The 144,179-nt window shown below is 46.1% G+C and overlaps 4 protein-coding genes across 7 annotated transcripts; 3 read left to right on the top strand and 1 right to left on the bottom strand.

The window, feature by feature from the left end:
• Nucleotides 1-26,800: 26,800 nt before the first annotated feature.
• NT5M (5',3'-nucleotidase, mitochondrial) lies at nucleotides 26,801-41,608 on the bottom strand. 3 transcript variants are annotated; one of them, XR_013217987.1, is made up of 7 exons: nucleotides 33,691-33,818; nucleotides 32,838-33,328; nucleotides 32,616-32,716; nucleotides 31,773-31,833; nucleotides 30,345-30,459; nucleotides 28,738-29,970; nucleotides 26,801-28,646 (listed from the first exon to the last, which is right to left on the bottom strand). XR_013217987.1 is itself a non-coding variant. In XM_077274308.1 (6 exons), exons 2-6 carry the CDS (start codon nucleotides 33,153-33,155, stop codon nucleotides 29,825-29,827), a joined length of 741 nt encoding a protein of 246 aa, XP_077130423.1. In that variant the 5' UTR covers nucleotides 33,156-33,328; nucleotides 33,691-33,833; the 3' UTR covers nucleotides 26,801-29,824. The 3 variants fall into 3 exon arrangements, 2 of the variants coding, with proteins under 2 accessions (XP_077130423.1, XP_077130424.1); XM_077274308.1 differs by having other exon boundaries at nucleotides 26,801-29,970; nucleotides 33,691-33,833; XM_077274309.1 differs by lacking the exons at nucleotides 26,801-28,646; nucleotides 33,691-33,818 and adding an exon at nucleotides 41,471-41,608 and having other exon boundaries at nucleotides 29,270-29,970.
• Nucleotides 41,574-51,060, top strand: COPS3 (COP9 signalosome subunit 3). The gene is made up of 12 exons (XM_077274307.1): nucleotides 41,574-41,738; nucleotides 45,100-45,229; nucleotides 45,723-45,835; nucleotides 45,920-45,969; nucleotides 46,425-46,517; nucleotides 46,703-46,882; nucleotides 47,007-47,147; nucleotides 47,239-47,412; nucleotides 47,834-47,920; nucleotides 48,200-48,313; nucleotides 48,663-48,743; nucleotides 50,725-51,060. Exons 1-12 carry the CDS (start codon nucleotides 41,684-41,686, stop codon nucleotides 50,776-50,778), a joined length of 1,272 nt encoding a protein of 423 aa, XP_077130422.1. The 5' UTR covers nucleotides 41,574-41,683; the 3' UTR covers nucleotides 50,779-51,060.
• A 1,712-nt stretch (nucleotides 51,061-52,772) lies between these two features.
• Nucleotides 52,773-67,044, top strand: FLCN (folliculin). Its single transcript, XM_077274305.1, has 12 exons — nucleotides 52,773-52,923; nucleotides 54,555-54,859; nucleotides 56,169-56,315; nucleotides 56,681-56,902; nucleotides 57,017-57,177; nucleotides 57,270-57,361; nucleotides 59,411-59,595; nucleotides 59,792-59,905; nucleotides 59,984-60,107; nucleotides 60,278-60,409; nucleotides 60,621-60,726; nucleotides 65,945-67,044. The coding sequence occupies exons 2-12, from the start codon at nucleotides 54,611-54,613 to the stop codon at nucleotides 66,144-66,146; spliced, it is 1,734 nt and encodes a 577-aa protein (XP_077130420.1). The 5' UTR covers nucleotides 52,773-52,923; nucleotides 54,555-54,610; the 3' UTR covers nucleotides 66,147-67,044.
• Nucleotides 67,045-68,017: 973 nt separating this feature from the next.
• PLD6 (phospholipase D family member 6) lies at nucleotides 68,018-127,748 on the top strand. 2 transcript variants are annotated; one of them, XR_013217986.1, is made up of 5 exons: nucleotides 68,018-68,522; nucleotides 70,173-70,636; nucleotides 123,483-123,671; nucleotides 126,519-126,667; nucleotides 126,884-127,748. XR_013217986.1 is itself a non-coding variant. In XM_077274306.1 (2 exons), exons 1-2 carry the CDS (start codon nucleotides 68,132-68,134, stop codon nucleotides 70,421-70,423), a joined length of 642 nt encoding a protein of 213 aa, XP_077130421.1. In that variant the 5' UTR covers nucleotides 68,018-68,131; the 3' UTR covers nucleotides 70,424-71,508. The 2 variants fall into 2 exon arrangements, 1 of the variants encoding a protein (XP_077130421.1); XM_077274306.1 differs by lacking the exons at nucleotides 123,483-123,671; nucleotides 126,519-126,667; nucleotides 126,884-127,748 and having other exon boundaries at nucleotides 70,173-71,508.
• Nucleotides 127,749-144,179: the final 16,431 nt, after the last annotated feature.

The following is a 144,179-nucleotide window of genomic DNA, read 5'->3' as shown; positions in this document are numbered from 1 at the left end:
ATACTGGGAACACCCCACAAGACCCTTCTTATACTGGGAACACCCCACAAGACCCTTCTTATACTGGGAACACCACACAAGACCCTTCTTATACTGGGAACACCCCACAAGACCCTTCTTATACTGGGAACACCCCACAAGACCCTTCTTATACTGGGAACACCCCACAAGACCCTTCTTATACTGGGAACACCCCACAAGACCCTTCTTATACAGGGAACACCCCACAAGACCCTTCTTATACTGGGAACACCCCACAAGACCCTTCTTATACAGGGAATACCCCACAAGACACTTCTTATACTGGGAACACCACACAAGACCCTTCTTATACTGGGAACACCCCGCAAGACTCTGCGTATACTGGGAACACCCTACGAAACTCGCCGTATACCGAGAACACCCCACAAGACCTGCCGTATACCGGGAACACCCCACAAGACCTGCCGTATACCGGGAACACCCCACAAGATCTGCCGTATACCGGGGACACCCCACAAGACCTGCAAGACCTGCCGTATACCGGGAACACCCCACAAGATCTGCCGTATACCGGGAACACCCCACAAGACCTGCCGTATACCGGGAACACCCCACAAGACCCTTCTTATACTGGGAACACCCCACAAGACCCGTCGTATACCAGGGACACTCCACAAGACCCTTCTTATATATTGAGACACCCCACAAGACCCTTTTTATACTGGGAACAACCCACAAGACCCTTCTTATACTGGGAACATCCCACAAGACCCTTCTTATACTGGGAACACCCCACAATACCCGTCGTATACCGGGGACACTCCACAAGACCCTTCTTATATTGGGACACCCCACAAGACCCTTCTTATACTGGGAACACCCCACAAGACCCTTCTTATACTGGGAACATCCCACAAGACCCTTCTTATACTGGGAACATCCCACAAGACCCTTCTTATACTGGGAACACCCCACAAGACCCTTCTTATACTGGGAACACCCCACAAGACCCTTCTTATATTGGGACAAACCACAAGACCCTTCTTATACTGGGAACACCCCACAAGACCCTTTTTATATTGGGACACCCCACAAGACCCTTCTTATACTGGGAACACCCCACAAGACCCTTCTTACACTGGGAACACCCCACAAGACCCTTCTTATACTGGGAACACCCCACAAGACCCTTCTTATATTGGGACAAACCACAAGACCCTTCTTATACTGGGAACACCCCACAAGACCCTTCTTATACTGGGAACACCCCACAAGACCCTTCTTATACTGGGAACACCCCACAAGACCCTTCTTAGACTGGGAACACCCCACAAGACCCTTCTTATATTGGGACAAACCACAAGACCCTTCTTATACTGGGAACACCACACAAGACCCTTCTTATACTGGGAACACCACACAAGACCCTTCTTATACTGGGAACACCCCACAAGACCCTTCTTATATTAGGACAAACCACAAGACCCTTCTTATACTGGGAACACCCCACAAGACCCTTCTTATACTGGGAACACCCCACAAGACCCTTCTTATACTGGGAACACCCCACAAGACCCTTCTTATACTGGGAACACCACACAAGACCCTTCTTATACTGGGAACACCCCACAAGACCCTTCTTATACTGGGAACACCCCACAAGACCCTTCTTATACTGGGAACACCCCACAAGACCCTTCTTATACAGGGAACACCCCACAAGACCCTTCTTATACTGGGAACACCCCACAAGACCCTTCTTATACAGGGAATACCCCACAAGACCCTTCTTATACTGGGAACACCACACAAGACCCTTCTTATACAGGGAACACCCCACAAGACCCTTCTTATACAGGGAACACCCCACAAGACCCTTCTTATACTGGGAACACCACACAAGACCCTTCTTATACTGGGAACACCCCACAAGACCCTTCTTATACTGGGAACATCCCACAAGACCCTTCTTATACTGGGAACACCCCACAAGACCCTTCTTATACTGGGAACACCCCACAAGACCCTTCTTATATTGGGACAAACCACAAGACCCTTCTTATACTGGGAACACCCCACAAGACCCTTTTTATATTGGGACACCCCACAAGACCCTTCTTATACTGGGAACACCCCACAAGACCCTTCTTACACTGGGAACACCCCACAAGACCCTTCTTATACTGGGAACACCCCACAAGACCCTTCTTATATTGGGACAAACCACAAGACCCTTCTTATACTGGGAACACCCCACAAGACCCTTCTTATACTGGGAACACCCCACAAGACCCTTCTTATACTGGGAACACCCCACAAGACCCTTCTTATACTGGGAACACCCCACAAGACCCTTCTTATACAGGGAATACCCCACAAGACCCTTCTTATACTGGGAACACCCCACAAGACCCTTCTTATACTGGGAACATCCCACAAGACCCTTCTTATACTGGGAACACCCCACAAGACCCTTCTTATACTGGGAACACCCCACAAGACCCTTCTTATATTGGGACAAACCACAAGACCCTTCTTATACTGGGAACACCCCACAAGACCCTTTTTATATTGGGACACCCCACAAGACCCTTCTTATACTGGGAACACCCCACAAGACCCTTCTTACACTGGGAACACCCCACAAGACCCTTCTTATACTGGGAACACCCCACAAGACCCTTCTTATATTGGGACAAACCACAAGACCCTTCTTATACTGGGAACACCCCACAAGACCCTTCTTATACTGGGAACACCCCACAAGACCCTTCTTATACTGGGAACACCCCACAAGACCCTTCTTAGACTGGGAACACCCCACAAGACCCTTCTTATATTGGGACAAACCACAAGACCCTTCTTATACTGGGAACACCACACAAGACCCTTCTTATACTGGGAACACCACACAAGACCCTTCTTATACTGGGAACACCCCACAAGACCCTTCTTATATTAGGACAAACCACAAGACCCTTCTTATACTGGGAACACCCCACAAGACCCTTCTTATACTGGGAACACCCCACAAGACCCTTCTTATACTGGGAACACCCCACAAGACCCTTCTTATACTGGGAACACCACACAAGACCCTTCTTATACTGGGAACACCCCACAAGACCCTTCTTATACTGGGAACACCCCACAAGACCCTTCTTATACTGGGAACACCCCACAAGACCCTTCTTATACTGGGAACACCCCACAAGACCCTTCTTATACAGGGAACACCCCACAAGACCCTTCTTATACTGGGAACACCCCGCAAGACTCTGCGTATACTGGGAACACCCTACGAAACTCGCCGTATACCGAGAACACCCCACAAGACCTGCCGTATACCGGGAACACCCCACAAGACCTGCCGTATACCGGGAACACCCCACAAGATCTGCCGTATACCGGGGACACCCCACAAGACCTGCAAGACCTGCCGTATACCGGGAACACCCCACAAGATCTGCCGTATACCGGGAACACCCCACAAGACCTGCCGTATACCGGGAACACCCCACAAGACCCTTCTTATACTGGGAACACCCCACAAGACCCGTCGTATACCAGGGACACTCCACAAGACCCTTCTTATATATTGAGACACCCCACAAGACCCTTTTTATACTGGGAACAACCCACAAGACCCTTCTTATACTGGGAACATCCCACAAGACCCTTCTTATACTGGGAACACCCCACAATACCCGTCGTATACCGGGGACACTCCACAAGACCCTTCTTATATTGGGACACCCCACAAGACCCTTCTTATACTGGGAACACCCCACAAGACCCTTCTTATACTGGGAACATCCCACAAGACCCTTCTTATACTGGGAACATCCCACAAGACCCTTCTTATACTGGGAACACCCCACAAGACCCTTCTTATACTGGGAACACCCCACAAGACCCTTCTTATATTGGGACAAACCACAAGACCCTTCTTATACTGGGAACACCCCACAAGACCCTTTTTATATTGGGACACCCCACAAGACCCTTCTTATACTGGGAACACCCCACAAGACCCTTCTTACACTGGGAACACCCCACAAGACCCTTCTTATACTGGGAACACCCCACAAGACCCTTCTTATATTGGGACAAACCACAAGACCCTTCTTATACTGGGAACACCCCACAAGACCCTTCTTATACTGGGAACACCCCACAAGACCCTTCTTATACTGGGAACACCCCACAAGACCCTTCTTAGACTGGGAACACCCCACAAGACCCTTCTTATATTGGGACAAACCACAAGACCCTTCTTATACTGGGAACACCACACAAGACCCTTCTTATACTGGGAACACCACACAAGACCCTTCTTATACTGGGAACACCCCACAAGACCCTTCTTATATTAGGACAAACCACAAGACCCTTCTTATACTGGGAACACCCCACAAGACCCTTCTTATACTGGGAACACCCCACAAGACCCTTCTTATACTGGGAACACCCCACAAGACCCTTCTTATACTGGGAACACCACACAAGACCCTTCTTATACTGGGAACACCCCACAAGACCCTTCTTATACTGGGAACACCCCACAAGGCCCTTCTTATACTGGGAACACCCCACAAGACCCTTCTTATACAGGGAACACCCCACAAGACCCTTCTTATACTGGGAACACCCCACAAGACCCTTCTTATACAGGGAATACCCCACAAGACCCTTCTTATACTGGGAACATCCCACAAGACCCTTCTTATACAGGGAACACCACACAAGACCCTTCTTATACTGGGAACACCCCACAAGACCCTTCTTATACTGGGAACATCCCACAAGACCCTTCTTATACTGGGAACTACCCACAAGACCCTTCTTATACTGGGAACACCCCACAAGACCCTTCTTATATTGGGACAAACCACAAGACCCTTCTTATACTGGGAACACCCCACAAGACCCTTTTTATATTGGGACACCCCACAAGACCCTTCTTATACTGGGAACACCCCACAAGACCCTTCTTACACTGGGAACACCCCACAAGACCCTTCTTATACTGGGAACACCCCACAAGACCCTTCTTATATTGGGACAAACCACAAGACCCTTCTTATACTGGGAACACCCCACAAGACCCTTCTTATACTGGGAACACCCCACAAGACCCTTCTTATACTGGGAACACCCCACAAGACCCTTCTTAGACTGGGAACACCCCACAAGACCCTTCTTATATTGGGACAAACCACAAGACCCTTCTTATACTGGGAACACCACACAAGACCCTTCTTATACTGGGAACACCACACAAGACCCTTCTTATACTGGGAACACCCCACAAGACCCTTCTTATATTAGGACAAACCACAAGACCCTTCTTATACTGGGAACACCCCACAAGACCCTTCTTATACTGGGAACACCCCACAAGACCCTTCTTATACTGGGAACACCCCACAAGACCCTTCTTATACTGGGAACACCACACAAGACCCTTCTTATACTGGGAACACCCCACAAGACCCTTCTTATACTGGGAACACCCCACAAGACCCTTCTTATACAGGGAACACCCCACAAGACCCTTCTTATACTGGGAACACCCCACAAGACCCTTCTTATACAGGGAATACCCCACAAGACCCTTCTTATACTGGGAACACCCCACAAGACCCTTCTTATACTGGGAACATCCCACAAGACCCTTCTTATACTGGGAACACCCCACAAGACCCTTCTTATACTGGGAACACCCCACAAGACCCTTCTTATATTGGGACAAACCACAAGACCCTTCTTATACTGGGAACACCCCACAAGACCCTTTTTATATTGGGACACCCCACAAGACCCTTCTTATACTGGGAACACCCCACAAGACCCTTCTTACACTGGGAACACCCCACAAGACCCTTCTTATACTGGGAACACCCCACAAGACCCTTCTTATATTGGGACAAACCACAAGACCCTTCTTATACTGGGAACACCCCACAAGACCCTTCTTATACTGGGAACACCCCACAAGACCCTTCTTATACTGGGAACACCCCACAAGACCCTTCTTAGACTGGGAACACCCCACAAGACCCTTCTTATATTGGGACAAACCACAAGACCCTTCTTATACTGGGAACACCACACAAGACCCTTCTTATACTGGGAACACCACACAAGACCCTTCTTATACTGGGAACACCCCACAAGACCCTTCTTATATTAGGACAAACCACAAGACCCTTCTTATACTGGGAACACCACACAAGACCCTTCTTATACTGGGAACACCCCACAAGACCCTTCTTATACTGGGAACAGCCCACAAGACCCTTCTTATACTGGGAACACCTCACAAGACCCTTCTCATACTGGGAACACCTCACAAGACCCTTCTTATACTGGGAACACCCCACAAGACCCTTCTTATACTGGGAACACCACACAAGTCCCTTCTTATACTGGGAACACCACACAAGACCCTTCTTATACTGGGAACACCCCACAAGACCCTTCTTATATTAGGACAAACCACAAGACCCTTCTTATACTGGGAACACCACACAAGACCCTTCTTATACTGGGAACACCCCACAAGACCCTTCTTATACTGGGAACACCCCACAAGACCCTTCTTATACTGGGAACACCTCACAAGACCCTTCTCATACTGGGAACACCTCACAAGACCCTTCTTATACTGGGAACACCCCACAAGACCCTTCTTATACTGGGAACACCACACAAGTCCCTTCTTATACTGGGAATACCCCACAAGACCCTTCTTATACTGGGAACACCCCACAAGACCCTTCTTATACTGGGAACACCACACAAGACCCTTCTTATACTGGGAACACCACACAAGACCCTTCTTATACTGGGAACACCCCACAAGACCCTTCTTATACTGGGAACACCCCACAAGACCCTTCTTATACTGGGAACACCCCACAAGACCCTTCTTATACTGGGAACACCTCACAAGACCCTTCTTATACTGGGAACACCCCACAAGTCCCTTCTTATACTGGGAACACCCCACAAGACCCTTCTTATACTGGGAACACCACACAAGACCCTTCTTATACTGGGAACACCCCACAAGACCCTTCTTATACTGGGAACACCACACAAGACCCTTCTTATACAGGGAACACCCTACAAGACCCTTATTATACAGGGAACACCCCACAAGACCCTTCTTATACTGGGAACACCACACAAGACCCTTCTTATACTGGGAACACCCCACAAGACCCTTCTTATACTGGGAACACCCCACAAGACCCTTCTTATAGTGGGAACACCACACAAGACCCTTCTTATACTGGGAACATCCCACAAGACCCTTCTTATACTGGGAACACCCCACAAGACCCTTCTTATACTGGGAACACCCCACAAGACCCTTCTTATACTGGGAACACCCCACAAGACCCTTCTTATACAGGGAACACCACACAAGTCCCTTCTTATACTGGGAACACCCCACAAGACCCTTCTTATACTGGGAACACCACACAAGACCCTTCTTATACTGGGAACATCCCACAAGACCCTTCTTATACTGGGAACACCACACAAGACCCTTCTTATACTGGGAACACCCCACAAGACCCTTCTTATACTGGGAACACCCCACAAGACCCTTCTTATACTGGGAACACCCCACAAGACCCTTCTTATACTGGGAACACCACACAAGTCCCTTCTTATACTGGGAACATCCCACAAGACCCTTCTTATACAGGGAACACCACACAAGACCCTTCTTATACTGGGAACACCACACAAGACCCTTCTTATACTGGGAACACCCCACAAGACCCTTCTTATATTGGGAACACCACACAAGACCCTTCTTATACTGGGAACACCCCACAAGACCCTTCTTATACTGGGAACACCCCACAAGACCCTTCTTATACTGGGAACACCTCACAAGACCCTTCTTATACTGGGAACACCCCACAAGACCCTTCTTATACTGGGAACACCCCACAAGACCCTTCTTATACTGGGAACACCACACAAGTCCCTTCTTATACTGGGAATACCCCACAAGACCCTGCTTATACTGGGAACACCCCACAAGACCCTTCTTATACTGGGAACACCACACAAGACCCTTCTTATACTGGGAACACCACACAAGACCCTTCTTATACTGGGAACACCCCACAAGACCCTTCTTATACTGGGAACACCCCACAAGACCCTTCTTATACTGGGAACACCCCACAAGACCCTTCTTATACTGGGAACACCTCACAAGACCCTTCTTATACTGGGAACACCCCACAAGTCCCTTCTTATACTGGGAACACCCCACAAGACCCTTCTTATACTGGGAACACCCCACAAGACCCTTCTTATACTGGGAACACCCCACAAGACCCTTCTTATACAGGGAACACCCCACAATACCCTTCTTATACTGGGAACACCCCACAAGACCCTTCTTATACAGGGAATACCCCACAAGACCCTTCTTATACTGGGAACACCCCACAAGACCCTTCTTATACTGGGAACATCCCACAAGACCCTTCTTATACTGGGAACACCCCACAAGACCCTTCTTATACTGGGAACACCCCACAAGACCCTTCTTATATTGGGACAAACCACAAGACCCTTATTATACTGGGAACACCCCACAAGACCCTTTTTATATTGGGACACCCCACAAGACCCTTCTTATACTGGGAACACCCCACAAGACCCTTCTTACACTGGGAACACCCCACAAGACCCTTCTTATACTGGGAACACCCCACAAGACCCTTCTTATATTGGGACAAACCACAAGACCCTTCTTATACTGGGAACACCCCACAAGACCCTTCTTATACTGGGAACACCCCACAAGACCCTTCTTATACTGGGAACACCCCACAAGACCCTTCTTAGACTGGGAACACCCCACAAGACCCTTCTTATATTGGGACAAACCACAAGACCCTTCTTATACTGGGAACACCACACAAGACCCTTCTTATACTGGGAACACCACACAAGACCCTTCTTATACTGGGAACACCCCACAAGACCCTTCTTATATTAGGACAAACCACAAGACCCTTCTTATACTGGGAACACCCCACAAGACCCTTCTTATACTGGGAACACCCCACAAGACCCTTCTTATACTGGGAACACCCCACAAGACCCTTCTTATACTGGGAACACCACACAAGACCCTTCTTATACTGGGAACACCCCACAAGACCCTTCTTATACTGGGAACACCCCACAAGACCCTTCTTATACAGGGAACACCCCACAAGACCCTTCTTATACTGGGAACACCCCACAAGACCCTTCTTATACAGGGAATACCCCACAAGACCCTTCTTATACTGGGAACACCACACAAGACCCTTCTTATACTGGGAACACCCCACAAGACCCTTCTTATACTGGGAACACCACACAAGACCCTTCTTATACTGGGAACACCCCACAAGACCCTTCTTATACTGGGAACACCACACAAGACCCTTCTTACACAGGGAACACCCCACAAGACCCTTCTTATACAGGGAACACCCCACAAGACCCTTCTTATACTGGGAACACCACACAAGACCCTTCTTATACTGGGAACACCCCACAAGACCCTTCTTATACTGGGAACACCCCACAAGACCCTTCTTATAGTGGGAACACCACACAAGACCCATCTTATACTGGGAACACCCCACAAGACCCTTCTTATACTGGGAACACCACACAAGTCCCTTCTTATACTGGGAACATCCCACAAGACCCTTCTTATACTGGGAACACCCCACAAGACCCTTCTTATACTGGGAACACCCCACAAGACCCTTCTTATACTGGGAACACCCCACAAGACCCTTCTTATACTGGGAACACCCCACAAGACCCTTCTTATACTGGGAACACCACACAAGTCCCTTCTTATACTGGGAACATCCCACAAGACCCTTCTTATACAGGGAACACCCCACAAGACCCTTCTTATACTGGGAACACCCCACAAGACCCTTCTTATACTGGGAACACCCCACAAGACCCTTCTTATACTGGGAACACCCCACAAGACCCTTCTTATACTGGGAACACCACACAAGACCCTTCTTATACTGGGAACACCCCACAAGACCCTTCTTATACTGGGAACACCCCACAAGACCCTTCTTATACTGGGAACACCACACAAGACCCTTCTTATACTGGGAACACCCCACAAGACCCTTTTTATACTGGGAACACCCCACAAGACCCTTCTTATACTGGGAACACCTCACAAGACCCTTCTCATACTGGGAACACCCCACAAGACCCTTCTTATACTGGGAACACCCCACAAGACCCTTCTTATACTGGGAACACCACACAAGTCCCTTCTTATACTGGGAATACCCCACAAGACCCTTCTTATACTGGGAACACCCCACAAGACCCTTCTTATACTGGGAACACCACACAAGACCCTTCTTATACTGGGAACACCACACAAGACCCTTCTTATACTGGGAACACCCCACAAGACCCTTCTTATACTGGGAACACCCCACAAGACCCTTCTTATACTGGGAACACCCCACAAGACCCTTCTTATACTGGGAACACCTCACAAGACCCTTCTTATACTGGGAACACCCCACAAGTCCCTTCTTATACTGGGAACACCCCACAAGACCCTTCTTATACTGGGAACACCACACAAGACCCTTCTTATACTGGGAACACCCCACAAGACCCTTCTTATACTGGGAACACCACACAAGACCCTTCTTATACAGGGAACACCCCACAAGACCCTTCTTATACTGGGAACACCACACAAGACCCTTCTTATACTGGGAACACCCCACAAGACCCTTCTTATACTGGGAACACCCCACAAGACCCTTCTTATAGTGGGAACACCACACAAGACCCTTCTTATACTGGGAACACCCCACAAGACCCTTCTTATACTGGGAACACCACACAAGTCCCTTCTTATACTGGGAACATCCCACAAGACCCTTCTTATACTGGGAACACCCCACAAGACCCTTCTTATACTGGGAACACCCCACAAGACCCTTCTTATACTGGGAACACCCCACAAGACCCTTCTTATACAGGGAACACCACACAAGTCCCTTCTTATACTGGGAACACCCCACAAGACCCTTCTTATACTGGGAACACCACACAAGACCCTTCTTATACTGGGAACATCCCACAAGACCCTTCTTATACTGGGAACACCACACAAGACCCTTCTTATACTGGGAACACCCCACAAGACCCTTCTTATACTGGGAACACCCCACAAGACCCTTCTTATACTGGGAACACCCCACAAGACCCTTCTTATACTGGGAACACCACACAAGTCCCTTCTTATACTGGGAACATCCCACAAGACCCTTCTTATACAGGGAACACCCCACAAGACCCTTCTTATACTGGGAACACCACACAAGACCCTTCTTATACTGGGAACACCACACAAGACCCTTCTTATACTGGGAACACCCCACAAGACCCTTCTTATACTGGGAACACCACACAAGACCCTTCTTATACTGGGAACACCCCACAAGACCCTTCTTATACTGGGAACACCCCACAAGACCCTTCTTATACTGGGAACACCTCACAAGACCCTTCTTATACTGGGAACACCCCACAAGACCCTTCTTATACTGGGAACACCCCACAAGACCCTTCTTATACTGGGAACACCACACAAGTCCCTTCTTATACTGGGAATACCCCACAAGACCCTTCTTATACTGGGAACACCCCACAAGACCCTTCTTATACTGGGAACACCACACAAGACCCTTCTTATACTGGGAACACCACACAAGACCCTTCTTATACTGGGAACACCCCACAAGACCCTTCTTATACTGGGAACACCCCACAAGACCCTTCTTATACTGGGAACACCCCACAAGACCCTTCTTATACTGGGAACACCCCACAAGACCCTTCTTATACTGGGAACACCTCACAAGACCCTTCTTATACTGGGAACACCCCACAAGTCCCTTCTTATACTGGGAACACCCCACAAGACCCTTCTTATACTGGGAACACCACACAAGACCCTTCTTATACTGGGAACACCCCACAAGACCCTTCTTATACTGGGAACACCACACAAGACCCTTCTTAAACAGGGAACACCCCACAAGACCCTTCTTATACAGGGAACACCCCACAAGACCCTTCTTATACTGGGAACACCACACAAGACCCTTCTTATACTGGGAACACCCCACAAGACCCTTCTTATACTGGGAACACCCCACAAGACCCTTCTTATAGTGGGAACACCACACAAGACCCTTCTTATACTGGGAACACCCCACAAGACCCTTCTTATACTGGGAACACCACACAAGTCCCTTCTTATACTGGGAACATCCCACAAGACCCTTCTTATACTGGGAACACCCCACAAGACCCTTCTTATACTGGGAACACCCCACAAGACCCTTCTTATACTGGGAACACCCCACAAGACCCTTCTTATACAGGGAACACCACACAAGTCCCTTCTTATACTGGGAACACCCCACAAGACCCTTCTTATACTGGGAACACCACACAAGACCCTTCTTATACTGGGAACATCCCACAAGACCCTTCTTATACTGGGAACACCACACAAGACCCTTCTTATACTGGGAACACCCCACAAGACCCTTCTTATACTGGGAACACCCCACAAGACCCTTCTTATACTGGGAACACCCCACAAGACCCTTCTTATACTGGGAACACCACACAAGTCCCTTCTTATACTGGGAACATCCCACAAGACCCTTCTTATACAGGGAACACCCCACAAGACCCTTCTTATACTGGGAACACCACACAAGACCCTTCTTATACTGGGAACACCACACAAGACCCTTCTTATACTGGGAACACCCCACAAGACCCTTCTTATACTGGGAACACCACACAAGACCCTTCTTATACTGGGAACACCCCACAAGACCCTTCTTATACTGGGAACACCCCACAAGACCCTTCTTATACTGGGAACACCTCACAAGACCCTTCTTATACTGGGAACACCCCACAAGACCCTTCTTATACTGGGAACACCCCACAAGACCCTTCTTATACTGGGAACACCACACAAGTCCCTTCTTATACTGGGAATACCCCACAAGACCCTTCTTATACTGGGAACACCCCACAAGACCCTTCTTATACTGGGAACACCACACAAGACCCTTCTTATACTGGGAACACCACACAAGACCCTTCTTATACTGGGAACACCCCACAAGACCCTTCTTATACTGGGAACACCCCACAAGACCCTTCTTATACTGGGAACACCCCACAAGACCCTTCTTATACTGGGAACACCTCACAAGACCCTTCTTATACTGGGAATACCCCACAAGTCCCTTCTTATACTGGGAACACCCCACAAGACCCTTCTTATACTGGGAACACCCCACAAGACCCTTCTTATACTGGGAACACCACACCAGACCCTTCTTATACTGGGAACACCCCACAAGACCCTTCTTATACTGGGAACACCCCACAAGACCCTTCTTATACTGGGAACACCCCACAAGACCCTTCTTATACTGGGAACACCACACAAGACCCTTCTTATACTGGGAACACCACACAAGACCCTTCTTATACTGGGAACACCCCACAAGACCCTTCTTATACTGGGAACACCCCACAAGACCCTTCTTATACTGGGAACACCCCACAAGACCCTTCTTATACTGGGAACACCTCACAAGACCCTTCTTATACTGGGAATACCCCACAAGTCCCTTCTTATACTGGGAACACCCCACAAGACCCTTCTTATACTGGGAACACCCCACAAGACCCTTCTTATACTGGGAACACCACACCAGACCCTTCTTATACTGGGAACACCCCACAAGACCCTTCTTATACTGGGAACACCCCACAAGACCCTTCTTATACTGGGAACACCCCACAAGACCCTTCTTATACTGGGAACACCACACAAGACCCTTCTTATACTGGGAACACCACACAAGACCCTTCTTATACTGGGAACACCCCACAAGACCCTTCTTATACTGGGAACACCCCACAAGACCCTTCTTATACTGGGAACACCCCACAAGACCCTTCTTATACTGGGAACACCTCACAAGACCCTTCTTATACTGGGAATACCCCACAAGTCCCTTCTTATACTGGGAACACCCCACAAGACCCTTCTTATACTGGGAACACCCCACAAGACCCTTCTTATACTGGGAACACCACACCAGACCCTTCTTATACTGGGAACACCCCACAAGACCCTTCTTATACTGGGAACACCCCACAAGACCCTTCTTATACTGGGAACACCCCACAAGACCCTTCTTATACTGGGAACACCTCACAAGACCCTTCTTATACTGGGAATACCCCACAAGTCCCTTCTTATACTGGGAACACCCCACAAGACCCTTCTTATACTGGGAACACCCCACAAGACCCTTCTTATACTGGGAACACCACACCAGACCCTTCTTATACTGGGAACACCCCACAAGACCCTTCTTATACTGGGAACACCCCACAAGACCCTTCTTATACTGGGAACACCCCACAAGACCCTTCTTATACTGGGAACACCCCACAAGTCCCTTCTTATACTGGGAATACCCCACAAGACCCTTCTTATACTGGGAATACCCCACAAGACCCTTCTTATACTGGGAACACCACACAAGACCCTTCTTATACTGGGAACACCACACAAGACCCTTCTTATACTGGGAACACCCCACAAGACCCTTCTTATACTGGGAACACCCCACAAGACCCTTCTTATACTGGGAACACCCCACAAGACCCTTCTTATACTGGGAACACCTCACAAGACCCTTCTTATACTGGGAATACCCCACAAGTCCCTTCTTATACTGGGAACACCCCACAAGACCCTTCTTATACTGGGAACACCCCACAAGACCCTTCTTATACTGGGAACACCACACCAGACCCTTCTTATACTGGGAACACCCCACAAGACCCTTCTTATACTGGGAACACCCCACAAGACCCTTCTTATACTGGGAACACCCCACAAGACCCTTCTTATACTGGGAACACCACACAAGACCCTTCTTATACTGGGAACACCCCACAAGACCCTTCTTATACTGGGAACACCCCACAAGACCCTTCTTATACTGGGAACACCTCACAAGACCCTTCTTATACTGGGAACACCCCACAAGACCCTTCTTATACTGGGAACACCCCACAAGACCCTTCTTATACTGGGAACACCACACAAGTCCCTTCTTATACTGGGAATACCCCACAAGACCCTTCTTATACTGGGAACACCCCACAAGACCCTTCTTATACTGGGAACACCACACAAGACCCTTCTTATACTGGGAACACCACACAAGACCCTTCTTATACTGGGAACACCCCACAAGACCCTTCTTATACTGGGAACACCCCACAAGACCCTTCTTATACTGGGAACACCCCACAAGACCCTTCTTATACTGGGAACACCTCACAAGACCCTTCTTATACTGGGAATACCCCACAAGTCCCTTCTTATACTGGGAACACCCCACAAGACCCTTCTTATACTGGGAACACCCCACAAGACCCTTCTTATACTGGGAACACCACACCAGACCCTTCTTATACTGGGAACACCCCACAAGACCCTTCTTATACTGGGAACACCCCACAAGACCCTTCTTATACTGGGAACACCCCACAAGACCCTTCTTATACTGGGAACACCACACAAGTCCCTTCTTATACTGGGAACACCACACAAGTCCGGCTTTACAAAAGCTTTCACTCAGTTTTTCTAGTCTCCTCCGTTGAAAGGATGGGAGGTGTCAATGGGTAATTTTGAAAACAATGATGTTGGAAAAGTTGGGTGATATCTGTGAGAGCTACAGAGGAATCCATAGACCCCGCTCCAATAGTAGACCCCAAGCATTGTCTGCAACACCTCACTATATAGTGGGACACAGTATAAAAGTATACTGCACAGTGTTATATACCGTATATATATATGGGGTGCAGGTCTATACAGCGGGGTACGTCAGAGACCTCCATGGACGGTAAATGCCGGTAGCTAATCTGCATAGATATCACTGAGAGGAACAAGACACATAATAACGTCTGCCACAATATCGGTGACGGCAAAGCGCGGGGATACAGGCGGGGTTACACTGCCCCCATGTGGACAGATTATAAAGTTCTTCAAAGATACAAATTGAAAATACACTGCTCAAAAAAATAAAGGGAACACTAAAATCCCACATCCTAGATATCTCTGAATGAAATATTCCAGTTGCAAATTTTTATTCATTGCATAGTGGAATGTGTTCAGAACAATAAAACATAACAATTATCAACATAAATCAAAATTAATATCCCATGGAGGTCTGGATTTGGAATGATACTAAAAATCAAAGACAAGGAAATGATGCTCAGTATTGTGTGTGGCCTTCACGTGCCTGTATGACCTCCCTACAACGCTTGGGCATGATCCTGATGAGGGGGCAGATGGTCTCCTGAGGGATCTCCTCCCAGACCTGGAGTAAAGCATCCGCCAAGTCCTGGACAGTCTGTGGTGCAACGTGACGTTGGTGGATGGAGCGAGACATGATGTCCCAGATGTGTTCAATCGGATTCAGGTCTGGGGAACGGGCGGCCAGTCCATAGCTTCAATGCCTTCATCTTGCAGGAACTGCTGACACACTCCAGCCACATGAGGTCTGGCATTGTCCTGCATTAGGAGGAACCCAGGGCCAACCGCACCAGCATATGGTCTCACAAGGGGTCTGAGGATCTCATCTCAGTACATAATAGCAGTCAGGCTACCTCTGGCGAGCACATGGAGGGCTGTGCGGCCCTCCAAAGAAATGCCACCCCACACCATTACTGACCCACTGCCAAACCGGTCATGCTGGAGGATGTTGCAGGCAGCAGATCGCTCTCCACGGCGTCTCCAGACTCTGTCACGTCTGTCACACGTGCTCAGTGTGAACCTGCATTCATCTGTGAAGAGCACAGGGCGCCAGTGGTGAATTTGCCAATCCTGGTGTTCTGTGGCAAATGCCAAGCGTCCTGCACGGTGCTGGGCTGTGAGCACAACCCCCATCTGTCGGACGTCGGGCATCCAGACCGTCCTCATGGAGTCTGTTTCTAACCGTTTGTGCAGACACATGCACATTAGTGGCCTGCTGGAGGTCATTTAGCAGGGCTCTGGCAGTGCTACTCCTGTTCCTCCTTGCACAAAGGCTGAGGTAGCGGTCCTGCTGCTGGGTTGTTGCCCTCCTACGGCCCCCTCCACGTCTCCTGGTGTACTGGCCTGTCTCCTGGTGGCGCCACCAGCCTCTGGACAGTACGCTGACAGACACAGCAAACCTTCTTGCCACAGCTCGCATTGATGTGCCATCCTGGATGAGCTGCACTACCTGAGCCACTTGTGTGGGTTGTAGAGTTCATCTCATGCTACCACGAGTGTGAAAGTACAACCAACATTCACAAGTGGCAGAAACATCAGCCAGAAAGCATTGGTACCGAGATGTGGTCTGTGGTCCCCACCTGCAGAACCACTCCTTTATTGAGGGTGTCTTGATAATTGCCAATAATTTCCATCTGTTGTCTATTCCATTTGCACAACAGCATGTGAAATTGATTGTCAGTCAGTGTTTCTTCCTAAGTGGACAGTTTGATGTCACAGAAGTTTGATTTACTTGGAGATATATTCTGTTGTTTAAGTGTTCCCTTTATTTTTTGAGCAGTGTATGTACAGCTGGTATAACCTGGGTATCTGCTGTATATAATTATATATATGATAATGTGTGCAAAACTGTAAAGTGCTGCGGAATATGTTAGCGCTTTATAAAAATAAAGATTATTATTATTACATACAGGTCCTTCTCAAAAAATTAGCATATAGTGTTAAATTTCATTATTTACCATAATGTAATGATTACAATTAAACTTTCATATATTATAGATTTATTATCCACCAACTGAAATTTGTCAGGTCTTTTATTGTTTTAATACTGATGATTTTGGCATACAACTCCTGAAAACCCAAAAAACCTGTCTCAATAAATTAGCATATTTCACCTGTCCAATCAAATAAAAGTGTTTTTTAATAACAAACAAAAAAACCATCAAATAATAATGTTCAGTTATGTACTCAATACTTGGTCGGGAATCCTTTGGCAGAAATGACTGCTTCAATGCGGCGTGGCATGGAGGCAATCAGCCTGTGACACTGCTGAGATGTTATGGAGGCCCAGGATGCTTCAATAGCGGCCTTAAGCTCATCCAGAGTGTTGGGTCTTGCGTCTCTCAACTTTCTCTTCACAATATCCCACAGATTCTCTATGGGGTTCAGGTCAGGAGAGTTGGCAGGCCAATTGAGCACAGTAATACCATGGTCAGTAAACCATTTACCAGTGGTTTTGGCACTGTGAGCAGGTGCCAGGTCGTGCTGAAAAATGAAATCTTCATCTCCATAAAGCATTTCAGCCGATGGAAGCATGAAGTGCTCCAAAATCTCCTGATAGCTAGCTGCATTGACCCTGCCCTTGATGAAACACAGTGGACCAACACCAGCAGCTGACATGGCACCCCACACCATCACTGACTGGGTACTTGACACTGGACTTCAGGCATTTTGGCATTTCCTTCTCCCCAGTCTTCCTCCAGACTCTGGCACCTTGATTTCCGAATGACATGCAAAATTTGCTTTCATCAGAAAAAAGTACTTGGGACCACTTAGCAACAGTCCAGTGCTGCTTCTCTGTAGCCCAGGTCAGGCGCTTCTGCCGCTGTTTATGGTTCAAAAGTGGCTTTACCTGGGGAATGCGGCACCTGTAGCCAGTGGCGTACACACCATGTATGCGACGGGTGCCGCCGCATCCGGGCCCCACGGCCGGGGGGGCCCGGTGCTGCCCGGCCCCATGGTGTGTACGCCACCTATTTTTTTTTTTGTGTTAATTTTTTTTTGCTCGGGTCGGGGACCAGTCGTCCCGGGGGGGGGGGGGGGGGCGCGCGCGCGAGAGAGCCGACAGGGCTTTGCTGTCGGGCCCTGTCGGAGATGAGCGTGTGGGGAAGCAGGAAGCTTCCCCACGGTGCTGCGCTGCAGTTGGAGGGGGAAGGTCACATAGGGGGCGCGGTGATCTCATTTCCGAGCGACCGGAAGTGACGTCACCGTGCACCCTTTGCGACCGACGGCTGCTCGCTCCTGGCGCCGCCGCGCAATGAATTGCGACAGGGCAGAGCCTGACACAGGAATCCCGGCGATATGGGTAACAGTGCTTCCCAGCCAGCGAGTGGTGCAGGGCAGTATAAAAAAAAGATGTTCAGGCGCTAGGGGTCCTCCTGAATCTACCATCAGACCTACCTAGACCATTCAGTGTATTTATGTTATGCCAGGGAGGAAACGTGAGCAATGCTTTTGCAGTTCAGTAGTGGTTATACTAAGTTGTTCTGCAGCTAGAAGGTCACACTGAGTTACACGGAACTAGAGGTAGTCTGCAAGAACCCCTTGATGGGAGATGTGATGTATTTCCAGGAGACATAGCAATTGATGCCCTACAGTCAGACAGACCAGATCAGGTGTTTAATCTAAAGTTAAGGTTTTACTGAATTTAGCTCTTCAGTTCAAGTGGTTTCCAGGTTATGAAGCTCTGCTGTGGAGGCGGGGATATAAGGTTGAATGTGCTTTGTTTCTACAGAAAAAAGCTTTACCATTATGTCAAGCTACAAGCATCTGAGCGGTGCTCAGAAGCGTAAAAAAAAGAGAGAGGAAAGCCAGAAACATGCCAAAATGCCCAAAATCAGTAGTTTCTTCAATGCCCCTTCTTCTGCAGAGAGCTCTGTTACTATTTCACATACAGAAGATTTAGAAGCAAGGGCTGAAAGTCTTTGCTCCTCAGAGAATTCAATACAGGAACTGGCGCAATCCAGAGATCATCCTGCAGCAAGTACAGTTGAGCAAATGGCACGTGTTACTGAAGCTAGCACGGAAGATATTTGTGAAAAACAGGCAGACCAGCCAGGCACTTCTGGATTGGCTAGCGAAGAATTCGTTATGCCATTTGATAGCAGTACGAGTCCTATCAACCTTGCTTGTGAAAAATACATAACAGACAGAGCAAATTTCCCAGTTACTATAACAGACTCGTCTGTTAAGATGTTTATAATTACGCATGGCCCTTGCAGACCACCAGGACCATTTCCTAGAGATAATGACGACAATAAAAGATGCTTTTCTGCGAAGTATTATGAGAAAATAACGAAAACAGGTCAAAAATTTCCAGTTTCTTGGCTTTGTTACTCGCCAAAATTAAATGCAGCATACTGTGAGCCATGCTGGCTGTTTGGTGATCGAAGAAAATTAGGATTTTCCCCAGCTTGGGCCAGAGGACTTAAAAACTGGAGAGGCTTATCGCACAAAATACAACGCCATGAATGTTCACAATCTCATCTAGAAGCTTGTGTAGTTTATGATCAGTGGCGAAGAAAGGGATCAATTGACCTGCAAACTGAAAATCAGTTAAGAAATCAACATAATTTCTGGAGGCAAATTTTAAAAAGAATAGTGAATGTTACCCTAACAATGGCCATGGCTAACATGCCATTTCGGGGTCACAGAGAAAAAATTGGCAAAATCAATAGTGGTAATTTCCTGGCAATTATAGAGTTACTAGCACTCTATGATCCCCTGCTTAAGGAACTGCTGGAACTGCCAGAGGGCACAGCAAAATACCTTAGTCCCAGAATTCAAAACGAATTAATAGAAATTTTGTCAACCAAAGTAAAATCTGAGATTTTATCTCAAGTGAATGAAGCTCACTTCTATTCGCTGATCATGGATACAACGCAAGATGTATCAAAAACTGATCAGATGAGCCAAGTAATTAGATACGTGTCTGTTGAAAGGAATGCAAATATGAGAGCCACGAAAGTTCGCATCCATGAAGCCTTTCTTGGATTTCAAGCCATTCATGACCAGCGTGCTGCTGGTATAGAGAAAGAGATCCTGGAATGCATTGACAGCAATGGCCTTTCCATTCATAAGTGCCGTGGTCAGGGCTATGATGGAGCTGCCACAATGAGTGGCATCTATTCTGGTGTGCAGGCCCGAATTTTAGAAAAAGAACACAATGCTATGTATGGCTACGTTCACATTTGCGGTGTGCGCCGCAGCGTCGCCGCCGCAACGCACAGCGCAAATGTGAACACATGCACAACGCAGCTTTTTGCGCCGCATGCGTCCTTTTTTTCATTGATTTTGGACGCAGCAAAAATGCAACTTGCTGCGTCCTCCGCGACCCGACGCGGGCGCCGCAGGGACGCATGCGGCGCAAAAAGCAAGTGCACCGCATGTCCATGCGCCCCCATGTTAAATATAGGGGCGCATGATGCATGCGGCGCCGCTGCGGCGCCCGCCGCTGCGGCGGGCGCCGCTAATGTGAACGTAGCCTATGTTCACTGTGCAGCACATAATTTGAATCTTGTTCTTCAAGATGCTGTTTCAGAAATTACAGAAATTTCAAACTTTTCTGATATATTGCAACATGTCTATACATTTTTTGGGGAAAGCATACGACGTTGGGAGCTTTTGTCATCATTTACAAGCAGTTCATCGGTCACACTAAAAAAATTATGTCCCACACGCTGGTCTTCCCGTCATGAGTCGCTGCTTGCCCTAAGATTTCGTTTTTCTGATGTAATGATGGCATTGTCAAAAATCATCCTTATTTCATCCAAAAAAACTGAAATAAATGAGGCAATGGCTCTTAAAAAGAAAATGGATTCATTTCAGTTTGTTTTTTTGGTTGTCCTTCAGACAAAAGTATTACAGACTGTTAATGCACTGTCAACCATGCTGCAGGCAGAAAGCATGGATTTATCTAAGGCAACTAATTTAATAAAGAATGCAGCTGAAGAACTTTCACAATTCAGAAATCATTTTGATGAAGCGAAAGAGAGCGCTATCTTGTTGGCACGCAGCTGGGGCATCTCCCCAGCTTTTGAAAGTAAGCGATTATCAAAAGTTAAAAAGCATTTTGATGAACTGAGTACGGATGAGAGATTGCACATTCCGGAGGACCGATTTAAAGTCACCGTGTTCTATGAGTATTTAGACATCATTGTAGGTCAGCTGTCAAACCGATTTAATGGAATGAATCGGGTTGTGCAGTATTTTAGGATACTTCAGCCTGCAGATCTGGCATCTTCCTCAGATGAGGAATTATATGAGGCTGCATTACAGCTGCAGAAAAAGTACAACCAAGATCTTTCACCAGCATTTCCAGCCCAGCTTCTGAGTTTTAGATGTGCTCTAAAGAATGACATTCAAAAATTGACATCTGTCAAGGACCTTGCACATTTACTGTTAGTCGAAAATAGCCTGCTATCGTCAAATCTACCGGATGTGTGCATAGTCTTACTTTTATTCCTAACCTTGCCAGTAACGGTAGCATCAGCAGAAAGATCCTTCTCAAAATTAAAACAAATTAAAAACTATCTAAGAAGTACAATGTCTGAACACAGACTCTCTGGTCTTGCCATTCTAAGCATTGAAAATGCAAGAGCCAACCAACTTGACATAGATGGCATTGTTGACCAATTTGCTGAAGCAAAAGCACGTAGGCGCCAGTTCTAACCTTCCTAACGTTTGTTATACTCCGTGAGTATGCAAGTTGAAGTTGAAGTTTTATTTTTTTTTTATAGAGATGGGTGGATTTTCCATACTTATTTCCAGATTCCCCTGGAATGTAATTTTTTTCGTAAATGCCAGTTTTGTTAATGTTTTAATCTAGGATTTTAATTGGCTATCAAAACACCTCTTTTTACAATGAGACTTAATCTTCTCTTAAAAAAAAAATTCACCCATCTCTATTTCAGAGTTCTGGTTTCAAAGTTCCATTTGTTGCATCTGCATGAATGCATCAGTTCTTTATGTTGTTTAAAAACGTTTTCTAAGCCTTTTGCAGACCTGTATACAGCTGTATCATACACCATTCACATGTCTTTGCAGGTGTTGTAAGGGGTTAGAAGCTACTTTGCCCTGTCCATATTTTGCAGAGGGCAAGTGGCAACTATTTCCTTTACAGTAGTTAACTGACAATTTTATTGGCCATTTTAATACTGAAAATATATCTACGTCAGTCACTAAAATGTATTTTGCTATATCTGTTTAAATATATACCATTATGGTATATTCTAGTTTAAAAAACAAGCACGTTATGGTGAATGGCAGCTGTATGCACACATGGTAAAAGGCATTCAAAGTCTCACTCAACTAATTTGTGTTATTTACATTATAGGTTGCCACATCTCAATATTTGCGGAATGTTTGGCCACAGTTTTGGTTTTGAGTTCAAGTTTCAGAAGTTTAGAATGTTTCCAAGTTTTTCTGTTATTTTCAAGTTTGGGAGTTTTTGCTGGGAACACCACCATTCTCTGTTGTTCAAAGTTCCAGGTAATGTTTATCATACTAAAGTGAATAAATGTTTAGGATCACACTGTATTGGGGATGGCAAATAATAATAGTTTCACTTTTTTAGGTTGAATTCATTTTATCTATTACTGCAATGCAATGCTGCTTTCTCCTGCAATGCTGCTTTCTGGTAAGTCTATTTTTTATTGCCTTCGCCATATAAATTAGTAATTGGGGTGTGTGGCTGTGGAGAGGGTGTGGCTGTGGAGGGGGTGTGGCTGTGGAGGGGGCGTGGGTTAACATGCAAATTTTCGGCGCGCTACGCGCGCCACCTATTCCCCTCCCTTCTTCGGGGGGGGGGGGGGGGGCCCTTTGCTCAATTTTGCTATGGGGCCCTGTGAAATCTATGTACGCCCCTGCCTGTTGCCCATTTCCTGCACACGCCTGTGCACGGTGGCTCTGGTTGTTTCCACACCAGACTCAGTCCACTGCTTCCTCAGGTTCCCCAAGGTCTGGAATCGGTCCTTCTCCACAATCTTCCTCAGGGTCCGGTCACCTCTTCTCATTGTACAGCGTTTTCTGCCACATTGTTTCCTTCCAACAGACTTACCATTGAGGTGCCTTGATACAGCACTCTGGGAACAGCCTATTTGTTGAGAAATTTCTTTCTGGGTCTTACCCTCTTGCTTGAGGGTGTCAATGATGGCCTTCTTGACATCTGTCAGGTCGCTAGTCTTACCCATGATGGGGGTTTTGAGTAATGAACCAGGCAGGGAGTTTTTAAAAGCCTCAGGTATCTTTTGCATGTGTTTAGAGTTAATTAGTTGATTCAGAAGATTAGGGTAATAGGTCGTTTAGAGCAGTGTTCCCCAACTCCAGTCCTCAAGGCCCACCAACAGATCATGTTTTCAGGATTTCCTTTGTATTGCACAGGTGATGCAATTATCACCTGGGCAAGACTAAGGAAATCCTGAAAACATGACCTGTTGGTGGGCCTTGAGGACTGGAGTTGGGGACCCCTGGTTTAGAGAACCTTTTCTTGATATGCTAATTTATTGAGACAGGTTTTTTGGGTTTTCAGGAGTTGTATGCCAAAATCATCAGTATTAAAACAATAAAAGACCTGACAAATTTCAGTTGGTGGATAATGAATCTATAATATATGAAAGTTTAATTGTAATCATTACATTATGGTAAATAATGAAATTTAACACTATATGCTAATTTTTTGAGAAGGACCTGTATGTACAGCTGGTATAACCTGGGCATCTCTTGTACATAATGATATACAGGGGTTGGACAAAATAATGGAAACACCTAACGTTTTGGCATCATAATCTTCGAACATGTTATAAACATGCAAACCGTGACATATGGTAATGTTTTGTAGTTGATTTGTGTTATGTGATATGTGTATGTAAATTAACTGTTTGTTTTGCATAATTGTAAGAACATTGATGAGAACGTGATACCAATGGCAGACCTCTCAGATTTTCAAAGAGGCCAAATTGTTGGTGCTCGTATGGCAGGCGCTAGTGTAACAGAAAGTGCCCGAATGCTTGGCGTGTCAAGAGGTACTGTCTCCAAAGTAATGACGGCGTTTGAAAGAGAAGGAAAAACGTCCGCAGCAAAGCACAGGTCCGGCCGAAAGTCAAAGTTGACTGAGAGAGACCATCGGACTCTAAAGCGAATTGTGAGAGAGGATCACAAGACCACGGCTCCGAAAATCACTGCTGAGCTCAATGAACACCTACAGAACCCAGTTTCCATGAAAACTGTTCGTCGGCAGCTGCACAAATCTGGATTCCACGGAAGAGCTGCAATTAGAAAACCGCTGCTCTCAATGACAAATGTTTCCAAGTGTTTAGAGTGATGTAGAAACCTCCAGAATTGGTCCCTCGAGCAGTGGAAACATGTGATATTCTCAGACGAATCATCGTTTACCCTATTTCCGACCTCCGGCTGAGTGTACGTTTAGAGACAGCCGAAAGAAGCATTCCATCCAGACTGCCTTCTCCCAACCGTAAAACATGGCGGAGGTTCTGTGATGATCTGGGGTGCTATTTCGTGGAGATCCGCCGGGCCAATGATATCCCTTCATGGAAGAATTAACAGCCGAGATTATTTAGGCATTTTGGGCGACCAAGTGCATCCAATGGTTCAAGCACTGTTCCCGGAGGGGAACGCCATCTTTCAGGATGATAATGCACCAATTCATACAGCTAGAATCGTTAAAGCATGGCACGAGGAACATTCTAATGAAGTTGACCATCTCATCTGGCCCCCACAATCCCCAGACCTCAACATTATTGAGCATTTATGGTCGATTTTAGAGATTCAAGTTAGACGTCGATTTCTGCCGCCATCGTCGCTCAAAGAATTGGAGGGTGTTTTACCTGCAGAATGGGCTAAAATTCCTTTGGGAACAATTCACACCTTGTATGAATCTATAAGGGTATGTGTCCACGTTCAGGATTGCATCAGGATTTGGTCAGGATTTTTCATCAGTATTTGTAGCCAAAACCAGGAGTGGGTGATAAATACAGAAGTGGTGCATATGTTTCTATTATACTTTTCCTCTAATTGTTCCACTCCTGGTTTTGGCTTACAAATACTGATGGAAAATCCTGACCAAATCCTGATGCTCGGAGAATTGAGGCTGTAATCACCGCAAAAGGTGGACCTACACCATATTAAACTAACTTTTGTTGATGTTTCCAGGTGTTTCCATTATTTTGTCCAACCCCTGTATGTACAGCTGGTATAACCTGGGCATCTCCTGTATATAATTATATATGTACAGCTGGTATAACCTGGGCATCTCCTGTATATAATTATATATGTACAGCTGATATAACCTGGGCATCTCCTGTATATAATTATATATGTACAGCCGGTATAACCTGGGCATCTCCTGTATATAATGATATATGTACAGCTGGTATAACCTGGGTATCTCCTGTATATAATTATATATGTACAGCCGGTATAACCTGGGCATCCCCTGTATATAATGATATATGTACAGCTGGTATAACCTGGGCATCTCCTGTATATAATTATATATGTACAGCTGATATAACCTGGGCATCTCCTGTATATAATTATATATGTACAGCTGGTATAACCTGGGCATCTCCTGTATATAATTATATATGTACAGCTGGTATAACCTGGGCATCTCCTGTATATAATTATATATGTACAGCTGGTATAACCTGGGCGTCTCCTGTATATAATTATATATGTACAGCTGGTATAACCTGGGCATCTCCTGTATATAATTATATATGTACAGCTGGTATAACCTGGGCGTCTCCTGTATATAATTATATATGTACAGCTGGTATAACCTGGGCATCTTGTGGTACATACAATATAATATAACACCATCAGTGAGCACCAAATAATATATATTTTACAGTACAGCGGTTTGTCACAGATATTCTCTTTACAGTGCAGATATGATATATTATTTCTTATAATGACATTTTTATATTACTCCAACACAGAGAACGATCCTATGAGGCTACAGAGAATGGAGGGGGCTCCGGTCGCAGTGAGCCAGGACCCTTCACAACACAGTGTAAATGTGATGCTACCATACATACAGAATGCTACAGATAATACCGCGTCCCGTTCACCCGTCGTTACGTCACAGTTCTTCATTTTGTAGATAAAGTAAAAAATAACAAACATCTTGCGCCTAACCCGATTCACCCCAATGTGCCGCCCCTGGTGTCCCATAAGAAAGCTGAGATACGAGGAGCTGTTTGTACACAGTAATGCCTGCAAATAACTCCTGACATCTCAGCTTCCAGGACTTAAAGGGAAAGTGTCATCAGAAAATTATCAATTGTTTAAAGAAGATCTGTCACTTGCCATCAATATGTCATTTATTTTTGCCTGGTGCAAATGCCGCTGTTCTCCTGAATCCGGTGATGTTTTTCTTTTTTTCCTGTGCCTCTCCGTTCCTGAGATATGGCCTCTTCTTCCCTGCAAATAACTCTACTCTTGTTAGCCAAGTGGGCATGGTCATCAAGTCTTCTGTGGGTGTGTTTTTGAAGACCACACCCCATTGCCTAACAAGACTAGATTTATATCCGGAGAAAAGGAGACGATATCTCAGGAACGGAGAGGCTCAGGAAGAAAATAAAAACATCGCTGGATTCAGGAGAACAGCGGCATTTACACCAGGTAAGAAAATAATATATTCATGGCAAGTGGCAGGACTTTTGTAAATCAGGTTTTTACATTAAATATAAATATATATTTTTCTACAATTTTCATATTACTGATATTTAAAAAAAATACAATTTTTATATAAATAGTAATATGGGAAAATTGGGAAAAAAAGTAACTGGATTTAGACAATCAGTAATTTTCCTACTGACACATTCCCTTTAAAGAAAGTTTAATCATGACACTGTTTCCAACATACAATGTGGGACATAAACAGCACTCTATACCGCTATTATATAAATATATAATTTTTGTATTTTCTTTATGTTAATTTTTTTAATGAAGGTAAAGTGATAATGACCCTGTAAAGACTCTAAAGAAAAAAATACAATTCACGCTAAAAACTAAATCAAGTAAAAAGTTTCTTGAGAATTAGTGTTATTGACCCCCATAAACAATAAATAAGCCCATATATTAGCATATTTACCCTGTGTCAGGCTCCGCCCCCTCGGACCCTGTACTGGCATAGCACACCGCACTGGCATGGCACACCGTACTGGCACGGCACGCCGTACTGGCATGGCACACCGTACTGGCATACCACACTGCACTGGCATAGCACACTGCACTGGCATAGCACACTGTACTGGCATAGCACACCGCACTGGCATAGCACACCGTACTGGCATAGCACACCGCACTGGCATAGCACACTGCACTGGCATAGCACACTGTACTGGCATACCACACTGCACTGGCATAGCACACCGCACTGGCATAGCACACTGCACTGGCATAGCACACTGTACTGGCATACCACACTGCACTGGCATAGCACACTGCACTGGCATAGCACACTGTACTGGCATACCACACTGCAATGGCATAGCACACTGTACTGGCATACCACACTGCACTGGCATAGCACACTGCACTGGCATAGCACACTGTACTGGCATACCACACTGCAATGGCACAGCACACCGTACTGGCATGGCACACCGTACTGGCATAGCACACCGTACTGGCATAGCACACTGTACTGGCATACCACACTGTACTGGCATAGCACACCGCACTGGCATAGCACACCGTACTGGAATAGCACACTGTACTGGCATAGCACACCATACTCGAATAACACACCGTACTGGCATAGCACACTGTACTGGCATAGCACACTGTACTGGCATAGCACACTGTACTAGCATAGCACACTGTACTAGCATAGCACACCGTACTGGAATAACACACCGTACTGTCATAGCACACCGTACTGGCATGGCACACCGTACTGGAATAACACACTGTACTGGCATAGCACACTGTACTGGCATAGCACACTGCACTGGCATAGCACACCGTACTGGCATAGCACACCATACTCGAATAACACACCGTACTGGCATAGCACACTGTACTGGCATAGCACACCGTACTGGAATAGCACACCATACTGGAATAACACACCGTACTGGCATTGCACACTGTACTGGCATAGCACACTGCACTGGCATAGCACACCGTACTGGCATAGCACACCATACTCGAATAACACACCGTACTGGCATAGCACACTGTACTGGCATAGCACAGTGTGATCAGTTGTACCCAGAAAATTCCTTGACGATGTCTGGCTCTACCCTAAAACTGGCAACAGTAATAAAAAAAGCATAAATAAATGTTTCAGTGGTTTAAAATTAAATATAATAAAATGCCATCCTGCCCCTTTAACGGTATGGCAAGACTAGAAGTGGTGAAAGGGGCTTTCCAGTGGACAGCAAAGCCGCGTGTTTCCTATACTAGTTATTCAGAGGGACATATCTGAAGGAGCGTTGCGCTAACATGTCTCGTCTCTAAAAGTAGAATGCCCCTTTAAGGCGGAGTGCTGCTTATGTCCCACCCTTTTTTCTGGGTCACCTGGAGGCAGCCATTTTTACTTCTATTACCTGAAGTGTCCCAGCGACGTGAGCAGCATCTAAAGACTTGTTAAGGTGCCTGTGGCTGGTGCGCAGCACGGCGGCCTGCATTGCGTGCAGCACCTGACATGACGGTAGCGATCGCTTGCTGCGCCGCCGTGTGTTTCAGTTCTTGCGAATGTATGGTGTAACCGCGTGCGCTAGTAAAGTCTGAACCAATCAGAGACCTCCAGCACTTTTCAAAAGGGGGAGGAGCATTGGAGGATTGCTCAGATTTGATTACTTAGGTCTGATCGGCAGGTTTCCTCGCATTTATTGATTAGCTGGACTGTCGCTTGCTGTCCAGTAACCCTTTCCAATCATTTCTCCAGGACTGAAGCCTCCGGTTCGGTGATGTCACTAATAAATGGCGGTTGTGGCAGGCGGTGAACAGGATGTGTTCCCAGCTGGGGTTTGGTTCCGCCCCTGCAGAGCAAAAAAAAGGAAAATTGTTCTATCACTGTGTGCTGTTTTCTTCTGATGTCAGCCAGGGCTGCTCTTAGTTTGCAGCCATTTTTATTAACTCTGGAGCTTTCCTTTAGTCATGCGGTCACCCAGGCTTCAATGAAAAACACAGACCCTGGCCTCTCTGAAATGTTACGTTTGGTGGGCTAATGAACGGCCGACCATGAAATGTAATGGCTGCGTCCTGAAGATCCGAATCGAGTACGGGACCCCTCTACGATGTCCATATTCCCAGAAAAGGGGCTGTGTTCACAAGAAAATCCCTTTAACACAATTCTATTGTCTCATGTTCTCTACCCGTAAGACCCCCAATAATAATCAGTGGTGAATGTTACCCATAATATCAGGCCTGTCATCGATCAGCAGATCAGCAGAAACCACAGTCTTGTCCCTGGTCAGAATAATCTGCTCCAAAAACTCATGTCCAAAATGTTTCTCCACCCAAGCGTACTGTGCGAGAGAGAAAGTACAACAGCATGTCTCCATATGGCAGTATTATAGCAGTTATCTTCATGTACATAGGGGCAGTATTATAGTAGTTATATTCTTGTACATAGGGGCAGTATTATAGCAGTTATATTCTTGTACATAGGAGCAGTATTATAGTAGTTATATTCTTGTACATAGGGGCAGTATTATAGTAGTTATATTCTTGTACATAGGGAGCAGTATTATAGTAGTTATATTCTTGTACATAGGAGCAGTATTATAGTAGTTATATTCTTGTACATAGGAGCAGTATTATAGTAGTTATATTCTTGTACATAGGAGCAGTATTATAGTAGTTATATTCTTGTACATAGGAGCAGTATTATAGTAGTTATATTCTTGTACATAGGGGGCAGTATTATAGTAGTTATATTCTTGTACATAGGAGCAGTATTATAGTAGTTATATTCTTGTACATAGGAGCAGTATTATAGTAGTTATATTCTTGTACATAGGGGCAGTATTATAGTAGTTATATTCTTGTACATAGAGGACAGTATTATAGTAGTTATATTCTTGTACATAGGAGCAGTATTATAGTAGTTATATTCTTGTACATAGGGGGCAGTATTATAGTAGTTATATTCTTGTACATAGGGGCAGTATTATAGTAGTTATATTCTTGTACATAGGAGCAGTATTATAGTAGTTATATTCTTGTATATAGGAGCAGTATTATAGTAGTTATATTCTTGTACATAGGAGCAGTATTATAGTAGTTATATTCTTGTACATAGGGGTCAGTATTATAGTAGTTATATTCTTGTACATAGGGGTCAGTATTATAGTAGTTATATTCTTGTACATAGGGGCAGTATTATAGTAGTTATATTCTTGTACATAGGGGGCAGTATTATAGTAGTTATATTCTTGTACATAGGAGCAGTATTATAGTAGTTATATTCTTGTACATATGGGCAGTATTATAGTAGTTATATTCTTGTACATAGGAGCAGTATTATAGTAGTTATATTCTTGTACATAGGAGCAGTATTATAGTAGTTATATTCTTGCACATAGGGAGCAGTATTATAGTAGTTATATTCTTGTACATAGGAGCGGTATCATAGTAGTTATAGTTTAGTGCATAGGGGCAGTGTTATAGTAGTTATATTCTTGTACATTTCATCACTTGTATATTTCATTAATTTGATATTGTGACCAATATTGTGGATTATGGTGGTATATAAGACCCTGTGACTGATCATGAGATGGATACAACGTTCCCCTCTAATACACCATATAACAAGTGTAAAGCTTGTATTCTCTGATACCTTCTCATACGGACAGAACTTGAATCGCTTTATGGGGCTGGTGCAGATGAAGACATCAGTGCTGGAGGGAAATAAAACCCACAGTTACTACATCATGTCTGTACGGTGTTAGGTATGTACATGCATTGTCCGTTCTTCAGATATTAACATTTCTGTTTTGTTTACAGCTCGTTGCCTTGGAGACCGACCAGGCGACCATTCTCTCTGGGCACAGCCGGTGCGGAGCGACAAGTCCCTGCACGCCCTATGAATTAGCTGACGGGTGACATTACACACAGATCGGCATTTTGCGGCTTATTCTTACACACTCGGTCGGATTCCGTGTTTCTGGGTGTGAACTGGTGAAACATTAGATTTCATCTACGCCAAACTCTCCTTCACTCAATGCTCGTTTTCATACTTTTTTTCCTTGCAGGTGGGTCCATCATCCACATCAGTAATCTGTGGCCGCAGGATCGGAGCCCCGAGGACCCCCTTTTACCGGACGGCATCTGCAGTTCTTCTGATTAGCTGGTCTGGTGCCAGGAGTGACATCACGCCAAGCCGGCTAATTAGAAGAAGAGTCACGGACGCCGTCAGGTCTCCCGCTCATCTGCCACTGATTACTGACGTGGTCAATGGACCGGGTGGTGCAAATAGTTTGCCATAACTCTAGCGACAACCAATTCCTGCTCTTAAAGGGTCTTCAGACTCTTGAAGGTCTGATGGGCCCGATTAGGTAAAACTTTATTTTGGCAGCCATATTGCTCGCTGGTAGCTGGAGCAGTGGTGTCACCCAGCTTTCCTGCATCCTGATGGTTTCCCACAGATGCATTGGTGAAGACTCAGCAATTAAACACTCACTTGGGTAAGTTGGACATTTCTTTGAAGGCCTCCACGGCGCCATCAATCGGATCCAGATCCAAGAAGAAATTCTTTGCTTCCCAGATACTTATAGCTTTCTCCTGGAGAAAAAGAAATACACTGGGGAATAAAAAAATATGCAAAAAATATCCAAACAAGGCCCTCTTTCTGAAAAACAGGTGGAAAATATCCAAAAACTGGGAGCTCCCCCCCGTAACTTACACTGAGTCCAGGCTTCAGATTCTCGTACTGCTCCGATACCCAGAATCCTCTGCGGTTATTCAGATCAATGTAAGGCTCCTTGGGGTACTGAGCTCTGTACTTCTTCAAGAAGCCGCCCTCGAAGTCCGCCAGCACTCCATCCATGTCCACCAGCACCCTAAGACGCCTGGCAGAACTTACAGAGGAAGAACAGGACCTGCAGTTGTGGAGCCCTGCGGTGAGAGCTCCGCCCCCGAGGAGCAGCCTGGGTAGGGACATGGCGCAGGGAGAACTAGTTGTGCATTGTACGGGGTCCACCGACACGGCGCTTGTATTCATGGAGTATCAGATCCGCGCCTGTGTAGGAGGGTGAGATGTGAGGAGGCTCTCCGTGGATGCCTAACGATACGCATGTGTGTATCGCCCCAGCCGGGGTCACCACTCCGGTCCCTTGTGGAGATCCTCCTCTTCTTCTTCTTGCTGCCAAGTCTGGTTGATTCAGCTGCAGCAGTCTGTAGGGAAATCACAGATCGTATATGTCACTTGTAGTGCGAGTCATCGTGAATGCAACAGCAATGTCACTGCAGGGTGTGAGCGACGGAGCGGAGCCGGCATCACTGCGACCGCAGCAATGTCCTGAGCATGCAGAAATGTCTGCTGCATCATGTTATGTAATGCTCACAGTCACCGCCTGCACCGGCCCCCCAGCCTCTACATGCACCGGGCCCCCCGACCTCTACATGCATAACACGGACCCCCCCACACACCAGCCCCCCCTACACACACGAGGGGGGGGCTCTGGATCACTACCTGCACCCCCCACCCCTCCGACCTCTGGATCTCTGCATGCACTGCCCCCCTCCGACCTACATACCCAGGGTGGGCTCTGCACTGCACAGGCTTCTGCAGACTCTCATCCTTCCTGCCAGAGTGCCAGTGCCTGTCCGGCTGCCCTGTAAGAGCTGGCGGCCTCTTCTATTTAAAGAGACAGGAGCCTTCTGCTTGTGTTTCTGCTCTGCATAGCAACTCTCCAGGGGAGGGAATGTGGCAACATATTAACTCCTGCAAGTCTGTATTGTATCCAGACAGCAAGAGGATAGATAGATAGATAGATAGATAGATAGATAGATAGATAGATAGATAGATAGATGATAGATAGATGATAGATAATAGATAGATAGATGATAGATAATAGATAGATAGATAGATGACAGATAATAGATAGATAATAGATGATAGATGGATAATAGATGATAGATAGATAAATAGATAGATGACAGATAATAGATAGATGATAGATAATAAAGATAGATGATAGTTTCATTTATAATAAGTGCCGCTCTTGAAAAATTGTACTAAAAATGATACAATGGTGGTGAACATTACTGACCCCTCAATGTCAGGAATAAGAGGATATGGATCAACTGTGTATATTTCCTCTATAGGATCTGTGTCCTGTAGGTAGGGGGCACTTTCCTCTATAGGATCCTCCACCATGTGTCCTGTAGGTAGGGGGCAGTTCCCTCTACAGGGTCCTCCACCATGTGTCCTGTAGGTAGGGGGCACTATTCTCTATAGGATCCTCCACCATGTGTCCTGTAGGTAGGGGGCACTATTCTCTATAGGATCCTCCACCATGTGTCCTGTAGGTAGGAGGCACTATTCTCTATAGGATCCTCCACCATGTGTCCTGTAGGTAGGGGGCACTATTCTCTATAGGATCCTCTAATACGTGTCCTGTAGGTAGGAGGCACTTTCCTCTATAGGATCCTCCACCATGTGTCCTGTAGGTAGGGGGCAGTTCCCTCTATAGGGTCCTCCACCATGTGTCCTGTAGGTAGGGGGCACTATTCTCTATAGGATCCTCCACCATGTGTCCTGTAGGTAGGGGGCACTTCCCTCTATAGGATCCTCCACCATGTGTCCTGTAGGTAGGGGGCACTATTCTCTAAAGTATCCTCCACCATGTGTCCTGTAGGTAGGGGGCACTATTCTCTATAGGATCCTCCACCATGTGTCCTGTAGGTAGGGGGCACTATTCTCTATAGGATCCTCCACCATGTGTCCTGTAGGTAGGAGGCACTTTTCTCTATAGGATCCTCCACCATGTGTCCTGTAGGTAGGGGGCACTTTCCTCTATAGGATCCTCCACCATGTGTCCTGTAGGTAGGGGGCAGTTCCCTCTACAGGGTCCTCCACCATGTGTCCTGTAGGTAGGGGGCACTATTCTCTATAGGATCCTCCACCATGTGTCCTGTAGGTAGGGGGCACTATTCTCTATAGGATCCTCCACCATGTGTCCTGTAGGTAGGAGGCACTATTCTCTATAGGATCCTCCACCATGTGTCCTGTAGGTAGGGGGCACTATTCTCTATAGGATCCTCTAATACGTGTCCTGTAGGTAGGAGGCACTTTCCTCTATAGGATCCTCCACCATGTGTCCTGTAGGTAGGGGGCAGTTCCCTCTATAGGGTCCTCCACCATGTGTCCTGTAGGTAGGGGGCACTATTCTCTATAGGATCCTCCACCATGTGTCCTGTAGGTAGGGGGCACTTCCCTCTATAGGATCCTCCACCATGTGTCCTGTAGGTAGGGGGCACTATTCTCTAAAGTATCCTCCACCATGTGTCCTGTAGGTAGGGGGCACTATTCTCTATAGGATCCTCCACCATGTGTCCTGTAGGTAGGGGGCACTATTCTCTATAGGATCCTCCACCATGTGTCCTGTAGGTAGGAGGCACTTTCCTCTATAGGATCCTCCACCATGTGTCCTATAGGTAGGGGGCACTTCCCTCTATAGGATCCTCCACCATGTGTCCTGTAGGTAGGAGGCACTATTCTCTACAGGATCCTCCACTATGTGTCCTGTAGGTAGGAGGCACTATTCTCTATAGGATCCTCCTCCATGTGCCCTGTAGGTAGGGGGCACTATTCTCTACAGGATCCTCCACTATGTGTCCTGTAGGTAGGAGGCACTATTCTCTATAGGATCCTCCACCATGTGTCCTGTAGGTAGGGGGCACTATTCTCTAAAGTATCCTCCTCCAAGTGTCCTGTAGGTACGAGGCACTTTTCTCTATAGGATCCTCCACCATGTGTCCTGTAGGTAGGAGGCACTATTCTCTATAGGATCCTCCACCATGCGTCCTGTAGGTAGGGGGCACTATTCTCTATAGGATCCTCTAATACGTGTCCTGTAGGTAGGAGGCACTTTCCTCTATAGGATCCTCCACCATGTGTCTTGTAGGTAGGGGGCACTTTCCTCTATAGGATCCTCCACCATGTGTCCTGTAGGTAGGGGGCAGTTCCCTCTATAGGGTCCTCCACCATGTGTCCTGTAGGTAGGGGGCACTATTCTCTATAGGATCCTCCACCATGTGTCCTGTAGGTAGGGGGCACTTCCCTCTATAGGATCCTCCACCATGTGTCCTGTAGGTAGGAGGCACTATTCTCTATAGGATCCTCCACCATGTGTCCTGTAGGTAGGGGGCACTATTCTCTAAAGTATCCTCCTCCAAGTGTCCTGTAGGTACGAGGCACTTTTCTCTATAGGATCCTCCACCATGTGTCCTGTAGGTAGGAGGCACTATTCTCTATAGGATCCTCCACCATGTGTCCTGTAGGTAGGAGGCACTATTTTCTATAGGATCCTCTAATACGTGTCCTGTAGGTAGGAGGCACTTTCCTCTATAGGATCCTCCACCATGTGTCTTGTAGGTAGGGGGCAGTTCCCTCTATAGGGTCCTCCACCATGTGTCCTGTAGGTAGGGGGCACTATTCTCTATAGGATCCTCCACCATGTGTCCTGTAGGTAGGGGGCACTTCCCTCTATAGGATCCTCCACCATGTGTCCTGTAGGTAGGGGGCACTATTCTCTACAGGATCCTCCACTATGTGTCCTGTAGGTAGGAGGCACTATTCTCTATAGGATCCTCCACCATGTGTCCTGTAGGTAGGGGGCACTATTCTCTAAAGTATCCTCCTCCAAGTGTCCTGTATGTACGAGGCACTTTTCTCTATAGGATCCTCCACCATGTGTCCTGTAGGTAGGAGGCACTTTTCTCTATAGGATCCTCCACCATGCGTCCTGTAGGTAGGAGGCACTTTCCTCTATAGGATCCTCCACCATGTGTCCTATAGGTAGGAGGCACTTTCCTCTATAGGATCCTCCACCATGTGTCCTGTAGGTAGGGGGCACTATTCTCTATAGGATCCTCCACTATGTGTCCTGTAGGTAGGAGGCACTATTCTCTATAGGATCCTCCACCATGTGTCCTGTAGGTAGGGGGCACTTCCCTCTATAGGATCCTCCACCATGTGTCCTGTAGGTAGGGGGCACTATTCTCTATAGGATCCTCCACTATGTGTCCTGTAGGTAGGAGGCACTATTCTCTATAGGATCCTCCACCATGTGTCCTGTAGGTAGGGGGCACTTCCCTCTATAGGATCCTCCACCATGTGTCCTGTAGGTAGGGGGCACTATTCTCTATAGGATCCTCCACTATGTGTCCTGTAGGTAGGGGGCACTTCCCTCTATAGGATCCTCCACCATGCGTCCTGTAGGTAGGGGGCACTATTCTCTAAAGTATCCTCCTCCAAGTGTCCTGTAGGTATGAGGCACTTTTCTCTATAGGATCCTCCACCATGTGTCCTGTAGGTAGGAGGCACTTTCCTCTATAGGATCCTCCACCATGTGTCCTGTAGGTAGGGGGCACTTCCCTCTATAGGATCCTCCACCATGCGTCCTGTAGGTAGGGGGCACTATTCTCTAAAGTATCCTCCTCCAAGTGTCCTGTAGGTAGGAGGCACTTTTCTCTATAGGATCCTCCACCATGTGTCCTGTAGGTAGGAGGCACTTTCCTCTATAGGATCCTCCACCATGTGTCCTGTAGGTAGGGGGCACTTCCCTCTATAGGATCCTCCACCATGCGTCCTGTAGGTAGGGGGCACTATTCTCTAAAGTACCCTCCTCCAAGTGTCCTGTAGGTACGAGGCACTTTTCTCTATAGGATCCTCCTCCATGTGTCCTGTAGGTAGGGGGCACTTTTCTCTATAGGATCCTCCACGTGTCCTGTAGGTAGGAGGCACTTTTCTCTATAGGATCCTCCACCATGTGTCCTATAGGTAGGAGGCACTTTCCTCTATAGGATCCTCCATATGTCCTGTAGGTAGGAGGCACTTTCCTCTATAGGATCCTCCACCATGTGAACTGTAGGTAGGGGGCACTTTCTTCTATAGGATCCTCCATGTGTCCTGTAGGTAGGGGGCACTTTTCTCTATAGGATCCTCCACCATGTGTCCTGTAGGTAGGAGGCACTTTTCTCTATAGGATCCTCCACCATGTGTCCTGTAGGTAGGAGGCACTTTCCTCTATAGGATCCTCCACTATGTGTCCTGTAGGTAGGGGGAACTTTCCTCTATAGGATCCTCCACCACGTGTCCTGTAGGTAGGGGGCACTTTCTTCTATAGGATCCTCCACCATGTGTCCTGTAGGTAGGGGGCACTTTCTTCTATAGGATCCTCCACCATGTGTCCTGTAGGTAGGGGGCACTTTCCTCTACAGGATCCTCCACCATCTGACCTGTAGGTAGGGGGCACTTTCCATAGGTGCATCTGCCATTTTCCTGATGGTGGGGGAACAGTTTTCTCTATAGCATGCTCCACCACGTGTCCTATCGGTAGGGGGCAGTTTCTCACTAGGCTTTAGTACATTTTATGCATTGCCACCGAGGGCTAGTTTGATTGCATCTCTCCACAGAACATATTTCTGGGCATGCGCACTGTGCTTGTCAGACGCTCCCCCAGGTTCCCCGCCTTCCAGTGTCGGTCTGTGCAGGAATCTGCCCAGGAATCCCAGCCCGCACTGTGCATAATGCATAACACAGTGCGGGGCAGGGATTCAGTAACAGGGTGGCCGCACTGCCCGCGCAGGTGCAGTTAGGCACCCGGCATCTGAGCTATGACGGCCAATGAACACTGCGCAGGCCCCAGGCAGGCACGCACAGCGCAGGCGCCGGATTTAAGAAGAACAGCACGCAGGGGCGCGGCGACCATCGCCCCAGAAGAGATGAGTGACGGCAGTTGGGCGCTTCACAGAGGAGGCTTCAGACCTGCCTCCAGGTACAAAGACAGGTATTTAGGGAAAATTATAAAACGCTTTATTGAGGGAATAACAGAAGCAAAAACTAAAAGAGCCACCTTGTTAGACTGCAGCATTACTGCTGCACAAGGTGGCTCTTTTAGTTTATAACGGCTGGAGGGGGTGACAGTGGCCCTTTAACCAGTGATTTCTTCTTTGACCCTCACCTATAAAGCCGTTTTCTTTAGTGCTGGATGACACAGATATTTCCAGCTCAACCTGAGTTTTTTTGGATGCTGTACTTGGTATCTTTTCCACTGATAGACTCACCTGGTGAGGTGGATTCCCGATGCCGCAAGTCAGGGTGGACACACGTACCCAGGGTGTCCAACTGCGCATTAAGAGGCCTAGGCCCAGATGAGACAATTGTATAACACCCACATTTCAAACCAACTTTTGTAGAGTTCTCTCACAGTTTTCCCATCAGCTCCTGTCAGGCTCTTAACTGTTCTATGTAGAGCAACATGTAGAGCTGCAATGTCAAGGTCTTTGGATTCTTGTACTCTTTAGACTGCTTGTGCTTGGTGATAATAGAATTTAGACTGCTTGTGCTTGGTGATAATAGAATTTAGACTGCTTGTGCTTGGTGATAATAGAATTTAGACTGCTTGTGCTTGGTGATAATAGAATTTAGACTGCTTGTGCTTGGTGATAATTGAATTTAGACTGCTTGTGCTTGGTGATAATAGAATTTAGACTGCTTGTGCTTGGTGATAATAGAATTTAGACTGCTTGTGCTTGGTGATAATTGAATTTAGACTGCTTGTGCTTGGTGATAATTGAATTTAGACTGCTTGTGCTTGGTGATAATAGAATTTAGACTGCTTGTGCTTGGTGATAATTGAATTTAGACTGCTTGTGCTTGGTGATAATAGCATTTAGACTGCTTGTGCTTGGTGATAATAGCATTTGGGCTGCTTGTGCTTATAATTAATAGAATTTCTGGTCTGAGCAGAAAGCTCTTTCGTTTTTGCCATTATGAACAAGAAACCAAAATAAAACTGGCTTCTCCAAGGGTTTCACTTAACATTTTACATCAAAAGTTATCTTACATGGTGTTATATATTCAGGGGTGCCAGAAATGTTGACCACTAACTTCTTAGTGACTGGCAATACATGTTTGATTATGACCACCTAAGTATTTTTCTACTGTAGATGCCTTTTTATGGTGCAGCAGCATAAGCCCCAACCTACTGTCTCCTTCCCCATAATCCTGTAGAATGTAAGCCCGCAAGGGCAGGGTCCTCGCCCCTCTGTATCAGTCTGTCATTTTTAGTTTGTTTACTGTAAGTGATATCTGTAACTTTTATGTAACCCCTTCTCATGTACAGCACCATGGAATCAATGGTGCTATATAAGTAATAATAATAAGCTCCAACCAGGTGGATTTAATGACACTGGAGCTCCTACTCTGAGGCTGCCGTCACACTAGCAGTATTTGGTATCAGTATTCGACTACTGCAACCTCCTACTCTCTGGACTCCCCTCTAGCACTCTGGCACCACTCCAATCCATCCTACACTCTGCTGCCCGACTAATCCACCTGTCCCCCCGCTATTCCCCGGCCTCTCCCCTCTGTCAATCCCTTCACTGGCTCCCCATTGCCCAGAGACTCCAGTACAAAAGCCTAACCATGACATACAAAGCCATCCACAACCTGTCTCCTCCATACATCTGTGACATGATCTCCCGGTACTTACCTACACGCAACCTCCGATCCTCACAAGATCTCCTTGTCTACTCTCCTCTTATCTCCTCTTCCCACAATCGCATACAAGACTTCTCCCGTGCTTCCCCCCTACTCTGGAACCCTCTACCCCAACACATCAGACTCTCGCCTACCATAGAAACTTTCAAAAAGAACCTGAAGACCCACCTCTTCCGACAAGCCTACAGCCTGCAGTGATCCTCAACCTACTGAACCGCTGCATGACCAGCTCTACCCTCTCCTAGTGTATCATCACCCATCCCCTGCAGACTGTGAGCCTCCTTATGTACCCGTGTGCCTTGTTTTTGCTCATGTTTAATGTGTTTGTCTATATTTGCCCCGTACTTCACATGTAAAGCGCCATGGAATAAATGGAGCTATAAAAATGAATAATAATAATAATAATATTTGGTCAGTATTTTCCATCAGTATTTGTAGCCAAAACCAGGAGTGAAACAAATAGAGGAAAAGTATAATACAAACATATGCACCACTGCTGCATTTATCACACACTCCTGGTTTTGACTACAAATACTGACAGCTGCAGCTGGCGACACACAGAAGGGGCAACATCATTACTGCCACTAACAAACATGGCTTCTAGCATCAATTCCATGCATTTCTCCACATATGACGTCCCTGCAGGTGGACCACCCCTTTAAGGTGACATAAAGAGTGAAGAATGCCATAAATGTGACGGTTTGTGAAGCCTTGCGCCCCCTGCGGTGATATCACCCCTCCCAGTGTCATGGCATGCTGGGAATTGTAGTCCCCAGCAGTCAGCGCAGCTCAGGCCCGTCACTAACCTGCCGCTGTCTGTTATCGCGAGAGTTCCGCCAGTGACGTCACCCTCCAGTCACGCCGTCCTCGCGAGACGCAGCGCTACTAGGCGCGTGTTTCGGGGAGTACTCTCGCGAGATTTCGGCGCGGTGAGAGTGAGCTCGGCCTGCGCTCCTGCCCTCTCGTCTCCCCGGCACCGGCTCTCCTCCGCGGAGGGAGGCGGGAGACTTCCCCGTACTATGGCGTCCGCTCTGGAGCAGTTCGTTAACAGCGTCAGGCAGCTGTCCTCTCAAGGTGAGGAGGCCGGGGAGGTGTGTGCGGGTGAGGGGCAGGGCGCAGGCCGGAGGGAGAGTGGGAGAGAAACCAAAAGCTAGGGCAGAGGAAAGTGTAGTCACTCGTGTCAACCAATCAGAATAGCGCTCTCATTGTCAGACGTGAAAGAGCGTGCACCCGTAGCATCCAATCAGATCAGTGCTTTCATTCTCAGGAGATTGAAAACTAAAAGCTGATTGGTTGCTTTACGCACCTCGACCTGTAGTAACCAATCAGATCAGTGTTTTCATAATCCTAAGAATAACAGCTGGTTGCTATGAATGAATACAGTTCTTCATGCCCATAGCAACCAATCAGCTTCTAGCTGGTATTCCTAGAATAAAAGCACTGAACTGATTGGTTGCTGTGAGTGAATACGCCTCTAGCTTCCCACAGCAGCTAATCAGATCAGCGTTTAAATAGAAGAATAAGAGCTTAAAGCTGATTGGCCCTTTCACCGTAGATTTGCTGCCAGTGAATAAGAACACAGATGATTCCATCTAGAGGCTCAATGCCTGTCGAGAACTAAGGGCAATGCCGTGACTGCTGAGGCTTTGTTACAATTGCATCCAGGCTGTGCAATCTTCTGTTACCTTCAAGGGGATGTTCAGTGCTTTAATATTGATGTACTATCCATAGGATAAGTCATTAGTACCGGATCAGTGGGCTGGATGCACAGTTCCCCCCCCCTTCCTCTCCCTCATACACAGGCGGCTGTCAGGTGATGCACAGTTCCCCCTCTCCCTCATACACAGGCGGCTGTCAGGTGATGGACAGTTCCCCCTCTCTCCCTCATACACAGGCGGCTGTCAGGTGATGCACAGTTCCCCCTCTCCCTCATACACAGGCGGCTGTCAGGTGATGCACAGTTCCCCCTCTCCCTCATACACAGGCGGCTGTCAGGTGATGCACAGTTCCCCCCTCTCCCTCATACACAGGCAGCTGTCAGGTGATGCACAGTTCCCCCCCCTTCCTCTCCCTCATACACAGGCGGCTGTCAGGTGATGCACAGTTCCCCCTCTCCCTCATACACAGGCGGCTGTCAGGTGATGCACAGTTCCCCCTCTCCCTCATACACAGGCGGCTGTCAGGTGATGCACAGTTCCCCCTCTCCCTCATACACAGGCGGCTGTCAGGTGATGCACAGTTCCCCCTCTCCCTCATACACAGGCGGCTGTCAGGTGATGCACAGTTCCCCCTCTCCCTCATACACAGGCGGCTGTCGGGTGATGCACAGTTCCCCCTCTCCCTCATACACAGGCGTCTGTCAGGTGATGCACAGTTCCCCCCTCTCCCTCATACACAGGCGGCTGTCAGGTGATGGACAGTTCCTCCTCTCCCTCATACACAGGCGGCTGTCAGGTGATGCACAGTTCCCCCTCTCCCTCATACACAGGCGGCTGTCAGGTGATGCACAGTTCCCTCTCCCTCATACACAGGCGGCTGTCAGGTGATGCACAGTTCCCCCCTCTCCCTCATACACAGGCAGCTGTCAGGTGATGGACTGTTCCTCCTCTCCCTCATACACAGGCGTCTGTCAGGTGATGCACAGTTCCCCCTCTCCCTCATACACAGGCGTCTGTCAGGTGATGCACAGTTCCCCCTCTCCCTCATACACAGGCGGCTGTCAGGTGATGCACAGTTCCCCCTCTCCCTCATACACAGGCGGCTGTCAGGTGATGCACAGTTCCTCCTCTCCCTCATACACAGGCGGCTGTCAGGTGATGCACAGTTCCTCCTCTCCCTCATACACAGGCGGCTGTCAGGTGATGCACAGTTCCCCTCTCGCTCATACACAGGTGGCTGTCGGGTGATGCACAGTTCCCCCTCTCTCCCTCATACACAGGCGGCTGTCGGATGATGCACAGTTCTCCCCTTCTCCCTCATACACAGGCGGCTGTCAGGTGATGCACAGTTCCCCCTCTCCCTCATACACAGGCGGCTGTCGGATGATGCACAGTTCCCCCTCTCTCCCTCATACACAGGCGGCTGTCAGGTGATGCACAGTTCCCCCTCTCTCCCTCATACACAGGCGGCTGTAGGGTGATGCACAGTTCCCCTCTCGCTCATACACAGGCGGCTGTCAGGTGATGCACAGTTCCCCCTCTCTCCCTCATACACAGGCGGCTGTCGGGTGATGCACAGTTCTCCCCTTCACCCTCATACACAGGCGGCTGTCAGGTGATGCACAGTTCCCCCTCTCCCTCATACACAGGCGGCTGTCGGGTGATGCACAGTTCCTCCCCTCTCCCTCATACACAGGCGGCTGTCGGGTGATGCACAGTTCCCCCTCTCCCTCATACACAGGCGGCTGTCGGGTGATGCACAGTTCCCCCTCTCCCTCATACACAGGCGGCTGTCGGGTGATGCACAGTTCCCCCTCTCCCTCATACACAGGCGGCTGTCAGGTGATGCACAGTTCCTCCTCTCCCTCATACACAGGCGGCTGTCGGGTGATGCACAGTTCCCCCTCTTGCTCATACACAGGCGGGTGTCGGATGATGCACAGTTCCCCTTCTCTCCCTCATACACAGGCGGCTGTCAGGTGATGCACAGTTCCTCCTCTCCCTCATACACAGGCGGCTGTCGGGTGATGCACAGTTCCCCCTCTTGCTCATACACAGGCGGGTGTCGGATAATGCACAGTTCCTCCTCTCCCTCATACACAGGCGGCTGTCGGGTGATGCACAGTTCCCCCTCTCCCTCATACACAGGCGGCTGTCGGGTGATGCACAGTTCCCCCTCTCCCTCATACACAGGCGGCTGTCGGGTGATGCATAGTTCCCCCTCTCCCTCATACACAGGCGGCTGTCGGATGATGCACAGTTCCTCCCCTCTCCCTCATACACAGGCGGCTGTCGGATGATGCACAGTTCCCCCTCTCCCTCATACACAGGCGGCTGTCGGATGATGCACAGTTCCTCCCCTCTCCCTCATACACAGGCGGCTGTCGGGTGATGCACAGTTCTCCCTCTTGCTCATACACAGGCGGGTGTCGGGTGATGCACAGTTCCCCCTCTTGCTCATACACAGGCGGGTGTCGGATGATGCACAGTTCCCCCTCTCTCCCTCATACACAGGCGGCTGTCGGGTGATGCATAGTTCCCCTGATATACACAGGCATCTGTCAGATGATGCACAGTTCCCCCTCTCTCCCTCATACACAGGCGGCTGTCGGGTGATGCACAGTTCCCCCTCTCCCTCATACACAGGCGGCTGTCGGGTGATGCACAGTTCCCCCTCTCTCCCTCATACACAGGCGGCTGTCGGGTGATGCTCAGTTCCCCCTCTCTAGCACGGTTTATTGTACATGTTAGATGTTCTCCTCTGTTCTGTATTTCAGGACAAATGACTCAGCTGTGTGAGCTCATCAATAAGAGCGGCGAGCTGCTGGCGAAGAATCTCTCCCACCTAGACACAGTGCTGGGGGCCCTCGATGTCCAGGAGCATTCTTTGGGGGTCCTTGCTGTTCTGTAAGTATAGGTTTTCATTTTTTGGAAATGATGAGCTGCGATTGCCTTGTATTTCTATCGGCAGCTGCTTCTCCTTGTGGTGCTGTCGTAGAGAGACCTGCAGGTCAGGCAAAGCTCCTCGGGTAGCAGGTATGCAAATTATCTCTATGCCACGAGGGATAGGACTGGCTCTCTAGTGCCCCCTGCAGATGGCTGGATTTCTGTTTCGACGTTAAAGAGGTTGCTCTTAAAGAACATTTAAAGCATCCACTGAGTAGGAAGATGATGATGATGATAGATTTGATTGTCGGAGATTTGGATGCCTCGACCCCCCACTAAGTATGTGGCTCCCAAAGTCTCCTATGTGAATGGAGCGGTACTGAGCATGTGCGACCGTGATCATACGTGTGCAATACCGCTTTATTCACCCTCACTGTGAACATTTTTCAGGCTCTTGACAATGTCCGTGGCTTTTCTTGCTGCTCTGACGGCGCCGTTGATCTCTCTTCCGCAGGTTCGTGAAGTTTTCCATGCCCAGTATTCCTGATTTTGAGACCTTGTTTTCCCAAGTCCAGCTCTTCATCAGCACCTGTAATGGGGAGCACATTAGATACGCCACAGACACATGTAAGTATCATTCTGTACAGGCGAGGGCCGGACCCCCGGATGCGGCAGACCCTGATTCTCCATTTTTTTTATTCTTCTTTACAGTCGCTGGTCTTTGCCATCAGTTAACAAATGCACTTGTGGAGAGAAAGCAGGTGAGTGTCTGGATACATTGCAGCAAACCCTCCGCTGTAAGAATCTTGGGGACTAGGCTTAGTAGTCACTGACTGCAAGCCGAGGTCATGACAAAATGTCGATTGATTTGGGGGTCTGATCCTGAGAATGAAGAGACCACGGAAAGGCAGCAGAGCGACCATTTATTTTCAGGATCGGTGGTGATCCCCGAGGTCAGACCCCTACTGATCCTATCAGTTCTAGCACAAACTGGTAAGACTGGACAAGCCCTTTAAGGGGTCCCCATAACTCTGGTGCCCCCTTTTAGATCTGCCACCCCCCCATGTATTATATTATTACTTTTATATGATGCCTTTACGTACGTGGATTCAGCTCCAGAAATAAAGAAAGATCTCCTTTCAAGGAGAGATTACTACTAGATTGCTATTCATGCCGGGTTGCATTGACTCATTTTTGTCCTTCTCGCACCTTCCAGCCTTTACGAGGGATCTGCGTTCTCAGACAAGCCATAGACAAGATGCAAATGAATACAAATCAGCTGACCTCAATTCACGCAGATCTCTGCCAGGTAATTACACCGCTGTCCAGACGCATCGGGCTCAAACACAGAAGCAAGCAGAGCTGCAGTGTAAAGCATGTGGGAGGTAGATTCAGACTACCTCCGACTCCAGGAGATGGTGCAGCCGAAATATAAGTGGCCTTGTTTTTTCGGGCATGTTCTGTGCACTGACTGCCTTTCTCTTCTTCTCACAGCTCTGCTTATTAGCGAAATGTTTTAAGCCGGCGCTGGCTTACTTAGACGTAGACATGATGGACATATGTAAAGAGAACGGCGCGTACGACGCCAGACCCTTCCTGTGCTACTATTACTACGGGGGGATGATCTACACTGGCCTGAAGAACTTAGAGAGGGCACTTTACTTCTATGAGCAGGTAGGGAAGCCACGTGGGCGGTGATGGTGTAACAATGGGGGGATTCACCTTCTGTGCCCGTCTCCTCCACAGGATGTACCTCTGCACGTGGATAACTTGTGGCTTCGCTCTTCTCACTTCGCAGGCGATCACGACGCCGGCCATGGCCGTCAGTCACATCATGTTGGAATCCTATAAGAAGTATATCCTAGTTTCCTTGATTCTCCTAGGAAAAGTCCAACAGCTGCCTAAATATACCTCACAGATCGTCGGGAGATTTATCAAGGTGGGCGGCTGCATTACACACTGCACTGTTTGCCTTATGACGTCCGGATCATTTGCAGCTTTCGCCATCTTTGATTTTTTATTTTTTGCAGCCTCTTAGCAATGCGTACCACGAGCTGGCCCAGGTCTACGCAACCAACAACCCGTCCGAGCTGAGGAACCTGGTGAACAAACATGGCGAGACCTTTACCAGGGACAATAACATGGGGCTGGTGAAACAATGTCTGTCCTCTCTGTACAAAAAGAATATACAGAGGCTTACCAAAGTAAGTGGGGGGGATACGGAGGGGCCGCCGCTGGTGACCGCACATCTGGTACGTCCTTTGTCTTTATAGATAAACACGGAGGCCGTTGTAAGTTGTGGTAAGGGTGTGTTCACACTTGGCGATTTTCCTGGCACCACTGCACCAAAACCAATGTGTGAACATGCCCTAATGCTACACTTTTTTTTTCTGTGCACCTAACTACTGCTTTCCTCCAGTCCAGCACTATGTTGCAGCATTACAATCCAGCGACACTCACTTGCTGAATTGCAATACCACAAATGACCAAAGTTCAATAGTGGCGCCATTTCTAGATGAAAGCATCCAAGTTCTCTTATACGGCGTACGATTGTATTACATGTACCAGACCTTTGCTGTAATCTATGGCTCGTTTGTAAAGCTGCTGTTCCCATCTTTCTTCCAGACCTTCCTTACACTTTCATTACAAGACATGGCCAGCCGAGTTCAATTATCCGGTGCTCAAGAGGCTGAAAAATATGTTCTGTACATGGTAAGAAATTCTCAGAACGTGACGTCCGCTGTCAGATCACCGACTAATGCAGAGGTCTCCCAGGCCACTGATAAATCCCTCTTACAGCTGATCGAAGTGACCGTCTAAGATCACGACAGAGTAAGCGGACTGACCCTCCTATAGGGCGAGATGGGCAGCGGCGACTTCCACCATGTGCAGGGATTTAAATATGGCCGGCAGATGAAGAATCCCATTAATGCATCTTTCTGATTATTCAGTCTCTTTTTAATCTTTTCTCTTTTATCCCCCCACTTCCAGATAGAAGATGGGGAAATTTTTGCAAGTATTAATCAGAAGGACGGCATGGTGTGTTTTCACGATAATCCCGAGAAATACAACAATCCTGCTATGCTTCACAATATTGATCAGGAGGTAAGTAGCGGGGTGTCTCCTACTTTATTGGGGAGGAGTGGGAGAGTTTGGCTGAATATATACAGGTGAACATTTCTACAGACCCCCATACAGCAGAAAGGCGTCCTCTTGGCGAGTCCTCATTTATTACACTATATAGGAAAGTGCTGCAGACCACAGCGGGTACCTATGGGCGACGGATGCTACTGTATAGCATCCATCCCTGGCCTCTGATGGAAGAATTTGACTTTGTATTACATAGCTACGACTTGTCACTAGTGTGTTTCCACTTTTCTCTAATATATTAGCATTTGGTTGTGTGTTGTGACCCCCAGCGGAGCAATATATCCTCTTTGTTTCTCATCTCCAGATGCTGCGCTGTATAGACCTTGACGATCGATTAAAAGCAATGGATCAAGAAATCACAGTGAACCCACAGTTTGTTCAGAAGGTAATAATCGGTGGAGAAACTACAACTCCTAGCATGGCCTGACACATTGTGTAGTAGTAGTATCAGTAACCTTTTACAGATTGACAGTATAGGAGGAGGCTTAAAGGGGAAGTCTAGGACTTGTGTATTGATGACATAGCCTTAGGAACGGTCATCAATATCAGATGGGGGTGATCAGTTTGCAGCTCTTGCGGCGGCCAGAAGTAAGCAGAGTACAGAGCCGGGACCCCGCAACGCAGGACGAAGTGTAGTGTCCATTCTCGGATATTGTTGCGCTGATCCTGGTCGTAGATGTGTTCTGCAGAGCGGACATTACACAGCGGACTGAGCTCCGTACACTGCGTACATCTTCTCAAAGGAAAGACTAATGGGCACCAAAAACAGAGCTCTGTGTTTTGTAGGTAGAAATAAGGGGGCTACAATACAAAAGAAGGTTAGTCAGGTAAGCAAAGAATCTGCACACCCAAGCATGAAAAATAATAAAAAAATGGCTTTATTGGAGGAAAAAAAGAGCTAAACAAATAAAATAAAAACACAAAGTGACAACAGGCAGGGAAAAGAGAACTATATCCAGATATATTGTTATATGTATGAATAAATACCTCGCCTATCAAGAATACAATGGATGTTCAATATGAAAGTAGTCCAGGGTAATAAATCCTATAGAAACAGGAAAGAAAAAATAATAATAAATAATGAGTCACTGCTACAGATAGAGACTGAATAATAACTCGAAATGTTGAATGCAGTGATTTCTAAAATAATGAGGGTAAATCACACAAAATACTGAATCCAAAGGGTAACAATATAATGGTATTATCACCAATCCGGTATGAAAGGTAATGTACAAGGAGAATAGCGAATGACGACAAATATCGCCATATAAAGGGCAAAGGAGCAGATAATGGCTGCATGAATAAAATGCCACTAAAAACAGGACCACGTGAATACAGCAGAGACGGATGTCAGGAGGACAATGTATAAGTAGATCTTAATGGAGAATAGGACTCGTCCTAGAGAGACACCAACCTAATGGGTAATGATCAAGACTGACCAAGAGGCATCAATTCACATAATGGCGCCTTAACCCAGCGTGTGTCGCTACCAGACGTAGTGAAATGTCAGGCAGGTCGGGTCATATAGTAAGTGCACGTACAAAGCATTCACTAAACGCCAACATGTGCGCGGCATCAGCCGCACGTCATACAGCGGTCGCCGGGGAAAATATTGCGTGTGTGCGAGACATAAAAACCGGAAGAGAATGTAAGCGCCAAGGGGAAAATATGCGTTCCAACTGTCGGAAGCATGGATGTAAGGCCACGGTCACACAGTCAGCATTTGTATCCAAACCCTGGAGTGGGCAAAAAATACAGACAAGGTGACCTGTCTCTATTCTACTTTTCCTCTGATTGTTCCTCTCCTGGTTTTGGCTACAAATACTGATGTAAAATACTGACCGAATACTGAACGTGTGAACGTGGCCTTCATGTACCAATACAGCGATGAAGGGAATGAATAAATAGACAGTATATGTGGGTAAAAAAAGGGGGTGCAAAGTGAAAGGATAAAAAATAAACACATACCTGATGTTAGAAAAGGAATTTATGTACATATATATATATATGTATAGAACACATTCTATCCCATTTTGTAATATATATATTTATAGGTCATGCGAGCATAAAAATGAAAATGGAAAAGGGCTTTGAAAAAAATAAATAAATAAATGATTAACAATCATGGATATATATATATATATATAAAAAAAAAACCCCATAACATTGTTTTTATTTTATTTAGCAATCATGTTCTTCCATAAAGCCATATTTTTCATACTTGGGTACACACACACACAGTTTTTTCAGGACTTAGGTCATCAGTACCAGATTTTCGGGGGTCTGAGGGTTTGTTCCAATGTGCTGCCAGCTGCCATATACAGAATTTCCCTCCTGTGCCTGACCCGACCTCTTGTTGTTTGCAGAGCATGGGCTCTCAGGACGACGACTCAGGGAACAAGCCATCGAGCTATTCTTGAAGGGACGAGGGGACAATCCTGCACCCCCCAACTCCAGAATGTGGAGCGTCAGCAATGCAAAACCTTTTTTTTTTTTTTTCCAAGTTGGACTGCAAAACAAAGTCTTCGATAAACTGGGAGAGCGGCCACCACCTTTTATGCCTGGACATTTAACTGAAAAAAAAAATAAAAATGGAAAACCAATATTTATGATAAAAAAAAATCCTTCTTCTCTCAGTCCTGTATGCGTTGTTATATTCTGAGGAGCGGAGACCACCTATAATAAAGTCTGTTGTGAATTTGTCTCTGGAGCGTCATTTACTCCTGAGAGCGTCAGGAAACCGTGCAACATCCCGCACCGAGGTGACGTCCTGCCCACTGGGGGCACCTGGACCTGGGCCGTCGCTGCCTCACGGAGCCTGAGGTTCATTATTTTACAGGAGTCTGCGCTCTCGAGGACTCTTTACAAAATTAATTTGCAACCGCCCAATACATCTGATCAAGTAGGGTTTTTTTGCTACATGATCTATGGACAGAGACCCTGATTCCTGTGATATGTCACTTATTGGACTACTTGCTGCAGTTCTGATAAAATCACTTTGCTGCAGATCTAGCAGTTGTCTGAGCTTTTTAGAGCCATGCCCACACCACTGGCAGATTTCTGTGTACACTGCATAGGCAGAAAGCGGTCAGCCAGTGGTGGGGGTGAGGTTGGACTACATGGTTTACTAGTCCTCTCAATAAAAACGGTGATTTTATCAAGACTACAGCAAGCAGCCAAGTAAGTGACACATTGCTGGAATCAGGGTCTCTGCCCCTACATCATGCTGCTCTCGGTGCTAGATTCCCTTTATGATCTTCTATCCGGTGCTGCGGGACAAGGAGGTTGTAATAAAAGTTTTGATTGCACAGTTTCCTGTGGACCCTCTTTAGTTTTCAGAGGAAGGGGGCACATGTACGCCGTGCACATGACATTACTATTAAAGGGGCTGTCCATGATTTTTAAAGTAGCAAAAAAGATTCAACAAAACACATAGTATTCCACCAATGCTCCTCTGTCCTGCTGTTGGTGTTCCACATTGATCTTTTGGGTTTGTAGGTTGTCGGCTGATTGGCTGCAGCGGTCACATTCCATCAAGTTTAGAAAAAACTTTTTTTTTTTCTGACATGGATGTAATGTGACTGATACGATAGATGCCAAATGCTGGAAGAGAAGGGCAGCGGTGGCAGTGTGGGGTAGGTGTGGACAAAAGCGCGACAGAAAAGGAGACGAGTGACGTATAATCCTTACAGTGCTGGAACTGGGGGGGGGGGGGCGGGGGGCGCTGCCGGTGTCTGAGCAGCGGCGATAGGGACGGTACGGCACGGCGGCTCTTATCCATTGCCTCCCTCCCCCCGATCCCATAGTCTGTTGTCATTGGATGAACAGAGGAGAGCGAGAGACTACAGAGACATGGACAGAAGCCTGAGCTGTTTCTTAAAGAGACAGTGCACCGGGTTGTCTGCCTTCATTTCCAGCTGTCACATTGAGGCAGGATCGCGCAGGCTATGCTCAGAGCAGTCACACTCAGGTGCCATCTATTCACAGAGCGGCCGACTCGGGCCAGGATTTATCAGCACAGATTGTCGCCATCAAGGTGAGATAGCCGAGTGTACTGGCCCTTTAAGAGCAGACTGTAAGGGACTAACTTGGATGGTGACTGCATTGTGCTTCCTAATAATCTCTATGGCTCTGATGCAAAGCAAAAAAAAACTACTCCCAGCTGCTGTGTGGCCATGCTGGGCGTTGTAGTTCTGCAGCGGCTGGGGAACGGATCCGTGGTGAGACGACCTAGCACGTGCAGGGGGAGGAGTCATGTGACCGATCAGCTGACACCGTGCCCCGCAGTAACTCAAGATTCGGGTTAAACCATTCTTACGACGACACGGAGGGGGGAGAATACATTTTAGTCTTAAATCTATACCTTCTTAATCCATGTCATAAAATATCCGGCAACATTTACACAAAGTATAAAGTACAAATCTTGCTAACAGAGCTAATTCCAAGCAATATTTCGGCCTCTGGATTTTAAACCCCTCCCCCCTTTCTATCGCGTCACTTAAGCTCGCCCAAAGAAGCGGAAGTCAGGGGCTGTCACGTGATGTAAACATGGCGGAGTGTGTCAGGTGAGTGCAGCTGACTGGGGCTGCCGCTGGGACTTGTAGTGCCACCAGGGCTATAGAGAGACCCCAGTATCTGGTCAGTTCTCACTATATGACTGCTGGGGGTCTGTCTGCAGGGACCCCACAATCATTGCCTCCAGGAGGGGGTTGGACGGGCCATTAACCCCTTCTTGCTGCAGTCTGTTTTCTTTCCTCTTTGTCTCTGTTCACATTGAATGTAGTTCAGCGGTTTATAGGAAAATTACTGATCTGAAGCTCACATGAGTACCAAGATGGCGGCCATGTGTGCGTATAGTAGCCCCCGGTGCCAGCTCAACCCATGGACCCCTGGAGACGGTGTCGCTCGAGGGTCATCGGTCGCCGGGGTGAATGCACCACACAGCGGCCCCTGACAGGGATTGCCAGGCATATAAATGGTTAAAAGCAGCAATCGGCGCTCTGCTCCGGTCACTGCTGATAGCGGCAGGGGGCGACTGTACATCACAGCTGGCGACTGCTCCGAGATCCTGCCGCCAGTGTGACGGACACGTCAGGAAAGGGTTAAAGGGGATCTGTCCCTGCGTTTATCTGGGGCCCCACTAGTATATTGGGGGGGGGTCACTTAGTTTTTCTTCTTGGCGTATGTGAGGAGCTGATCTTGTTCTATTGGACCAATGCACATAGAGCGGAGTCCACGGCTCTACCGGTTGCAGACTTTTTCCAGCACGGAGCGCCGGTTAAACCGATCTTATTGTTGTGTTTTATTAGTGATTTTCTCGCTCGTCAGTTCATCCTCAGGAACCAATGTTTCCATTCAATGACAGTAAGCAGAGGAAGGCGAGCAGGCTGGATCCTCTGTATACACAACGCCAGACCCACGCTGGGCAATCATTCCATTACTGTCCTTGGTGTCTCAGGGGCCTCCATCAATTGTTCTCCCAGTCACTGGTCCCATTGTGTGGATGGGAATAGCAGAAAATAATGATTATTTTCTGGTTAGCCAATAAAGGTAACACTCCTGAGGAATACTTTTGTCATCATTGGGCAGAAAAGTATTCACATCGATTTTTCTGGCTAACACGGTACCACAATATAATTTATTGTACATCCCTTTAAATGATAACATTTTGCTTCCTGCAGCCACCACTAGGGAGATATAGTATAGCGATTTATACAGTTGCCACTAGAGGGAGCTCACTACATACAGATTTATACAGTCGCCACTAGAGGGAGCTCACTACATACAGATTTATACAGTCACCACTAGAGGGAGCTCACTACATACAGATTTATACAGCCACCACTAGGGGGAGCTCACTACATACAGATTTATACAGCCACCACTAGAGGGAGCTCACTACATACAGATTTATACAGCCACCACTAGGGGGAGCTCTCTACATACAGATTTATACAGTCGCCACTAGGGGTCGCTCACTACATACAGATATATACAGTCACCACTAGGGGGCGCTCACTACATACAGATTTATACAACCAATGCTAAGAAGAGCTCATTGTATACAGTTAAAATATAGTCACCCCTATGGAGACTAGAAACTTAAGGTTTTGTTCCTTTTCTGCTTCTGTATAAAGTTCTCATAAATAATAATCTGTGGGTGAGGAGATGATGAACATCACTGATTATTCTACAGGATGGAATGTTGCTGTAAATTGACTCTATGCTACTGAAGATTGCCAAGTAACAATCATGAATGCCATTGTAGCACTGTGCCACTTCTGTGAGCTCCATGGACCCCGCACTCTGTTTTGCACTGAAGCTCTGCATTCACCCCTCCCTCAGGGGGCGACATGCGGGGACAGTCTGGGACAGGGAGAACAGGTGGAGGAGGAAGAAGGAGGAATACAGATGAGTAGCAGGATCCGCTCTCACAGTCCTGCAGATGGCGCCAGTGCCGAGTCCAACAGCCCCAGACTGAAGAAATCTGATATGTGTGAGGTAACAGAATGTATGGACCTAAGAACAGAACTGTGTGGAACTCTACTGTACTTATATTCCTGTACATAGGGGGCAGTATTATAGTAGTTATATTCTTGTACATAGGAGCAGTATTATAGTAGTTATATTCTTGTATATAGGAGCAGTATTATAGTAGTTATATTCTTGTACATAGGAGCAGTATTATAGTAGTTATATTCTTGTACATAGGAGCAGTATTATAGTAGTTATATTCTTGTATATAGGAGCAGTATTATAGTAGTTATATTCTTGTACATAAGGGCAGTATTATAGTAGTTATATTCTTGTATATAGGAGCAGTATTATAGTAGTTATATTCTTGTATATAGGAGCAGTATTATAGTAGTTATATTCTTGTACATAGGAGGCAGTATTATAGTAGTTATATTCTTGTACATAGGGACAGTATTATAGTAGTTATATTCTTGTATATAGGGACAGTATTATAGTAGCTATATTCTTGTATATAGGAGCAGTATTATAGTAGTTATATTCTTGTACATAGGAGCAGTATTATAATAGTTATATTCTTGTACATAGGGGGCAGTATTATAGTAGTTATATTCTTGTACATAGGGGGCAGTATTATAGTAGTTATATTCTTGTACATAGGGGAAGTATTATAGTAGTTATATTCTTGTACATAGGGGCAGTATTATAGTAGTTATATTCTTGTACATAGGGGCAGTATTATAGTAGTTATATTCTTGTACATAGGGGCAGTATTATAGTAGTTATATTCTTGTATATAGGAGCAGTATTATAGTAGTTATATTCTTGTACATAGGAGCAGTATTATAGTAGTTATATTCTTGTACATAGGAGCAGTATTATAGTAGTTATATTCTTGTATATAGGAGCAGTATTATAGTAGTTATATTCTTGTACATAAGGGCAGTATTATAGTAGTTATATTCTTGTACATAGGAGCAGTATTATAGTAGTTATATTCTTGTACATAGGAGCAGTATTATAGTAGTTATATTCTTGTACATAGGAGCAGTATTATAGTAGTTATATTCTTGTACATAGGGGCAGTATTATAGTAGTTATATTCTTGTACATAGGAGCAGTATTATAGTAGTTGTATTCTTGTACATAGGGGCAGTATTATAGTAGTTGTATTCTTGTACATAGGGGCAGTATTATAGTAGTTATATTCTTGTACATAGGAGCAGTATTATAGTAGTTTTATTCTTGTACATAGGGGGCAGTATTATAGTAGTTGTAATTTTGTGCTTGATCTAATCTTGACATTGTTAATATTTTATGAATTTTTGTCATTTAGGGCTGCCGTTCTTTAGATGCCTGCCATCCTGGGTACATCAGCCATGATAAGGAGACTTCCATTAAATATGTCAGCCACCAGCACCCCAATCATCCACAGCTCTTCAGTATTGTGCGTCAGGCCTGTGTGCGCAGCTTAAGCTGTGAGGTAATTGAAAAAGAAATCAGAGTCTTGTGAGAGAAAATATTCTTGACTCCATGGTTACAGACTACAAACTGACCCTGTGTAGTCGGATGTTACATTTGTGTTTTTCCCCTTCCCATAGTTTATACAGATAGTAGAGAATAGATGGATGAGACTTATCACTGGTTTGGTTTGTTAGTCTGAATCCTTAGTCTGCATAGGAGCTGCATACACAGAACGGGAGAGCATTTTGTATGAAAACCATTTGAGAAGTTGCTTTATCCTGTATTTTGGATGCAGTAGAGCCCTGGGCTCCTGAGAGCGTGTCGTGGCTGGTAGCGTTCCCCGATATTCATGTGAATGTTGCTGGATGTGCTCTTGTTGTCTAGGTTTGCCCGGGCAGGGAAGGTCCCATCTTCTTTGGGGATGAGCAGCACGGCTTTGTCTTCAGCCACACGTTCTTCATCAAGGATAATCTCGCCCGCGGGTTCCAGCGCTGGTACAGTATCATTGTCATCATGATGGACCGGATCTACCTGATCAACTCCTGGCCCTTCCTGTTATCCAAGATCAGAGGGGTGATAGATGAGCTCCAAGGGAAGGCATTAAAGGTACGTTAAGTCACCCCTAAGTGCGGCTTTAAAAAGCATCTTGGCTTTAAAGGGGTTAATGATTTGATAACTACCATGCAGCGGTTGACAATACCGCCCTGTTGTACTTTGCAGGTGTTTGAAGCAGAGCAGTTCGGGTGTCCACAGCGTCCCCTCCGGATTAACACAGCGTTCACACCGTATTTGCACCAGAGAAACGGCAACGCAGCCCGATCTCTGACATCGCTCACCAATGATGACAACCTGTGGGCCTGCCTGCACACGTCCTTCGCATGGTAACCGCTCACAGTTCCTTTTAGTGTTTTCTATGTTGAAAAGATGGATATCTTCTATGCTCACACATGAATGTGAACGGACTTGCACGCAGGTTACTGAAGGCATGTGGTTGCCGTCTGACTGAGAAGCTGCTCGAGGGCGCCCCCACAGAGGACACTTTGGTGCAGATGGAAAAACAGGCGGGTATGTGTAATGGCTCACTTTAGTTTGTATTTGTAAAACCATGGTGGGATCCTGTGGCATGAATAATCATGGGGTAATGTGACTGGGAGCATGAGCCATGCCTGGGTCGCCGGGGCCTGGGAGTATGAGCCATGGCTAGCTTGCCTGGGACTGGGAATATAAGCCATGGCTGGTTCGCCGGAGAATGGGAGCATGAGTCATGGCTAGCTTGCCTGGGACTGGGAGTATGAGCCATGGCTAGCTTGCCAGGGACTGGGAGTATGAGCCATGGCTAGCTTGCCTGGGACTGGGAGCATGAGCTATGACTAGCTCGCTGGGGCCAGGGAGCATGAGCCGGGGCCTGAGAGCATGAGCCATGGCTGGCTCGCCGGGGCCTGCAAGTATGAGCCATGGCTAGTTTGCCTGGGACTGGGAGTATGAGCCATGACTAGCTCGCTGGGGATTGGGAGCATGAGCCGTGACTAGCTCGCCGGGGCCTGGGAGCATGAGCCATGGCTGGCTTGCCTGGGACTGGGAATATAAGCCATGGCTGGTTCGCCGGAGAATGGGAGCATGAGTCATGGCTAGCTTGCCTGGGACTGGGAGTATGAGCCATGGCTAGCTTGCCAGGGACTGGGAGTATGAGCCATGGCTAGCTTGCCTGGGACTGGGAGCATGAGCTATGACTAGCTCGCTGGGGCCAGGGAGCATGAGCCGGGGCCTGAGAGCATGAGCCATGGCTGGCTCGCCGGGGCCTGCAAGTATGAGCCATGGCTAGTTTGCCTGGGACTGGGAGTATGAGCCATGACTAGCTCGCTGGGGATTGGGAGCATGAGCCGTGACTAGCTCGCCGGGGCCTGGGAGCATGAGCCATGGCTGGCTTGCCTGGGACTGGGAGTATGAGCCATGGCTAGTTTGCCTGGGATTGGGAGCATGAGCCATGACTAGCTCGCTGGGGACTGGGAGCATGAGCCATGGCTGGCTCGCCGGTGCCTGGGAGCATGAGTCATGGCTGGCTCGCCGGGGCCTGGGAGCATGAGCCATGACTAGCTTGCCTGGGACTGGGGAGCATGAGCCATGACTGGCTCGCCGGGGCCTGGGAGCATGAGCCATGGCTGGCTCGCCGGTGCCTGGGAGCATGTGCCATGGCTAGATTGCCTGGGAGCATGAGCCATGGCTGGGTCGCCGGGGCCTGGGAGCATGAGCCATGACTGGGTCGCCGGTGCCTGGGGCATGAGCCATAACTGACTCGCCGGGGCCTGGGAGCATAAGCCATGCCTAGCTCGCCGGTGCCTGGGAGCATGAGCCATGACTAGCTCGCCGGGGCCTGGGAGCATGAGCCATGGCTGACTCGCCGGGGCCTGGGAGTATGAGCCATGACTAGCTCGCCGGGGCCTGGGAGTATGAGCCATGGCTAGCTTGCCTGGGACTGGGAATATAAGCCATGGCTGGTTCGCCGGAGAATGGGAGCATGAGTCATGGCTAGCTTGCCTGGGACTGGGAGTATGAGCCATGGCTAGCTTGCCTGGGACTGGGAGTATGAGCCATGGCTAGCTTGCCTGGGACTGGGAGCATGAGCTATGACTAGCTCGCCGGGGCCTGGGAGTATGAGCCATGGCTAGCTTGCCTGGGACTGGGGATTATGAGCCATGACTAGCTCGCCGGGGCCTGGGAGCATGAGCCATGACTAGCTCGCCGGGGCCTGGGAGCATGAGCCATGACTAGCTCGCCGGGGCCTGGGAGTATGAGCCATGGCTAGCTTGCCTGGGACTGGGGAGTATGAGCCATGAATAGCTCGCCGGGGCCTGGGAGCATGAGCCGTGGCTGGCTCACCGGTGATGACTGGGAAGGCGACAAGGCACGAGGACGCTGGGAACTGGGAGCTCGACAAGATGCCGAGGACTGGGAGGGCGACAAGGTCCACAAGGTACCGGGACTGGTAGGCCCACAAGGCGCTGGGGATGTTGGGAGGCCCAGAAGGTGCTGGGTCGCCGGGGACTGGGAGGGTGAATGCTGCTGGTTCATTGCGGACAGGGAGAGTGATATATTTATCTAAAATATGTTCTGCAGACTTGGAAGAAGAGTGTGCTGCCTGGGAGTGCCATGAGGAAGAGGAGGGTCGACCCCGACCCCAGCCTGAAGTTCTGGAGGGTAGAGAGCTGTCGAAATGCCATACGGAGTCGTCCGTCCTGTCGGATTGCAGTTGGTCCATGCGGAGGACCGCCGTTTTCCGGTCTCTGCGGCACATGAGACAGGTGGGGTTTATGGATACATGGAGAGTCGAGTGTATTGTATGTGGTCCCTGCTCAGTATAGGCCGTGTAATGCCCAGGATTGGCGCCGTGCAGTACCAGATTCTGATGGTCGCCTGGGCAGACTCCTGGTTGCTCTCCTGTAATACGGTCACTACGATAGAAGGTAATGGCAGCACCGGTCTTGTCTTTGCCTTCAGGTGCTCGGAGCTTCTGCCTTCCGCATGTTGGCCTGGCATATTCTGATGGGAAATCAAGTGATTTGGAAGGGGCACGACCAAGAACTGATCCAGTCGGCATTCGATGTCCTGCAGGTGAGTGTGACTGGAATATAGTAATGTTACGTGGGATACCATTACAGTGCATTAACCCTTTCATCTCCCGCATCTCAGGCTATGCTCCCTGTGGGTTGCATTCGTGTGATCCCATACAGTGAAAAATATGAAGATGCCTATAGGTGCAATTTCTTGGGACTGAGCCCCCAGGCTGAGATCCCCCTGCATGTGCAGTCCTCTGGTGAGTAATCCCCAGCCTCGTCCATACGGTGCAGTCAAGTTCTTATGTTTCCTCTGCATGCTGATTTGCAAGTGCAGAAGGCCCATGTCTGACATTACCTATGCAGACAGGTGGTTGGCTCTCCAAATTCTAGTAATTTTCACATTTTGCTTTTTTTTGCCTTTTGATAGAGTTTGCAGTGATGATTGACGTCCGAACAGCGCCACGATCCAACCTGTACCCCGTGTTGTTTGTGGATGACGAGCCGCTCAGCAAATATGAATTTGTGGTGGCAAGTGGGAGTCCGGTGGCCACAGACCGGGGTAAGTAATCCCACTCTTATGCCTTTTGCTCCTACTAGACTTATAACGAGATGACATGACATGCCTGGTATGCTGCGGCAGAAGAAAAGGCCACACGGTTTTGGCGGTGCTGCAACATTCGCCTTCTTAAGTCGCCGTGTAGCCACTGCCCTATGTAGCAGTCCAGATTGTCATACAAGTGGCCCATTATCTGCTTTTTTATCTCTCACAGTGGGATTAACTATCCTAAGCAAGATCGAAGCTGCCCTGAGCAACGAGAACCTGTCCATGGACGTGGTGGATCAGTGCTTGGTGTGTCTGAAGGAGGAGTGGATGAAGTAAGGGGCCACAATTTACCTTCTACTGGGGAAAAATGAATGGGAAATGCTGATGATCCGGCTCCCAATAGTCCAGATATGTGTAAATGAAGCTAGTTTAACCCTTTCCCAATGTCTGACATAACATCACAAGTCTGGTGTCGGTGAATGTAGGCGGCCCAGGAGCTATTCTACAGCTGGCGCATCTATCTCCTTAAATTCCACTGTCAATCGATTGACAGTGGGACTAGAAGTATAAGGAAAATATATATTTTTTTATGTATTTTTTTTATATATATATTAATTAACTATACTTTAATTAACTATACATCTCTCCCTCCCTCTCCCTCTCCTAGATGGTGGCCCGATTCTAACGCATCTGGTGTTCTAGAATATGTATGTCCACGTAGTATATTGCTCAGTGACATAGTATATTGCCCAGTGACGTAGTATACAGCACAGAGCCATGTAGTATATTTAGTTACATAGTTACTTAGTTACATAGTTATTAAGGTTGAAGGAAGACTGTAAGTCCATCTAGTTCAACCCATAGCCCTAACATGCCCTAACATGTTAATCCAGAGGAAGGCAAAAAAAACCCATGTGGCAAAGAGTAACTCCACCATGGGGAAAAAAATTCCTTCCCGACTCCACATACGGCAATCAGACTAGTTCTCTGGATCAACGCCTTATCAAGGAATCTAATATATATACCCTGTAACATTATACTTTTCCAGAAAGGCATCCAGTCCCCTCTTAAATTTAATTAATGAATCACTCATTACAACATCATACGGCAGAGAGTTCCATAGTCTCACTGCTCTTACAGTAAAGAATCCGCGTCTGTTATTATGCTTAAACCTTCTTTCCTCCAGACGTAGAGGATGCCCCCTTGTCCCTGTCTCAGGTCTATGATTAAAAAGATCATCAGAAAGGTCTTTGTACTGTCCCCTCATATATTTATACATTAAAATAAGATCACCCCTTAGCCTTCGTTTTTCCAAACTAAATAGCCCCAAGTGTAATAACCTATCTTGGTATTGCAGACCCCCCAGTCCTCTAATAACCTTGGTCGCTCTTCTCTGCACCCGCTCCAGTTCAGCTATGTCTTTCTTATACACCGGAGACCAGAACTGTGCACAGTATTCTAAGTGTGGTCGCACTAGTGACTTGTATAGAGGTAACATTATGTTCTCCTCATGAGCATCTATGCCTCTTTTAATACATCCCATTATTTTATTTGCCTTTGTAGCAGCTGCCTGACACTGGCCACTGAATATGAGTTTGTCATCCACCCATACTCCCAGGTCTTTTTCATTGACGGTTTTGCCCAGAGTTTTAGAATTAAGCACATAGTTATACATCTTACTACTTCTACCCAAGTGCATGACCTTACATTTATCCCCATTAAAGCTCATTTGCCATTTATCAGCCCAAGCTTCTAGTTTACATAAATCCTCCTGTAATATAAAATTGTCCTCCCCTGTATTGATTACCCTGCAGAGTTTAGTGTCATCTGCAAATATTGAAATTCTACTCTGAATGCCCCCTACAAGGTCATTAATAAATATGTTAAAAAGAAGAGGGCCCAATACTGACCCCTGTGGTACCCCACTGCTAACCGCAACCCAGTCCGAGTGTGCTCCATTAATAACCACCCTTTGTTTCCTATCCCTGAGCCAGCTCTCAACCCACTTACACATATTTTCCCCTATCCCCATTACTCTCATTTTATGTAACAACCTTTTGTGTGGCACCGTATCAAAAGCTTTGGAAAAGTCCATATACACTACGTCCACTGGGTTCCCTTGGTCCAGTCCGGAACTTACCTCTTCATAGAAGCTGATCAAATTAGTCTGACATGAACGGTCCCTAGTAAACCCGTGCTGATACTGGGTCATAAGGTTATTCCTCTTCAGATACTCCAGTATAGTATCCCTTATTGCCCAGTGACGTAGTATACAGCACAGAGCCACGTAGTATATTGCACAGCCCATGTAGTATATTGTCCAGCTACGTAGTATATTGCCCAGCCACGTATGACACAGGTTAAAAAAAATAAAAAATAAACATATACTCACCTTCCGCAGGCGCGTTGTAGCTCTGTCGCCTGTGTGGAGTGCAGGTGGCAGCTTCCGGTCCCAGGGTGTGATGACGTCGCGGTCACGTGACCGTGTCGCGGTCACGTGACCGTGTCGCGGTCACGTGACCGTGACATCATGGCAGGTCCTTGTGGCGCAGGACCTGTGATGACGTCGCGGTCACATGATCGTGTAGCGGTCATATGACCGTGAAGTCACGGCAGTTCCTTTCTGCGCAGGACTTGTGATGACGTCGCGGTCACATGACCATGACGTCATGGCAGGTCCTTCTGCCAGACCATCCTTGCCACCGGAACGTGCCGCTTGCATCGCAAGGAGCGGTAAAGGCGGCGTAGGTGAGTATATAATCATTTTTTATTTTTTTAATTATTTTTAACATTAGATGTTTTTACTATTGACGCAGCCTATGCAGCGTCAAAACTTGGTCACACAGGGTTAATAGCAGCGGTAACGGAGTGCGTTACCCGCGGCATAACGCGGTCCGTTACCGCCGGCATTAACCCTGTGTGAGCGGTGACCGGAGGGGTGTATGTGGGCGCTGGGCAGTGAGTGCGGGGAGTAAGGAGCGGCCATTTTCTTCCGAACTGTGCGCGTCGCCGATTGGTCGTGGCAATGGTTGTGGGCGTTTTGCCACGACCAATCAGTGACTTGGATTCCATGACCGACAGAGGCCGCGACCAATGAATATCCATGACAGAAAGACAGACAGACAGAAGGACAGACAGAAAGGCGTAAGTGACCCTTAGACAATTATATTGTAGATATTTATTTTTTTTTAAATAAATAATCTTTAAGTGTGTGTGTGCACATGCACTGAAATAAATATATATATATATATATATATATATATATATATATATATATATATTTTCACACAAAAATATATAGGTAAACACATTAAAAATATGTATATATTTTTGTAAATGTAATATATGTATATTATATACTACACACAAAAAATATATTAATAGTGTACATATAAATATTTTTGTGTCTGTATATGTATATATAATATAAATTTTTTCGTGTAATATATATATTGTGCATTACATTTTTTTGTGAATATATAAATATATTTACCGTATATACCCGAGTATAAGCCGAGACCTCTAATTTTGCCACAAAAAACTGGGAAAACTTAATGACTCGAGTATAAGCCTAGGGTGAAAAATGCAGCAGCTACCGGTAAATGTCAAAAATACAAATAGATACCAATAAAAGTAAAATTAATTGAGACTTCAGTAGGTTGTGCTTTTGAATATCCATATTGAATCAGGAGCCCCATATACTGCTCCATACAGTTCATGATGGGCCCATAAGATGCTCCATATTAAAATATGCCCCCTATTATGCTGCACAAATGCAGATTATGGCCCCATAAGATGCTCCATACAGACACTTGAAATTAATTATGAAGCAGATATCAATCTGTACGAGGTAGGAACCATCAAAATCATATGAAAGAACCTCAATACTAAAAACACTTTTATTGATTAAAAACAAGGCAACCAACACCACTCAAAAGTGATCAACAAAAAAAAAACAAAACGGTTTTTGGTTGAGCACATGTTTTTTGTTTTTTTTTGTTGATCACTTTTGAGTGGTGTTGGTTGCCTTGTTTTTAATCAATAAAAGGGTCCATACAGACACTTGCCCCATATAGTGCTGCACAAATGTTGATTATGGCCCCATAAGATGCTCCATAAAGATATTTGCCCCATATAATGCTCCACAAACGTTGATAATGGCCCCATAAGATGCTCCATGTAGACATTTGCCCCATATAATGCTCCACAAACGTTATGGCCCCATAAGATGCTCCATGTAGACATTTGCCCATTTGCTGTTGCTGCAATAAAAAAAAAATAAAAATCAGATACTCACCTCTCGTCGCTCAGGCCCCTCGGCACTTGCTATAGTCACCTGATCCCCGTTCTGTTCAGGCAGAGGGCGGCGCGCGCACACTTATCACATCATCGCGCTCTCTGACCTGAGCGTCAGTGCAGAGGACGGGGAAGACGCAGCGGCGGTGGAACGGGGAGCAGGTGAATATCGCACACTGCGTTATACTCACCTGCTCCTGGCGCGGTCCCTGGCTCCCCAGCACCCGGAGAACCAGGGACTGCACCGCACCAGGAGCAGGTGAGTATGATTACACAGCTGCTGACCCCTGGGTATGATTCGAGTATAAGCCGAGAGGGGCAATTTCGGCCTAAAAAAAGGGCTTAAATTCTCGGCTTATACTCGAGTATATACGGTAATACAAACAAAAATATATATATTTTTGTTTGAGAGAGCGATCACAACTCCAGAAATACTGTTGTGTTTTTGTATAGTTGCCGGGGCCTCCACTCCCACCCAAAAATACAATAAATCAAATTATCAAAACATCTTATGTACCCCAAAATGGTGCCAATAATAACCTCAGCCCTCCACACACAAAGAAAAAAAGCCCTCACCCAAGTCCATAGACCCAAAAAAACAATAAAGGTCTCATAAAATGGGAAGACAAGCCAACATTTTTATGTATATTTTTAAATAAATTCCAGATTTGTTTTTTTACCATTTTAAATTAAAATCGTTTTTTTTTTCCCAAAACCTTTGTTTATATAATGACATTCAAAACTACAACTCATCCTGCAAAAATGAATAAGCCGCCCGTACAGTTATAGCGATGCAAACATTGTTTAAAAAGTTATGGTCCTTAGAAGATAGGGAGGAAAAAAATGAAAATGTTTGATCCTAGCATAACAAGAAGTTCTGCAGTTCCGAATATTCTTCACCTATTGGGACATCACTGTTTTCCAATATCTGTAGTTGCTGCTGGTGAATGGAAACTTTCAATACGCGGCTTAGGTTTCCTGCCAATTATAAGATCTTTCCTTGCTGTCAGTAAATAAAATTCAAAGTATTTGAAAGTTTCAAAACTTTTTTTCCAATTTATGGGCTTCTCTCACAATTTTAGTCAGTTTTTGCCCGAGTATCTGTAATATTGCAGCGCCATTGTGCTGCCCCTCTGTGTATCCATTAGACATGGCGGCCTCTGTGTCCATATGGGGATGATCGTACAGGTCGTTACTGCAGACGACTTTATAGCCGGAGACATACTGATGGTTTTTATTTATTTCTTTTTTTAGTAAAGTGAAAGTTCTGTTCAAGTTCACCAAAGTGGACAGTCGCCCCAAAGAAGACACGCAGAAGCTGCTGGGCATTTTGGGAGCGTCGGAGGAGGACAATGTCAAACTGTTGAAATTCTGGATGACCGGTCTCAGCAAGACGTACAAATCGCACCTAATGTCCAGCGTGCGCAGCCCCACCTCGTCTGAGTGTCGGAACTAACGGCAAAAAAAGGGACCTGTATATCGACCAGACTGGCGTCCATTGTAAATTGGTTATGAAGAACAGCAATAGATGTGGCTCTTGTTGACCCCCATAGCGCCACGCCGATCTACAGGTTGTGTGCAGCCGGGGATATTAGAGCTTATCTGCAATCCCGGAGGCAACAACCTGCGGACAGGGGTGTCGCTGGAAAAAGCAGCTGTGTTGCGTGTTTTTTTTTTTTGTGTGTGTGTGTTTTTAATTGCTGCAGGCGTGTGGAAAGGTGTCAGTCCATGCCGCATGAGTAACGAATATAGGAGCCCTGAAAGCCGCAGCATGGCGATGATCTGGGTTTTTGGTACCTTTTTATTATGTCCACGTGGTTACTTTTACTGTTTTTACCCCTTTTTTTTTTAACTTATATACACTCTTTCTTCTCCATGCACATCCAAAGCGGCATTCAGAGGGTAATTCATGGCAGGAATTGAGCATATAGCGCTCCCTCCGACAAGTAAGGGGCCGCACCGTACTCGTTATTCACGTGGAGGAATGTTTGTGGCCTGTTCCATCGGAGGAGAAAAATTTGATGGCATAGAGAAGCAGCGCCAAAATGACAGCGACCATAACTAAATTGTTAAACCGGCAGGGGTCCACAGGCTGCCCGGCGGGGGTCCATCTCTCAAAGGATTTAGCTGCTGTTCCAGACTTCTGACCGAGCCAATTTGCAAATTGGTGTTTTCACCATTCTTGGTCAGAAATCTGGAACAGAAGCCAGACCCTCTGTGCGACGGACCCCACCGGAGGCGGCCTGTAGATCCTACAATGTTTTCTCAATGCTGTTGGTTTTATAAAACCACGACATGTTAATATCGCTTTCAACACTTTTTAAAAAGAAAAATAAAAACTTTTTTCCCTGGCACGACTTTCTTTTTGAGTGATTGTACAAAAGTGTGGGTGACGCCTGGGATGGTCAACATGGCCCTGGCTCAACGCGGCATATTCAGACCATCCCGGGCCCCTGAAGGATGTGAAGGACACCATTTATTTTACCATACGATATACTGAGAAAAAAGCATAAATAAAAGAAAAAAAAACTGGGATGAAATAGTGAAAAAGAAATAAAAAGTCTGCCATTGCTTTCGTGTTTTATGAGTTAACTGTGGTCAAAAATGAGGCGAGCCTCCAGCTCAATAAGGTTCCACCATCCGCCATGTTTAGTGTGGACTCGCTTCACCCATGTGGAGGCGCCGCTCGTGTATGGCAGATGACGGGAAGAACCTATATGGCAGCATACCATGGAGACACGCCATAATCCTCCTGATACTTATGTTCAGCCATCCGTAAAAGCGCTGACTCCAGCCGAAGATTTTGGTCGATCTTTTTTTAAACCGAGCTGACGCCGTTGCGAGTCGGGAGAACGCTTCCCCCGGCAGTCTCCATTTTGATGAACCCTAAATGGGATTGGGTTTAGCAAAACGGCGACCAAAAGGGAAGAATTCTTCTACGGTTTTGGGGCATGGGTTTACTTCTCATTAATGGGGCTCCTCATACTGGCATGGCGGAGTAGTTGCCATTAGATGAGCGTTAAACCACCTCATCGGGCGCCGTCACTTCTAGATACTCAATAAAGGCTTGTTTTTTTTACATAACTTTTGACGCCATTAACTGAGATGTTTTATATGGTAAAATTGTTCATTTTTCTCATCAGTTGCAAAATTTGAATAGGGAATGAGATGCGGCAGCCAAACAGCCGCAGATAATGACAATTTTATTAAGGATCTAAAAACTATTTTTTTCTACAGTGAAAGCACCAAGTTTATTGGAACTGTCTCCATAATGCCATAAATGTGTGTTTTATGCACTTTGCCAGAGATTTTCTCCTCACAAACTATCAATGACAGGTTTTGCCTCAGCTGTAGGCGCCATTTTGTGTCCTCCCTCGATTCCCGCGCTCCGCCCCTGAGGCATCACTTCCCGCCATTTGTCAGGCCCCGCCCCTCGCGGTCATGGTCCCCGCGGTGTCCTGGAGGCGGCTCGGTGCGGTAGCGGCCGTGGCGCTGGGTCTGGAGCTCGTGTACCGCTTCGTGAGGAGGCGGCCGCCGGTGCGGGAGGTTCTGTTCTTCCCGGCTCCTCTCGTGTGTGCGGAGCCGCTGTTCAGCCCCGGGAGCCCCTGCTCCTGCCCGTTACCTCACCACACGGACGGCGCGCTGTCAGCGCTGCTCAGGCGGCTCCTCGGGGCGCGGCGCTCGCTGGAGCTCTGCATCTTCACCTTCTCCAGCCACCCGCTGGCCCGGACCGTGCTGCTGCTCCATGGCCGCGGGGTGCGGGTGCGAGTCATCACCGACAGCGACTACATGGCGGCGGCGGGATCCCAGATCGGAGAACTGAGGAAGGCGGGTAAGATGGCGGGAGGGGAGGACAAAGTACATGGGGGAGCCGTACATGGGGGGCAGTGGTGACTGGGGGAGCCGTACATGGGGGGCAGTGGTGACTGGGGGAGCGGTACATGGGGGGCAGTGGTGACTGGGGGAGCCGTACATGGGGGGCAGTGGTGACTGGGGGAGCCGTACATGGGGGGCAGTGGTGACTGGGGGAGCCGTACATGGGGGGCAGTGGTGACTGGGGGAGCGGTACATGGGGGGCAGTGGTGACTGGGGGAGCCGTACATGGGGGGCAGTGGTGACTGGGGGAGCCGTACATGGGGGGCAGTGGTGACTGGGGGAGCCGTACATGGGGGGCAGTGGTGACTGGGGGAGCCGTACATGGGGGGCAGTGGTGACTGGGGGAGCCGTACATGGGGGGCAGTGGTGACTGGGGGAGCCGTACATGGGGGGCAGTGGTGACTAGGGGAGCCGTACATGGGGGGCAGTGGTGACTGGGGGAGCGGTACATGGGGGGCAGTGGTGACTGGGGAAGCGGTACATGGGGGGCAGTGGTGACTGGAGGAGCGGTACATGGGGTGCAGTGGTGACTGGGGGAGCCGTACATGGGGGGCAGTGGTGACTGGGGGAGCCGTACATGGGGGGCAGTGGTGACTGGGGGAGCCGTACATGGGGGGCAGTGGTGACTGGGGGAGCCGTACATGGGGGGCAGTGGTGACTGGGGGAGCCGTACATGGGGGGCAGTGGTGACTGGGGGAGCCGTACATGGGGGGCAGTGGTGACTGGGGGAGCCGTACATGGGGGGCAGTGGTGACTGGGGGAGCCGTACATGGGGGGCAGTGGTGACTGGGGGAGTGGTACATGGGGGGCAGTGGTGACTGGGGGAGCGGTACATGGGGGGAAGTGGTGACTGGAGGAGTGGTACATGGGGGGCAGTGGTGACTGGTGGAGCTGTACATGAGGGGGCTGCGGTGATTGGAGCAGTGGTACATGAGGGGGCTGCGGTGATTGGAGCAGTGGTACATGAGGGGGCTGCGGTAACTGGGGGATATCATATATAAGGGAAGATGGCTGGGACGGGACATGGGGTGCTGTTTGTGGTTGTAGGGATGATGAAGAGACATTTGAAGACCGTGGCAGATTGATGAGTCCTCACACCTGACATCTCTTGAGGAAATGCTATATTTGAATGTAATGACCCCAGTACATCCCCTTTGAGCGGCCCCCTCCTGTCTGCCTGCAGGCAGTGGCCTTACAGTGTGGCTGCTGGGGAAACATTTTTCACACACGTATACACACACATTGTGATTAACGAAATGGTAGATTTTCTATACTTGCCGCTCCAAAAATGGAGTTAAATAGTTTGTAAAAATCCCTGACCTCTCCTTATTCTGCTATTTTTCCTCTGTCACTCCATTGCAGACATATTCACATTTGATTCTTCAGGAGCACACTATGAAATCTCTGATTTAGGCCACATTCACAAGTTCAGTATTTTACATTGGTATTTGTGAACCAAAACCAGGAGTGGGCGATAAATGCAGAAGTGGTGACATGTTTGTATTACGCTTTTCCTTGGATTTTTCCACGTATGGTTTTAGCTTACAAATACTGAATGTGTGCACGTGACTCCTTGTCTTGAATACAATGTCTCCTGATTTTGCAGGTGTCGTGGTTCGTCACAGTCAGTCCTCCGGCTACATGCACCACAAATTTGCGGTAGTGGATAGGAGCATTGTCATCACCGGCTCCATGAATTGGACTCAGCAGGCGATACAGACGAACCGAGAAAACGTCCTCATCACAGATGATGGTGCATGTGTCAGTGCCTACCTGGAGGAGTTTGAACGTCTCTGGGAGGAGTATGACCCTGCCGGCTACTGTTTCTTTCCAAAGGAGGACCAGAATGGACCATAAGGTGTCATGGGCTGTGATCAGCCTGCCGCTGCACACATGCCAATATTGGTGATGTTTTAAGAATCTTGTTGCTTCATTGTGGGGTTTTTTTGTTCCACATTTTAATTTTACCACGTTTAAATCTTACACTAAATACCTTGGATGCAGGAAGCTGCGATGATCACAAGGCACACAAGCAGCCAGGAAAACGCACTATTGCCCACAGAGCAGCAGGTACCAAGTATATACATGATGTTAAGATGAGTAATCAAAGTGTTTTCACAGAATAAGTAATCAATGTTTGATCATGAGAAGGAGATCCTGATCTCCCATTTTTTTCTCACTTTGATCGAAACTGATTAAAGCAGCATAGGTCGCACATGATGTGGGGCAGCGGCTTGTTCCCCTCTATTGAGCACTTGTATGGGGGATTGGGAGGAAAGGCTGATGGCGATCTTTCCATGGCCACTTGTTACCTTGTATTTTATCGTAGCCCTACCTACAGCATCATATTTGCATTAATTGGGTAAAACACTGGCTTATAGGCCATGTGCACACAGTGTGTTGTAGACCCGGTTTGCCCAGGCGAATGCGCTCCAGGAAACAAGCGGTTGTCATTCTTGCTGCGGTTTTCATGCTTTGTTATAGAGAGCGCCGCCCGAAGAATGGGCATGTCACTTTTAACCAATTCACAGTTTCCGAACCTTTAAGCGGTTAAAAGAAGGGACACACCACATAAAATGAATGTAATGACGTTGCTGTGCATTATATTCACTTTTTGCGGTTCTATTTCAGGCAGAATCCATTTGAAAAAGACCCATACACAAATTGCTCACAAGGCCTGGTGGTGCCAATAAAAGCCACGGATCCCAGTCACTGTTTTAGTAGCGCAGAAGGGATCTGTTTGGCCATCATTGGTCCAGAATCTGAGTATTACACTTTTGTTTTTCTAATTGTATTTTGAAGAGGAAAGTTTAGACCTCTACCGGTATGTTTACACGTTTCATATCCTTTTCTTTTTTTGATGTAGAGAATTTGAAGTGTAACACATGGCTTGGTCAATAAGTTTTTTTTTTAATAAATCTTTACACGTTGCTGAAACTTAATATTTGGAAATTGTGCTGAATTAATCACGAATGTCGCCCAGTGCAGTAGAAAAGGGTGAAACCTGTAACGCGTCGATTTTGCTGCAGAGAAATCTGCAGCAAATCTTTTATGTGTAAGGCTATGTGCACACAGTGCATTTTTGATTAGTTTTTACAGTGTTTTTTCCGCATGGAAATGGGCCAAAAACACTATGGAATTCTTATGGAAGCTTATTCAATGACAATTCTAAAGTGTTGTGCACATGATCAATAAATTTCCGTGCATATTTGCAGTGTGTTTTGTTTCTGCACCCATTGGCTTCAATGAAGTCAGTAAAAATGTGCAGCAAAAACGCAGGCATAAGGCTAAGTGCACACGTCACAGAATTTCTGCGGAAATTCTGCAACTCCTGCCACGGGTATATCGCATGCGGAATTGGCATGCATATTCCTGCTAAAAACTAGCTTTTGCAAGCGTAATTAGCTTGCAGAATGCTAGCGTTTTCCAAGCGATCTGTAGCATCGCTTGGAAAACTGATTGACAGGTTGGTCACACTTAATGTAAAGGCGGCTGACAGCACTACTGACCAAAGCGGTTGCTCGTCCTAACCCCACCGGATCCAGGTGGAGGACTACATACCAAAGATTAAAGTGAAGGACAGCATCCAATCCAGGTGAAGACCACAAATTCTTTATTGTGCCATAAATGCGACGTTTCAACCTCCAGGGTCTTTTTCAAGCAATGCTTGAAAAAGACCCTGGAGGTTGAAACGTCGCATTTATGGCACAATAAAGAATTTGTGGTCTTCACCTGGATTGGATGCTGTCCTTCACTTTAACCTTAGGTTGGTCACACTTGTCAAACATAGTGTTTGACAAGTGTGACCAACCTTTTACTATTGATGTTGCCTATGCAGCATCAATAGTAAAAGATAGAATGTTAAAAAAAAATGGTTATTCTCACCTTCTGATGGCCCCGGATCTCCTCAGCGGCTTCCGTTCCTATAGATGCTTTGCATGCAGGACCTTCGATGACGTCACGTGACCGCGACGTCATCGAAGATCCTGCACACAAAGCATCTAAAGGAACGGAAGCGGCCGCGTGCACCGCTGAGAGGCGGCAAGACTCCGGGGCCATCAGAAGGTGAGTATATCACTATTTTTTATTTTAATTCTTTTTTTTTTTTTTAACAATTATATGGTGCCCAGTCCGTGGAGGAGGGTCTCCTCTCCTCCACCCTGGGTACCAACCGCACACGATCTGCTTACTTCCCGCATGGTGGGCATAGCCCCATGCGGGAAGTAAGCAGATCAATGCATTCCTAGGTGTGCAGAATCCCCGCGATTCCGCAAATTTAATGAACATGCTGCGTTTTTTTCTGGAATGCGATTCCGCTCCGGAAAACAACGCAGCATGTGCACAAAAAATGTGAATTGCATTCTATTAAATAAGATGCTTAATGTGAGCGTTTTTTTCGCGGTTTTATAGCGAAAAACCGCAAAAAATCTGCTACGTGTGCACACAGCCTAAGGGTATGTGCACACATTGCAGAGTTGCCTGTGGAATTTTCTACGCAGATTCTGCATCTCTTGGCAGAAAACGCAGGTAAAAATCAGCTTGGATTTGATGCATTTCTGATGCAGATTTTCATGCGTTTCTTTTAAGCTAAATAAATTATTTAAAGGAACCTGTCACTCCCAAAATCAAAGGTGAGCTAAGCCCACCAGCATCAGGGGCTTATCTACAGCATTCTGTAATGCTGTAGATAAGCCCCCGATGTATCCTGAAAAAGGTTAGATTATACTCACCCAGGGGCAGTTCTGGTCCAGTGGGCGTCGCGGTCCGGACCGGGGCCTTCCATCTTCTTACGATGACGTCCTCTTCTTGTATTCATGCTCTGGCGCAGGCGTACTTTGTCTGCCCTGTTGAGGGCAGAGCTAAATACTGCAGTGCACAGGCGTCGGGAAAGGTCAGAGAGGCCCACCGCCTGCCCACTGCAGTACTTTGCTCTGCCCTCAACAGGGCAGACAAAGTACGTCTGCACCAGAGCCACAGCGTGAAGACCAGAAGAGGACGTCACCGTAAGAAGATGGGAGACCGGGACCGCCCCTGGGTGAGTATAATGTAACCTCTTTTTCTCATCTTTCAGGATATATCGGGGACTTATCTACAGCATTACAGAATGCATTACAGAATGCTGTAGATAAGCCCCTGATGCTGGTGGGCTTAGCTCACCTTCGATTTTGGGGGTGACAGGTTCCGTTTAAGAAAAAAAAAAAAAATAATTGTGATGTAATTTCTTGTCCAGCCTCTTCATTTACATACTCCATTGAAGAATAAGGTACACACACACACACACACACACACACACACACACACACACACACACACACACACACACACACACACACACACACACACACACACACAAAGATAGAGATAGATCTATAGATAATACCAAGCTCGATGTTTAGTAATAAATAGCGATGAGCGAGTATACTTGTTGCTCGGGTTTTCCTAAGCACGCTTGGGTGATCTCAGAGTATTTGTTCGTGTTCGGGAGATTAAGTTTTCATCGGGGCAGCTGAATGATTTACATCTGTTAGCCAGCTTGATTACATGTGGGGATTCCCTAGCAACCAGGCAACCCCCACATGTACTCAGCTTGGCTAATGGCTGTAAATCATTCAGCTGCCCCGATGAAAACTAAATCTCCGAACACTAACAAATACTCAGGGAAAACCCGAACGAGTATATTCTCTCATCACTAGTAATAAACATAATAAAATGGTACATGAAGACACACACACACACACACACACACACACACACACACACACACACACACACACACACAATCTGCGTTAGGCCGGGGTCACTTACGAGAAACTCACATGATACCCGGCACTGCCGCCGACATTTGGGACCGGAGCGTTCAGCTACATAGAAATACATGCAACCGCACACTCCGGTCCAAGTGCTGGCGGCAGTGCCGGGTATTGAGGTGCGAGTTTCTCACAAGTGTAACACCGGCCTTAAACGCAATATCTGTTTAATTTAAAAAAAAAAAAAAAATTGGAAAGAAAAAATGGCGTGGGCTCCCGCACAATTTCTCTATCGCCTCTCATTGGGGGACACAGGAACCATGGGGTGTATGCTGCTGCCACTAGGAGGCTGACACTATGCAAATAAAAAAAGTTAGCTCCTCCTCTGCAGTGTACACCCTACCGACAGGAAGTAGGATATTCAGTTTAGCTTAGTGTCAGTAGGAGGTGGACACGGGTCTTTCATTAGACCCTTATCTACCTCAATGTGCGTCGTTTCTTTTCAGATTTTCCGGAGGGATACAGGGTGAACAGTCACACCTGTAGTCCCACAATGCGGACTATGAGTACGGCGTGTACTGCCACCCCGTATCCTCATAGATCCCTCTCCAGGACCAAGAGCCTAGCACACAAGCGTGCTTAGAAGTCCGGTCCTGGCTCCGTCCCCCACCCACTCGCCCACCAGAGCCTGTCGGTTGGAGGAGACGAGGACGTCCATCACAGCTCCCTGGACGTCTCATTCCCCTCAGGTTAGTAGCGGACGACGTGGGATGTTTAGGTGAGTATTTTCCCTATATTCCCCAGATCTTTCCCTGCCCACCCTCAGTGGGGGAATAGACGAGCTTATCTCGCGCGGTGGAGGGCCGCGCTTCCCCCTTACCTATTCCCTTCATCCCTGCGGCCGCAATGTCACTTTGCAGGGGCACCTCTTCCCCCTGCGGCTGCAATGCATGGCAGGCGGCCGTCCTGTGCCTGCGCAGTATCCTCCTCTATCCGGCGGCGCCGACCTCTAATTTAGGCCCCGGCTTTGGCCGGGGCCTACTTTGGCGCCGCGACCCTGGTAATTTCGTTCCCTCTGGCGACTGTCAGGCGGCCGCGCTGCTCTGCGGCGCACTGCTCCGGGGCCGCGGTCTTTTTTCCGGCGGCGCCGGCCTCTAATTTAGGTCCCGGCTTCTGCCGGGGCCTACTTCCGGTACCGCGCTCCTCCACTTCCGTTTTTTTCGGGCGGGCTTTCTCCCGCCCGACAATCTTGTTACTCCCCGCCCACCGCCGCCATCTTGGTGCTCCCGGGCCCATGACCTCTACGCCGCTGCTTGGCGCCACATCGCAGCAGGGCGCACGTTCCAGCGCCCTTTCAGCGGTCATTCATCCAGACTGCAGCCGGGTCCTTTTTCTCCCAGCACAAGCGGGGTCCCCTGCATCCTCCTTAGGTTGCCGTCTCATCGCTGGTGCCATGATGCCGGTCGCAGCTACAGCCGGGAGCAGCCTACAGGACTCTACTATTACTGTGAGTAACGCTGCTATGCAGTCTATTACTCCCCTCTCCTGTTCCCCTAACCTTCGGGCATCATTTAGGCTACGTTCACATTTGCGTTGTGCGCCGCAGCGTCGGCGCCGCAGCGCACAACGCAAACAAAAACGCGGCAAAACGCACGCTAAAACGCTGCGTTTTGCGCCGCATGCGTCGTTTTTGCCCGCAAGTTGGACGCAAAAAAAATGCAACTTGAAGCGTTTCTTGCGTCCAACGCTTGCGGCCATGCGGCGCAAAACGCAGCACAACGCATGTCCATGCGCCCCCATGTTAAGTATAGGGGCGCATGACGCATGCGGCGCCGCTGCGGCGCCCGACGCTGCGGCGCTGACCGCAAATGTGAACGTAGCCTTAGTGTGTCTGCTCCCAGGCCTATCCTATAAGGAGAGCGTCCCCGTCCTCCTGCTTCCTCTTGTCAGCTGCAGCATCTCCCTGTCCAGGAGTCCCTACCAAGGGTGAGACCGAGACCCATGATTACCCTGGGTGGGCTTTCCTTCTGTCTCAGTCTGGGGCGGACCTCACCAGGATGTCACGACTTCGTGTCCGTGACTGACCGCAATTGCTAGTGGGTCACAGGATTCTCCGTCCAGCCTTGTTCAACTCAGGCCACAAGAAGGGATACAGGGTGATCAGTCACACCTGTAATCCCACATTATGGACTATGAGTACGGCATGTACCGCCACCCCGTATCCTCATTGTTCCGACAGCAGGACCATGATCCTAGCACACAAGCATGCTTAGAGGTTCGGTCCCAGCTCCATTCCCCACCCACTCGCCCTCCAGAGCCTGTCGGTTGGAGGAGACGAGGACGTCCACCATCAGCCCCATGGACGTCTGACAACTTTCTTTCCCGCTCCATCTTGCCCTCTGGTCTGGAGCGGTGAGATCCCTCTTCCTGATCATCCTCTCTCTCGAGAGAGAAACGGGCTTCCTTGGTCATGTTTGCAGAGGAAGTTTCAGATGCGACCAACCAGACCCTAAGCATCATGGATACCTCTACGGAACCCGCGGCATAGGCGGTTTTCGTTTAGACGGTCTAACCACCTTCCAATGTCTTTGCCCCACACACTGAATTTGTAGTGGTACTTACCAGGGGAAATGCGAACCATACCAGATGCTTTCAGACAGGGAAGCATCTCGGCATCCTATATTCCTCCTCTCCTGAGCTCATCGCTAACTGGACTGATTCCTCGGCAATTCTGGACTCTTCAGTTCCCAGACTGTCTATCAACTTGGCATGGGTTCAAAGGATACAATTATAGATCCGCTGGATAAATTAGCCTTTGAAACGGCTGCTTCTACTTTGTGCCTCGGCTATTGCCTCTACCTGGGTCTCAGGGACCATAGATAGATGGACTAAACAGCCTTGTAAGAGCACCCCGGCTGGAGCTCCTCCCGGGGAGCTAGCTGTCCGGACGGACCAAATTTCCTACGCAGGGATATATATTGGTATCGGCCTCCCTAGATGCGCGGCTTGTGCAGCTCACACCTCCAGCAATATGGTGGCCATCTGACGCAGCAGGCGGACTTGTCTTCAAGAAGTCGCTTACTGGCCTCCCCTTCCAGGGGGTGTCTCTTTGGCTACACGCTGGAACAAATTATTAATGATGCCACGGGAGGCACGAGTTCCCTTCGTCCTTTCGCTGTTTTGTGGCTTCGGAAGATTCCTCTAGCTATCACAGACTGCGATCTCGTCTGGCTAGAGTAAAGGCTTCCTTTACGCCTATCCCTTCCCGGCGTTCCCGCAACTCCCATGGTTGGTCCACCAGGCCTAGACCTGGCAGCTCTTCCTCGGCATGACTAATGCCAACGGCCCAGCGTTTCTTCCAGTTTGGGCGGGCATCTCCTGTTTTTTTCAGGGATGTTTGGCTGGCTTCGGTGGAGGACGCTTAGATCAAGGAGGTGGTATCCTCCAGTTACAAGATACGGTTCGCTTCGCGGCCCGGAATTGCTTCTTTCTTTGTTCGGAGGTTATTGTTTCCGTTCCACAGCAGGTACACTTCACAGGTTTCTATTCAAACCTGCTTGTAGTGTCGAAGAAGAGCGGCGCTGTTCGACCCATTCTGTCTCTGAAGTTAGTCAACAGAAGGTTCCGCCTGCGGCATTTCAGGATGAAGTTCCTCTGTTCAGTCCTGGCTTCCATGGATCTACAGGAATTCCTGTGCTCCATGGATATCCAAGATGCTTTGCTCCATGTCCTGATTTTCCTTGCGGATCAGGGGCCTAGTGTTCATTCCATACCTTGAAGTCCTCCTTATCAAGCCTCAGGCCCAGAAGAGTCTGTCCATTGTCCACGACTCCCGGTCCCGTTTCTGGTGGCTGGCCAACAGATCAAAGTCTTGTCGTCTGTACTGTCTCTGAATCCTCCAATCCGACCGATTCTAATAGCCTCTCAACTGGTGGCTGTCATCCCCTCTCATTCCCCAGGTCCGGTCCTCCCAAGGCGGGTGGTGACGACGGTCACCAGCCTTCCCGACTGGGGGCGTTTTCTCGCCATCCGTCATTGAAGGGGGCGTTGGTCGGAGCAAGAGTCCTCTCCGCCAATCGATACCCTTGAGATAGGGGCTTTTCTTCTATCCCTGAGTCTCTGGGAAATGCTTCTCAGAGGTCTGCCAGTCAGAATCCAGACGTCCAATGCCTCAACTGTGGCTTATGTCAATCGCCAGGGACGGAATCAGTCTCTTGGCAATGGCGGAGGTATCCAATATCCTCCTCTGCGCAGAGGTGACGGTTTCTGCACTATCAGCAGTGCATATCCCCGGTGTGGATTACTAGGCCGCAGTGTTTTCTCTGCCATGACGGCCTTGCGGCAGGACAGGTGTTCGTGCTTCAAGAGGTCTTCCTTCAAATTTGCCTTTGATGAGGAACTCCGGACACGGCTCTCCTGGCGGCCCGACTGCTTAGGAAGGTTCCACCGTTTGTCTCCAAGTCTGCGATCCTCTTGTTGTGGATACCGATTCTTTGACCATTCCTGGGTCGCAATTTGTACTTCCTTTCTGTTCCTCACTTCCCTTTCTTCCCAGGCTGTTGGAGAGCAATGTGGAGGGAGTGCCGGTCATTCTGACCGCACCACCTTGGTCCAGAAGGTTCTGGTTCGCTGAGATCGTCCATCTCCTCGCGGACTCCCACTGGAGGCTCCCAGTCTGGTCAGATCTTCTGTACCAGGGACCCATCTGCCGCAGAGGTCTTGGTGGCTCAAGTTAACAGCTTTGCTGTTGAAACCTTCCATTTTGGCTATTCTCTCTAGGCAGAACTTGATGCTGGTCTTGCCCTTAGTTCTCTGAAGGGTCAGATAGCAACCCTTTCCATCCCTTTTCTGAAGTCCCTTTCAGAGGTCCTTAGCTATGGGCTATCACGGTACAAAGATTTATATACGACCCGTTCTCAGATCAGGACCTTTCTTCAAAGAGTGGCGCATGCGGCTCTCCCGTTCCAGACTTCTGCGGATCCCCGGGACCTCAATCTTGTTCTGGAGGCTCAGTGGGGTTCCCCCCCCCCTTGAACCTCCCCATGAGGCCTCACTGTCTGTTTTGTCCCGCAAGGTGGCGTTTCTGGTGACTTTCACCTCCATTAGGCGCGCCTCTGAGTTTGTGGCTCTCTCCTGTCTTCCCATTTCTTGGTTCTTCACCAGGATAAGGTAGTTTTTACGGCCTTCGTCGCCTTTTCTTCCCAGGGCGGTGTCCTCCTTTTACTTAAATAAGATCGTCCTTCCCACCTTTGTCCTGCTCTGGGGCGTTCGCTGAACAGGCTAGACCTGGTCATGGCAGTGAGGATCTATTTGTCTAGGACCGCCTTCTTTAGGAAGACAGACTGTCTTTTTGACGTTCCAGACGATACGCCAAGAGGCCTGCCGGCCTCCAAGGTTACGTTTGTTCTCTGGATCAGATCTGCCATTCTGGAGGCTCACTGGGTCAAGAACAGAGTGCTTCCTCATGGTATTAAGACTCACTCTGCCCCGGGCAATGGGCGCCTCCTGGGCAGTACACCATGGGGCATCCGCCCTACAACTTTGCTGGGCGGTAACCTAGTGTTCCGTTACCTCTTTTCCCAAAGGTTATAAGCATACCTGCGCTTCGACAGTTACCAGCCTAGGCAGAAGGATCTTGCAGGCGGCAGTGGTGATTCCTCCGTCCTGGATGGAGTTTTTCTGCTGTTCCCACCCCAGGGACTGCTTTGGGACGTCCCATGGTTCCTGTGTCCCCCAATGAGAGGCGATAGAGAAAACAGGATTTTTGGTTGCTTACCGTAAAATCTGTTTCTCGGAGCCTTCATTGGGGGACACAGCACCCTCCCAAGTTGAACAGCCCTGTTTATTGTGTTATACTGTTAACGTTTGTGTTCTTTGAACGCTCTTTGAGTGTTTGAAACTTTTAGACTGTAAAGCGCTGCTTAAGTTTGTTGGCGCTGTATAAATGAAGATTATTATTATTATATTATTATTATTATTTCTCGTTTACACGTTGCTTCTCCTACTGCTTTCTCACTAACTGAATATCCTACTTCCTGTCGGTAGGGTGTACACTGCAGAGGAGGAGCTAACTTTTTTTATTTGCATAGTGTCAGCCTCCTAGTGGCAGCAGCATACACCCCATGGTTCCTGTGTCCCCCAATGAAGGCTCCGAGAAACAGATTTTACGGTAAGCAACCAAAAATCCTGTTTTTCTGCACCAGAGAGGGAAAGCCAGCAACTGGGGTCCGATATTTGTAGCCTGTGAAGGGGTTAATACCCATGGATCTTCCCAGGCTATGAACCTCAGGCCGCAGCTGTATATTTGGCCATTACTGGCTATTAACCCCTTCATGACCCAGCCTATCTTGACCTTAATGACCTGGCCAATTTTTGCAATTCTGACCAGTGTCCCTTTATGAGGTAATAACTCGGGAACGCTTCAACGGATCCTAGCAGTTCTGAGATTGTTTTTTCGTGACATATTGGGCTTCACGTTAGTGGCAAATTTAAGTCGCTAATTTTTGCGTTTATTTGTGGAAAAAATGGAAATTTGGCAAAAATTTTGAAAATTTCGCAATTTTCAAATTTTGAATTTTTATTCTGTTAAAGAGAGTTATATGACACAAAATAGTTAATAAATAACATTACCCACATGTCTACTTTACATCAGCACAAATTTGGAAACAAAATTTTTTTTTTTGCTAGGAAGTTATAAGGGTTAAAATTTGACCAGCGATTTCTCATTTTTACAACGAAATTTACAAAACCATTTTTTTTAGGGACCACCTCACATTTTAAGTCAGTTTGAAGGGTCTATATGGCTGAAAATACCCAAAAGTGACACCATTCTAAAAACTGCACCCCTCAAGGTGCTGAAAACCACATTCAAGAAGTTTATTAACCCTTCAGGTGCTTCACAGCAGCAGAAGCAACATGGAAGGAAAAAATGAACATTTAACTTTTTAGTCACAAAAATGATCTTTTAGCAACAATTTTTTTTATTTTCCCAAGGGTAAAAAGAGAAACTGGACCCCAAAAGTTATTGTACAAATTGTCCTGAGTACGCCGATACCCCATATGTGGGGGGGGGGGGGGGACACTGTTTGGGCGCACGGCAGGGCTCGGAAGGGAAGGAGCGCCACTTGACTTTTTCAATGAAAAATTAGCTCCAATCTTTAGCAGACACCATGTCGTGTTTGGAGAGCCCCTGTGTGCCTAAACATTGGAGCTCCCCCACATGTGACCCCATTTTGGAAACTAGACCTCCCGTGGAACTAAACTAGATGTGCGGTGTCCACTTTAAACCCCCAAGTGCTTCACAGAAGTTTATAACGCAGAGCCGTGAAAATAAAAAATCATTTTTCTTTCCTCAAAAATGATTTTTTAGTCCGCTATTTTTTATTTTCACAAGGGTAACAGGAGAAATTGGACCCCAATAGTTGTTGCCCAGTTTTTCCTGAGTATGCTGGTACCCCATATGTGGGGGGGGAACCACTGTTAGGACACACGTCGGGACTCGGAAGGGAAGTAGTGACGTTTTGAAATGCAGACTTTGATGGAATGGTCTGCGGGCGTCACGTTGCATTTGCAGAGCCCCTGATGTGCCTAAACAGTAGAACCCCCCCCCACAAGTGACCCCGTTTTGGAAACTAGACCCCCCAAAGAACTTATCTAGATGTGTGGTGAGCACTTTGAACCCCCAAGTGCTTCACAGAAGTTTACAACGCAGAGCCGTGAAAATAAAATATTTTTCTTTCCTCAAAAATGATGTTTTAGCAAGCAATTTTTTATTTTTGCAAGGGTAACAGGAGAAATTGGACCCCAATAGTTGTTGCCCAGTTTGTCCTGAGTATGCTGGTACCCCATATGTGGGGGTAAACCACTGTTTGGGCGCACGTCGGGGCTCGGAAGGGAGGGAGCACCATATGACTTTTTGAACGCAAGATTGGCTGGAATCAATGGTGGCGCCATGTTGCGTTTGGAGACCCCTGATGTGCCTAAACAGTGGAAACCCCTCAATTCTAACTCCAACACTAACCCAAACACACCCCTAACCCTAATCCCAACTCTGGCCATAACCCTAATCACAACCCTAACCCCAACACACCCATAACCCTAACCACAGGCCTAATCTTAACCCTATTTCCAACCCTAGCCCTAAATCCAACCCTAACTCTAATTCCAACCCTAACCCTAAGGCTATGTGCCCACGTTGCAGATTCGTGTGAGATTTTTCCGCAGCATTTTTGAAAAATCTGCAGGTAAAGGGCACTGCGTTCTACCTGCGGATTTCCAGTGTTTTTTGTGCGGATTTCACCTGCGGATTCCTATTGAGGAACAGGTGTAAAATGCTGCGGAATCCGCACAAAGAATTGACATGCTGCGGAAAATACAACGCAGCGTTTCCGCGCAGTATTTTCCGCACCATGGGCACAGCGAATTTGGTTTTCCATAGGTTTACATGGTACTGTAAACCTGATGGAAAACTGCTACGAATCCGCAGCGGCCAATCCATTGCGGATCCGCAGCCAAATCCGCACCGTGTGCACATAGCCTAATTCTAGGGGTATGTGCACATGCTGCGGAAAACGCTGCGGATCCGCAGCAGTTTCCCATGAGTTTACAGTTCAATGTAAACCTATGGGAAACAAAAAAACGCTGTGCACATGCTGCGGAAAAAACTGCGTGGAAACGCAGCGTTTTACATTCCGCAGCATGTCACTACTTTGCGGATTCCGCAGCGGTTTTACAGCTGCTCCTATAGAAAACCGCAGTTGTAAAACTGCAGTGAAAACCGTGGTAAATCCGCAGCGGTTTTGCACTGCGGATTTATCAAATCCGCTGCGGAAAAATCTGCAGAGGACCAGATACGTGTGCCCATAGCCTTACCCTAATTCTAACCCTAGCCCTAACCCTAGTGGAAAACTATAAGTGTATATATATATTTTCTTCATTTTATTATTGTCCCTACCTATGGGGGTGATAAAGGGGGGGGGGGTTCATTTAATATTTTTTTTATTTTGATCACTGTGATAGGTTTTATCACAGTGATCAAAATGTACATGGAACGAATCGGCCGGCTGATTCGTTGGGCGCACTGCGTATGTGCCCGCCATTTTGGAAGATGTCGGCGCTCATGGAACAGGCGGACGGACACCGGGGGGATCGGAGCATGGGAGGTGGGATTGGAGCACGGGGGGAGCGGACAGGAGGACGGGGGAGCGGACGGAGGGGAGTGGAGCACAGAACGGAGGGCTGGGGAGGAGATCGGTGGTGGTGGGGCAGATCAGGGTTTCCAGCCATGGCCGATGATATTGCAGCATCGGCCATGGCTGGATTGTAATAATTCACCACTTTTCAAAGGTGAAATATTACAAATTGCTCTGATTGGCTGTTGCACTTTTAGCAGCCAATCAGAGCGATCGTAGCCACGTGGGGGCAAAGCCACCCCCCCGGGCTAAAGTACCACTCCCCCTGCCCCTGCAGATCGGGTGAAATTGGAGTTAACCCTTTCACCCGATCTGCAGGGACGCGATCCCTCCATGACGCCACGTAGGCGTCACAGGTCGGATTGGCACCGACTTAAATGACGCCTACGTGGCGTCACAGGTCGGGAAGGGGTTAATATAGGGGGAAACCTCCCCCCCCCCCCATAAAAAAAACAACAACGTGGGGTCCCCCTATAATAGCCAGAGAAGGCTTTGCCGACATCTGCGGGCTGATATTCATAGCCTAGGAAGGGACCATGGATATTGCCCCCCCAGCTACAAACACCAGCACACAGCTCCCCCAGAAATGGCTCATCTGTAAGATGCGCCAATTCCGGCATGTAGCCTCTCTCTTCCCACTGCCCTGTAGCTGTGGCATATGGGGTAATAGTTGGGGGTTGATGCCACCTTTGAATTGTAAGGTGACATCAAGCCGGCTTAGTAATGGAGAGGCGTCAATAAGATACCTATCCATTACTAATCCAATAGTCGTGAAAGGGTTAAATAAACACACAGCCAGAATAAAGTATTTTAATAAAACACAACACAGTCTAGCCATCTGTATTGTTCTGCCAATCCATGCGACGCGCTCGATCTCCTGCAAAAAATAAACCAACACAAATACTCCCTGGTCTGACGCAGTCCATTTAATAACGAGTGTCCCACGACAATCTCCCCTATAGAGCTGTGACCACTTTATAGGCCTCCAGTGACACACTGAGAGGAGACAATGGCTCCTGCAGTGTTGTCACTGAGGGTTCAATGGCCTCTCATTTAACGGCACTGCTACGTGAGAATTTTCCCACACAGCGGTGCCACAAGTGACAGTATGAACTCTGCACTCACAGCGGCGGAGGAATGCAGTGTGGAGGATTACCTCCTGTCACTGTATAACCGGAGCCCCTGGAGAGCGGTTGCATCTGCCGATGTGACAGCTCTCCACGGGAGATCATCGTGGGACACTCGTGGACATGGATTACATCAGATCAGGGAGTATACTGTTGGTTTATTTTATTTTTTTATTTTACAGGTGATCGATGGCTTCGGGGACTAGGTGTATGGTGAGTATATGTTGTATGTACTGTATGTGGTTTTGTTTGTGGGTTTTTTTTTCACACTTGAACACAGTAGCGGGATGATGGGACTACTACTGTCCCATCATCCGGCTAGATGTCACTAGCAGGCATAGCCAGATGGGACTAGTAGTCACATTGGACGATGCCTGCCTACATACAGCCCCACGCACACACAGTGTCTGACCACAGTTGCCGCCTACACACTCTTCCCCCATCCCGATCTGCAGTGTGTCTCGCAGGCACATCCGCAGATCTTTTTAAACCTGCGATTTTGCTGCGGATTGGCCTGACACAATGGAAGTCAATGGTGCAGAAACACTGCAGAGCCGTAAAAAGAATTGACATGCTGCAGAAAATAACACTGCAAATCTGTGTTTTTTTTTTCTGCAGCATGTGCACAACAATTCTTAATTTCACATTGACTAACATTGCATTGCTTGTGCACTACACTGCGGATCTGATGCAATTCCGTGCATCCAAAAACGCTGCGGATCCGCAACGTGTGCACATAGCCTAAAAATGTTTGCGAATTTGCTGAGGTTTTGTTTTGCATTTTACTGGCTTCCTATGGTGTTTCACGCGCTGTCATCTGATAACAGTGCCAGCAGGTGCCTCTGATGGGAGATGTCATCTGCCGGTGCCTGAGCTCACTGTTTAAAAAAAATGTACACACATATTCAAATAAAAAAAAAAAATTATACTCGCCTTAATGCTCAATCCCTGATGCCCTTGTCTCCTAGAAATAATGTAAAATAATAAACGAACATATACTCGCCTGTCCGCCATAGTCCACGTAATGCTGAGTGTCCCACGGTGATCTAACTTGTATAGAACAGTCACATCAGGAGATGTGACCGCTCTACCCGGCCGCCAGTGATACTCTGACAGGAGGTAATCACTCCCGCAGTATGTCACTGAGCTGCTGAGAGAGTTCACCAGAGTTCATCAGCTTTCCTAAGCAGTGGTGCAGTAAGGGAGATCACCGGAGCTGATCAGCTGATGAACTCTGGTGAACTTTCTGGCAGCTCAGGGATACACTGACAGAAAGTAATGTCTCCTGCAGTGTATTGCCGGTTGTCTTAGAGAACAGTCACATCACTGATGTGACTGCTCTCAAAAGTGATCAGGATTGTTGTGGGACATTATATCTCACCTGTCCACTGAGAAGATAATCCATATTGATTTTTTTTTTTTGTTGACGTTGTAGGACACGTTGGTGTCGGTGGATTAGGCGTACAGTGAGTATTGTTTAATTAAGATTATTAAAGGAGTCTGTGTCATTATTTCAAATAAAGGACTTTATTCTGGACGTCTGTTTTTATACAATATCTCTATGGGGTTACTAATGGATAGGCATCTCATAGATTCCTCTCCATTACTAACCAGTGGGCTTGATGTCACCTTACAAATACAAAGGTGACATTAATCCCACAAATTTGAACCCCACTGGCCACCGCTACAGGGCAAGGGGGAAGAGTGAGGCTAAGTGCCAGATTTGGTGCATCTAATGCTACATTCACATTTGCGTTGTGCAGAGCAGCGGCACAACGCATGCCAAACACCTGCATAGCGCAGCGTTTTGCGACGCATGCGTTGTGTTTTTGGACGCCAAAAAAATGCAACTTGCTGCGTCCTCTGCGCCCTAACGCTTGCGTCAAAAAACGCAAGACAACGCATGTCCATGCGCCCCCATGTAAAATATAGGGGCGCGTGACGCATGCGTCGCCGCAGCTGTGCTGCACAACGCTAATGTGAACGTAGCATTTCAGATGTGCCTTTTCTGGGGGGGCTGGGAGCTGAGAGCATATGTTTTTAGTTTGGGAGGGGCAAATATCTATGGCCTCTTCCTATGCTATGTATATCAGCCTACAGCTGTCTGTTTAGCCTTTGCTGATTAGTTTTTATAGGGGGGACCCCATGTCAAATTTTTTTAGGGGGGGGCCTTGTAAACTAGCCTGGGTACCTTTATGGCTGTTGGCTTTCCATCTGATGGTTATTACATTTCTGTGGGAGCCCATGCAATGTTAGGGCTACCACCCAATTTTCTATCCAAAAAGAATGGTAGGTACTCAACTCCTCTGTCCCTTCTGTGTGAAACTAAATTTTTTTATTAAAAAAAGCTAAAGGGTTTAAAAAAAAAAAAAACTAAAAGGTTTTTAAAAACTAAAAGGTTTTTTTTAAATAGTGGTTTTTAACCCCTTAATCCCGTATGACGTATTATCCCGTCAAGGTGACCTGGGACTTAATTCCCGGTGACGGGATAGTACGTCATACGCGATCGGCCGCGCTCACGGGGGGAGCGCGGACGATCGCGGCCGGGTGTCAGCTGCCTATCGCAGCTGACATCCGGCACTATGTGCCAGGAGCGGTCACGGACCGCCCCCGGCACATTAACCCCCGGCACACCGCGATCAAACATGATCGCAGTGTACCGGCGGTATAGGGAAGCATCGCGCAGGGAGGGGGCTCCCTGCGGGCTTCCCTGAGACCCCCGGAGCAACGCGATGTGATCGCGTTGCTCCGAGGGTCTCCTACCTCCTTCCTCCCTGCAGGTCCCGGATCCAAGATGGCCGCGGCATCCGGGTCCTGCAGGGAAGGAGGTGGCTTACCGAGTGTCTGCTCAGAGCAGACGCTGGTAAGCCTGCACCGATGTAAGTGAGATCGGTGATCTGACAGAGTGCTGTGCACACTATCAGATCATCGATCTGTGATGTCCCCCCCGGGACAAAGTAAAAAAGTAAAAAAAAAAATTTTCCACATGTGTAAAAAAAAAAAAAATAATTCCTAAATAAATAATAAAAAAATATATATATTATTCCCATAAATACATTTCTTTATCTAAATAAAAAAAACAAAACAATAAAAGTACACATATTTAGTATCGCCGCGTCCGTAACGACCCAACCTATAAAACTGCCCCACTAGTTAACCCCTTCAGTAAACACCGTAAGAAAAAAAAAATAAAAAAACGAGGCAAAAAACGCTTTATTACCATACCGCCGAACAAAAAGTGGAATAACACACGATCAAAAAGACTGATATAAATAACCATGGTACCGCTGAAAACGTCATCTTGTCCCGCAAAAAACAAGCCGCCATACAGCATCATCAGCAAAAAAATAAAAATGTTATAGTCCTGAGAATAAAGCGATACCAAAATATTTTTTCTATAAAATAGTTTTTATCGTATAAAAGCGCCAAAACATAAAAAAAAATGATATAAATGAGGTATCACTGTAATCGTACTGACCCGACGAATAAAACTGCTTTATCCATTTTACCAAACGTGGAATGGTATAAACGCCTCCCCCAAAAGAAATTCATGAATAGCTGGTTTTTGGTCATTCTGCCTCACAAAAATCGGAATAAAAAGTGATCAAAAACGGTCACGTGTCCGAAAATGTTACCAATAAAAACGTCAGCTCGTCCCGCAAAAAACAAGACCTCACATGACTCTGTGGAGCAAAATGTGGAAAAATTATAGGTCTCAAAATGTGGAGACGCAAAAACTTTTTTGCTATAAAAAGCGTCGCTGGTTTCACACTTGCGTTTTTGTCTGCAGCGGTTTTTATTCGGACTCCCATGACAGCACCACGAGAGAGGGGATCCGCCCCTTTAGGAACAGGAAACCCACAGATACAAAAGGGCGGCACCTCTCCCACGCATCAGTTGGTTTCCTGTTCCTAATGGGACGGGATCCTACAGAATTTACAAGAGGATCCCAGGCCGGCCGGCCGACTCAGGTAGCGAGGGGGTCTCCTACCTCGGCCGGTGCGGAATTCCTGGATGATGCCACGATGGTCCTGGTAGGGCTGCATGGCGGTGGCATTCCAGCAGGGAGCGGTCGCCGGTGGTGTCCTGTCTCCAAGCCAGCGCCGGGTGAGTATTTCCCTGGGGTCTCCTCCTGCTAAGGTGGCTGGGGTCTCTGTGTGCGGCGGCGCTTGGGGGCGCAACCCGGGGTGCTGCGGCTCTGTCCGGCGTCCTCGCCGCTCTGCGCGCTGATGGTAAAGCGCCGGGAGCCCGGGTGACGTCGGGGGAGGAGTCGGCAGTCACTTCCGGGTTTCCAGGGTCCTGCGCATGCGCAGTGTACCCAAGACGGCGGCGCCCACCGGTATAGCGTCGCCGGCGCTCTCAGCCCTAGAGAAAACCGCCTGCACCAGGGGGAGGCCGGAAAGATCAATCGGGAGCGCTAGGCACAGCTGCTGACCGGAGGAGGGGCTATAAAAAGAACTCCGGATCGTGATCCCTTGCTTCTGGCCTCATATCTGGTAAAGATGGAGGACGAGCACGTGCAGCTTCAGGAAGAGGTGTCCCAGAAGCCTAAAGAGAAGGATCGCGACAAAAGGAGCAGTGAGTCTGGCCACAAAAGCACCTCCAGACAGGGGTCTGGAACGTCAGCCAGGAGAAATCCCCCTCGTATTCCGGTACTTTTTCTTTGGGCAGCGCTGGTAAGTGATCTTCGTGAAAGTTCACTCAGTGACATGATTCCCCTCATATGTTCCATTATAGGGGAAGAAATGTGCCGGGAAGGCGAAACACAGGGAATGTGGAATCTGCGGGGTTCCCCTACCTGATTCGTGCCCTAAAAAGTTATGTGGCCCCTGTATACAGCAGACGGTGAGGTCTCAGGAAAGGGGAGAGGGGGAGAGCATTATATCTTAAATTCGTTTATTGATTACAACATCAATCATACATACATTTGCTTATATTCCCAGCATCCAGAAAGTACATAAAATTATTACATATAACCATATTTGGGATATTGCAAAGGTTACAAGCAATGTACGTCAATCATTTGGTTATATCTTATACAAACTTTATCTACCTTATCTTCTAAAAAAAAAAAAAAAAAAACCTCCAAAACTAATACGCTGCCATTGAAAGGAAAGTTCTAGATAAATTTCGCCCTGTAAGCCACTACTGTTCCGTGTACTCCGACACCCTTTCCTTACGTGATTAGTAAGATATGTTAATCTAAACGGTATGGGAAGAAGAGTTCCATCTCCCCCATATCTTCTCAAATTTAGCTGGATTACCTCTATTTTGGTATAATGTCCGTTCATATGGAACAATGGAATTCACCAAATCGACCCATGCTCTAAGAGTTGGACTAGAGCCCCCCATCCACCGTAGGGCTAACACCTTTCGTGCTAAAAACAGAGTCTCCCTCAGAAAAATTCCTATGTGACGATCCCATGTCTCAGTCTCCCATACTCCGAATAAACACACCAGAGGTTCAAGTGGGACAGGGATAGATATCAGTGAAGTCAATAGTGTCGTTACCTCTTTCCAGAATTGGGAAATAATAGGACACTGCCATATCATGTGGATGAAATCTGCGTTGCTGGAATGGCATCTCAGGCAGTCTGATGAGTGTGAGCGACCCATTTTGAAGAGACGAATTGGGGTCAGATAGGATTGATATATAATATACAATTGTGTCATCCTATTGTTAACTGATGGGGAAACTTTAGTTGGGGATTCCAAGATTTCATCCCATTCCTCCCCCAGTGTGTCCGGGAGGAGCCGTCCCCACTTCCCCTTAATGGAATCTAGGGTGGATCCCTCATTCATGGATAATAGATAGGTATATAGAGAAGAAATAAGTCCCTGGGGACCCTGCGAATTAAGGATACCTATTAACGGTAAATCTGAAATAGCGCGACCTGTATCTGTACTCCGCATATGTGACTGGAAGGCTGACCTTAATTGTAGGTAACGGAAAAATTGAGATTTTGGTATGTTGTATATGGTTTGTAACTGCTCAAAGGAGATAAAGATCCCTTGTTGGTGTAAATTACCCACTGTAAGAACACTATATGATATCCAGAATTTAGTGGATGGGTGACCCAGTAATATCGGGAAATAACCATTATTCCACAATGGCATTTCAGTTGCTATATCCGCAAATCCTATTAATTTTTTAATTTGCCTCCAAATTGATCGTGCCAGTCGGAGCATAGGGAGTATATTAGGAACCGCAGTTCAGAGAGCATTATATCTACAGGGATTAGATTGCTTTACTTACCCCCCTCAGGTGGCGGAGGAATCCCTTACTATGACCACCAGCTTAAAGGAGATGATCAGAATGGAGGTCAGACAATCCTTAAAGGGTTTTGCTCAAGGAGGAAGCTCTAAATCCAAAGCTCCGTTACTCTCCGATTCTTCAGCAGAAGAGGATAAGGAGGAAGTTTTCTCCGGTTCAGCTGCGTCATCCTCTTCCTCGGATGAGGACACCGCCCGTTTCTGTCTACCCCTCGAACGAGTAGATAAGCTGGTCAAGGCGGTCAGGGGGACGATGGGCATAACGGAACCGAGACCCCAACTTTCCAAGGAGGAAATTATGTTCAGTGGGTTGGAGCAGAAAAAACGCAGAGTCTTCCCGCTCAATGAAAAAATCCAGGCTCTTATCAATAAAGAGTGGAAAAAACCTGAGAGAAAGGGTTCGTTACCTCCAGCGCAGAAACGCAGATATCCGTTTGATGATCCTGCAGTCACCAACTGGGAGAAAGCCCCTAAGTTGGATGCGGCAATAGCCAAGGTGGCCAAACGGGCCTCTCTCCCCTTTGAGGACATGGGGACCCTTAAGGACCCCCTTGATAGAAAAGCGGATACCTTTCTAAAAACTACCTGGGAGATGGCGGCCGGTTCTTTAAGGCCTGCGGTGGCTTCAACCTGTACAGCCAGATCAATGATGGTCTGGTTGGAACAATTAGAGACTCAGTTAAAAGAAGGTGCATCAAGGGATTCTATCCTGACTGCCTTACCACTGATCCAAGAAGCAGCTGCTTTCTTATCAGATGCGTCTATTGACTCTGTCAAAATGGCTGCTAGGGCAGCAGGTCTCTCGAATGCGGCCAGAAGGGCTCTTTGGCTGAAATGTTGGCCAGGCGATATACAGTCAAAATCAAAACTCTGCATCATTCCATGTAAAGGGGAGTACCTATTCGGGCCCACCTTAGATGATCTCCTAGAGAAAGCGGGAGATGACAAAAAGAAGTTCCCCAACCTGCTGGGGTCCTACCGTCGTCCCTTTAATAAAAGAAGGTTCGGTCGCGGAGGGAAGCGTACCTTTTCACCTTCAAGGGATCGGTCTAGGTGGGACGACAGACGTAGACGAGGTACGGGATATATGTTCCGTCGTTCCTCAAAAGAAAGGAAGAAGGAGGACAAATGACTAGAAGCCCCGGTGGGGGGCAGACTTTTACATTTTGGTTCAGAATGGTCAGAGATCACGAATAGTGTCTGGGTTTAAGATACTATTTCTCGAGGTCTTACTCTTGAGTTTTGCCATACCCCACGGGATAAATTTATGTTAACGCCCTTACGTTCTAATCCCCTAGAACAATCTGCTCTAGAAGAAGAAGTTTGGTCTCTCTGTTCTAAAAATGTTCTTACACAGGTTCCAGAGACTGATAGAGGGAAGGGATTCTATTCTCCCTTGTTTCTTATTAAAAAACCTGATAACTCGTATAGAACCATTATAAATCTCAGACATCTTAATAGTTTTTTGGTTAAGCATACCTTTAAGATGGAGTCCATCAGCTCGACAATAAAGATACTGTTTAAAAACTGCTTTATGGTGGTAGTCGACTTAAAGGATGCCTATTACCACATACCTATTCATGTGGATTTCCAGCAGTTCTTGAGGGTAGCAGTATTAATGGAAGGGGTTGTTTATCATTTTCAGTACAGAGCTCTTCCTTTCGGTATAACATCAGCCCCTAGAGTATTCACAAAAATAGTGGCAGAGGTGATGGCTCACTTGCGAGAATCTAATGTCCTTATTGTCCCATACCTGGACGATTTCCTCATAATAGGTAACTCGGTAGAACACGGTTTGTCCCAACTAGAACTAACTAGGGTTAAGTTGGAACGCCTGGGCTGGATAATTAATTTTGAAAAATCTCGATTACAGCCTCAAAAAATTCAGAAGTTTCTGGGCTTAGTACTAGATTCAACTACACAACAGTGTTATCTTCCGGAAAATAAACTATCTCAGATTCAGCATCAGGTACTGAAAGCAGTAAATACACCCTCTATGACCCTGCGGCAAGCTATGTCCCTGTTGGGGTCCCTCACATCGTGCATTCCAGCGGTAAGGTGGGCACACTTTCACACTAGATCCCTCCAGAAAGAGATTTTGGTTAAGGATAGGATCTTGAGGGGTGTATTAGAAGAAAAAATAACGCTAGAACCAGCGACTCTCAAATCCCTAAGTTGGTGGCTGGATAGGGATAATTTGTCAGCAGGTGTTCCCTGGATGATAGACGTGTCCCGGGTTGTGACTACGGATGCCAGCTCCTCAGGTTGGGGGGCTCACATGAATGACATTGTAGTGCAAGGCCAATGGGAACCATACTCAACATCCTCTTCCAATCAGAGAGAATTATTAGCAATCGAATTGTCAGTTAAAAACCTCCTCATGTATCTGCAGGGCCACCACGTCAGGATCCTCTCAGACAACCGGGTGGCAGTCTCCTATATAAATCATCAAGGAGGGACACACTCCGAGGCTCTGATGCAGATCACAGATCGTCTCCTCCGGATGGCAGAAGAGAATTTACAATCTTTGACTGCTCTGCACATCACAGGAAAAGACAACATAAAAGCGGACTTTCTCAGCCGCAATGTTCTAAAGCAAGGAGAATGGTCTTTAAACGGAGACATCTTCAAACAGATTGTTCGCTTATGGGGTCAACCGGTAGTGGACCTATTTGCCACAAGAGAAAACAAAAAAGTAAAAAACTTTTGTTCCCTAAATCCCAGGGAGAATCCACTGGCAGTGGATGCATTCCTCATAAAATGGGATTTTTCTCTGGCCTACGCCTTCCCGCCACTGAACCTACTACCTCTAGTGGTGAGGAAGATCAGAGAAGATCGTGCGAAACTCATTCTGATTGCTCCCTTTTGGCCCAGGAGAACCTGGTTTTCATGGCTCAGGACGATGTCAGTGGGCGATCCCTGGGTACTTCCAGACATCCCAAATTTGCTCTCCCAGGGGCCGATACTCCATCCACAAGTAAAGGGACTTCATTTGACGGCTTGGAGTTTGAGCGGTCATTGTTAAGAAATAAAGGCTTCTCTTCTAAATTAGTCGATACCCTTTTAAGAAGTAGAAAGCCAATAACAACAAGAATCTACTCCAGAACCTGGAGAAAGTTCTTAACTTCCTCAGAATTTAATATTAATGACGGTGTACCAATACGTCAAATATTGGAATTTTTGCAAAGAGGGTTAGAGTTAAAACTCTCCACAAGCACATTAAAAGTACAAGTTTCTGCACTTGGGGCCCTGTTCTCATGTAATATTGCGGGAAATTACTGGGTGTCGAGATTCATTAAGGCGGTCGGTAGAATTAGACCACTTTATAGAAACAAAATGGTACCATGGGATTTAAATCTTGTCCTTTCTTCTTTGACAAAACCCCCTTTTGAGCCGTTGAATGAAGCCTCAGTCAGGATGTTATCTCTCAAAACAGCTTTCCTAGTAGCTATAACATCAGCTCGCAGGATAGGAGACATCCAGGCACTCTCTAGACTTCCCCCGTATATAGAATTTCTCCAGGATAGAGTTATCCTTAGACCGGACCCAGCCTACTTACCAAAAGTAGTATCCCAGTTTCACAGATCGCAGGAGATAGTTTTACCTTCGTTTATCCCTAATCCTTCTAACCCTAAAGAAAGGGAGCTCCATACCTTAGATGTCAGGAGATGCCTTCTTCAATATATCTCGGTCACTAATGATTGGAAGAAGGATAATGCACTATTCCTGTCCTTCCAAGGTCCAAGGAAAGGGGCTAGAGCATCTAAATACATACTAGCTAAATGGATTAGGGAGGCTATCTCTCTTGCTTACACGACAGGTGGGGGTCCGGCTCCGCAGAATCTGAGGGCACATTCCACCCGAGCCATGGCGTCATCCTGGGCAGAGAGGTCTGGAGTGTCGGTCGACCAGATATGTAAGGCGGCCACATGGTCATCCCCTTCCACCTTTTTTAAACACTATAGGTTGGACTTGGGGTTCTCCTCAGATCTCACCTTCGGGTTAAGGGTGCTACAGGCTGTGGTCCCTCCCTAAAAATGGCTTACATCTCTGTAAATCTCTCGTGGTGCTGTCATGGGAGTCCGAATAAAGCATTAAGCTACTTACGGGTAGCGGCATTTTTCGGAGGCCCATGACAGCACCCTTAGTTCCCTCCCTTTTCACATGGGGTTGCACATCCTGGGTTTATAATTAACTAAATAATTTAAAGAAGAAATGTTATCTTCTCACGTGTGTTACTTTATTAAAGTCATTGTGTTTAATTGTATGCAATATTGTGTTTGCTTGTCATTAACTGCGGTAGTCCTCTCAGGCTCTGTAATCCAACTGATGCGTGGGAGAGGTGCCGCCCTTTTGTATCTGTGGGTTTCCTGTTCCTAAAGGGGCGGATCCCCTCTCTCGTGGTGCTGTCATGGGCCTCCGAAAAATGCCGCTACCCGTAAGTAGCTTAATGCTTTCCCTATATTTAACATTGAAAACGCATGCGTTCATTTTCAGAAATACAACCTGCAGTATTTTCTTGCGTTTTTAAGCACATGCGTTTGCGTCAAAAACGCATGCGTTTTTATCGAAAAAAAACAGAAAACACACTGAAAAGCCACCCACCGCCATCAAGGTGATAAAGGGATCCAAACCCTAACCCTAACTCTACCCCTAACCTCACCCCTAACCGTTTAATGAACATTTTCTGACAGTCATAGTGCCACGTATTTCAGTGCCACGTATTTCAGTGCCACGTATTTCAGTGCCACGTATCACGTGTTTCAGTGCCACGTGTTTCAGTGCCACGTATCACGTGTTTCAGTGCCACGTGTTTCAGTGCCACGTGTTTCAGTGCCACGTGTTTCAGTGCCACGTGTTTCAGTGCCACGTGTTTCAGTGCCACGTGTTTCAGTGCCACGTGTTTCAGTGCCACGTGTTTCAGTGCCACGTGTTTCAGTGCCACGTGTTTCAGTGCCACGTGTTTCAGTGCCACGTGTTTCAGTGCCACGTGTTTCAGTGCCACGTGTTTCAGTGCCACGTGTTTCAGTGCCACGTGTTTCAGTGCCACGTGTTTCAGTGCCACGTGTTTCAGTGCCACGTGTTTCAGTGCCACGTGTTTCAGTGGCACGTGTTTCAGTGGCACGTGTTTCAGTGGCACGTGTTTCAGTGGCACGTGTTTCAGTGGCACGTGTTTCAGTGGCACGTATTTCAGTGGCACGTATTTCAGTGGCACGTATTTCAGTGGCACGTATTTCAGTGGCACGTATTTCAGTGGCACGTATTTCAGTGGCACGTATTTCAGTGGCACGTATTTCAGTGGCACGTATTTCAGTGGCACGTATTTCAGTGGCACGTATTTCAGTGGCACGTATTTCAGTGGCACGTATTTCAGTGGCACGTATTTCAGTGGCACGTATTTCAGTGGCACGTATTTCAGTGGCACGTATTTCAGTGGCACGTATTTCAGTGGCACGTATTTCAGTGGCACGTATTTCAGTGGCACGTATTTCAGTGGCACGTATTTCAGTGGCACGTATTTCAGTGCCACGTATTTCAGTGCCACGTATTTAAGTGCCACGTATTTAAGTGCCACGTATTTCAGTCACGTTTAGGGTTAGAGGTAGGGTTAGGGCTTGGGTTGGAGGTAAAGTTAGGGTTGGGGCTAAAGTTAGGGTTAGGGTTTGGATTACATTTACGGTTTGGATTAGGGTTGGGATTAGAATTATGGGAGTGTCAGGGCTAGGGGTGTGATTTGGGTTACCGTTGGGATTAGGGTTAGGGGTGTGTTTGGGTTAGGGTTTCAGGTAGAATTGGGGAGTTTCCTCTGTCCAGGCACATCAGGGGCTCTCCAAACGCGACATGGCGTCCAATCTCAATTCCAGCCAATTCTGCGTTGAAAAAGTAAAACAGTGCTCCTTCCCTTCCGAGCTCTCCCGTGCGCCCAAAAAGGGGTTTACCCCAACATATGGGTTATCAGCGTACTCGGGACAAATTGAACAACAACTTCTGGGGTCCAAGTTCTCTTGTTATCCTTGGGAAAATAAAAATTTGGGGGGCTAAAAATCATTTTTGTGGGAAAAAAAAGATGTTTTATTTTCACGGCTCTGCGTTATAAACTGTAGTGACAGTTGGGGGTTCAAAGTTCTCACAACACATCTAGATAAGTTCCTTGGGGGGTCTAGTTTCCAATATGGGGTCACTTGTGCGGGGTTTGTACTGTTTGGGTACATCAAGGGCTCTGCAAATGCAACGTGACGCCTGCAGACCAATCCATTTAAGTCTGCATTCCAAATGGCGCTCCTTCCCTTCCGAGCTCTGTCATGCGCCCAAACAGTGGTTCCCCCCCACATATGGGGTATCAGCGAACTCAGGACAAATTGGAAAACAAATTTTGGGGTCCAATTTATTCTGTTACCCTTGTAAAAATACAAAGCTGGGGACTAAAAAAATTATTTTTGAGAAAAAAAAAAAAAATTATTTTCACGGCTCTGTGTTATAATCTGTAGTGAAACACTTGGGGGTTCAAAGCTCTCAAAACACATCTAGATAAGTTCCTTAGGGGGTCTACTTTCCAAAATGGTGTCACTTGTGGGGGGTTTCAATGTTTAGGCACATCAGGGGCTCTCCAAACGCAACATGGCGTCCCATCTCAATTCCAGTCAATTTTGCATTGAAAAGTCAAATGGCGCTCCTTCCCTTCCAAGCTCTGCCATGCACCCAAACAATGGTTTACACCCACATATGGGGTATCAGCGTACTCAGGACAAATTGCACAACATTTTTTGGGGTCCAATTTCTTCTCTTACCCTTGGGAAAATAAAAATTGGGGGCGAAAAGATCATTTTTGTGAAAAAATATGATTTTTTTATTTGTACGGCTCTGCATTATAAACTTCTGTGAAGCACTTGGTGGGTCAAAGTGCTCACCACACATCTAGATAAGTTCCTTAGGGGGTCTACTTTCCAAAATGGTGTCACTTGTAGGGGGTTTCAATGTTTAGGCACATCAGGGGCTCTCCAAACGCAACATGGCGTCCCATCTCAATTCCAGTCAATTTTGCATTGAAAAGTCAAATGGCGCTCCTTCCCTTCCAAGCTCTGCCATGCGCCCAAACAATGGTTTACACCCACATATGGAGTATCAGCTTACTCAGGACAAATTGCACAACATTTTTTGGGGTCCAATTTCTTCTCTTACCCTTGGGAAAATAAAAAATTGGGGGCGAAAAGATCATTTTTGTGAAAAAATATGATTTTTTATTTTTACGGCTCTGCATTATAAACTTCTGTGAAGCACTTGGTGGGTCAAAGTGCTCAACACACATCTAGATAAGTTCCTTAGGGGGTCTACTTTCCAAAATGGTGTCACTTGTAGGGGGTTTCAGTGTTTAGGCACATCAGGGGCTCTCCAAACGCAACATGGCGTCCCATCTCAATTCCAGTCAATTTTGCATTGAAAAGTCAAATGGCGCTCCTTTCCTTCCAAGCTCTGCCATGCGCCCAAACAATGGTTTACACCCACATATGGGGTATCAGCGTACTCCTGTTACCCTTGGTAAAATAAAACAAATTGGAGCTGAAATAAATTTTGTGTGAAAAAAAGTTAAATGTTCATTTTTATTTAAACATTCCAAAAATTCATGTGAAACACCTGAAGGGTTAATAAACTTCTTGAATGTGGTTTTGAGCACCTTGAGGGGTGCAGTTTTTAGAATGGTGTCACACTTGAGTATTTTCTATCATATAGACCCCTCAAAATGACTTCAAATGAGATGTGGTCCCTAAAAAAAAATGGTGTTGTAAAAATGAGAAATTTCTGGTCAAATTTTAACCCTTATAACTCCCTAACAAAAAAAAATGTTGGTTCCAAAATTGTGCTGATGTAAAGTAGGCATGTGGGAAATGTTACTTATTAAGCTGTTATTGTAATGTTGTCCGAATAAAGTTGTGACTTTTTACATACACGGGTAAGTGCACTTTTTTATCTTTTCATGGACTGTTATGTATTACTTCGCAAGTCGCACCCCGTTGTATAAAAAGGATATAATATCGGCTCACTGATAAAGGGTGATAAAAATAACAGAGTCTAGCCTAAAAAAACAGCAGTGCGGAGGTCTATTGTTTCCTTTGTTCGTTTTACTTAAGTATTTTGCGTGACATATGTCTGTGATTTAAGGGCATAAAAATTCAAAGTTGGAAAATTGCGAAATTTTCAAAATTTTCGCCAAATTTCCATTTTTTTCACAAATAAACGCAAGTTATATCGAATACATTTTACCACTAACATGAAGTACAATATGTCACGGGAAAACAATGTCAGAATCGCCAAGATCCGTCAAAGCGTTCCAGAGTTATAGCCTCATAAAGGGACAGTGGTCAGAATTGTAAAAGTTGGCCCGGTCATTAACGTGCAAACCACCCTCGGGGCTTAAGGGGTTAAAAACTAAAAGGTTTTTTTTAAATAGTGTTTTTTAGAAACTAAAAGGTTTTTTTTAAATAGTGTTTTTTAACCCCTTCACCCCAAAGCCTGTTTTCACCTAAGTGACACGGCCAATTTTTACAATTCTGACCACTGTCACTTTATGAGGTCATAACTCTGAAACGCTTCAACGGATCCTGGTGATTCTGAGATTGTTTTCTCGTGACATATTGTACTTTATGATAGTGGTAAAACTTCTTCGATATGACTTGCATTTATTTGTGAAAAAAACAGAAATTTGTCGAAAATTATGAAAATTTAGCAATTTTCAAATTTTTCGGTTTTATGCCCTTAAATTAGAGAGTTATATCACATAATATAGTTAATAAACAACATTTCCCACATGTCTGCTTTACATCAGCACAATTTTGGAAACATAATTTTTTTTTGTTAGGGAGTTATAAGGGTTAAAAGTTGACCAGCGATTTCTCATTTTTGCAACAAAATTTGCAAAACCATTTTTTTTACGGACCACCTCACACTTGAAGTGACTTTGAGGGGTCTATATGACAGAAAATGTCCAAAAGTGACACCATTCTAAAAACTACACCCCTCAAGGTACTCTAAGCCACATTCAAAAAGTTTATTAACCCTTCAGGTGCTTCACAGGAATTTTTGGAATGTTTAAAAAAAATTGAACATTTAACTTTTTTTTCACAAAATTTTTACTTCAGATCCAATTTGTTTTATTTTACCAAGGGTAACAGGAGAAATTGGACCAAAAAAGTTGTTGTACAATTTGTCCTGAGTACGCCGATACCCCACATGTTGGGGTAAACCATTGATTGGGCACATGGCAGAGCTCGGAAGGGAAGGAGCGCCATTTGACTTTTCAATGCAAAATTGGCTGGAATTGAGATCGGAACCCATGTCGTGTTTGGAGAGCCCCTGACGTGCCTAAACAGTGGAAACCCCCACAAGTGACACCATTTTGGAAAGTAGACCCTCTAAGGAACTAATCTAGATGTGTGGTGAGCACTTTGAACCTCCAAGTGCTTCACAGAAGTTTATAATGTGGAGCCGTAAAAAAAATTAATATTAATTTTCACAAAAAATGATCTTTTTGCCCCAAATTTTTTATTTTCCCAAGGGTAGCAGGATAAATTGGACCCCAAAAGTTGTTGTGCAATTTGTCCTGAGTACGCTGATACTTCATATATGGGGATAAACCACTGTTTGGGTGCATGGCAGAGCTCGGAAGGGAAGGAGCGCCATTTGACTTTTCAATGCAAAATTGGCTGGAATTGAGATCAGAACCCATGTCGTGTTTGGAGAGCCCCTGACGTGCCTAAACAGTGGAAACCCCCACAAGTGACACCATTTTGGAAAGTAGACCCTCTAAGGAACTAATCTAGATGTGTGGTGAGCACTTTGAACCTCCAAGTGCTTCACAGAAGTTTATAATGTGGAGCCGTAAAAAAAATTAATATTAATTTTCACAAAAAATGATCTTTTTGCCCCAAATTTTTTATTTTCCCAAGGGTAGCAGGTTAAATTGGACCCCAAAAGTTGTTGTGCAATTTGTCCTGAGTACGCTGATACTTCATATATGGGGATAAACCACTGTTTGGGCGCATGGCAGAGCTCGGAAGGGAAGGAGCGCCATTTGACTTTTCAATGCAAAATTGGCTGGAATTGAGATCGGAACCCATGTCGTGTTTGGAGAGCCCCTGACGTGCCTAAACAGTGGAAACCCCCACAAGTGACACCATTTTGGAAAGTAGACCCTCTAAGGAACTAATCTAGATGTGTGGTGAGCACTTTGAACTTCCAAGTGCTTCACAGAAGTTTATAATGTGGAGCCGTAAAAAAAATTAATATTAATTTTCACAAAAAATGATATTTTTGCCCCACATTTTTTATTTTCCCAAGGGTAGCAGGATAAATTGGACCCCAAAAGTTGTTGTGCAATTTGTCCTGAGTACGCTGATACTTCATATATGGGGATAAACCACTGTTTGGGCACATGGCAGAGCTCGGAAGGGAAGGAGCGCCATTTGACTTTTCAATGCAAAATTGGCTGGAATTGAGATCGGAACCCATGTCGTGTTTGGAGAGCCCCTGACGTGCCTAAACAGTGGAAACCCCCACAAGTGACACCATTTTGGAAAGAAGACCCCCTAAGGAACTTATTTAGATGTGTGGTGAGCACTTTTAACCCCCAGTTGTTTCACTAAAGTTTAGAATGTAGCGCTGTGAAAATCAAAAAATCATTTTTTCTTTCCACAAAATGATGTTTTAGCCCGCAATTTTTTTTCCCCCAAGGGTAACAGGAGAAATTGGACCACAAAAGTTATTGTCCAATTTGTCCTGAGTACACTGATACCCCATACATTGGGGGGAACCACTGTTTGGGCGCACGGCAGAGCTCGGAAGGGAAGGAGCGCCGTTTGAAATGCAGACTTAGATGGATTGGTCTGCAGGTGTCATGTTGCATTTGCAGAGCCCCTGATGTACCTAAACAGTAGAAACCCCCCACAAGTGACCCCATATTGGAAACTAGACCCCCCACGGAACTTATCTAGATGTGTTGTGAGAACTTTGAACCAACAAGTGTTTCACTACAGTTTATCACGCAGAGCCATGAAAATAAAAAATATTTTTTTTTCCACGAAAATTATATTTTAGCCCCCACATTTTTATTTTCCCAAGGGTAACAGGAGAAATTGGACAACAAAAGTTGTTGTCCAATTTGTCCTGAGTACGCTGATACTTCATATATGGGGATAAACCACTGTTTGGGCGCACGGCAGAGCTCGGAAGGGAAGGAGCGCCGTTTGAAATGCAGACTTAGATGGATTGGTCTGCAGGTGTCATGTTGCATTTGCAGAGCCCCTGATGTACCTAAACAGTAGAAACCCCCCACAAGTGACCCCATATTGGAAAGTAGACCCCCCACGGAACTTATCTAGATGTGTTGTGAGAACTTTGAACCAACAAGTGTTTCACTACAGTTTATCACGCAGAGCCATGAAAATAAAAAATATTTTTTTTTTCACGAAAATTATATTTTAGCCCCCACATTTTTATTTTCCCAAGGGTAACAGGAGAAATTGGACAACAAAAGTTGTTGTCCAATTTGTCCTGAGTACGCTGATACTTCATATATGGGGATAAACCACTGTTTGGGCGCACGGCAGAGCTCGGAAGGGAAGGAGCGCCGTTTGAAATGCAGACTTAGATGGATTGGTCTGCAGGTGTCATGTTGCATTTGCAGAGCCCCTGATGTACCTAAACAGTAGAAACCCCCCACAAGTGACCCCATATTGGAAACTAGACCCCCCACGGAACTTATCTAGATGTGTTGTGAGAACTTTGAACCCCCAAGTGCTTCACTACAGTTTATAACGCAGAGCCGCGAAAATAAAAAATATATTTTTTTCCACGAAAATTATATTTTAGCCCCCATGTTTTTATTTTCCCAAGGGTAAGGCTGGTTTCACACTTGCGTTTTTTTTAAAAACGCATGTGTGAAAAAATGCATGTAATCGCGGTAAAACGCATGCGTTTTTTTAGACGCATGCGTTTTTATAGAAAAACACAAGAAAACAAGAAAAAACCAAAAAACCCTAACCCTACCCCTAACCCTACCCCTACCCCTAACCTGAAATACGTGGCACTGAAATACGTGGCACTGAAATACGTTTATATACGTATATACGTATATACGTATATAAGTGCCACGATATTTCAGTGGCCACGTATATAAGTGCCACGTATATAAGTGCCACGTATATAAGTGCCACGTATATAAGTGCCACGTATATAAGTGCCACGTATATAAGTGCCACGTATATAAGTGCCACGTATATAAGTGCCACGTATATAAGTGCCACGTATATAAGTGCCACGTATATAAGTGCCACGTATATAAGTGCCACGTATTTCATGTACATGCCACGATATTTAAGTGCCACGTATTTAAGTGCCACGTATTTAAGTGCCACGTATTTAAGTGCCACGTATTTAAGTGCCACGTATTTAAGTGCCACGTATTTAAGTGCCACGTATTTCACGTAAATGCCACGATATTTCAGTGCCACGTATTTCACTGAAATACCGTGGCACTTAAATACGTGGCACTGAAATATCGTGGCACTGAAATACGTGGCACTGAAATACTTGGCACTGAAATACTTGGCACTGAAATACTTGGCACTGAAATACGTGGCACTATGACTGTCAGAAAATGTTCATTAAACGGTTAGGGATCAGTTTAGGGGTAGGGTTAGGGTTTGGATCCCTTTATCACCTTGATGGTGGTGGGTGACTTTTCAGTGTGTGTTCTGTTTTTTTTCTATAAAAACGCATGCGTTTTTAACGCAAACAAACGCGTTGAGATCGGACGCCATGTCGCGTTTGGAGAGCCCCTGATGTGCCTAAACAGTGAAAACTCCCCAATTCTAACTGAAACCCTAACCCCAACCCTAACCCTAGTCCTAACCCTAGCGCTACTTTCACACTAGCGTTTTTTTGCATACGTCGCAATGCGTCGTTTTGGCGAAAAAACGCATCCTGCAAAGTCATCTGCAGGATGCGTTTTTTCCCCATAGACTAACATTAGCGACGTATTGACACACGTCGCAAGCGTCGTGCGACGGTTGCGTCGTGTTGTGGCGGACCGCCGGCAGCAAAAAACTTTACATGTAACTTTTTTTGTGCTGACGGTCCACCATTTCCGACCGCGCATGCGCGGCTGGAACTCCGCCCCCACCTCCCCGCACCTCACAATGGGGCAGCGGATGCGTGGAAAAACAGCATCCGCTGCCCCCGTTGTGCAGCGCTTGCACAGTATGCGTCGGTATGTCGGGCCGACGCAGCGCGACTGCCCCGTACCGACGCTAGTGTGAAAGTAGCCTAACGGGAAAATGGAAATAAATATATTTTTTTAAATTTCATTATTTTTCCTAACTAAGGGGGTGATGAAGGGGGATTTGATTTACTTATATAGCGTTTTTTGGGCGGATTTTTATGGTTGGCAGCCGTCACACACTAAAAGACGCTTTTTATTGCAAACAATAGTTTTTGCATCACCACATTTTGAGAGCTATAATTTTTCCATATTTTGGTCCACAGAGTCATGTGAGATCTTGTTTTTTGCAGGACGAGTTGACGTTTTTGCTGGTACCATTTTTGGGTACATGACATTTTTTGATCGCTTTTTATTCCGATTTTTGGGAGGCGGAATGAACAAAAACCAGCAATTCCTGAAATTCTTTTAGGGGGTGCGTTTATACCGTTCCGCGTTTGGTAAAAAGGATAAAGCAGTTTTATTCTTCGGGTCAGTACGATTACAGCGATAACTCATTTATATAATTTTTTTATGTTTTGGCGCTTTTACACAATAAAAACTATTTTATATAAAAAATAATTGTTTTTGCATCGCTTTATTCTGAGAGCTATAACTTTTTTATTTTTCTGCTGATGATGCTGTATGGCGGCTTTTTTTTTGCGGGACAAGATGACGTTTTCAGCGGTACCATGGTTATTTATATCCGTCTTTTTGATCGCGTGTTATTCCACTTTTTGTTTGGCGGTATGAGAATAAAGCGTTGTTTTTTGCCTCGTTTTTTTTTTTTTTTTTTTTACGGTGTTCACTGAAGGGGTTAACTAGTGATATAGTTTTATAGGTGGGGTTGTTACGGACGCGGCGATACTAAATATGTGTACTTTTATTGTGTGGTGTTTTTTTTATTTAGATAAAGAAATGTATTTATGGGAATATATATATATTTTTTTTCTTTATTTAGGAATTTTTTTTTTTTTTTTTTTTTACACATGTGGAAAAAATTTTTTTTTACTTTGTCCCAGGAGGGGACATCACAGATCGGTGATCAGACCGTGTGCATAGCACTCGGTCTGATCACCGATGTGACAGGCACGTTCCATAGGCTTGCCGGCGCCTGCTATGAGGATTCTCAGCAGACGCCGGCAAGCAGGGTCATCTTATGACCCGGAAGGAGTCCCCCGGCCATCTTGGATCCGGGGACTCCTTCCAGGTCACCGGAGCAGCGCGATCTCATCGCGTTGCTCCGGTGGGAGAGCGCAGGGAGCCCCCGTCCCTGCGCGATCCCCCTCTATGCCGCTGTCACTATTGACAGCGGCATCAGAGGGGTTAAATGCCCGCGATCGGCGACAGCGCCGATCGTGGGCATTGCTGCGGGGTGTCAGCTGTCATATACAGCTGACACCCGCACCCGATCACCGCGGCGCTCAGCGTGAGACCGCGGTGATCGGGGCGCCGTACTAGTACTGCGGCTGTCAGTAATGCAGTGGCGGCAGCGCAGTACTAGTACGGCGCATGTCGGGAAGGGGTTAAAAACTAAAAGGTTTTTTTTAAATAGTGTTTTTTAAAAACTAAAAGGATTTTTTTAAATAGTGTTTTTAAACTAAAAGGTTTTTAAAAACTAAAAGGTTTTTTTAGTGTTTTTAAAAACTAAGTTTTTTTAAATTAAAAGGTTTTTAAAAACTAAAAGGTTTTTAAAAACTAAAAGGTTTTTTTAAATAATGTTTTTTAAAAACTAAAAGGTTTTTAAAAACTAAAAGGTTTTTTTTAAATTAAAAGGTTTTTAAAAACTAAAAGGTTTTTTTTAAATAGTGTTTTTTAAAAACTAAAAGGTTTTTAAAAACTAAAAGGTTTTTTTAAATAGTGTTTTTTAAAAACTAAGGTTTTTAACCCCTTCACCCCCAAGGGTGGTTTGCACGTTAATGACCGGGCCAATTTTTACAATTCTGACCACTGTCCCTTTATGAGGTTATAACTCTGGAACGCTTCAACGGATCTTGGTGATTCTGACATTGTTTTCTCGTGACATATTGTACTTCATGATAGTGGTAAAATTTCTTCGATATAACTTGCGTTTATTTGTGAAAAAAACGAATATTTGGTGAAAATTTTGAAAATTTCGCAATTTTCCAACTTTGAATTTTTATGCCCTTAAATCACAGACATATGTCACACAAAATACTTAATAAGTAACATTTCCCACATGTCTACTTTACATCAGCACAATTTTGGAACCAAAATTTTTTTTTGTGACGGAGTTATAAGGGTTAAAAGTTGACCAGCAATTTCTCATTTTTACAACACCATTTTTTTTAGGGACCACATCTCATTTGAAGTCATTTTGACGGGTCTATATGATAGAAAATACCCAAGTGTGACACCATTCTAAAAACTGCACCCCTCAAGGTACTCAAAACCACTTTCAAGAAGTTTATTAACCCTTCAGGTGTTTCACAGGAATTTTTGGAATGTTTAAATAAAAATGAACATTTAACTTTTTTTCACACAATTTATTTCAGCTCCAATTTGTTTTATTTTACCAAGGGTAACAGGAGAAAATAGACCCCAAAATTTGTTGTACAATTTGTCCTGAGTACGCCGATACCCCATATGTGGGGGTAAACCACTGTTTGGGCGCATGGCAGAGCTCGGAAGGAAAGGAGCGCCATTTGACTTTTCAATGCAAAATTGACTGGAATTGAGATGGGACGCCATGTTGCATTTGGAGAGCCCCTGATGTGCCTAAACATTGAAATCCCCCACAAGTGACACCATTTTGGAAAGTAGACCCCCTAAGGATCTTATCTAGATGTGTGATGAGCACTTTGACCCACCAAGTGCTTCACAGAAGTTTATAATGCAGAGCCGTAAAAATAAAAAATCATATTTTTTCACAAAAATGATCTTTTCGCCCCCAATTTTTTATTTTCCCAAGGGTAAGAGAAGAAATTGGACCCCAAAAAATTGTTGTGCAATTTGTTCTGAGTACGCTGATACCCCATATGTGGGTGTAAACCATTGTTTGGACGCAGGGCAGAGCTCGGAAGGGAAGGAGCGCCATTTGACTTTTCAATGCAAAATTGACTGGAATTAAGATGGGATGCCATGTTGCGTTTGGAGAGCCCCTGATGTGCCTAAACATTAAAAACCCCCACAAGTGACACCATTTTGGAAAGTAGACCCCCTAAGGAACTTATCTAGATGTGTTTTGAGAGCTTTGAACCCCCAAGTGTTTCACTACAGTTTATAACGCAGAGTCGTGAAAATAAAAATTCTTTTTTTTTTTTTTTCACAAAAATGATTTTTTAGCCCCCAGTTTTGTATTTTCACAAGGGTATCAGGATAAATTGGACCCCAAAAGTTGTTGTCCAATTTGTCCTGAGTACGCTGATACCCCATATGTGGGGGGGGAACCACTGTTTGGGCGCATGACAGAGCTCGGAAGGGAAGGAGCGCCATTTGGAATGCAGACTTAAATGGATTGGTCTGCAGGCGTCACGTTGCATTTGCAGAGCCCCTGATGTACCCAAACAGTACAAACCCCCCACAAGTGACCCCATATTGGAAACTAGACCCCCCAAGGAACTTATCTAGATGTGTTGTGAGAGCTTTGAACCCCCAAGTGTTTCACTACAGTTTATAACGCAGAGCCGTGAAAATAAAAATTCCTTTTTTTTTTTCACAAAAATGATTTTTTAGCCCCCAGTTTTGTATTTTCACAAGGGTATCAGGATAAATTGGACCCCAAAAGTTGTTGTCCAATTTGTCCTGAGTACGCTGATACTCCATATGTGGGGGGGGAACCACTGTTTGGGCGCATGACAGAGCTCGGAAGGGAAGGAGCGCCATTTGGAATGCAGACTTAAATGGATTGGTCTGCAGGCGTCACGTTGCATTTGCAGAGCCCCTGATGTACCCAAACAGTACAAACCCCCCACAAGTGACCCCATATTGGAAACTAGACCCCCCAAGGAACTTATCTAGATGTGTTGTGAGAACATTGAACCCCCAAGCGTTTCACTACAGTTTATAACACAGACAACAACCCAGACACCTATATACGGATACCAGAGAGCACCAGAACAAGGGACTATGTTTAAAAATAATGTTTTATCAAATATATAATTGCCTAGAATACTACTTCCTGCAATTTGTGCCAACTTCCGTGGCTTTGTCCGGAGCTAATGTCCGGAGCTAATGTCCGGAGCTAATGTCCGGAGCTAATGTCCGGAGCTAATGTCCGGAGCTAATGTCCGGAGATAAGTGACGTCACCAGTGTCCTACACCCAGGCAGAGCACAGGGGCCCCAGGCAGCATATGGGGCCCCAGGCAGAGCACAGTGGCCCCAGGCAGAACACAGGGGCCCCAGGCAGCATAAGGGGCCCCAGGCAGAGCACAGTGGTCCCAGGCAGAGCACAGGGGCCCCAGGCAGCCTATGGGGCCCCAGGCAGAGCACAGTGGCCCCAGGCAGAGCACAGGGGCCCCAGGCAGCATATGGGGCCCCAGGCAGAGCACAGGGGCCCCAGGCAGCATATGGGGCCCCAGGCAGAGCACAGGGGCCCCAGGCAGCATATGGGGCCCCAGGCAGAGCACAGGGGCCCCAGGCAGAGCACAGGGGCCCCAGGCAGAACATGGGGCCCCAGGCAGAGCACAGGGGCCCCAGGCAGCATATGGGGCCCCAGGCAGAGCACAGGGGCCCCAGGCAGCATATGGGGCCCCAGGCAGAGCACAGTGGCCCCAGGCAGAGCACAGTGGCCCCAGGCAGAGCACAGGGGCCCCAGGCAGAGCACAGGGGCCCCAGGCAGAGCACAGGGGCCCCAGGCAGAGCACAGGGGCCCCAGGCAGCATATGGGGCCCCAGGCAGAGCACAGGGGCCCCAGGCAGCATATGGGGCCCCAGGCAGAGCACAGTGGCCCCAGGCAGCATATGGGGCCCCAGGCAGAGCACAGTGGCCCCAGGCAGAGCACAGGGGCCCCAGGCAGCATATGGGGCCCCAGGCAGAGCACAGTGGTCCCAGGCAGAGCACAGGGGCCCCAGGCAGCTTATAGGGCCCCAGGCAGAGCACAGTGGCCCCAGGCAGAACATGGGGCCCCAGGCAGAACATGGGGCCCCAGGCAGAGCACAGTGGCCCCAGGCAGAGCACAGGGGCCCCAGGCAGCATATGGGGCCCCAGGCAGAGCACAGGGGCCCCAGGCAGCATATGGGGCCCCAGGCAGAGCACAGGGGCCCCAGGCAGAGCACAGGGGCCCCAGGCAGAACATGGGGCCCCAGGCAGAGCACAGGGGCCTCAGGCAGAGCACAGGGGCCCCAGGCAGCATATGGGGCCCCAGGCAGAGCACAGGGGCCCCAGGCAGCATATGGGGCCCCAGGCAGAGCACAGTGGCCCCAGGCAGAGCACAGGGGCCCCAGGCAGAACATGGGGCCCCAGGCAGAGCACAGGGGCCCCAGGCAGCATATGGGGCCCCAGGCAGAGCACAGGGGCCCCAGGCAGAGCACAGGGGCCCCAGGCAGCTTATGGGGCCCCAGGCAGAGCACAGTGGCCCCAGGCAGAGCACAGGGGCCCCAGGCAGCATATGGGGCCCCAGGCAGAGCACAGTGGTCCCAGGCAGAGCACAGGGGCCCCAGGCAGCTTATGGGGCCCCAGGCAGAGCACAGTGGCCCCAGGCAGAACATGGGGCCCCAGGCAGAGCGCAGGGGCCCCAGGCAGAGCGCAGGGGCCCCAGGCAGAGCACAGGGGCCCCAGGCAGAGCACAGGGGCCCCAGGCAGAGCACAGGGGCCCCAGGCAGAGCACAGGGGCCCCAGGCAGCATATGGGGCCCCAGGCAGAGCACAGTGGCCCCAGGCAGAGCACAGGGGCCCCAGGCAGCATATGGGGCCCCAGGCAGAGCACAGTGGTCCCAGGCAGAGCACAGGGGCCCCAGGCAGCCTATGGGGCCCCAGGCAGAACATGGGGCCCCAGGCAGAGCACAGGGGCCCCAGGCAGAGCACAGGGGCCCCAGGCAGAGCACAGGGGCCCCAGGCAGCATATGGAGCCCCAGGCAGAGCACAGTGGTCCCAGGTAGAGCACAGTGGTCCCAGGCAGAGCACAGTGGACCCAGGCAGAGCACAGGGGCCCCAGGCAGCATATGGGGCCCCAGGCAGAGCACAGGGGCCCCAGGCAGCATATGGGGCCCCAGGCAGAGCACAGTGGACCCAGGCAGAGCACAGGGGCCCCAGGCAGCATATGGGGCCCCAGGCAGAGCACAGGGGCCCCAGGCAGCATATGGGGCCCCAGGCAGAGCACAGCGATATTTTGGACCACTGTGCGGTGTTTCAGACCCCCTGTGTGATGTCTGGGGCCCTGTTCTTAAGTATATTAAAAATTAAAGTAACGTATATTAAAGTATATTATAGATCAAATTTGACACGTTTATGAGCACCATTGAGTGATATACTCAAGAATGACATAATTTTTCAACATTTTATGGTTTCAAACTGTAAACACTCAGAGTTTTTTTTACTTCAACCAGAAAACCTTAACGGTTCATAAAAAACTTGACTGTTCAGGATATGATAAAAGTCATAGTATTCTGAATCTTTAACTTATAAAGATACCTTTACATGGGGTGATTATTGGTTCCAGAGAGGCTTTCGGCCGATAATCGTACACATGGCTGGTGACAGGACAATACAATATAAACGTTCAAAGGTAAACACTGATAACATTAAAATCTAATATATAATTGCCTAGAATACTACTTCCGGCAATTTGTGCCAACTTCCGTGGCTTTGTCCGGAGATAATGTCCGGAGATAAGTGACGTCACCAGCGTCCTACACCCGCTCAGGGTGGACAAAGATATATGCCTTCGTGGTGCGCGGCACTTTTCTGATTGGTTGCCGCCTGCCGCGAGCGACCAATCAGAAATGTGCCGTACTGTCAAGAATTGTCAAGAGCTGGTGAGTGCAGCCATTTTTTGTTCTTTCTTACTATTATTTATTAATTGTATTATTCTTACATTTGAATAAATAAAGTATATATGGATTCTAGACTCCCGATTCTTTAGAATCGGGCTGCCATCTAGTTCAATATATTCTGACAATAACAGATTAAAATATTATATTAGTTAAAATCAATATCTAAATACAGGACAAAAATTATAGCATATATTATGCCGGCCAATTACACTTGTACTCCCTAAATCTCACTGCTTGTATGTGAAAGAGAAATTAAAGTGCAAAATGTGCTGAAAAATTCATATATAAAAATCCCAATTGAAATACCCTATAATATCAAATAAAATGGGGTTGCTTATAGCAAAAAAGTGCAATAGTGCTCACAATTCTGTGCCAAAGAAATAGCATACAAAAAGTGCATAGTGTTACGGCCGAAAATCAGCCAATATGATGCAGCCAAATGTGCAAAAAAAGCAAGGAACGCTTTTTATATGCGTCTTTTTGATCGCGTGTTATTCCACTTTTTGTTCGGCGGTATGATAATAAAGCGTTGTTTTCCATTACGTCCCTCAGGACAGCACAATGGAGGATGTCCTTCCTTTGACCTATAGCGGGACAGGATCATAGAGAGGTTAAAAGGACCCTCCCACCTCCACCCTCCAGTGTTTTTCCTGTCCCTACAGGGGACGGTTGTATGAGAGGTTGCTCCTAGAGCGAAGATAGCCTGTGGATTCTCTCACCCCTGTCAAGTGGACCGTGGCCGACTCCTCTTTGAGAGGTTCCTCAGCCAACAGTCAGCCTGTGCAATGGGCTCAGGGGGATCGTGCGGCTGGTCCAATCCTTCCCCCTGTCAAGTAGCCCAGGGTGGAAACTCCCCGGTGGGGAGTCCCTCAGCCCCAGAGACCAGTCGAGCGGACGGGCTCCTGGGTAGAGCCGCTTCCTCCCGGAGGGGGGCTCTCGGCTCGGACGCCAACCGGCAAAACACCTCTATGTCCGAAGGTCGTGTGGTGGAGAAGGCCGTGGTGCTTACAGTGATGGAGCGCCGGCACATAGGTTTGGCGTGCGTTCCACGATGGAACACGGAAGGGGGCACAGGAGAAGAGTAATGGGGACGCCGCTTCCTTCCACGGTAGGCTTTCGGCGTTACCAGCTCCCCTGTCTTCTAGCAGGTATGGAGCCAGCACAGGTGAGTGCATGGCTTAAATGTTGCATTGATGGCCTGGGCCTCTGGGCTGACTCTAGTCTCATGCCTTTGTGTCAAAGCTGTACCTGGAACCCATTTGCAGCTAGGCCTTGGACCTCTAGGCTATGGTAGGGCCATATGTCCAGGCTACATCTCATGACTGGACTTCAGTTAGTTGCAGGTTTTGTCTGCACAGAGCCTTATGATTGGGCTTCAGAGTGATTTTTTTTTTTTTTTGAAGCATGCTTTCCATTTTTTGGTTCAATAAACAAGTGTTTCACTTTTCTTTGCAACTTAACTACTCCGTCCGTAGGAGGACACAAGGTGTTAATTCACCACATTGTCTCCCTGAAGACTGCCCTCAAGCTGCGGCTCATTAATTAGCTCCTTCGGGTGGAGTCAGTCTGACAAATGAGAGGTACTGTTCAGAGTGGAGATTTATCTGGACCTCTGATAGATTGCTCTTTTGCTTAAAAGTGTAGGCCTGGTCTCTTGTTTAGCACCTTCAAGCATGGCCTAGTCTTTCTGTGCATCATATCAAGTGCCTCCGTGCATAATACTGCTTTTATGCATCATATGGAGGGTCTCTGCATGATACTGAATCATAGTACATCTATGCAACATATTGAGTGCCTCTGGGTTATCATACGGCATCATATTGCTTTATAGTTCCTATATGCATCATAGCGCTTCATAGTTACTTCGTGTATCATATTGCATCATATTGCTTCATGGTTCCTTTATGCACCAGAGTGCTTCATATTGCCTTTCTGCATCATATATTGCATCTCTGTTCCTATATGCATCATAGTGCTCATATTGCCTTTGTGTATCATATTGCTTCATGGTTCCTATATGCATCATAACGCTTCATATTGCCTCTGTGCATTAGATTACAGCATATTGCTTCATGGTTCCTATACACATAGCGCTTCATAACGCCTTTGTGCATTATATTACAGCATATTGCTTCATGGTTCCTATACGCATTATAGTGCTTCATATTGCCTCTGTGCATTATATTACAGCATATTGCTTCATGGTTCCTATACGCATCATAGCGCTTCATATTGCCTCTGTGCATTAGATTACAGCATATTGCTTCATGGTTCCTATACGCATCATAGCACTTCATATTGCCTCTGTGCATTAGATTACAGCATATTGCTTCATGGTTCCTATACGCATCATAGCGCTTCATATACCTTTGTGCATTATATTACAGTATATTGCTTCATGGTTCCTATACGCATCATAGCGCTTCATATTGCCTTTGTGCATTAGATTACAGCATATTGCTTCATGTTTCCTATACGCATCATAGCGCTTCATAGTGACTTTGTGTATTATATTACAGCATATTGCTTCATTGTTCCTATATGCACCATAGTGCTTCATATTGCCTTTGTGCATTATATTACAGCATATTACTACTTTGTTCCTATATGCACCATTGTGCTTTATAGTTACTTCATGCATCATATTGCTTCATAGTTCCTATATGCATTATAGTGCTTCATTGTTCCTATATGCACCATAGCGCTTCATAGTTACTTCATGCATCATACTGCTTCATTATTCCTATATGCATCGTATTGCTTCATTGTTCGTGTATGCATCATAGTGCTTCAGATTGCCTTTGTGCATCATATTTCTTCATAGTTGCTATATGCATTATAGCGCTTCATAGTGACTTTGCATCATATTGCATCGTATTGAATCAGATTACTTAATAGTGCCTTTGGACATCATATTGCATTATATTGCTTCATAGTTCCTATATGCATCATTTTGCATCATAAGGTTTCGGTGCCCTGTGCCTCAGGGGGTATCATTAGTGTGTCAGGCTTGGTGCTTTTTTCGCCTCTGGCGGTGAACCACTGGGTTAGACCTTCTGTCTTGTGCCTTGTGTGGCTGCACATTGTATCATCGGCCTACCACTTCACATTTTGTCTTGGGCTGCATCTGGATATGGAGTCCTTGTGTTTTTGGACCCAGATCCAGCTTCTGTTACTTCATTCTTTACAACAGGGCTTAGTCAAGCAAACAAATATGCTTGAATTGTCTTAGTAGAATTTGCATTTCTTCTGTTTGGAACAGATCTGTCAGGTAGATTCTACCTTGAGTGCTAAAGTCAAGTCTATTACATAATTAGCTTTAAAAGATGACATGTCATTTTGGTACATCCTATAATCCTATAAAAGGACATACTACTGTCCTGGGAATGGGAAAAATCCCACGAGTTGAAAGGAAGGATTCCTTCCTCCTTGGAATGATTTGCCCTAAAATATTAGGACCATCTACAATTTGCATAGTTTTGGGCACTCCCTCAAAACACATTTGTTCAGAGCGGCCTATCACGTTCCCTAATCAGTCATTTTGTGTTTGTGTGTGTGTGTAGCCCATTCACTATCTCCATCTATCCCCCACCCCCTAAAGATGGCTGTGCCATCATTGTTATACAACATTAATACAGTACACACTTGTACATTGTATCTTCCCCGCCTCATTGTAGATTGAACTCTCACGAGCAGGGTCGTTTTATTTTGCTTTAATTATTATATGGTGGTTACTTATGACTGTTGCGTTTGAAACTGTCAAGCTGTAAAGCTCTGCGGAATATGTTGACTTTATATAAAGTTTATTGTTGTTGTTATTATTGATCCTTCCCAAACTCTACATTCGGCATTCAGACAGATTCTTGTCCCATAAGTCTGTTGCGCTTTGTTTACCAGGGACATCAGCACTGCCTTCTGTACCTTGTGGTGAAGTAGAAGTACTGTCGTGTGGCAGAGGATCTCATACTCGCGGCTCTTACAGCAGTCACGGCTCCTAAGATAAATGAAACTGGATCCAGGGCTCTTAATGTTAAGACCCCATAGTCTCACTGCCTCACAGTAGATAATCTCCCTCCGTAATGGGGAAGAAACCTACCTTTTCTCTAGCCATGGAATATGGTTACTCCCACAATGGCAGTCTGGGTGTATAAAGATCCCTGAGAAGATTGCCTCTTGGGATATGTATGGGCGTATATGCGTATATGGACAAATAGTCGACATACTTATAATGTCTGGACTAATGACTCGTATAAATGCAGTTTCGAATAATTTCAAGTGTCGGAAGATTTTTAATAGCACCACCACCTTCATCGATTCAGAGTCCAGACTCCCTTTGTCTAACATCAAGGAAAACAGGAGTGATGATCCACGTTTCTCTTTCAGCGCTTCTAATAGAAGCCCAGCATTGGTAATGGCAGGAGATAGTACCTGCCGGATGGTGTATCCCTTAGTTTCAATAATATCCAACCCTTACTTGGGATTAGACATCTAAGGATTTAGAATAGACGTGATCTCCTGGATGAGTAATGTGTGTACATCCCAATGCTCTGCCATTATCCATGTACTAACTGTTATTGGTTTGATCTTTCCGCAGTCCAGGGCCTCTGTCCTGCAGGTCTCCTTCTAGTACGGTAAGTTGGTCGGTAACCAAGACTTAACCTGAGCCCAGAAGGACCGATGAAGGAACAGTCCTGGGTTATAAGCACATGCAGCTTATTATTGGTTGGTACAGTCCTCATTGTGTGGTGGCTGTGACTTTCACTATATTTTGCTGGGCATTAAGGTTTTCTAACCCTATTCTGGGGCTGCGATGTCTATAAGTATCTATCACAATAAATAACTTGCTGTGGTTCATTATTGGTATTGGAGTACAATGGGTGAATTTCCCTCTCTGTTTCTGATGCTTATTTTGTTTACCACATTCATACTGAAATTGGCCATTATAGATGTATACCAGGCACTCACTACGGTGATTTTCTTTGCGGATCTCTTTAGATATCTATGGTTTTCTGATCTTTCATATCATTTATACATCTAGTCTGGTTTTAGCCTGGGACTTTGATTCCTGGGCTTCTGTACCCACCCTGGGAGAGTTTCTTTGGTATTCTCCATTGTGCTGTCCTGAGGGACGTAATGGAAAAAGGGAATTAGACCTACCGGTAATTCGGTTTCCAGGTAGTCCCTCAGGACAGCACCCTTAGTTCCCTCCCTTATGTTTCTCTTTTTAGGCTTCTACCGGATTAATCTACCGGCAGATCGTTTGTCCTTTGAGTCACCATGGCTCAAAATTAAGATGAAGCCGTTAAATGGATTATAACACATGTGTTTGTAAGGGCATGTTTAGACCATTTATTTCCATCCTTCTGTGGTACTTTGAAAAAACACTGGAGGGTGGAGGTGGGAGGGTCCTTTTAACCTCTCTATGATCCTGTCCCGCTATAGGTCAAAGGAAGGACATCCTCCATTGTGCTGTCCTGAGGGACTACCTGGAAACCGAATTACCGGTAGGTCTAATTCCCTTTTTTTGCCTCGTTTTTTTCTTTTCTTACGGTGTTTACTGAAGGGGTTAACTAGTGGGGCAGTATTATAGGTTGGGTCGTTACGGACGCGGCGATACTAAATATGTGTACTTTTATTGTTTTTTTTATTTTATTTAGCAAAAGAAATGTATTTATGGGAATAATATATTTTTTTTTTTTCCTTTATTTAGGATATTTTTTTTATTTATTTTTTTACACATGTGGGGAATTTTTTTTTAACTTTTTTTTACTTTGTCCCAGGGGGGGGGACATCACAGATCATTGATCTGGCAGTGTGCACAGCACTCTGCCAGATCTGCGATCTGCTGTGCAGGGCTGCAGGCTTACCAAGTGTCTGCTCTGAGCAGACGCTCGGTAAGCCACCTCCTTCCCTGCAGGACCCGGATGCCGCGGCCATCTTGGATCCGGGACCTGCGGCGAGGAGGGAGGTAGGAGACCCTCGGAGCAACGCGATCACATCGCGTTGCTCCGGGGGTCTCAGGGAAGCCCGCAGGGAGCCCCCTCCCTGCGCGATGCTTCCCTATACCGCCGGTACACCGCGATCATGTTTGATCGCGGTGTGCCGGGGGTTAATGTGCCGGGGGCGGTCCGTGACCGCTCCTGGCACATAGTGCCGGATGTCAGCTGCGATATGCAGCTGACACTCGGCCGCGATCGGCCGCGCTCCCCCCGTGAGCGCGGCCGATCGCGTATGACGTACTATCCCGTCGGTGGTCATACGGGCCCACCCCACCTCGACGGAATAGTACGTCTGATGTCAGGAAGGGGTTAAAAACTAAAAGGTTTTTTTTAAATAGTGTTTTTTAAAAACTAAAAGGTTTTTAAAAACTAAAAGGTTTTTAAAGGTTTTTAAAAACTAAAAGGTTTTTAAAAACTAAAAGGTTTTTTTTAAATAGTGTTTTTTTTAAATAGTGTTTTTTTAAAAACTAAAAGGTTTTTTAAAACTAAGGTTTTTTTTAAATAGTGTTTTTTAAAAACTAAGGTTTTTAAAAACTAAAAGGTTTTTAAAAACTAAGGTTTTTTTATAGTGTTTTTTAAAAACTAAAAGGTTTTTTTTAAATAGTGGTTTTTAAAAACAAAGGTTTTTAAAAACTAAAAGGTTTTTTTTAAATAGTGTTTTTTAAAAACTAAAAGGTTTTTTAACCCCTTAAGCCCGTATGACGTACTATACCGTCGAGGTGGGGTGGGCCTTAATTCCCGGTGACGGGATAGTACGTCATACGCGATCGGCCGCGCTCACGGGGGGAGCGCGGCCGATCGCGGCCGGGTGTCGGCTGCATATCGCAGCTGACATCCGGCACTATGTGCCAGGAGCGGTCACGGACCGCCCCCGGCACATTAACCCCCGGCACACCGCGATCAAACATGATCGCGGTGTACCGGCGGTACAGGGAAGCATCGCGCAGGGAGGGGGCTCCCTGCATGCTTCCCTGAGACGATCGGTACAAGGTGATGTACTCACCTCGTACCGAACGTCTTCTCCCTGCAGGCCCCGGATCCAAAATGGCCGAGGGGCTGTATCCGGGTCCTGCAGGGAGCACTTCCGGGTCGGAGCAGGCTGCAGATGAAAGCTGCAGCCTGCTCCGATGAAAGTATGATCGCCGATCTGATAGAGTGCTGTGCACACTATCAGATCTGCGATCTGTGATGTCCCCCCTGGGACAAAGTAAAAAAGTTAAAAAAAAAATTTCCACATGTGTAAAAAAAAAAAAAAAAAATTCCTAAATAAATAATAATAAAAAAAAAAATATTATTCCCATAAATACATTTCTTTATCTAAAAAAAACAAACAAAAACAATAAAAGTACACATATTTAGTATCGCCGCGTCCGTAACGACCCAACCTATAAAACTGGCCGACTAGTTAACCCCTTCAGTAAACACCGTAAGAAAAAAAAAAAAAAAAAAACGAGGCAAAAAACAACGCTTTATTACCATACCGCCGAACAAAAAGTGGAATAACACGCGATCAAAAAGACGGATATAAATAACCATGTTACCGCTGAAAACGTCATCTTGTCCCGCAAAAAACGAGCCGCCATACAGCATCATCAGCAAAAAAATAAAAAAGTTATAGTCCTCAGAATAAAGCGATGCCAAAATAATTATTTTTTTCTATAAAATAGTTTTTATCGTATAAAAGCGTCAAAACATAAAAAAATGATATAAATGAGGTATCGCTGTAATCGTACTGACCCGACGAATAAAACTGCTTTATCAATTTTACCAAGCGCAGAACGGTATAAACGCCTCTCCCAAAAGAAATTCATGAATAGCTGGTTTTTGGTTATTCTGCCTCACAAAAATCGGAATAAAAAGTGATAAAAAATGGTCACGTGTCCGAAAATGTTACCAATAAAAACGTCAACTCGTCCCGCAAAAAACAAGACCTCACATGACTGTGGACCAAAATGTGGAAAAATTAGGTCTCAAAATGTGGAGACGCAAAAACTTTTTTGCTATAAAAAGCGTCTTTTAGTCTGGTTTCACACTTGCGTTTTTATCTGCATGCGTTTTTTAAAAAAACCGCATGTGTGAAAAAATGCATGTAAACGCGGTAAAACGCATGCGTTTTTATAGAAAAAAACCCTAACCCTACCCCTACCCCTAACCTGAAATACGTGGCACTGAAATACGTGGCACTGAAATATACGTTTATATACGTATATACGTATTTAAGTGCCACGTATTTGCGTGCCACGTATTTGCGTGCCACGTATTTGCGTGCCACGTATTTGCGTTCCACGTATTTGCGTGCCACGTATTTGCGTGCCACGTATTTACGTGCCACGTATTTACGTGCCACGTATTTACGTGCCACGTATTTACGTGCCACGTATTTACGTGCCACGTATTTTTCAGTGCCTGAAATACGTGGCACTGAAATATCGTGGCACTGAAATATCGTGGCACTGAAGTATTTACGTGCCACGTATTTTTCAGTGCCTGAAATACGTGGCACTGAAATATCGTGGCACTGAAATACGTGGCACTGAAATACGTGGCACTTAAATACGTGGCACTTAAATACGTGGCTCTTAAATACGTGGCACTTATATACGTGGCACTTATGACTGTCAGAAAATGTTCAGTAAACGGTTAGGGGTAGGGTTTCAGGTAGAATTGGGGAGTTTCCACTGTTCAGGCACATCAGGGGCTCTCCAAACGCGACATGGCGTCCAATCTCAATTCCAGCCAATTCTGCGTTGAAAAAGTAAAACAGTGCTCCTTCCGAGCTCTCCCGTGCGTCCAAAAAGGGGTTTACCCCAACATATGGGTTATCAGCGTACTAGGGAAAAATTGAACAACAACTTCTGGGATCCAAGTTCTCTTGTTATCCTTGGGAAAATAAAAATTTGGGGGGCTAAAAATCATTTTTGTGGGAAAAAAAAAGTTTTATTTTCACGGCTCTGCGTTGTAAACTGTAGTGAAACACTTGGGGGTTCAAAGTTCTCACAACACATCTAGATAAGTTCCTTGGGAGGTCTAGTTTCCAATATGGGGTCACTTGTGGGGGGTTTGTACTATTTGGGTACATCAGGGGCTCTGCAAATGCAACGTGACGCCTGCAGACCAATCCATTTAAGTCTGCATTCCAAATGGCGCTCCTTCCCTTCCGAGCTCTGTCATGCGCCCAAACAGTGGTTCCCCCCCACATAGGGGGTATCAGCGTACTCCAGACAAATTGGACAACAACTTTTGGGGTCCAATTTATCCTGATACCCTTGTGAAAATACAAAACTGGGGGCTAAAAAATCATTTTTGTGAAAAAAAAAAATAATTTTTATTTTCACGGCTCTGCGTTATAAACTGTAGTGAAACACTTGGGGGTTCAAAGCTCTCAAAACACATCTAGATAAGTTCCTTAGGGGGTCTACTTTCCAAAATGGTGTCACTTGTGGGGGTTTTTAATGTTTAGGCACATCAGGGGCTCTCCAAACGCAACATGGCATCCCATCTTAATTCCAGTCAATTTTGCATTGAAAAGTAAAATAGCGCTTCTTCCCTTCTGAGCTCTGCTATGCGCCCAAACAATGGTTTACACCCACATATGGGGTATCGTCGTACTCAGGACAAATTGCACAACAACTTTTGTGGTCTAATTTCTTCTCTTACCCTTGGAGAAATAAAAAAATGGGGGTGAAAAGATCATTTTTGTGAAAAAATATGATTTTTTATTTTTACGGCTCTGCATTATAAACTTCTGTAAAGCACTTGTTGGGTCAAAGTGCTCACCACACATCTAGATAAGTTCCTTAGGGGGTCTACTTTCCAAAATGGTGTCACTTGTTAGGGGTTTCAATGTTTAGGCACATCAGGGGCTCTCCAAACGCAACATGGCGTCCCATCTCAATTCCAGTCAATTTTGCATTGAAAAGTCAAATGGCGCTCCTTTGCTTCCAAGCTCTGCCATGCGCCCAAACTGTGGTTTACCCCCACATATGGGGTATCAGCGTACTCAGGCCAAATTGTACAACAACTTTTGGGGTCTATTTTCTCCTGTTACCCTTGGTAAAATAAAACTAATTGGAGCTGAAATAAATTTTGTGTGAAAAAAAGTTAAATGTTCATTTTTATTTAAACATTCCAAAAATTCCTGTGAAACACCTGAAGGGTTAATAAACTTATTGAAAGTGGTTTTGAGTACCTTGAGGGGTGCAGTTTTTAGAATGGTGTCACACTTGGGTATTTTCTATCATATAGACCCGTCAAAATGACTTCAAATGAGATGTGGTCCCTAAAAAAAATGGTGTTGTAAAAATGAGAAATTGCTGGTCAACTTTTAACCCTTATAACTCCGTCACAAAAAAAAATTTTGGTTCCAAAATTGTGCTGATGTAAAGTAGACATGTGGGAAATGTTATTTATTAAGTATTTTGTGTGACATATGTCTGTGATTTAAGGGCATAAAAATTCAAAGTTGGAAAATTGCGAAATTTTCAAAATTTTCGCCAAATATTCGTTTTTTTCACAAATAAACGCAAGTTATATCGAAGAAATTTTACCACTAACATGAAGTACAATATGTCACGAGAAAACAATGTCAGAATCGCCAAGATCCGTTGAAGCGTTCCAGAGTTATAACCTCATAAAGGGACAGTGGTCAGAATTGTAAAAATTGGCCTGGTCATTAACGTGCAAACCACCCTCGGGGCTTAAGGGGTTAAATAGTGTTTTTTAAAAACTAAGGTTTTTAAAAACTAAAAGGTTTTTTTTAAATAGTGTTTTTTAAAAACTAAAAGGTTTTTTAAATAGTGTTTTTTAAAAACTAAGGTTTTTAAAAACTAAAAGGTTTTTTTTAAGTGTTTTTAAAAATTAAGGTTTTTAAAAACTAAGGTTTTTTTTAGTGGTTTTTTTTTAAAAAAAAACTAAGTTTTTTAAGAAAAGTTTTTTTAAAAAAACTAAAGGTTTTTTAAGAAAATTTAAAAGAAAAAAACTACAGTTTTTTTTTTAAATAAACTAAAAAATGGTTTTGTACATTTTGTTGGAAAAATGAGAACTCGCTGGTCAACTTTTAACCCTTATAACAACCTAAGGCTGGGTTCACACTACGTCTGTGGTGTCCGTTAGACGGAGTACGTTACACCGCAGCATAACATTGTGTAACGCAGTCCGTTAACGCCGCCATTATGTCCTATGTCGGACCACAATGGGTGTGCGCTAGCGATGTGCCGTCATTGAGTGACAGACCCTGGGACGTGGTCTGCACCGTTTCTGCTAGTGCAGATAGAGCATCTGATAGCTCTATCTGCGCTAGCGTGATGACACATCGGCACTTGCGTTAACAGCAGCCCGTTAACGCATGTGTTGAACGGGCTGCTGTTAACGCAATGTGAACCTGGCCTAAGAATAAAAATTTTGTTTCCAAATTTGTGCTGATGTAATTTCCATAATGTTTCATTTTTTTTTTAATAAACGCAAGTCACGTTGACGAAATGTTAGCACTAACATGACGCACAATATGTCACAATGTGCTTAGTTATCGGCTTAGTAATGAGGCTGACACCTTTTCATTACTAAGCCTAGAGCTAGGTGTCAGACAGCTGCTGACACCAAGTCCTACAACTGCATCAGTATGAAAAAGGTGGTGTTGAACCAAGAAATTACATCACAAAACTTTTTTTTTTTAATCTTTTTATTAGCTCTAAAAAGCATCCATTGCTGTACAAAACCACGTGGTTGTTCCACAGCATTTTTACTGCCAAGAGATGCAGAAATTTCTGTAAGCAATCTTCAATGTGCACACATAGCCTTATTGTGGAGAAGACTGGAGGATTTTAGGCCGGCATAGAGAACAAAAATGTCATGGTGTGCTCTGTTAAATTGTGTTGTATCCTTAGTAGTGATGAGCGAATATACTCGTTACTTGAGATTTCTTGCGCCCGCTCGGGGGTCCTCCGTGTTTTTTATTTAGTGCTCGCAGATTTAGTTTTCTTCGCTGCAGCTGGATGATTTACAGCTACTAGTCAGCTTGATTACATGTGGGGATTCCCTAGCAACCAGGCAACCCCCACATGTACTTAGCCTGGCAAATAGCTGTAAATCATTCAGCTGAGGTGATGAAAATGAAATCTACAAGCACTTAAAAAAAATGCTCTGAGGACCCCAGAGCGTGCTCAGAAATCTCGAGTAACAAGTATATTCGCTCATCACTAATCCTTGACTTTTAGGGAAGCATGCCAAATTTGCATTTTTCTGACTTTTTGTCACAGCAACTTTGCATTCTGTTGCTGGGAGGTAGTGGTGTAGGGTGATCTTTGGTGGGCGACATGTTTCTTCAACCATAAGGCTTGTTGACATGTGTATTTTCAGTCCATGTTTGTGTTTTTTTTCAGCATACCATTTGTCCCATCTGATTTATGGACCAGGCTAATGAAAATAACTGGGAAGCAGTTCCTACACCCATCTCGTATATGAAAGATTACGTGGGGCCAGCCACGGCAGCAATATTCATGTTGGAATAATGCAGATTTAATAAAAACAGCAACACTTTTAGCACAGCTATAAAATGGATATGAATGTAGGTGAGGGAATCTTTTTACTTTCATTTATAATGTAAATGGAGCCGTCAGATGGATATATAATAGATAAGATGCTGGACTCGTTTGGGCACATATTTCCTCAAATATCAGCAAAATGAAAGGACAGATAATGTGTCCTCACCTGAGCCAAGCTGCTGGCAAAGCCATCTGGCAGAAACGTACTCTTGTCCCCAAAAATAAACACTCGGCTGAGGTGAGCACACGTGACCAAGCTTAAGTTTATGGCCAGCTTTAATATTAAGGTCATGGTCCTGAGATGATTGTTTTTATAATATGCAGGATTAAAACTGTTCCTCACTTTGCCAATGTCTTGCGTAGTTTGGGGTTGTCCTTACATGACTGATTTAATACTATTAGTCCATAACAGAATAAATTGCCCAAAGGGACACTCAACTAGGAATAAATCAACTTATATCCATAGGGTGCAATTGCCAAGGATAATGAGTGACATAGGCTAAAGCATAATTTTAAAATTAAATCTTTATTACAAAAAATTGTAAAAACAGGGCTAAAAAAAACCTCCAAAGGGAGGGAAGCAAATACAGACACAGGTGGTGCATATAAGCAAGATATTAATAAATATGTACTGATTAACAATAGCAAAAACTGCTGTGTTGAACCTTGAAGCACATAGGGGCACCGCTGTAATAATTTACCATGAAGACCAGACAAAAAAATGTAAATATATATCTGTCCGCAATATACATAGGAAGACAGCAATGTGCTCGTATGTGCTCAACACTGAATGGCTGGACCTACCAAATTGGGTGAAAAACCGCTATGTTCCAATATAAAGTAATGGTATATTACCACTGGACTGGATGATATACCCTATAGCATGTTTTGCATTTATCGGCACCAGTAGGACCACCATTGTCACTGCTTAGTGAGCACTTTTCTCTAGGGGAAACTGTTATCCAGGACATAAGTGCTTACCACCGAGGTGTACTGTGTCTGACGTCCTCCCTCCCGCCCGACGGGCACCGTTTCGCTGATCGCTTCTTCCGGGGGTGTGTACGGTGAGGGGTGTCTACACTAAAGAAGGCCGTACTGGGATGTGATAGGATGCGTCTCCAGTAGTAATGGCGCATGCATCGGGACTAATAGGTTCCCATCGATAAAGTGACTTCCGGGAACTGCCTGTTGGAACGCAGTGGAACGCACCGCAGTCCTATATTAGGCATACCCGGAAGTCATAGGGAATCTGACCCCACGCATGCGCACCTGGAAACTAAGAGGAGATAGAAGAAAAAGCTACGTACGGATGATAGTATAAACAGGACCGCCGCAACAGGGTAAACCTATATAAGCAGACTAAAATTGAGAATGCAAATACATCAGGTGCAATAAACAAGTGCTTCGATATAAAGTGCCCATAGTGTCAAATTTATGTTAATAATTTATATATATATATATATATATATATATATATATATATATATATATAGCAGCCAACATAATTCCAATATTTACATGGGAATTAAATGAGTTCTATACTATTCTCTTATTTAATAATAAATATGAATAATAACTACATAAACTACAATATACACAAAATAAAAAATAATAAAAAATATATGATAGTGATACAGAATAAATAATCAATTACATAGGTGTATAAGAAAATTAATAAAGCTAATCCTATAAAAATATATGGTCTTTAAACCAAACCAATATCAAATATCATGATACATAAACGTGATACCAATGAAATATGATATAATAACTAAATATCACATAAAAACCGACAATACATATATAAATAATATAAGTGGTCCGTACTTTTCTTTTTCTTCATCTCTTGTCTCCAGGTAATAACCTCAAAGAGGAGATAGTCCATAGTCATTTCATATAGCTGAAAGATGTTATGCTATAAATCATGGGCAGAAATATATAGCATCCTATATCCATAATCCCTAATTTCGGACACTTCTGCAAGGAATAAAACAAGGATATTAAAAAACAGATAAAATCACATACAACACATTAAAAAGGAACCCCAAACCTAGGGAAAACCACTAAGAAAACAACCAATTAACCTACAAAAACGCATTAAAGCCCAGATTTTCATTAAGACCCTGTGGGGTCAGAGTGCCCAAGCGGAAAATCCATCTGCTCTCGTATTGGGCCAAGACCTCACCTAAATTGCCCCCCCTAATGCCAAGATCTACCTGATCAATCCCTTGAATTACCAAACCTCTAGGATTACAATTATGGTGGGCCATAAAGTGGCGAGGAAGTGTTTTAAGACTGGAGACATCTTCAACCGTAATGGCCTTTTCAATATCCTTCACGCGTTCTCTAACTCTTATTTTGAGCTCACGTGTAGTGAGCCCAATATATATTAAATTGCACGGGCACTTAGCATAATAAATAACCCCTCGTGAAGAGCATGTGAGATGTTTTTTAATTTCATAGATCCATTCCAGCTGGTAAATGAGGTAGATTTGCGTAAATTTAAACAGGCTTTACAAAAGCCACAGGGGAAGAAACCGTTCTGTAATGTCCTTTTTTTGGAGTGTCGTTTCGGATCATAATGACTGTGGACCAGAATATCTTTAATATTCTGCCCACGTTTAGCTACCATTAACGGGGCTGCCGGGATGACCTCTCGTAAAACTGGGTCGGATTTAAGAATACCCCAGTGTTTCTTTAAAATACTTCTAAGTTCCTCCCACTTGTTGTTATAATTTGAGATAAATCTCACTGGCTCTCCTACCTTCATGTTACTTTTTTTTGTGGGAGCATGGATCAAATTCGTACGAGAAGTATTGTTGATAGCCCTACTATACCCTCGTCTAATTGCCTTTTTACTGTATCCTCTATTAGAGAATCTCAGTGTTAAATCAACAGCCTGATTTTCAAAAGCTTCCTGTTGTGAGCATATTCTTCGAGCCCAAAGAAATTGACCAATCGGGATGCCTCTGATCGTTGAAGGCGGGTGAGCTGATGAATAATGTAACAAGGAATTAGTAAAGGTGGGTTTCCTAAAAGGTCTGTTGTTATAACACCATCTTCAAGGACTCCAATTTGTAGGTCCAAAAAATACAAGTTCCTACCATGCTTATATGTTAAATGAATATTCATGGAATTATCATTGAGTTTATCCATAAGACAATGGAGCTCATCTGCTGTACCCTCCCATAAGAACCATATATCATCGATATAACGCATTCTTGTTTTATTCCTTGCAGAAGTGTCCGAAATTAGGGATTATGGATATAGGATGCTATATATTTCTGCCCATGATTTATAGCATAACATCTTTCAGCTATATGAAATGACTATGGACTATCTCCTCTTTGAGGGTATTACCTGGACACAAGAGATGAAGAAAAAGAAAAATACGGACCACTTATATTATTTATATATGTATTGTCGGTTGTTATGTGATATATTTAGTTATTGTATTAGGTATGCCTAATATAGGACCGCGGTGCGTTCCACTGCGTTCCAACAGGCAGTTCCCGGAAGTCACTTTATCAATGGGAACCTATTAGTCCCGATGCATGCGCCATTACTACTGGAGACGCATCCTATCACATCCCAGTACGGCCTTCTTAAGTAGTGTAGACACCCCTCACCGTACACGCCCCCGGAAGAAGCGATCAGCGAAACGGTGCCCGTCGGGCGGGAGGGAGGCCGTCAGACACAGTACACCTCGGTGGTAAGCACTTATACCCTATAGCATGTTTTGCATTTATCGGCACCAGTAGGACCACCATTGTCACTACTTAGTGAGCACTTTTCTCTAGGGGAAACTGTTATCCAGGACATATCCAGTCCAGTGGTAATATACCATTACTTTATATTGGAACATAGCGGTTTTTCACCCAATTTGGTAGGTCCAGCCATTCAGTGTTGAGCACACACGAGCACATTGCTGTCTTTCTATGTATATTGCGGACAGATATATATTTACATTTTTTTGTCTGGTCTTCATGGTTAATTATTACAGCGGTGCCCCTATGTGCTTCAAGGTTCAACACAGCAGTTTTTGCTATTGTTAATCAGTACATATTTATTAATATCTTCCTTATATGCACCACCTGTGTCTGTATTTGCTTCCCTCCCTTTGGAGGTTTTTTTAGCCCTGTTTTTACAATTTTTTGTAATAAAGATTTAATTTTAAAATTATGCTTTAGCCTATGTCACTCATTATCCTTGGCAATTGCACCCTATGGATATAAGTTGATTTACTTACATGACTGATGTATATGGCCAGACCTGCTTTTACCCTTTGTGTAAAGTGATATTTATGACGGAAATAGCAAGAAGTGAGAAACCTAATATATAAAGCTGTGTGTGTGTGTGTGTGTGTGTGTGTGTGTGTCCGTCCGGGATTGGCATCTGCACCGTCACAGCCACAAAATTTTGCAGTCACACCGTCTGGACCCCGAGAGCATCATAGGCTATGTTGTGAGGCAACATTTTAACCCCACGCGTTCCAATTCACCAAACAATTTTGCCCCTATCTACATAATGGGGAAAAAGTGAAAGGAAAAGTGTTGGAGGCACATTGACAGCTGCCAAATGTGAACAAGGGGGACTTAAAAGAGTGAGAGTGATGGCGCCAAAGAGTATATACCGACAGTTGCTAAGGTGGGGCCCCGACATGGGATACTCACCACACACGGGGATATGAACACACACAAAATGCGCCACACACAACCATGTGCTTGAACACATATACACCAACCTCGCCACATAAAAGTCGAAACACAAAACTTGCCACATGCAAAACTAGGCTCACGCAAAACTTGCACACGCGGAAAGTTTGCCACATGCACAAAAGTTGCAACACATGCAAAAGTTGCCTCACACAAAAACTCGCACATACTCAAAACGCACCACACATAAAACTCGCCATGCGCAAAACTTGCTGCACACAACTTGCTACACTAACCTGTCACATGCAACTCAACACACAAAAATTGCTACACGCATGTCGCTAATATATACTGCCAGGGGGGAGGGCTTCCTGTTGGCTGGGGATTTAACTTACAAATACTGAGGTAAAAATACGGAGCAAATAACGTGTGAATGAGGTCTAATACAGGAGGAGATGACACACACAGATATATACTATATACAGGGGAGATGACACACAGGAGGAGAGGACACAGGTATATACTATATACAGGGGAGATGACACATATATACAGGAGGAGATGACATGCAGCTATATATTATATAAAAGAGGAGATGACAGGTATATAGAGGAGGAGATTACATACAGCAGGTATATACAGGGGAGATGACATGCAGCTATATATTATATAAAAGAGGAGATGACAGGTATATAGAGGAGGAGATTACATACAGCAGGTATATACAGGGGAGATGACATGCAGCTATATATTATATACAGGAGGAGATGACACGTACATATTATATACAGGAGATGACACAGGTACATACTATATACAGGAGGAGATGACACACGTACATATTATATACAGGAGGAGATGACAAACAGGTACATATTATATACAGGAGATGACACACAGGTACATACTATATACAGGAGGAGATGACATGTACATATATACAGGAGGAGATGATACACAGGCACATATTATATACAGGAGGAGATGACAGGTACATACATACTATATACAGGAGGAGATGACACAGGTACATAGTATATACAGGAGGAGATGACACAGGTACATACTATATACAGGAGGAGATGACACACAGGTACATATTATATACAGGAGGAGATGACACACAGGTACATATTATATACAGGAGGAGATGACAGGTACATACATACTATATACAGGAGGAGATGACACACGTACATACTGTATACAGGAGGAGATGACACACGTACATACTATATACAGGAGGAGATGACACAGGTACATATTATATACAGGAGGAGATGACACGTACATACTATATACAGGAGGAGATGACACAGGTACATACTATATAAAGGAGGAAATGACACAGGTGCATATTATATACAGGAGGAGATGACAGGTACATACATACTATATACAGGAGGAGATGACACAGGTACATACTATATACAGGAGGAGATGACACACAGGTACATAGTATATACAGGAGATGACACAGGTACATATTATATACAGGAGGAGATGAGACACGTACATATTATATACAGGAGGAGATGACAAACAGGTACATATTATATACAGGAGATGATACACAGGTACATATTATATACAGGAGGAGATGACAGGTACATACATACTATATACAGGAGGAGATGACACAGGTACATAGTATATACAGGAGGAGATGACACAGGTACATATATACAGGAGATGACACACAGGTACATACTATATACAGGAGGAGATGACACAGGTACATATTATATACAGGAGGAGATGACACACAGGTACATACTATATACAGGAGGAGATGACACACAGGTACATATTATATACAGGAGATGACACAGGTACATACTATATACAGGAGGAGATGACACACGTACATACTATATACAGGAGGAGATGACAGGTACATATATACAGGAGGAGATGACACGTACATATTATATACAGGAGATGACACAGGTACATAGTATATACAGGAGGAGATGACACAGGTACATACTATATACAGGAGGAGATGACACAGGTACATACTATATACAGGAGGAGATGACAGGTATATACTATATACAGGAGGAGATGACACACGTACATATTATATACAGGAGGAGATGACAAACAGGTACATATTATATACAGGAGATGACACACAGGTACATACTATATACAGGAGGAGATGACATGTACATATATACAGGAGGAGATGATACACAGGTACATATTATATACAGGAGGAGATGACAGGTACATACATACTATATACAGGAGGAGATGACACAGGTACATAGTATATACAGGAGGAGATGACACAGGTACATATATACAGGAGATGACACACAGGTACATACTATATACAGGAGGAGATGACACACAGGTACATATTATATACAGGAGGAGATGACACAGGTACATACTATATACAGGAGGAGATGACACACAGGTACATATTATATACAGGAGATGACACAGGTACATACTATATACAGGAGGAGATGACAGGTACATATATACAGGAGGAGATGACACGTACATATTATATACAGGAGGAGATGACACACGTACATATTATATACAGGAGGAGATGACACACGTACATATTATATACAGGAGGAGATGACAGGTACATACATACTATATACAGGAGGAGATGACAGGTACATACATACTATATACAGGAGGAGATGACAGGTACATACTATATACAGGAGATGACACACGTACATACTATATACAGGAGGAGATGACACACGTACATATTATATACAGGAGGAGATGACACACAGGTACATACTGTATACAGGAGGAGATGACACACAGGTACATATATACAGGAGGAGATGACACAGGTACATATTATATACAGGAGATGACACACGTACATACTATATACAGGAGGAGATGACACGTACATATTATATACAGGAGGAGATGATACACAGGTACATATTATATACAGGAGGAGATGACACACAGGTACATATTATATACAGGAGGAGATGACAGGTACATACTATATACAGGAGGAGATGACACACGTACATATTATATACAGGAGATGACACAGGTACATATTATATACAGGAGATGACACACAGGTACATACTATATACAGGAGGGGAGATGACAGGTACATACATACTATATACAGGAGGAGATGACACACAGGTACATACTATATACAGGAGGAGATGACACACGTACATACTATATACAGGAGGAGATGACACACGTACATACTATATACAGGAGGAGATGACACAGGTACATATTATATACAGGAGGAGATGACAGGTACATACATACTATATACAGGAGGAGATGACACACAGGTACATACTGTATACAGGAGGAGATGACACATACATACTATATACAGGAGGAGATGACACACGTACATACTATATACAGGAGGAGATGACACAGGTACATACTATATAAAGGAGGAGATGACAGGTACATACATACTATATACAGGAGGAGATGACACACAGGTACATACTATATACAGGAGGAGATGACACACGTACATACTGTATACAGGAGGAGATGACACACAGGTACATATTATATACAGGAGATGACACAGGTACATATTATATACAGGAGGAGATGACACACAGGTACATACTATATACAGGAGGAGATGACACACAGGTACATACTATATACAGGAGGAGATGACACAGGTACATATTATATACAGGAGATGACACACAGGTACATACTATATACAGGAGGAGATGACACACGTACATATTATATACAGGAGGAGATGACAGGTACATACATACTATATACAGGAGGAGATGACACAGGTACATACTGTATACAGGAGGAGATGACACAGCAGGTATATACTATTTACAGGGGAGGATGACATACAGGTATATACTATATACAGGAGATGACACAGGTGTATACTATATATAAGGGAGATGACAAACATGTATATAGTGAGGGGAAAATGAGGTGTGAGTGCAAAATGAGAGGAGTGAGGGAAAATAGTGGAGTGATCGGAAAATGACAGATGTGATGTCGAAATGACAAGTGTTAGGGGGGAATGAGAAGAGTGAGGGGGAAATGAGAGGCGTGATGGGAAAATAAGAGAAGTGAGGTGCTATAACTAACCACAGATATTTACTATGCCCACGCAACGCCGGGCTCTTCAGCTAGTTATACATTAAAATGTAACATTTAATTAAATAGATAAATCAAAAAAGTACCACCTCTAAAATAGGGGGTAACTAGAAACCAAGTCAGGAAAAAAAAGTACCTCTGTGTTTCTGACCAAAGGGTCAGTTTGTCCTAGCATGTATAAAATATGAGCTGACCTCTCCTGCCGTAAGAGAAACCAGGTCAATTAATGCTGAGGACAATTCTCATGGGGTGGAATGAATATTGAACTACAGGTGTATTCCCATACAAAATAGGCCCACACAAAGAAAATGTTATACATGAAGGGAGGACAGGCCCTCAGTCAGAAACACATGAGTACTTTTCTCCCTGACTTGGTTTCCCGTTCCTCCTATTTTACTCGTACTTTTTGATTTGTTATTTATCTAATTACAGGTTACATTTAATGTATAATTTCTTACTTTTTGCTATTTTGCTCTATTTGGTGAGACTAGTGGGGCACTGTGTGTGGGCAGTATTCACACTATTTACAGTTTTCTAAAGTGATATTTACACAATTATTACAGTGTGAACAATCCTGAGCATTTCTAAAGGTACCGTCACACTAAGCGACGCTGCAGCGATACAGACAACGATGCCGATCACTGCAGCGTCGCTGTTTGGTCGCTGGAGAGCTGTCACACAGACCGCTCTCCAGCGACCAACGATGCCGAGGTCCCTGGGTAACCAGGGTAAACATCGGGTTGCTAAGCGCAGGGCCGCGCTTAGTAACCCGATGTTTACCTGGTTACCAGTGTAAAATGTAAAAAAACAAACACTACATACTGAACTTCGCGTCCCCCGGAGTCTGCTTCCTGCACTGACTTAGTGCCGGCCCTAACAGCAGAGCGGTGACTTCACCGCTGTGCTGTGCTTTCACTTTACGGCCGGCGCTCAGTCAGTGCAGGAAGCGGACGGCGGGGGACGCGAAGGTGAGTATGTACTGTTTGTTTTTTTACATTTTACACTGGTAACAGGGGTAAACATCGGGTTACTAAGCACGGCCCTGCGCTTAGTAACCCGATATTTACCCTGGTTATCATTGTAAAACATCGCTGGTATCGTTGCTTTTGCTGTCAAACACAACGATACACGGCGATCTGACGACCAAATAAAGTTCTGAACTTTAATCAACGACCAGCGATATCACAGCAGGATCCTGATCGCTGCTGCGTGTCAAACACAACGATATCGCTAGCCAGGACGCTGCAACGTCACGGATCGCTAGCGATATCGTTTAGTGTGACGGTACCTTAATCCTATTGCAGGGTGTGGATGCACAAAACAATGGATGTATCCCATACCGGTGAAAATTGATCTTCACATAAGTGATTACTACAGTTTGATTGTAAAGTACTATCCTACTGTATGGTCACCAACACAGTATTTAAGAAGCTGACATTTATTTCAATATGTTGTTCATCAGGCTGCATTTATCCACAATGAACACAATTACTAAAAATATATTAAAAAAGTAGACAGTATATATAATAATAAAAAAAAAAAATAGATATCAAAGTTGGCACCACATGATAAACAATTATAAGCGCTGGAGTCCTGGGTTCTAATCCCTCCTTGGTCAGCATCTGTAAGGAGTTTGTATGTTCTCCCAGTGTTTGCGTGGGTTTCCTCCGGGTTCTCCGGTCTCCTCCCACATTCCAAAGACATACTGATAGGGAATTTAGATTGTGAGCCCCATCGAGGACAGTGATGATAATGTATGCAAAACTGTAAAGCGCTGCGGAATATGTTAGCGCTATATAAAAAAAATAAATGAAGAAAATAAATGAACAAATCCCTCATAAAACTGATTGTAACAATGAAAAATTGTGTAATAGTGAAGTGACTATAAAGGTAGCAATGTGGAAACAAAATACACTGAAAAAACACCAGGATTTGTGTAAAATAAATACCGTGGATTTGCTGTGGAGCCACCTGTTCCTACGCACGTTTCGGCAGTAAAAGCCTTCCGAAAGGCACCACCTTCTGGCCAACTTTGGTATCTTGACGTACTATTTTTTTTGTTATACATACTCTTTTTGTCATTAATAAAATTCTACTTTTTTTAAAATATATTTTTAGTAATTGTGTTCATTGTACACCTTTTAGTTTGTTATGATTTCAGTGTTGTGGTTTAGAACCATTTATTGTCCTTCACTATTTACGGTTAAAATTGACTTTTTATTCACATGAAGCTTTATTAATACAGTGGGGCAAAAAAGTATTTAGTCAGTCAGCAATAGTGCAAGTTCCACCACTTAAAAAGATGAGAGGCGTCTGTAATTTACATCATAGGTAGACCTCAACTATGGGAGACAAACTGAGAAAAAAAAAAATCCAGAAAATCACATTGTCTGTTTTTTTAACATTTTATTTGCATATTATGGTGGAAAATAAGTATTTGGTCAGAAACAAACAATCAAGATTTCTGGCTCTCACAGACCTGTAACTTCTTCTTTAAGAGTCTCCTCTTTCCTCCACTCATTACTCGTAGTAATGGCACCTGTTTAAACTTATCAGTACAAAAAGACACCTGTGCACACCCTCAAACAGTCTGACTCCAAACTCCACTATGGTGAAGACCAAAGAGCTGTCAAAGGACACCAGAAACAAAATTGTAGGCCTGCACCAGGCTGGGAAGACTGAATCTGCAATAGCCAACCAGCTTGGAGTGAAGAAATCAACAGTGGGAACAATAATTAGAAAATGGAAGACATACAAGACCACTGATAATCTCCCTCGATCTGGGGCTCCACGCAAAATCCCACCCCGTGGGGTCAGAATGATCACAAGAACGGTGAGCAAAAATCCCAGAACCACGCGGGGGGACCTAGTGAATGAACTGCAGAGAGCTGGGACCAATGTAACAAGGCCTACCATAAGTAACACACTACGCCACCATGGACTCAGATCCTGCAGTGCCAGACGTGTCCCACTGCTTAAGCCAGTACATGTCCGGGCCCGTCTGAAGTTTGCTAGAGAGCATTTGGATGATCCAGAGGAGTTTTGGGAGAATGTCCTATGGTCTGATGAAACCAAACTGGAACTGTTTGGTAGAAACACAACTTGTCGTGTTTGGAGGAAAAAGAATACTGAGTTGCATCCATCAAACACCATACCTACTGTAAAGCATGGTGGTGGAAACATCATGCTTTGGGGCTGTTTCTCTGCAAAGGGGCCAGGACGACTGATCCGGGTACATGAAAGAATGAATGGGGCCATGTATCGTGAGATTTTGAGTGCAAACCTCCATCAGCAAGGGCATTTTAGATGAAACGTGGCTGGGTCTTTCAACATGACAATGATCCAAAGCACACCGCCAGGGCAACGAAGGAGTGGCTTCGTAAGAAGCATTTCAAGGTCCTGGAGTGGCCCAGCCATTCTCCAGATCTCAACCCTATAGAAAACCTTTGGAGGGAGTTGAAAGTCCGTGTTGCCAAGCGAAAAGCCAAAAACATCAGTGCTCTAGAGGAGATCTGCATGGAGGAATGGGCCAACATACCAACAACAGTGTGTGGCAACCTTGTGAAGACTTACAGAAAACGTTTGACCTCTGTCATTGCCAACAAAGGATAAATTACAAAGTATTGAGATGAAATTTTGTTTCTGACCAAATACTTATTTTCCACCATAATATGCAAATAGAATGTTAAAAAAACAGACAATGTGATTTTCTGGATTTTTTTTTCTCAGTTTGTCTCCCATAGTTGAGGTCTACCTATGATGTAAATTACAGACGCCTCTCATCTTTTTAAGTGGTGGAACTTGCACTATTGCTGACTGACTAAATACTTTTTTGCCCCACTGTAATTGCATTTATCCACAGTATCATCTGTCTAGTTGTTACAAGCCTCCTTGTGAAGGCAGACAAGTGCAGAACTGTTTTCTGCTGGAGACCTAACAAATTAAAGGGGTATGGCAAGGCAGAGCGCTGATTGACAGATATCAGTATATCATATGCTGCCATAGCTTAAGGTACCTTCACACTAAACGATATCGCTAGAGATCCGTGACGTTGCAGCGTCCTGGCTAGCGATATCGTTGTGTTTGACAGGCAGCAGCGATCAGGATCCTGCTGTGAGATCGCTGGTCGTTGCTGAAAGTCCAGAACTTTATTTCGTCGCTAGATCTCCCGCTGACATCGCTGAATCGGTGTGTGTGACACCGATCCAGCGATGTCTTCACTGGTAACCAGGGTAAACATCGGGTTACTAAGCGCAGGGCCGCGCTTAGTAACCCGATGTTTATCCTGGTTACCATTGTAAAAGTTAAAAAAAAACCCCACATACTCACATTCCGGTGCCCGGCGTCCGCTTCCCTGCACTCCTCCTGCATCCTGTGTAAGTGCCGGCCGTAAAGCAGAGCGGTGACGTCACCGCTGTGCTCTGTGGGAGATGCCGGAGATGTGCAGGGAAGCGGACGCCGGGCACCGGAATGTGAGTATGTGGTTTTTTTTTTTTACTTTTACAATGGTAACCAGGGTAAACATCGGGTTACTAAGCGCGGCCCTGCGCTTAGTAACCCGATGTTTACCCTGGTTACCAGGGGACTTCGGCATTGTTGGTCGCTGGAGAGCCGTCTGTGTGACAGCTCTCCAGCGACCACACGACTAAACAGCGACGCTGCAGCGATCGGCATCGTTGTCTGTATCGCTGCAGCGTCACTTAGTGTGAAGGTACCTTAACTCTGACATGTTAATCAGCGCTCTACCTGACACATCACTACACATTGTACATGGTCATGGCTTGTTCATGACTGTACAGTTTGTTTATGACAGGTCCAGGGGTGTGACAGGATGATTGCAATGGATATAGAGGTGAGAGGGACGGTTTGAGCAGGCAGAGCTCTGTTGTAATGACTGATTTGGCCAAGTTCCCTGATACCGGGCTGAATGAAAGGAGATGTTATCAGGGGGCTGTTAAGGTACCTTCACACTGAACAACTTAACAACGATAACGATCCGTGACGTTGCAGCGTCCTGGATAGCGATATCGTTGTGTTTGACACTGCACAGCAGGATCCTGATCGCTGCTGCATCGTTGGTCGGAGCTGTGCCGCGCTTAGTAACCCGATATTTACCCTGGTTACCATTGTAAATGTAAAAAAACCCAAACACTACATACTTACATTCCGGTGTCTGTCGGGTCCCCCGGCGTCCGCTTCCCTGCACTGTGTCAGCGCCGGCCGGCCGTAAAGCACAGCACAGCGGTGACGTCACCGCTCTGCTTTAGGGCCGGCGCTTACACAGTGCAGGGAAGCGGACGCCGGGGGACCCGACAGACACCGGAATGTAAGTATGTAGTGGTTTTTTTTTTTTTTTACATTTTCACTGGTAACCAGGGTAAACATCGGGTTACTAAGCGCGGCCCTGCGTTTAGTAACCCGATGTTTACCCTGGTTACCCGGGGACTTCGGCATTGTTGGTCGCTGGAGAGCTGTCTGTGTGACAGCTCTCCAGTGACCACACGACAACGAAACAGCGACGCTGCAGCGATCGGCATCGTTGTCTATATCGCTGCAGCGTCGCTTAATGTGACGGTACCTTTACTAGAAGCCAGGAGCTGGCCACAATGCTTCAAAATGAAAGGCTAGAACCAAGAAGCAGCTCCAGCATCACAGTGACTAGCAGATACTGTCAGGATTAATAATCAGCACTATAGAGACCAGCTTTATCATTCATGAAGGTTTGTCCATGAGAATACACCACTTCCCAGGAGTATGCCTTTTAATGATGTAAAACCATGCAGGCAGCTATACGGATGTAGGTGGTAGAAGATAAAATTGGGCTGGCAGCTGTGTAGACATGGCCACTGAATTCTACATTTAGATTATTCTGATAGGCAACAAATCACAAGAGAAAGGGGATCCAAACTCAGTATCAAAGGAGGAATTATTTTTCTATACAAGTATGATAAATCAAAGTATAATATCACATAATACCACCTTTAATTTATATTATTGCAAAACGGACCTTAGTAGGAAAAAAAAAAAAAGGTCAATTGGAAAAGATCAACACGAAAACAACAAGAAAAGAAGCCGACTGACAGTCCAAAATTCAGAATAATAAAATGTATTAGTATGACAGGTTTAAAATAGATGTACGGTCAAATAAAACAAAATAGTAACATTTAATGAAATGTCTATACATATCTGTATGCCATCAAAAAAGAGGCGCACTTATCCAGATTATATAAAATAGATGTGGATAATAGCACTCCGGTTTCCTCCCACATTTCAAAGACATACTGATAGGGAATTTAGATTGTGAGCCCCATGGGGGACAGCGATGATAATGTGTGCAAACTGTAAAGCGCTGCGTAATATGTTAGCGCTATATAAAAATAAAGATTATTATTATTATTATTATAATTGACATGTCAATTTTTTTTTTTGGTCAATTTATATATATTTTTTTTTACACACACTATCCACATCTATTTTATATAATCTGGATAAGTGCGCCCTTTTTTGATGGCATACAGATATGTATAGACATTTTATAAACTTTTACTATTTTGTTTTCTCCTTCGCCTCATTGGGGGACACAGACCATGGGTGTATGCTTCTGCCACTAGGAGGCTGACACTAAGTGATACAAAAAGTTAGCTCCTCCCCTGCAGTATACACCCTCCTGCTGGCTCTCATCTCCTCCCCTGCAGTATACACCCACCTGCTGGCTCTCAACTAACCAGTTCTTGCAGTTTAGCTTAGCTTAGTGTCCGTAGGAGGAACACTAACTGGTCTGCCATTCAGACCCAAAAACTATTTTTACCTTTACAACGGACGAAAGGGGCGTCGGATCCTTTCATGTTCCGATCTCCCCGAACCAACAACAGGCGAGCACGGGAGTGTTACCTCTCCGTATCCTCTCCTGCGACGTGGGAAGCCACTGCCTGAGCTGATTCTAGGGGCGACGGGCCCCTTCAAGGGCACCGATCTCCCCCCTCCCTGATCAGACGAGCACTGGAGTGGTACCTCCATGTATCCTCTTCTGCAGCCAGGCCTATTGCCGGACATTTTGCCCTGCCCACCAGGTTTTACCCTCGGCTGTTCAGGGGCACTCTCCAGCGTGGCGTCCGAGCAGCCCCCACTGCACCGCCACTATTAAAAGCGGATGGTACAAGGAGGCGGACGGTACCTCTCTACCTCCCTGCTAAAGGGAAGATGGATTGAGGGTTTTTCTTTGTCCCTGCACTGTCCAACAGCAGCAACAGCACAGGATTTTTTGTCTACCTTCTGACCTGCTGAACAAAGCTGCATACTGGGGTAAGTGCCGGGACTCGAGCGGTTGGAGGGCCCTGCGCAACCGGCGTTTTTTTCCCTCATTTTTCATTTGTTCGGCGCCGGCTGGCTCCAAAAATTTAGCCCCCGGCTTCGAGTTTGTGTAGGCCGCAACCCGAAACTCCGCCTATGCTAGGCCACGCTTCATGGCTCCACCCCCCTATTCAGGCACCCATCATTCAGGACGAGAACTCTATTCTCGGCTGCCATCTTCATCCTCCTGCCATTTCTGGACACCAGCTCATCCGTAAGTGGCTGCTGTATTGCACCGGCGGTATTCAGCGCTGAAGACAGCGCTATTCCAGATGGGGGACTCAGGATCCGGGTAAGGAGACAGCACCTATCCCGCCCTCCCCCGGCAACATAAAGGGTCTAGCATCCCCTGGTTTTTAATGCATACGACTAGCAATCCCTGGTCTATAGGGCACTCGTCCAGCATTCCCTGATCTTAAGGGTACATGACCGCTTTCCCTGGTCTTAAAGGCGCATGTCCAGTAGGCGCTGGGCTTATAGGTACATGTCCAGCATTCCCTGGCCTTTAAAGACACATGACCAGCATTACCGTGGTCTTAAAGGTTCCCTAGTTTAAAAGGCCATATGACCAGCATTCTCTGCTCTTAAAGTTATGACCAGCCGGAAGCCGGTCTCCTTTTCCCAGAGTACTTAGTTCAAATGAGCTCAGGAGCCTCCCTCCGCCGATCCCAGCTCTTCCCAGAGTACCTAGTTCCCCCCAAGGGGCTTCGTCTCTGGCGTAATCCATGGCTTCTATGACCACGAGATTGAACCCTCTGGTTTGAAGTGCTCGCAAGACCAATATACATGGATCCTCCCCTACATGGGAGCTTTAGGCTAGCAGGGGCCACATGTATTCTAGAAACGAAACAAGACTCCGCATATGAATCAGACGTCGCCTTGGATCGGGACTCGCCAGAGCCTACAAGGACTACGACTCTCCTCTAGATCACACAGGGTCCCTCAAAAACGGAAACCCTTAGTAGTGCATTTGCAATTTTCCTGGACAGCGAGCGTCCGGATAAGCGACTCACTGGCGAGCACCATGGTAGCGCAGTGGTAAACACCATGAATAATCGCAAATAGACTTGCTCTAGAAACAGACTTTTCTTCAGCAACACGAGATGCCATGCCTGGTTTAACTGTTTTTCTAAGGGCGACTGGTCCTTCAAAGGATTCCGATCTCACACCATCATCAAATGAGCACTTGGAGTGGTCGCCTCCACGTATACTCTGGGCAACGGGTCCTTCAAAGGGCACCGATCTCACACCAGCATCAAATGAGCACATGGAGTATCGCCTCCACGTATACTCTGGGCGCCGGGTCCTTCACAGGATTCCTATCTCACACCATCATCAAATGAGCACTTGGAGTGGTCACCTCCACGTATACTCTGGGCAAAGGGTCCTTCAAAGGACACCGATCTCCTCACGCCATCATCAAATGAGCACATGGAGTGTCTCCTCCACGTATACTCTGCTACCACCGGGCCTGATGTTAACCCGGTCCTCCAGGTGACTTGATACCCGTAGATGTACAGATGCCTTCCTTTTGACATCAGAGCAGTTCCCCTCTGCATCGCCACTATTTAACGGATGATGCGAGGAGGCGGACAGTTCCTCTCCACCTCCCTGTTAAGAGGATGGTTGATTGAGAGTTCAACCTTTTATCTCTGCACGTTCAATGACGGCAGCAACTCAAGAGATGGGTATTTTCCTCTCCTGGCGGATGCAACCGCACACTTTGCTACCTGGCACCTACCAGTATCCCTGCCCGATGGATCATCTTTTAAAAATATCATGGACTGTCAGACAATGACTCGTTCCGTCTTGCGGCATCGAGTTCAGTGCTTTACCCTACCTTAGCCCACACGGGTTACCAGACCAATGGTCTACTGGTCGGAGACCTTAGCTACTTTGATTCACAATAACAGAAAAGATTGGAGAAGTGTCCGCAACACATAGGAGTGTCCTATGTAAATATGCTATATACCTCAGCACAGGGTGCTTGGTCTATGTAGTTTTTTTGTTACTGATGGTTCCAGTGTCGGTCTATATTTGTTTGATTCACATCAATTCTCTCTTTCCGGAGATAGTACAGCTAGCAATTCAAATCTCTTGAGTGGGAGGCTTTGTGGTGCAAGCCTCTTTGAATGCTACTAGTTGCGCGGCGCTGTCTGCAGCGAATACCATTTCTTTCAGAAGGGCTTTATGGATCAGAGAACCGAAGCATACTCTGCGTTTAAAAAAAAAACACAAAAAAACCTCTGACATCACTCCCTTAGGCTAGGTTCTCATTGCGTTAGGGCAATCCGTTTAGCGCTAAGCGCTAGCGGATTGCGCTAACGCAACGTCTTTTTCAGGGTTGCGTTAAACGTCCCCGCTAGCGCAGATCCCCGATCTGCGAGAGCGGGGAACGGACCTCGGGCGCGCCGCGGACGCTGCTTGCAGCATCCGAGGCGCGCCACAAAAGAACGGCACATCGCTAGCGCGTGCCGAAAAAGGCACGCGCGCTAGCAATGAGCTTTAACATGGCTGGCAATGGGAGCGCTAACGGACGCGTTGCACGGCGTTAATTTCGCCGTGCAACGCTGTCCGTTAGTGCTCTCACTATAACGCAATGAGAGCCTAGCCTTAGAGTGGTAGCTTATTCGGTAAGTAGTTCAGGGTGTTCTTCACGTAGGAACAAAGGATAGCAGGTGTGCTATAGATCCAACCAACAGTGGAAGGGTTGTCCAGGACAGTCTAAATCTAAGGGATCTTGGTTCCAAAAAGAGGACCGAAAGGTAAGACCGATCCTGGAACTCTAACTTCTAACAAGCTTCAAAAAGGTCACCCTCCTTTGGATGGAGTTCCTCCTCTCGGCCATCACTTCAATAGGAAAAGCTGGATTTTTTTTCTGGCATCCATCGACATTCAGGATGCTTACCTTCACAAGACACGACCTTGCCCTTCGGCTTTGCTACTGCTCCCAAAGTGTTCGCCATTATCATGGTGGCTGTTATGTCCCTCTGGGTGCGTGGCTGTCCTCCCCATCTGGTCTACTTCCAGCCGTCCTTCCGTCCACACACCTTACGATACCCTTCCTCACCTGGGCTGGCGGATAGACTTGGGACAGGTCTTCCTCCTTTCCAGCCCAGCAGATATCCTTTAAGGACGATCCTGGACACCTCCAGGGGGTTGGAATCCTCCCTTGAAACAAGGCCGCGGTCCTTCAACAGGGAGCCCCCGCACTTGGTCACTCATTCCAGGTCGGAATGGCCATCCGGCAATTCTGGCAAATATCAGAATGGCCTGTCTGGTCGTGGGCTCTCTCTTCTGCTACGTCGTTAAAAGAAGCGGGTCCTCAAGACAGTGCTGAATTTCAGCCCCGGTCCGTTACCTGCCCTCGCCCTCATTCCATCCAATTTGCTGGATATCCTTGGATAGAATAATAGCAATGGAGGCAGTTCCCTTCGCTTGTTTTTTTCTACAGGTCAAACAGGTTTCCAAAAGGTAATCTCTGAGCATTTTTCTCATCCGGGGGAGATCCGGTTCAATGGTTGCTAGTGACTACGGAGCGTCCCAGCTCAAGGCCTCTGGTTATCTTGGGAACCCAGTCTCCCGATCAGTTTTTTTCTGGGGATCCCAACGGTACCTCTGCTCCTACAGCAGACCCAATGCCCTCTGGCAGGTCTCCCCATCCAAATTCAGTTGGATATTATCACGGCTGTGCAATACGTCTATCATCTAGCAGGTACCCACGGTCAGACACCTTGACCTACGTACCTCACCCCCTCAGATGGGCCGAGATCTATCATCCGGTAATCTCGGCAGTACTCATTCCAGGAGTACAACTCTGGGCGGCAGTTTCTCCTTAGCCGCCAGGGTCTCGCCTCAAGTGAGTGGGAGCTTCATCCGGAAGTTTTCAAACATACCTGCCTTCACTGGAGCACTCCAGATGTAGATCAGATGGCATCCAGCCTGAACGCCAATGTACTCGAGTTCATGATTCGGCCTCGCGACCCAATAGCCATCGCAGTGCATGCTCTGGTTCTTCTGCAATACCAGCTCTATCACACCTCTTCCACTAGTTCCGAGGGTCTTTAGGCAACAGGAAGGCCCCAGTGATCCTGGGACATCCGCGTTGTCCAGGTCAATTCAGATGAGTCTTCGGAGCTGGCCGCTCTGTTCCTTCAGATCTTTTTTCCTTATTACCTTCAACGCAAGGTTGTCCTCAGCCCGTCCCTGTCCCTTGTTACCGAGGGGGTATCGTACTTCCACTATTACGAGTGCATCGTCCCTGCCTCTTTTCTTTCGGCTCCAGTCCACAAAGCGGAATGGGTGCCCCATTCCCTGGACAATGTGAGTACCCCAAGTAAGTATGTGTCGAGGACGGCGTCCTTCGAGACGATGGACACCTCATTTGGGCTTCCTGGCGTTTTTT

Source organism: Ranitomeya variabilis, chromosome 7 (assembly GCF_051348905.1).
Source record: "Ranitomeya variabilis isolate aRanVar5 chromosome 7, aRanVar5.hap1, whole genome shotgun sequence".
Taxonomy (NCBI): Eukaryota; Metazoa; Chordata; class Amphibia; order Anura; family Dendrobatidae; genus Ranitomeya; species Ranitomeya variabilis.
Note: the sequence above shows the minus strand (reverse complement) of the source record. Positions and strands in the feature narration are given on the sequence as shown.

What these genes read in the sequence shown, in the direction of transcription:
- FLCN (XM_077274305.1), top strand. Translation starts at nt 54,611, where the DNA reads ATGAATGCCATTGTAGCACTGTGCCACTTCTGTGAGCTCCATGGACCC. An exon ending in TCCAAGGGAAGGCATTAAAG is followed by an intron (nt 56,903 to 57,016) that starts GTACGTTAAGTC and finishes TGTACTTTGCAG; the next exon opens with GTGTTTGAAGCAGAGCAGTT. An exon ending in CGGCATTCGATGTCCTGCAG is followed by an intron (nt 59,906 to 59,983) that starts GTGAGTGTGACT and finishes CCCGCATCTCAG; the next exon opens with GCTATGCTCCCTGTGGGTTG.
- NT5M (XM_077274309.1), bottom strand. Translation starts at nt 33,155, where the DNA reads ATGAATACAAGCGCCGTGTCGGTGGACCCCGTACAATGCACAACTAGT. An exon ending in GAAATGTCCAACTTACCCAA is followed by an intron (nt 31,834 to 32,615) that starts GTGAGTGTTTAA and finishes ATTTCCCTCCAG; the next exon opens with CACTGATGTCTTCATCTGCA. An exon ending in AGTTCTGTCCGTATGAGAAG is followed by an intron (nt 30,460 to 31,772) that starts GTATCAGAGAAT and finishes TCTCTCGCACAG; the next exon opens with TACGCTTGGGTGGAGAAACA.
- PLD6 (XM_077274306.1), top strand. Translation starts at nt 68,132, where the DNA reads ATGGTCCCCGCGGTGTCCTGGAGGCGGCTCGGTGCGGTAGCGGCCGTG. An exon ending in CGGAGAACTGAGGAAGGCGG is followed by an intron (nt 68,523 to 70,172) that starts GTAAGATGGCGG and finishes CTGATTTTGCAG; the next exon opens with GTGTCGTGGTTCGTCACAGT.
- COPS3 (XM_077274307.1), top strand. Translation starts at nt 41,684, where the DNA reads ATGGCGTCCGCTCTGGAGCAGTTCGTTAACAGCGTCAGGCAGCTGTCC. An exon ending in TTGGGGGTCCTTGCTGTTCT is followed by an intron (nt 45,230 to 45,722) that starts GTAAGTATAGGT and finishes TCTCTTCCGCAG; the next exon opens with GTTCGTGAAGTTTTCCATGC. An exon ending in CACTTTACTTCTATGAGCAG is followed by an intron (nt 46,883 to 47,006) that starts GTAGGGAAGCCA and finishes CTCACTTCGCAG; the next exon opens with GCGATCACGACGCCGGCCAT.